General features: G+C 34.6%; 8 protein-coding genes and 1 long non-coding RNA gene across 19 annotated transcripts in view; 6 read left to right on the forward strand and 3 right to left on the reverse strand.

Moving 5' to 3' along the window:
• The window catches only part of Dsp1 (Dorsal switch protein 1), a 20,611-nt gene extending 13,854 nt beyond the window's left edge, over positions 1 to 6,757 (forward strand). Inside the window, exons 3-5 of the mRNA XM_064067488.1 lie at positions 2,280 to 2,440; positions 2,720 to 2,894; positions 5,587 to 6,757. Of these exons, the coding sequence (XP_063923558.1) occupies positions 2,280 to 2,440; positions 2,720 to 2,894; positions 5,587 to 5,703 (453 nt within the window). The 3' untranslated portion in view covers positions 5,704 to 6,757. The remainder of the gene's footprint in view (positions 1 to 2,279; positions 2,441 to 2,719; positions 2,895 to 5,586) is intronic.
• Positions 6,758 to 25,929: 19,172 nt separating this feature from the next.
• On the forward strand, positions 25,930 to 56,450 carry LOC135137762 (B-box type zinc finger protein ncl-1). 5 transcript variants are annotated; one of them, XM_064067492.1, is made up of 9 exons: positions 26,198 to 26,299; positions 26,466 to 26,691; positions 26,743 to 26,887; positions 31,280 to 32,558; positions 46,988 to 47,334; positions 47,762 to 48,119; positions 50,207 to 50,439; positions 52,171 to 52,314; positions 55,706 to 56,450. In XM_064067492.1, exons 2-8 carry the CDS (start codon positions 26,525 to 26,527, stop codon positions 52,273 to 52,275), a joined length of 2,634 nt encoding a protein of 877 aa, XP_063923562.1. In that variant the 5' UTR covers positions 26,198 to 26,299; positions 26,466 to 26,524; the 3' UTR covers positions 52,276 to 52,314; positions 55,706 to 56,450. The 5 variants fall into 5 exon arrangements, with proteins under 5 accessions (XP_063923560.1, XP_063923562.1, XP_063923561.1 ...); XM_064067491.1 differs by having other exon boundaries at positions 52,171 to 52,284; XM_064067493.1 differs by having other exon boundaries at positions 31,280 to 32,356; positions 32,426 to 32,558; positions 52,171 to 56,450.
• A 4,241-nt stretch (positions 56,451 to 60,691) lies between these two features.
• Positions 60,692 to 71,716, forward strand: LOC135137274 (uncharacterized). 2 transcript variants are annotated; one of them, XM_064066894.1, is made up of 14 exons: positions 60,692 to 61,642; positions 61,694 to 62,002; positions 62,053 to 62,226; positions 66,819 to 66,998; positions 67,049 to 67,188; positions 67,259 to 67,634; positions 67,685 to 67,847; positions 67,905 to 68,082; positions 68,134 to 68,422; positions 68,471 to 68,630; positions 68,676 to 68,884; positions 68,940 to 69,080; positions 69,131 to 69,287; positions 69,390 to 71,716. In XM_064066894.1, the coding sequence occupies exons 1-14, from the start codon at positions 60,788 to 60,790 to the stop codon at positions 69,440 to 69,442; spliced, it is 3,384 nt and encodes a 1,127-aa protein (XP_063922964.1). In that variant the 5' UTR covers positions 60,692 to 60,787; the 3' UTR covers positions 69,443 to 71,716. The 2 variants fall into 2 exon arrangements, with proteins under 2 accessions (XP_063922964.1, XP_063922965.1); XM_064066895.1 differs by having other exon boundaries at positions 68,688 to 68,884.
• A 1,898-nt stretch (positions 71,717 to 73,614) lies between these two features.
• On the reverse strand, positions 73,615 to 75,164 carry LOC135137207 (DNA methyltransferase 1-associated protein 1). The gene has a single exon (XM_064066800.1). The coding sequence runs from the start codon at positions 75,031 to 75,033 to the stop codon at positions 73,735 to 73,737; it is 1,299 nt and encodes a 432-aa protein (XP_063922870.1). The 5' UTR covers positions 75,034 to 75,164; the 3' UTR covers positions 73,615 to 73,734.
• Positions 75,165 to 75,594: 430 nt separating this feature from the next.
• On the forward strand, positions 75,595 to 94,329 carry LOC135137550 (exportin-5). Its single transcript, XM_064067242.1, has 11 exons — positions 75,595 to 75,700; positions 75,840 to 76,133; positions 76,181 to 76,402; positions 80,359 to 80,673; positions 80,733 to 80,882; positions 84,348 to 85,418; positions 92,212 to 92,832; positions 92,885 to 93,008; positions 93,215 to 93,493; positions 93,544 to 93,971; positions 94,020 to 94,329. Exons 2-11 carry the CDS (start codon positions 75,858 to 75,860, stop codon positions 94,146 to 94,148), a joined length of 3,615 nt encoding a protein of 1,204 aa, XP_063923312.1. The 5' UTR covers positions 75,595 to 75,700; positions 75,840 to 75,857; the 3' UTR covers positions 94,149 to 94,329.
• LOC135137554 (guanosine-3',5'-bis(diphosphate) 3'-pyrophosphohydrolase MESH1) lies at positions 92,027 to 95,169 on the reverse strand. Its single transcript, XM_064067247.1, has one exon. It carries the CDS (start codon positions 95,167 to 95,169, stop codon positions 94,615 to 94,617), a length of 555 nt encoding a protein of 184 aa, XP_063923317.1. The 3' UTR covers positions 92,027 to 94,614.
• A 14-nt stretch (positions 95,170 to 95,183) lies between these two features.
• Positions 95,184 to 109,646, forward strand: LOC135137552 (zinc finger protein OZF-like). Its single transcript, XM_064067245.1, has 3 exons — positions 95,184 to 95,430; positions 108,218 to 108,405; positions 108,462 to 109,646. The coding sequence occupies exons 1-3, from the start codon at positions 95,212 to 95,214 to the stop codon at positions 109,399 to 109,401; spliced, it is 1,347 nt and encodes a 448-aa protein (XP_063923315.1). The 5' UTR covers positions 95,184 to 95,211; the 3' UTR covers positions 109,402 to 109,646.
• Positions 109,647 to 113,322: 3,676 nt separating this feature from the next.
• Positions 113,323 to 119,123, reverse strand: LOC135137555 (uncharacterized). Of its 6 annotated transcripts, none has more exons than XR_010281854.1 (4): positions 118,353 to 119,123; positions 117,501 to 117,712; positions 116,992 to 117,441; positions 113,323 to 116,929 (listed from the first exon to the last, which is right to left on the reverse strand). It is a non-coding gene; the product is annotated as an uncharacterized LOC135137555 (long non-coding RNA). The 6 variants fall into 6 exon arrangements; XR_010281852.1 differs by having other exon boundaries at positions 113,323 to 114,791; positions 114,838 to 116,929; positions 116,992 to 117,712; XR_010281850.1 differs by having other exon boundaries at positions 113,323 to 115,252; positions 115,301 to 116,929; positions 116,992 to 117,712; positions 118,353 to 118,921.
• Positions 119,124 to 119,473: 350 nt separating this feature from the next.
• On the forward strand, positions 119,474 to 121,037 carry LOC135137553 (replication factor C subunit 4). Its single transcript, XM_064067246.1, has 6 exons — positions 119,474 to 119,682; positions 119,733 to 120,008; positions 120,064 to 120,457; positions 120,526 to 120,639; positions 120,744 to 120,827; positions 120,880 to 121,037. The coding sequence occupies exons 1-6, from the start codon at positions 119,576 to 119,578 to the stop codon at positions 120,967 to 120,969; spliced, it is 1,065 nt and encodes a 354-aa protein (XP_063923316.1). The 5' UTR covers positions 119,474 to 119,575; the 3' UTR covers positions 120,970 to 121,037.
• The last annotated feature ends 859 nt before the right edge of the window (positions 121,038 to 121,896 follow it).

The raw sequence follows: 121,896 nt of genomic DNA on the forward strand, positions 1-121,896 counted from the left end.
ATTGTCTCTTGGAGATAGCGTCCCGGATATTTAGACGAAATTATAAAGGCGTACATATGAATTTTACGCAAGCGCCGCTTTATATTGCAAGGACTGAAAATCAATGGTGATGTGGAATGAGAAAGGGTGAATTCGAGGAGGGTACGTGAACCCTTTGCCTTCACGTACTTTCATTAGTTTTAAGCGTCCTATTTGGAATGCAAAATGGCGATAAGTTTTTTGCACTTACGACTTATCGTTGTTTTATCACAATAATTTTAATTATAGTGGACTAGATATAATGGTCATTATTTCTGAAATTGATAACGGAAAGAACACTCAATTGCAATTATTATTAGAAGGTTTGTTAACTCTGGGCGTTTGTATATTTTCATTTTATGAAGTAATTGCAAGTTTTTGACTGCGAGATATATGTTACGGAAAAACAATTTGTATTTGAGTAGTACAAACGTCATTATTTTAATATACAGTGAAACATGTGAAAGTTGTCGCTTTCCTGGTACAAATTTTTCTGTTACTTAGCAGAGTTGGTGGTGTGGTAAGACATGTCAAACTATAATTGAAAACAATTTTATACAATTGTAAAGTAACTTAATTTTAATTCACAACGGCTTGTCACGTGCTTATAATAAACTGTATTTAGAAGTTACTTCTTATTTAGTGAACTTTATTAGTGAAAATAGAGATGCAAAATCTTAAAAACTCCAAAAATGACAAAACAATGTAGTTATAAGGTTGGCATGGAATTTTATATAAAAAATTAAAGGAAATGTATGATGATCCTCAGGTGTAAGCGAGACATAAATACGTATGTGCCAGCAGGTTTTACTTGATTTATTTTCAGGTTATTTTCGTCTTTCCCAACTTCTACGTTTTTTCTTTGTTAAACTAAATACCAGAAGAACTTGTAATATAAGAATGATCAATTGCAGTTTATTACCATTAAATCTAATATTTTAATTATTCATTTGGAGTTTTAGATTTTATTCCCACAAAAATGTTGCCCACCCAGTTTTTATTCTGATGTATATCTGATATTAGATCCAAAATTTGACAAAATCTGTAAACCGGGTCTAAAAGTTGTACAGTCTATATAGAGTACCCCAAACATACAATTTCTTCCATTTCGACTTTTTTTTTATTGGTTTCATAAATTTGGTGCGATTTTATAGGAAGCAACGTCTTCACACCTTCCAAATTCATTTTTACAAGTACATATGTAATGACATTTCAAGTTAATGACAGTTAAATTTTTTTTTCCATTGCCGTCACCCTTACATTCTGTAAATCTTGCCAACTGCCGCAAAAATCCCTATATCTCGAAATTTCATTGTTTTAAACATTGCGTAAAGGATGATAGCTCGTTTATAAAACATTTTGTTCTTTTCGGGCACCCCGCGTTGCGCTCGTTATGCCCTTAAACCATACGTGCGACAGAATTTTTATAAAACCCGTATTATAATAGGAGTAATTACTATGAAAAAGTTGAAATTTGTCGCTTTCGAAAGTTCTTTCGCCAACATTCGAAGTATCAAAATAAAAATTGAACTGAAACATGTAGAAATATATAATGCATTAAATCTCTTGCTAGAAAATATGTAAAAAATATTCTTATTTCCTTAAAAGTTACGTAGCATCACCAAGTATCATCCTTTACTTGGCTCAGGACTATAGCAAGCTGCCTTTTTATTGCCTGCTATTTACAGCCAAGGAGAGAACAAAATAAGATTTTCTCCATCCTGTATTTTATGGTACAGAATAATCATAATCGTCAGTGTTTGTTCCTGAAATTATGGCTAGTTATGATTTAGTATAGGGTTTCGAATAAAATATTTAATTCATTACGTCGCACCCAATAACACTGATTAAAATATATTTTATTTAAAAACACGCAAATATTACAAAATATAAAAGAATACAAGTAAATATTATCAAAAAATAAAAATTAAATGAAACTATGAGAGTGATCTACAGATTGTTCGCATGCGATGTAATATTGTTTGTCTGTTACATCGCGTTGTATTTGTATTATTCCCCATTCAGACTAGTATAATCAACTCAAAAAAAATCTGTAACATCATAAATTTCGAAGTATAACTATCAATTATGACCACGAATCCTACAGGCGTACACGTCAATACTCTAAATATTTAATAAGATTTAAAGATTAAGTAGCGTTCAATTCGGTTAACCCAAGTCCCCTTTTAAAATTGTTGTATCGATTAAAATTTAACGATGATTGAACGATTCGGTTAATTCAATGTGTATTTTCGTTGCAGACCATGCTGGACAAGGAAAAGAAACGCTTCCACGAGATGGCAGAGAACGATAAAAAGCGTTACGACGACGAAATGAAAAACTACACTCCTCCCAAAGGAGAGAAGCAACGGGGCAAGAAACGAAAACAAAACAAGGATCCCAATGCTCCGAAACGCTCGTTGTAAGTGTTTTGTATTTGACTGTTTTAAACATCAACCACTGCACAGTTTGATCAGTCGGCAACTGTAAAGTTGTTCGGTTATAATCCTGTGCTAGATCGTCAGGAAAATAGCGAAGGGTTTGTTTCCTCTACTTTGGGACAAATTGATAAAGGTTTTCCGACATTTGATTCTATTATTATTTGCTATAATTTCTTGATGACACCGTCAGCAATCTGATTTGTGACTATTACAAGATGATGTGCACTAGAGGGTTTATTTTAAAACCGTTTTTATGTTAGGTCGGCATTCTTCTGGTTCAGCAACGACGAACGCGCGAAAGTCAAGACTCAGAATCCCGAATTCGGCGTTGGAGACATCGCCAAAGAATTGGGAAGAAGGTGGGCAGATGCCGAACCTGAAGTCAAGAGCAAGTACGAGGCTTTGGCTGATAAGGACAAAGCTCGTTATGAAAAGGTATTTTGAAGTTTCTTTGGTTATTTTAACGACTTAACCGTCTGTGTTGTGCATTCGCAAAAGCTACTTTTTGTTACAACATAATATGGAATGAATTTAACAATGAAGTAAACGTTGTCTGCTATTATTTACTGCAAAATATTAAATTTGCGTCATTTTCCAGTTGGTGGTTTTTTAAATTAATACCATAAAGCTGTTTTAAAAGGACTGCTATGAATGCAAAATTCACATGTTCTTGTTTCTTTGCGATACAACCTGCCCAAATTAATTTAAAATTAATGATCATTAAGAAAGTTCATCGTATTCTCAGATTTTAAAATTTAAATAATTTATTAAATTATTCGATTTGCGATAGTAGATAATGTTCGTTATAAATAACTGCAAGGTTTGATGTGTGATTGGCTATTAAATCATTTCTACAAATTGCACTAACGGTTTTCTTACTATCTGAAAGATAGTAATACAATTTAACATTTCGGTTTGGCTCAAGAAGACTCAAAAAATGGTAATTGTGAGTATTGTTTATAAAAAATATAACTTACAGAATCCATGTTAACTAATTTTTCAGTACACTTGCAGTTTAATTAAACAACTTTCTCTTTTTAAAAAATATTGCAGGCCTTTTTTCTATTATAGTATTGAGCTTTATTTTCTAATTGATCTAGTATTGCGGAAGTTGCCATTTTGCTTTCAGATCCTTGCATTTACAAATATTTTAATACTTAGATTAAAAATGTATTTATAATTTTATCATTTCAGCGTAAGTTGAATGTTATAACAGACGCTTTCTAACGGTCAGAAGTTCCATGCAACTTTTGATGGATAATTTAACATTTCTTTTCGAGACAGTTGCGCCCACAGGAAGATTCTAAAAACGAGATCAATTATATCAAAATTACTTACATAAATTAAAATTAGTCTAAAATTATGTGGATAGAACTTGCCTTGTTCCAGAAGTTTCATAGAAAAATTATAAACTTTAGTTCTGAGAATTAATATTTTTATGGCACTTTTACGGTTATATAAAATTTTGAAATGGCGTCATCAAATTTTTAGAGGGGATAAACGGATAATATTAATTAGGGATTTACCATCGTTGTACAGACTTTGAAAGCTTGTTAACGCTGCATTTAAATATATTGTAAGAATGGCAGATTCGATTTTTACAAAAAGTAAATTATTCTCCCGAGGGATGGATATTTTTGTATATAAGAAAATATTTTTATGCACGTCAGATCTAAAAATTTATAAACCAAATTGTGGACTTATTTAGTGGAATCCAAAAATATACACTAAATATTGTAAAGACAACTATTGGTTTCTTAAAAATTAAGAATATAATGATCTTTCTTTAGAAAATCAAATATCGAAAAAATAAAAGTTTACTTCAGATGTAACGTTTGACTATTTAAATCTTTATAAGACTTTTAAAAATAATGTTGTCTTCCAGACAACAAAATTCTGCGACGAAGTCTGAATCTTTCCATGTAATTTAGGTCATCGCTACGGATACGAGGGTCGCACAAAGTTCCCATCCTGTTTTGATTGTTTTTCGTGGCACTGTAAATTCCGGACGGTGCTAAATGGTCTAAGCATTTTAAGATTTTTCAAGTGGAGTACTTATCGGCAGCTAAATACCGAACAGTTTAATTCAGAAAATGTGGAAGAAAAAAATTTTTAACAGTAGTACATCCGATATATTAATTTAGTAATATGTACTAAAAGATTTTTTTAAAAATCTGTGAATGTGATTAAAAAGGCAGTAATTAGAACACACTTGTAGTTCACGATATCTAAATTTGCCATCAGTCAGTCATTCAATAGGTTCTACATTTCCAACATTACTTCGCTTGACGTAGGTACTATCTAGTTTTTAAACTCTGTAAAATCACTTTCTGACCTGTATTAACTATCGAAATACATCCTTTGAAATCTGTCTTTTGAGTTCAACGATGTAACGACAGTTCAGTAAACCGACAACTACTGCAAATTATACTAAACGTCGTCGTTCCAACGTTTTAACAAACATAGATTCCATGAGTGCGTTTGGTAAATGTTTACAAAACTTCGTTTGCTTGCTATTCATACTGATCGCATTCGTTAAATCAGTGTTTCCGGTGTTTTCCGTGAAAACACCTCATGCACTGTTTTTGTCCTTATATTAATAATAATAACATTAATCTACTTCAATGTCTTTGTCTTTGATTCAAATATTGATCACGATCTGTTTTTGACGATTCCCTTTGTTTCTAATTGAGCATGGAAAGAATAAAGACCTAGACAAAAATATCAGATCGCAGCGTTCGGAGTTTGTGTGAAAATAGGGCTCCGCCGATCTCAGGAAATAAATCTTTGTTTTTGGACAATGTATTCACTTCAGCAACTTTTTGATGTACTACATTTATAATTAAATTGCTACTGTTTTTTTTAACCTAAGGTACGAAAGCTATGCGGAATTCTAATAGTCACTTGCAGTTGCCAACAGAATTACAGAATTCAATAAGTTTTGGATCTTTTATGAAACAAATAGTCTGTATGTATATATTAATTGCATTATTATGTTAAAACTCGTAGTGGTAAAAGTAAAAGTTGATATGGTTAAAATTTTTGATGCTGATGCGTAACACAACAGACGAAATATGCGTGCACTACCACATTATAGTTTTTTACCAACTCGTTTTGATTGTCACAGGAAATGACTGCATACAAAAAGAGGATCAATCAGCAGCCTGCCCAACAGGCTGCAGTACCTGAGAATGATGAAGCAGACGAAGAAGATGAAGAAGCTGAAGAGGAAGAAGACGAGTAAACACATCGCTGCGGCGATTCATTTTTCATTACCTCGTCATTAAAAAAGTAATCGCCTTCATTCCTTAAATGTACATATTGCATATTAGCAGTGTCCTCGTGTTCTCATTTATGATTAATATAATTATTATTATTTTTTTTATTACCTGCGTCTGAGAGAGTACTTACAAACTGAACTGTGTGAGTGATTCAATACGTGGCTAGCGAAAGTGCTCCATTATCTTTCTCATCATCGCCGTGTAAAGTGTTTTATTGTACTATTTGTTTGATGCGTTGTTTCATTACCTCAAATATAGTAAAAACGACGCAACATGTTTCAAATTCTGTCAAAGCAGCGACGAAATTTTAATTCTAATTATTTTTTGTTTTTTTTGTTTGGAACGAAGTGTGTTCTCGATTTGTATAATTTAATTGCAGTTCTCAAAGTAAGTTTGTTCGTTGCCCTGTTAATTTATTTATGCAGTAGGTTTTAAGTTGTAAGTATCTCTAGTATAATAATGAACCATTACCCCCCTTGTAACTATAAGGCAGAGCAGAATATTTTTATTATCATTTAAATTGTTAATATAGTTATGTGTTAATAACCAAAGTGCAGTGTACATACACTGTTTGACTGCCCCAAGTGTACATTAAATGGACAATACTTCAGAGAAACCTGTCCTTTTCTGTCGCGTCATTTCTGTTAATTTCACGTTCTTTCATGGCAGTTTTTAGTTGATCTGTTGATAACTGTAAAATTCCCGCATAAACTTAGTAACGAAGGGAATGTAAAATGCGACGTGAAATGTTTCTAGGTTTTCTGTGTTAACGATTTCATTCTTCCGTATTACCACGTTTTTTGACGTTGTTATTGTCTCGAAACCACTAAAAAACATTTCACTTCTCATTGTTTTAATTATTATTGACAAATTGCTCTGTGTTATTTTAGGGAGAGAAATAGAAAAGTGTTTGTTTTTTATATCTAATAGGAATAACTAAAAAAAAATTAATAAAATTTTGATTAAAAATGTAATGCCAGTTTATTTTCTGTTCTGAATAGATATGTAGTATTGTGAGTATTAATTATACACATCCTTCCACTTTTTCAAGTCCCAGTGTAACACGATGTAACTGGAAACAAAAATCTAACACTTGGTTACTGAAATGGTTTCCATTTTTTTGCGCCTTGATATTGCGAAAAGAAAAACTAACTTTCAGGAACCAGCAGAACCATTTTGAACTGATTTTATGATCAGTTGATTTAAATAGACGTGGACAGTAACTAAGGTTCCGCGGTTATTTCATGAAATAAAATAAAATTTTACTTTTCCGATAATCAGTGATATTTGGTATGAGCCATTAGCAGAAGATTTACTATTTTTGTGATTTTTTTTTATATATAAAAAACACGTAAACGGTTTAGTTAGCGCTATACATATATTTAAACGTCTTGTGTAGCAGTCATTGACCTCGACGTTTTGTCAGTAGTACATAAAGTAACCTCATTTGACATACACCTGTTAAAACTTTTATGACTTAACCGGCTTAAACCAAACCACCCTTATAAGTCAAACTGACTATTGTATTACTTAACTCAGTTCACAGCTACATTATGCCAACAATGAACAGTAATAATCTTGCGGTTCGAGTCCACAAAGCTTAGAATAGCAAGTTTGACTTATAAGGGTACTTTGGCTGAAGCCGCTAAAGTCATAAAAGTTTTAACAGGTGTATGTCAAATGAGGTTAAAGTACATATATAAAATGTCATAATTTTAGTTGTAGTTAACAACTACATAGCAAAAAGGCAAACACAGAACTGAAACATTTTTGCAGTACTAGTAAATATTATTATTATTATTATTATTATTATTCAGTATGTTCAACAGAGTTACCTCCATTTACAGAACATACAACCGTTATACAAATGGATATAGAAAATTTAAGATAATACATATACAAAACAACTCTCCATAAAACTTCAGGATATGTCAGAAAAACTAAGCCTCTTGAGCTCGTTGATCGTGGTGTCAAATAAGTCAACATGTTGACTTGCATAATTACCTATCCTACACATCATCTGCAGTGGTGAGTATTTTAAAATTTCCGTACGCGGTGTCTGTAGATATAGCAAAGATGTATATCTAGGACCATATGATCTGTATTTGATATGGAATTTTATCTGCGAAAGCAAGCTTGGACAATCAAAATTTGAATTTAATAATTTAAACAGGAATATTACCTTAGCAGTTTTACTTCTTTCAGAAAGACTCAGAACCGAAAACCTTTCTAAAAGTTTGAATTGAGAATATCCAATCGGAGGATATATTCCATCAGCTCTAAATGATAGAAATTTGAGAAATCTACGGAGAACTCTTTCCAGTATGTCAACACGATTTTTGTAATGAGGAAACCAAACAACGGACGCATATTCAAGTTTACTCCTTACAAACGCATTAAAAATATTTAACAAAGTCGATAAATTGGAAAATTCCCTTGCATTGCGAACTATATATCCATAGACTTTCAGTGCTGTGTTCACCGTCATCTCAACATGTTCTGAAAAGGATAATTTCTTATCAAATATAACGCCCAAGTCAGTCACAGTCTGTGGTCTACTCAGTAAATACTCCTTTATTCTATAATTCCACTCTATTTCCGAAGATTTCAGTCCAAATGACATTGCCACACATTTCTTTTTATTGACATAAAAATTGTAAGTCTTGTGGGTATTTAACAATGAGAATAATGGTTTGTATACAGGAGTTAGATTAATCTATGTTTAACAAAAGCAAGTAAGCAAAAACGAATGTTTATGCCTATAAACGTATGTATACTGTTCCAAAAGCTATAAAGTTATATGACCATCATAAAAGTAGTTGACCGCAAATAAATACCCCCTTTGTGTGGTTCGCAGTAAGTCTACCGGTTGGCAATAAGTCGTCTTCTAAACATTTCTTGCTCACATTTAACAGGGCCGGCTTTCAAAGCGAGTGGTTATTTCGGAACCCTCAGCGGCCGCAGGTAGTAAAGAAATAATGGAGTGGTGGATTTACAAATTTAATGAAAGCCGCCCCTGAACGGAACCTCAACAGCCGGTCGAGCTGCATTGGACACATTATTTACGACCCTAAAACCTTTTCTATTGAAACAACTTAACTTCGACACAATGGGATAATTTTATGATGGCCATATAACCTTATAGCTTTTGGTCTACTATAACGAAAAAGATACTTAACGTTAAAGTTTGTCTAGAATTAAAGAATTTTATAGACTCCCAAAGTTAATTCGTTTTACAGCCCTGTTGTCAATTTTATTGTACAGCCGAAGAGCGGGGCGCATTCAGGTACAGAAAACATCGGCTTTCCCCTGACAGGCTCTTTACCTGTACAATAGAATTGACGCCTGGGCTGTAAAACGAATTAACGTTGGGAGTCCATAAAATTCTTATAATTCTGGACAAACTTTACATGTACCTACTTTTATATGTAAAGTTAAAGTACATAACTTCGATCTAGCAGAGTGAACAACTAAGTATCTATTCAAATTTGGATAATCAATATCACACCACGTCTTGAAGATTCAAGTTTGTATTCTTCACACGTGTGTTTTAGGATATGGAGATGGGCCCGCTAAGCCCGCGCTTCTTAATATTTTATAAATTATTATTAGAAATTAAAAAAAAAGTCTGAAGTTGCACAGTTTTTTGAGGATTAAGTATACATATATCTAAATTATTGTCAACTACAGTGTTCTGTTTTTAAGGTGCAATACGCAAATTAGTTTTTTCAAATAGAATACCCTATATATTTTTATATATTCTGACGTACTTCTTCTTCGATTTTATAAACATATTTTAGTTCATTTTCGAAATTCGCATGCGACATTGCTAACTTAAGTATTCCAATTTTCTTGAAATTTTTTAGCAATGGATGGTTTCATAAAGATACGAGCTTTATTGTATCAATAAAGTTGGGCTTTAATTTTCAGGTATCATAATTCAGTTTTTTCAAATATAAGACCATGTGTTTTATTATTGCATCTTATTCTGGTTTTTGTCCCCTTTCTTTTTTATTAAGTAGGTATTTTCTGTATTTAAAGTTGTTCAGTTACTTAGTGAGATTTTTTACCTTTGTAAATGTTGATATTATAGAAAACTACCCTTTTGCTAACTGTATTACCGACATAAGCTTGCGCATGTGCGCACTTGACACTGTAAGTTCAGTTGATGTACCACCAAGTTGCAATACACATTTCAATCGTTTCGTTCAGTTTTATTCACCTATAATTTCCAAACAATCAATTCCACTGGATAAAGCAAAACCTTGCTACAGGTTATGGGCCCAGGGTACTGCTGATTGTTTGGCCGCGTGTAAAAATAAGGTGAATCCGATATATCTTAGTGATAAAAACTTTTGTGTTCCGGCAACAAAATGGCAGCGTCCACGCTACCACCGATCGAAAAACTACTAGGGCGCGAAAACTTCAACTCATGGAAATTCGCAATGCAAACATATTTGGAGCATGAAGAGTTGTGGGAATGTGTTGAGGGTACGAACACTACGGCAAAACAAGTTGCAAAGGCTAAGGCCAAAATAATCCTGTCGATACACCCCATAAACTATGTCCACGTGCAAAATGCGAAGACCGCGAAAGAGGCATGGGAAAATTTAATCAAGGCCTTCGACGATAACGGACTTACGCGAAGAGTTGGCCTGTTACGTACCTTAATCACAACTCAGTTGGATAATTGTGATTCCGTAGAAGAGTACGTTAACAAGATTATTTCAACAGGACATAAATTGACGAATATTGGTTTTGTTGTAAGTGATGAATGGCTCGGGACGTTATTACTTGCTGGATTGCCAGACCATTATCGCCCAATGATAATGGGACTAGAAAGCTCCGGTATCGCCATTACCAGTGACTCCATCAAGGTGAAACTATTACAAGAGGTCAAGGTCGATACAAGCAGTTCAAACAAAAATGGAGTAGCGTTCTTCGGAAACCACGCCGAAAAGAAGAACTATACTAAAAATGGGCCACGGTGTTTTGAATGTAATAAAATTGGTCATCTCGGGAAGAATTGTTTTAAACGAAAGGCTCGCCTGCAGAGAGAAAATGGCAAATCTTCCAACACGAAGGAAGCGAAATCCTTCTTAACAGTCTTGTCAACGGGAAACGATCATGTTGAAAAAAATGAATGGTATATCGACTCCGGCGCATCGGTCCATCTAACAAACGACAAAACATGGCTGACATCCGCAAGCAAACCTCCTTCATCCACGCAGGAAATTATAGTAGCCAATAAAAATCGTCTAAATGTCGATGCAGTGGGGGAGGTAAATTTGGACGTTTGTACAGGTGGTACACCTGACAAAATAAACGTAAAAGAGGTTATGTTTGTGCCAGATTTGACAACAAACTTGCTGTCTGTAAGCAAAATAACCAATAAGGGGCACAAGGTCTACTTTGAGAGCAGTAAATGCAGTATATACGACAAAAGCAACGCCCTCATCGCCAGTGCCACACTGAAGAATGGCATGTACAAACTGGATCGACCGAAAAATAAGGTGCACGGTGCTAACTCAGTATCGGTTGCTGACAATATACATCTATGGCATAGCAGACTAGGCCATCCGTCAACGGACAGCATGAACCGAATAAAAAACGGGGTCGTTACGGGAACGAATTTCAAAAATTCGCTGAGTGAACCTTGCGAGGTATGTGTGCAGGGCAAACAACACCGTCTACCATTTAAGCCACATGTCAAGAACTCAAGCCGACCCTTGGAACTAATCCATTCAGACCTATGTGGTCCTATGGAGGAAAATTCATTGGGAGGATCAAAATACTTTCTCACTTTTGTGGACGACTTCACCCACAAAGTATTTGTTTACTTCCTAAGAAACAAATCAGAAGTACACGATGTTTTCCAAGAATTCAAGAATATGGTAGAGAATCAGACGGGAAATAGAATCAAGACTCTGAGGACTGACAATGGAACTGAATATGTCAACAACAGGTTGCTCAAGCTGCTGAAATTGTCTGGTATTTGTCACCAAACAACGATTCCACATACGCCCGAACAAAATGGAGTTGCAGAGCGGATGAACCGCACCATCATAGAAAAAACGCGTTGCTTATTAATTGGTGCCAATTTGAAGAAAAGGTTTTGGGCAGAAGCCGTAAATACAGCTGTCCACTTGATCAACAGAGCACCGACAAGAACATTGAAAGATGTCACACCAAATGAAGCTTACACAGGTAAGAAACCTGATCTATCCTATTTAAAAGTGTTTGGTTGTAGGGCATTTGTTCACGTGCCTAAACAACAACGCAGAAAATTGGACCCGAAGTCAGAAGAATGCATTCATGTGGGCTATGCAAATGGTTCGAAAGGCTACCGGCTCTATCACATAAGAAAACAGAAAATTGTGGAGGCTAGAGATGTTGTATTTTTTGAAAAAGAACTTCCAAAGGCATCGCAATGTGAAAACAATGATTGGTTGTTTTACCCAATCACCGATGAAACGAACCTCCGTGATCATACTGAAGAAAGTGAAGAGTGTGAGATCGAAGAAACTCAAGCAGACGAAATTGATGAACAAGAAATTGAAGAAATTCAGGTTGAATGTAATGTCCATGAAATTGAAACCAATGATGATGTTGAGCAAGTCGAAAACACCGAAAGAGAAGAACCCGCTATAAGAAAATCAAGTAGGGAAAGAAAAGCAAAGGAATTTTCTGAATATATTTGCTACCATGTTCAGTCGTTGACGAGGGAGCCCAAAAATGTTGAAGAAGCTGTTTCGAGTCCTGAGTGTACAAGATGGCTTGAAGCAATGCAAGCTGAATACGATGCACTCATTGAAAACAAAACGTGGACTCTCACAGATTTGCCAACCAATGCCAAAGTGATTGACAGCAAATGGGTATTTAAAACAAAATTAGATCAAGACGGGAACATAGATCGATTTAAAGCCAGACTTGTAGTGAAAGGCTGTTGTCAACGTAAGGGGATAGATTATCAAGAAACCTATTCACCTGTGGTACGATACAATTCGATTAGATTGATCTTAGGGCTTGCAGTCAAGTATGACCTTGACATTGATCATATGGACGCAGTGACTGCGTTCTTGCAAGGAGATCTTAACGATGACATTTTTATTCAGCAGCCTGAATTATTTGAAGTTAGAGGCCAAGAAAATAAAGTTTGCAAATTAAACAAGGCAATGTATGGTTTGAAGCAAGCTGGAAGACAATGGAATTTGAAGTTACATCAAGCGTTTATAGAAATTGGGCTAAATCAATCAAAACGAGATGAGTGCATATATTATCTTTGCAAGGATTATAAGATTGTAATTGTCGCAGTCTATGTAGATGATTTACTCATTTTGGGCAACGATTCAAAAATGAAAAATAAATTGAAGAAAGAATTGGAAAGCAGATTCAAAATGAAAGATTTGGGAGAATTACAGTATATCCTGGGAATTCGGGTAACAAGAGACAGAAAAGAGGGCAAATTATGGTTGGACCAATCAAAATATTTAGAAGAGGTTTTATCAAAATTCAACATGGCAAACTGCAATCCGACTAAAACTCCGTTAAGTCCATCCGAGAAGCTAACGAAAGAAATGTGCCCCAAATCCACGAACGAGGTTCAAAACATGGAGAATGTACCATATCAAGAGGCAGTTGGGTCATTGATGTATGCATGTCAGGGTACGCGTCCGGACCTGGCATATTCTCTAGCGTTATTGAGCCGATTTAACAATAATCCAGGCTCTGCTCACTGGTCAGCTGTGAAACGAGTCCTTCGATACATCCAGGGCACAAAGGACTTCAGACTCTGTTTTACAAGGACAGAGAATGGAAAACTTGCAGGTTTTTGTGACGCAGACTGGGCAGGTGATGAAGATGAGAGACGGTCAACCACAGGATATGTCTTTACATTCCAAGGGGCCCCTGTATCATGGAATAGCAAGAAACAACCCACCATTGCTTTATCCACAACTGAAGCAGAATACATGGCTCTAAGTGCAGCGGCGCAAGAAGCTATTTGGTTACAGGGCCTTCTAAATGAATTAATGCCTGAAGTCGATGACGAAGGACCTATTCTGAAATGTGACAATAAAAGCGCAGTGGATCTGAGTCGAGTGGGAGGATACAGAGCAAGGACAAAGCACATAGATGTGAGACATCATTTCCTTCGTGAGCAAATTCAAGAAAAGGCCATACAAGTTCAACACATTGCTTCGAAGGAAATGACAGCTGATGTGATGACCAAAGCATTACCTCTGGAACTGCATGAAAAGCACCTGAAGGAAATGGGACTCAAGAAGCGTTAATTTTACTTTATTTAAATTTAAAATTATTTTTGTTGATAGTTGTAGTTTTCTAGTGGGAGTGTTGATATTATAGAAAACTACCCTTTTGCTAACTGTATTACCGACATAAGCTTGCGCATGTGCGCACTTGACACTGTAAGTTCAGTTGATGTACCACCAAGTTGCAATACACATTTCAATCGTTTCGTTCAGTTTTATTCACCTATAATTTCCAAACAATCAATTCCACTGGATAAAGCAAAACCTTGCTACAGTAAAGGACACACCGGCATTTTGAAAGAAAAAGAACAAAAAATTGAGTAGGTAGTAAGATGTAGTAAGAAAATACAAGATGTTCTATTTTAGAAAAACTGAAATATCGATATCTGAAAATTGTAAATACATTTTTACCAACACTATATATTAAAATTCTATTTAATTGATACGCAATGACAAAGCGCGTATCTCTATTTATCTATCCATAAAATATTGCGACACACATCTTAAAAGTAACGTTACTGCGATTTTTTTGTGAATCCTTGCTTTGTTAAAAAACCAAAAAAACTGGAATAACGTGGCAACGTCGCATCCGAATGTTGAAAATAAACTATGGTTATAAAGCTAGGAAAAGGATAAGAACAATGTAAAAATATATGTATAGAGTATTCTATTCTAAAAAACTATGTTACGTGCTTTGCCTTGAAGTGGCAAGTGTGGAGCGGCTTACCGGAAGTCTCGATTGCGGAACCAGAAATCTCTCGATGCGGCGTTCTGGATCCGCGAGAGGCACGCATAGGTCTAAATAGAGGCCACCGTCGGGAACAGCGTGCATTCATGAAGTCATCGCGTCGAGTCCAGCGACTATACACACAAGTTACGCCGAAGTTATTTTGTACACAATCGCTGTAGTAGTTATTCGTGTATTATCGAGTTATTAAGAAATAGATTGTGGAGTTTTACCTACGACGATTTAATTCACCGAACATCGCAACACTGGTTTCAGAAGTGGGAGTAATAACTGTTTTTACGACGACATCCGGGCGGATCGGACAAGAACTCGGAAGGTGCTCGGAAGAATTTATGCCTGTTGAGACTATCAATCCGCGAAAATGGACGAACAGGGAAAGCAGATGATTGCTATGCTCGTACAAATGGACGAGAAAATGGACATAAGAATGGAAAAAATGGATGCAAGATGCGAACAAATGAACGCGAAAATGGAAAAAATGGAAAATGAATGCAAGAAACAGAGCAATTAAAGAAGAAATGGGCGCAAGAATGGAAGAAATGAACCAAAAAATGGATGCAAGGGATGAGAAAATGAATGCAACAATAGAAGAGATGAACGAAAAAATAGACAAGCAAAAAGATGACATAATCACCAGCTTAAGTGAAAAATTGCAAAAGGAAGTGGAAGCAAACAAGAATGAAATAGAAGACATCAGACAAGAAATGAAGGACGTAAAAACAAATCTGGAAAGTATGGAAAATATTGTCCGACGAAATATGATGGCAATGGAGTATCAGTTGAAGAGTGAGTCAGAAAAATCAGTGCATGAATGCATAGAAGATAGAATGAAGAAATTTGAAAAGACAATAAAAAATGCAGTAACCATTATTGGTTCATGTTATGTGACGTCGGTTTCCAGAACGCTTCAACCACTCACTTATGATGGTCAGACACCTTGGTCATTATACAAAAAGCAATTTGAAGCAGCAGTGACAGCGAATCTGTGGGAAGAAGAATAGAAAGCTACAGCCTTGGTAATAGCGTTGCGAGGTGAAGCGCTAGAGATACTCCAAACTGTGTCTGAAGATATTAGAAACAGATACAGTGCTCCAACTGCTGCTCTGGGACTTCCATTTGGGGATGAACATCTGAGACAGGTTTTTGCAGCTCAAGTGAAGACAAGAACCTAGAAAGTTGGAGAGTCCCTTTAAGAATTTGAAGCAGATGTCAAGAGACTAGTACGCCTTGCATACACCGACGCACCATCAATTTTTCAGGTGACGCTTGTGATAGAAACCTTCGTAAATGACATTCGCGGCGGTGAAGTTAAGAAGGTCCTACAACTATCAAGGTATTAGACATCATCTGAGGCCTTGATTCGTGCGCTGGAAGTGGAGGCGGCGTACGGCTCCTCAAGAACATGCTACAAAGTCAACGTAGCACAACGAGAGGAAGAAGAAAACAACAAGATGGAGGAGCTGGTAGAAAAATTGTTGCCGCAAATAGATGACCTTTTTCGAAGACTGAAGAATGATGTATCTCGTAAGCAAAGCATAGAATGCTATAGGGATGTCTCAAACGTGATTGTCGTGCTTGCTTACCAGCTCCAAGAAAAAGCACACAACAGAGATCTCACCGAGATGTAAAAGGAGGCAATACTCTGGGAAATGGATTCACTGGTGAGAATAATGGCGCCAGCGAAGTAAAAATAAGAAGTTTCACTAGAGGTATCAATTGTACGTAAAGGACTCGTGAGAGCTGAAGATGTAGAACCTATACCCGAAACGATGAGATTGGAAACTGTAACTGGAGAGTCGACGCCGATTATTATGGGCGAAGCATCGGTAGAAATCTGTATTGGTCAGCTAAGAATAAGACATCGGGCTCTCGTGGCTAGCATGGAGGATGACTTCATTTTGGGAATGGATTTGATTAGCCGCCATGGATTGACAATTGATCCGGTGAAGAAAGTTCTACGTCTTGGAAATGAAGAGTTCGAGCTGAATCAACGTTGTATTGAAGCGAAGCCTGCAAGATTTGTTGCTTATTAGAACTGCTAACACTGCGATGAGGTTACACCTTCTTTCAATGCATTATGGGTTCAATGGGAAAGTCCGGACGGAAGGCATGTCACTATGCAGTTGGTGGTTCCGACCACCAGAATCAAGGAAGTTCTTCAGGAGATGCACAATGGGAGTTTTGGTGCTCATTTTGGAATCAACAAGACGCTTTCCAAAATTAGGGAGCGATTCTACTGGGCCCGATCAAAGATTAGCACGAGAGGGCCGCTGCCAGCACACAACATCGGTTTGCCTTTTAAAAGAACTGCAAGAGACGTAGCGCGTCCCCTCCCAGTGATCGAAGAAGGGAACAAGGAAACGAAAAAGGAGAAGCTGCCGAGCGTTCACGAAATGCTGCGCCCCAAAAATGAAGTGGCGAGTGGTAGAATGAAGACATGTTACGATCTTAGGGACAACTTAGTAGGGTTCCAGACGGGAGATTTGGTATGGTTTTATATTCCCCGAAGAAGGAATGATTGTTCCCCGAAGTTGTCATCAGACTGGGAAGGTCCCTATACTAAAATGAGGATTGTTCACTTAGGCCGCTTCATGAAGTACAATAGGAGCACCGTTGACTGAGAAGTTACACCGAAATTATTTTGTACATAATCGCTGTACTTAGTAATTATTCGTGTATATTCGAGTTATTAAGAAATAAATTGTTGAGTTTTACCTACGACGATTTAATCCAGGCTCACACCATTTTCCCAGAAAATATTGGGAATACAATACCTACTGTTATTTTTAGTATTACATTGCACCAACCTACGTTGATATCGGTGTCCTTGCAAAAAATATTGATGACGTCATCAGAAAATTGTGTAAGGACAAAACTCAACTCGAAAATGCTGTATATGATTCATTGTACTCTAGGTGCGAGGGAAGTTTTGTCGCAACAACTTTAGACAACGTAGGTACTCTCGTACTTGTGGTTTATGAATCCACCATTTTAGGGGAAGAATTGAGTTCTAGGAAGGACAACAACAAGTTAAGTGGAGATGGAGATGGCACAGGCAAGGGAGTCAGTTCTACAAAGTCAGAATGACTCTATCAACACCGTCAAGAGAGTGCTACAGACAAAAAACGATACACATCAACAGGCACGAAAATCTCAAACACAAAATAACAATGGTCCGTAAGTATACCAAAATTATCTATATTGATGAGACCTATTTCTGATCTTCTAAAAAAAATATACGATTTTGCTGGGCCGGGGAATGTGATTATCAACGCGCGGAATTATATCTCATACGCTAGAACCAGTGCTGTCGCGGCGATAGTTTGATTACAAATATATTTTTCTTTTGGACTATTTCAACATAATATAACATTTCAAGATCACAAATCTGTGGTCCTGTGGTTGAAAAATTAAAAAGGGCATCGAGTATTATTATTTGAAGTAATATACTAATATAGAAGTAGTTTTTTTACTGGCTGTAAACATTCCTAGCGACGCACTGGCTACGACCTTGTGGACCAGATCAAAGCGTCCCCGCTACTCGCCGTAAAACACATCTTACTTCAACTGGGGGATTGCAGTGGTGAGATAAATTCCCGCGTACTGGTGATTATGCTTTCAGAGAAATAAAAGCCGTAATCGTGTCGGACGAAATTTTAACAGATTTCAACCCCACCCTACCAATAGTTCTCACCACCAACGCATCAAAGAACGATCACACCAACCAGAAACAGGTAAAAAAAAATTGGTCTAAAGAGTTTAGACAGTACTTCCCTCGCTGTCGGAAACTTGACGACTGCATGCCTATTGTGTTTTTTTTCTCATTACATTTTTGTAGTGGGAATTTAAAAAAAAATTGCGATGACGTCATCAACATTTTTGCAAGGACACGTATATCAGTTGGGATAGATGTACTTAGTGTAATACTAAGAATAAAATTATTATATTCTCAAATTTTCGGGAAAATGAATTGGGTCGTTTTGAATATTGATTTGTAATAATCAATAAAATAACGAAACAATTTACGCACGTATACGTATCAGAGGCAACTGAAAATCGCGTATGTATAAACATTCTTAATTTAAGATGACAGGCGTAACAGCATACGTGAGAGTCAAACAGAGAAACTGTAAACAAAACGACCATCGGTTTTATTGCTTCGACTTCCGCTTATTATATAAAACATTGGGTTTTATTTTAATTCTTGACGGTGAAATTCACAATTGGTTGATTATAAACATGTCTATTTCACATTCGCGGAACCAAATGAGCACATAAAACAAATGCAGGTCTGTAATGTTAAAGTCGATGTAAATAAGCGTACTACCCTTATGTTTCAACCGAGTTTTTCCTTTAACAAATTTTGTGTCTACCAAATTGGGTTGGTTGGGGTGTAATACTAATAATAAGTGTTGCCTTTAATTTAATCAATAAAATAAATTGACTTCATTAATTTTTTTGAACCACCTCTTAAGAAAATCTAAAAAATATGAATGGAATGATAATAATAATAATAATAATAATAACGTTTATTGTCCAAACAGAACCATGTTCCAATTACAGGACAACGAAGAAAAAGAAATAACAATAAATACATTAAAAACATTAAACAAACCTCACATTTCCTACACTGACTTAACATTGATGTATATTCTACTTCTACTTAACGGAAACATTCTAGAATATTTTTGAGTTTGTCATGGTTTATATCACAGTCGGCGGATATCTTGTTAAACAAATTACACATTGAGTATATCGGCGATTTTATCAACAAATTGGTTCGAGGCGTCTTCAAATGAAATGTGGAAGTGGTTCTACCTTGGTAACTCGGAATCCTATAGCATATGTTTTCAAGAATGTCTGGCGCGTCAATCCTGTTGTGTAAGATATTGTACAGAAATTTTATAGACGTCCTTTCTCTTCTTATTCTTAATGGTAAAATTTGGAACCTTTTCAGCAATTCAGATTGAGGACAACCTCTTTCAGGATAGACTTTGTCACATTTGTATGCGAGAAATTTTAAATAGCGTCTCTGTATTTTTTCCAAATTGTCAATATGTACATCGTATATTGGCGACCAAATGATGGAACCATATTCTAAAATTGATCTCACATATGAGTTGTACAAAACACTAATACAATTACTATTCCAGAAATCATGTGAATTTCGAATAACAAATCCTAGGAACCTGAACGCTTTATTTATCGAGTTGTTAATATGCTCCACAAAGGACAATGGGGTGTCAAAAGTAATTCCGAGATCAGTAATACTCTCACAGCGACAAAGTAATTTGCTGTTGATTTTATAATCATACAACGTGATAAACTTTCTTCTGGTAAACGTCATTATCTTGCATTTGTCTTGGGCTACTTCGAATCGGTTTAATGTGCATAAAATAATAAATCACAAGTACAAACTCATCATATTTTTTGCATTTTAGATAGGATTTATTCAGCAAAATTTAAGGGTGACGTCATCAATTTTTTTAGGAGGGATGAACAAATACATTTTGAACAAAAGTTTACCATGCTTATAATAACTTTAAAATATTCCCAAGATTTCAAAGCATTCGGTTTTGTAATTCCTCATTAAATCGATAAAATAAATTCACGCCTTCATTAATTGGAATGATAAATCACAAGTACAGACTCATCATATTTTGTACATTTTAGATACGATTTATTCGGCAAACTTTTGAGCTGACGTCATCAGTTTTTTGTAGAAGATAACCAAATATATTTTGACTAAAAATTTATTATGCTCTTTATAACCTTAAAACATCTGCAAGATTTCAAAGCATTCGGTTTTGTAGTTCCTGATTAAATCAATAAAATAAATTTACGCATTCATTAATTTTTTTGAGTCATCCTGTATATGCAAATCGAAAAAATATGAATGGAGTGATAAATGACAAGTACAGGCTCATCATATTTTGTACGTTTTAGATATGATTTATTCGGCAAACTTTCGAGCTGACGTCATTAAGTTTTTGGAGGGGATAAGCAAATATATTTTGACTAAACATTTATTATGCTCTTTATGACCTTAAAACATCTGCAAGATTTCAGAGCATTCGGTTTTGTAGTTCCTGATTAAGTCAATAAAATATATTTACGCATTCATTAATTTTTTTGAGTCACCCTGTATATGCAAATCCAAAAAATATGAATGGAGTGATAGATCACAAGTACAGACTCATCATATTTTGTACATTTTAGATATGATTTATTCCACAAACTTTTGAGCTGACGTCATCAAGTTTTTGGAGGGGATAAGCAAATATTTTTTGACTAAAGATTTATGATGCTCTTTATAGCCTTAAAACATCTGCAAGATTTCAGAGCATTCGGTTTTGTAGTTCCTGATTAAATCAATAAAATATATTTACGCATTCATTAATTTTTTTGAGTCACCCTGTATATGCAAATCCAAAAAATATGAATGGAGTGATAGATCACAAGTACAGACTCATCATATTTTGTACATTTTAGATATGATTTATTCCACAAACTTTTGAGCTGACGTCATCAAGTTTTTGGAGGGGATAAGCAAATATATTTTGACTAAAGATTTATGATGCTCTTTATAGCCTTAAAATATCTGCAACATTTCAAAGCATTCTGGCAAGCAGATTAAAAATTAAATTTCAAAATGTTGTTTTATAATTTTGATTTTTTTTCCAAAAATCTGGACGTTTCGGGTGAAAAGTCGATTCAGAGTTGTAAACTACATGTGTAGGATTATGTTATTTTATACAATTGAAAACAAACCCATTTACTATGTACAATTTTGAAGTGACGTCATCGCATTAGTGGTGGGGATGATTAGACAAATTTTGGTTAGCGTTTTACCATCTACATGATATTCTTAATATAAGTACAAAATTTCACAACAATCGGTCGAGTACTTTCGGAGATTATCTGTCTAATAAAAATCCGGGACAACAGACGGACAGACGGACAGACGGACGGACAGACGGACAGACAGACGGAAATGGGAGACCTATTTCTTCGTCTTCTAGGGGTCATGAAAGATCGAGAAAACGTAAAAGTAGAGAGTCGGCCGACGGACTCGATTACAATACTTCCTTTGCTTACGCTCGGGAAGTAAAAAACGATTGTTTTTATAACAACAACCTTGAGCAAAGCAGAAACCAACTACGCCGTAATCGACAGAGAGACTTTGGCTTTTTGAAATTGATTATAACCTATTCGTATCAGTTTTAGCTATGAACAAAAGCATTTCTCAATCCTACTCATATAGAAATCAGAGATAGATACTACACGTATGGTTCGTTTCAGATATGACATTGAATATATCAAGGGACAAAAAAATCACGTGACAGGCATATTATCAGGACATCCCTTGCAGACAGTAGAAAAAGAAAAAGAAATTCATGAAGATTCAACTAACTGAATCTAATTGTGACAAAAGCTGTCCCAATAGATTCAAAAAGGATTTGCATTGAAATCAGAAAGGATCCCCTTCTATTCAAGGTTCTAGATTATACCACAAACGGATGGTCAAATAATGAAAGAAGTGAAAACATGACACATTTCACACGAAGAAACAAATTATCTATGAGCATGCTTATTATGGGGTTATCGGGTGATAATACCAAGTTACTTACGAAAACAACTCCTTGACGAACTTCATGGGGCATATTTAGGCATTGTAAAAATGAATCCACAAGCTAAGGGAAACATGAGGCAGATGGGTATAATAAACCCAAACATCTCGCCAAAATTGAGACACGCGCACAAAAATCGAAAACCCTCGAAAAGTTTGAAAAATGGCCATGAATTGTGATCGTCACCAAAATGGAACCCTACGTTGTGTTTTGAAATGGCGGAATGCGTTCTGCAAAGTGGTGAACCGCAGAGTTGGGAAAGTGACCTCGAATTAACGATACAAACTTATGGAAGGAATAATTTTATTAAGTTCTTTTTTATCAAAGGGCTGTATTTTTCCAGCTACGAAATCTCGTTCTTTTCAAGTACAAAATTACAAATTTCGATCACAGAAATACCACCTGTTGTTAAATGTACACAATTCGCTAGTTTTCAACTTCTTGTCTAAGGTGACTTGGGGCAATGCCCAAATCATCATGGTGTCGTTTTGGCAGATTTTTATATTGGCAGCCGTCAAAAAAAAAACGATTTAAATTTCATTGAACTGTTTTTACTTATCAAGCGTAAACTAAGAAAGTATTGTAATCGAGTCCATCAGGCGACTGGTTGCTTTCATATTTTCTCGATAGGTCATGACCCCTAGAGTACAAAAAATGGATCTCCCGTTTCCGTCTGTCTGTCCGTCTGTTCGTCTATCCGTCTGTCCGTCTGTCCGTCTGTTCGTCTGTTCGTCTGTTCGTCCGTTCATCCGATGTCCGCGACGATTTTTGTTAGACAGGTAATCTCCGAAACTACCGGACCGATTATTCTCAAATTTTATGTGTATTATCACATCATGTAGATGGTAAAACGCTAATCGAACATTGTCTAATCATCCCCACCAATAATGTGATGACGTCACCTCAAAATTGTACATAGTAAATTAAATGGGTTCTAACGCCGTCTCTAAAATTTGCAATTTTTTTAAATTTTATAAAATACGATACTTCTGCACTTGTGGTGTATGAATCCGTGCTGTGTCTTTACCTAAGATTTTTGGAATAAAAAGTTTAAATTTTGTAACAAAATTTTTGTATTTAACTTTGAAAGTCCAAAACGGAATGCTCTGAAATCTTGCAAATGTTTTAACGTTATCGTAATCAAGATTTATTCGTTTATCCCCTCCCAAAAAAATTCATGACGGCATCTCAAAATTTTTGGGAATCAATTCTATTTAAAATGTGCAAAATATAAAAAAGATAAAAAAAAATATAAATATATTTTACCAATGGACGCATAGTTTTTAGAACTACTTATACTGGGTGGCTCAAAAAAATTAATGAGTGAGACATTTAATTGTGTTGATTAAGTTATTTTCCCGAAAATTTGGCGATACAGTCCACTTCTTATCAGTATTACATTGCATCTGTCCAAACTACTACACGGTCCTTGCAAAAATGTTGATGAGGTCATTGCAAAATTTTGCAAAGTGAAAACTTTTTTGGAACATACGCGTAGCTGACTTCTTTACATTTACTTTAACATTTACATTACATAGATATGTTTAGTTCAACCTATAAGGGTTCGCATAAAAAAATATAATTCGCAAAATCAAATTTTATAATTTTTTGAAAATGCTGGATATGTTTCATTGTACTCATGGGCGAGGAAAGTTCTGTCGAAACAACTTTCAACCAAATTTTTTTATTGTCCCGACTGCTACAGAATTTGGAATCAGCGTACCTATGTCCCATTGGCACGTGGTGAATCGTTTTCTCTAACAGGAAATAATCTGTAATTATTCAAAATGTTCTAAAAACTATAAACCAATTGTTATTATATCGAAATTAATTTCGTAAAAAAATTGTATAAAATTATTTGGACAGAGCTTTCTTCCACCCAATAAAAAAACTCCTAGTTCGTTAAATAAATTATAAAATTTAATTCTTGGAATTTAATTTTCACTGGTAGATGCAGTTTAAAGGTAAAATAAAATTTTAAGAAGCCGTCATCAAATTTGTGGAGAGAATAAACGGATAAATTTTTATTAGAAATCGTTGAAGTAACTTTCAATCATCTACAAGATTTCAAAGATGTTGGTTCTGTATTTTTTAAATTGAAATGTAAGATGGATGTTTTCGTTAAAAATATTGAATCGGAGGTAAAAAGGGCGAATTGATAAACCCCAAATGTAGAAGCATATTATTTTTAAAATTTTAAACTATACTCGTAATCGCATTACCCAACAGTTGGGCTAATCACGTGTGCTGCACGTGCCTCCAAAGTGAGTTTAAAGAAATTTCGGTGGGATGGTGGAAAGTATATAGTTTTGCTTGTTTTTAAATACATCTTATATTCTTTGTTTTCGAAATAACATATACAGAATAAATCAAAATGTTTATCATAAGGAGAGAGATTGGAAATCAAGTTTTTATGTCTCTTCTTTCCAACGAATGAATCTCGGATAAGGGTAAAAATCTAAATGACATAAAGCAACCATTATAATTATATCATTGATATTAAATTTTTTTTAATAACAAGTTTTAAACTCCAAGTCCCAGTTGACGTAAATGGAAATGGAAATGATAAGACTTTTATAAGTCCATTTGCTGGGTAAATTGGGTACACACTGATTTTCGACATGGTAAACAAAAAAAAAATCTCGTGGTTGTAAGAATGGCAGATGTGTATTCGTTCTATTTTCGCAAAATGTAAATTATTTTCCTCAAGTAGGTATGTATGTCGCCTTCGGTCCAAAATTGTTAAACCAATTTGTGTCTTCAAGAATTTAAGAATATCAAAATTAATAGGATTTAGTTCTTGCAAAAGAACTTATTCTCACATTTAATTAATGAAGTTATTATCAAATCTTCATGATAAATCCGAAAAAGACAGATTTAATTTAGATATGTAACATCATATTTTCTTCCTTCCCGACAACAAAATTTCTGTTAAGAGTTAATTCTAGAAAGTCTAAGTCTTATTTCTTGTGTTTTTTATCGCTCTGTGTTTGTGTTTTTCGGGTTAGTTTGCTAAATCATTTAGCATTTTGTTGTGCTCAATTTGTTTATGGCATTTGTCCCAAACAAAAGTAAATGTTCCTTAAAACAATTAATCTAAGATTCAGTTTGATTTATCTAAACATAAAAAGCCTGACGGAATAGAATTAAATAGAATTTATATATACATATTTAAATTTAGGATATTTTAACTGGCCAAGATTATTTAGTTTAAAGACATCCGCAAAATAAAAAAGAACTTTTCACAGGTTATTCTACCAAGGTAAATTAATTAAAAAGAGTGTGGATATTTTTCCTAATTTGTTTTACTTATTGATTATTATAGACAGTACACATCGGATATGTGTGTACAAAAGTATGATGCACATGTGAGATTAAATTCACCTGTTTAATTTTCACCATCACGAAGCACGATGCAAACCCCGATAACGCTCCGCAGTTTACATAATGTCCTTAGTCCGGTCCTGTTCTTTAAAATTTATCGCTGCGCCACCATAAAATCCGCGATCTAGTCGCTTATGGATTATCTAACAACAAAACAAATGAACGTGTTTTCTTTTAGGTTTTTTGAGCGCAGCCAAAGCTCTTTTGAGTGTTTTTTCTTGGTTTTCCTTTTCAATTTTTGAATATATTTGGTAAGTAAATTCCGCAATCCGTCAATGAAGCGCTTTGATAACTCTCCGCTGACTTTCGATTTCGAATTTTGTGGTGACATTGTTGCTGGTTGGATTTTTGCCTAACCACACTTTCCGCCTTAAATACACCGTAAGTACGGCCTAAAATCGCACGAAAGGGTTTCCCGGGTCTGCGGATATTTGACGTATCCCCTCCAATGCTCAATAACCCATTGCCCTTGCGCTTAAAGACGCAAGACGCGCCATTTGCTAAACACTTGCTCGTTATGGCATTGGTGAGTTTTTTTAGTAAATTATCAAAAATATCCGCGTTTGTTCGTGCCAAAAGTCCCGAAATTGCAACGTCAAGTCGCAAAAATACGAGCAGAGCTCGTAGGGCTCCCGTAGCCGCCATGTTTATTTTTGCTAGCCCCCCTAAAATTCATGATTTATTGTTTCCAGTTACACTACCTACGAGATTAAGTTTTCGTTAATAAAAGGCCTACAAAGGAACTAAGATCATGATGTGTACAACTGCTTCGGAGGACTTTCCGGAATCCAAGGAGTTGAATGAGAAATCTGATGACTTTGGGGATATTGCGATTTTTGAAGGAAGCGTTAAGATGTGTGGTACGGAGGCTCTAGAGGATGGCCTATTGGTCGATCCTGATAAATGCGGAATGTGTGGGTATGTATTTGTTGATGTGATTGATGTAGATATTGATTAGTGAGCTTGCAGTGGACCGCTGCTGGTATCTCGGATGTTACACTGTTTGCATTCCTTTTGTGAAGAGTGTCTTGATAAGAAGTTAGTTGGAGAAGGAGGTGATGCTGGGACAGTAGATGCAACCATCGATTGCCCCACATGTGGGCATGAAACCAAGGTAAAATATTTTTATTATTATGACATGTCTATTGTTTATAATAAGTTAGTTAATAAGATTGTGCAATTGTTAGAATTTTTGACTAAATATATTAAATTCGTATTTTATTATCAACTGCCTGACAGAAGGGAAAGGGCACCAGTGTGAAAAATATCTAATTGACAGTTATTAAAGTAATTCGACTGAGAATATAGACTCTGAAATACACTACCTAGTTAAACCTTATTATTTGTATCTGAAATTTTTGAAAATTGTTCTGCTAACTCACTCATAAAAAGCAAATTTTGTTAATAAATGTGTTGAACTTCTGCGCTAAAAAAAACATACTGATAAGAAAGTAAGACATCTTAGATCTATAAATATAACAGTTGGACCTACAGATAATTTTTGGTCTTGTGCAATACACATTGTACACGTTCATTACCATCACATATGATAAAAAGTACTGAATTACCTTCAATTATTTTTATCTCTTACATTTACTCATTACATTATTTTATGTTTACGTGTTGCTGATTATATTTTTACCATGATACAAATGTTTATATTGATAAAAATATTAAGTGTTTTTAATAGTATCGAATATATATTTTGAACCAAGTGTAATGTTTAGCATAAAAGTGAAATTGATTAGTTTTTAATTGATTGAGAATATGATGCAAGAATGAATAAAAGTGGACGTATTAACCGCATCTTTTCAATCTATTCAAATGTGGTGACCCCTTTGTTAAAATTTTTGCTGTTTCTAATATTGTTGTCCAACAAATCATTAACGATTATAGGATTGTATTTTTTTTAGTAATCTCCGTTTTCTTGAAACATTAACTGGTGTGGACGATTAAGATTTGTTCTTATGCAGTACTTGTTACTATTCACTGAGTACTCATTCTATTCAACAGAATTGAAACAAGTGCATATTAAACATAATATACGCATTAAAATTTTTACTGAAGCACGTTACCTTTGTGTCAACTACTTTATTTGATTGCTATGAAATTTTAATTGCCTCTCAATGTACCTACTTTAGCTAGAATTTATGTATGTCCTTTCAAAATAAAAAAAATGCGTAAGTAACCTTCAATAGCCTATAAAAAGAAAAACAAAGTTCTAATGATAATGAAATAAAAAAAGTTGGTTTAACTACAACGAATCGTAGCAGATTTGAGATATTATACTGCTTTCCAAAATTTTAAGTAATGAACATTTAAATTTAAAGAGAGGTATTTAAATAATTGTATGTGTTACAAAAATTTGAGACATTATTTTTTGGCAGCGTAGAAAACCCGTAAGCAACGCATTTTATGTGGGAGACTTCGCGGCGGTGGTGTTGTCAGTTGTTATTAAAACTCTACCGATTTCTGTAGAAATTGATGCATTTTACACAATTTATCATAAAATGTTCGTCATTCCATATATATTGTTAAAATTCGATTTTTAAATATTAAAATTTCATAGTAAATCGAATTATTTCTTGAATTTTCATGATTTTAAAATTACGTTTTTTGATTATCACGCCATATTTTAAAAAGTAGTCAAAATTTTGTCTTAGTTTTTTACAATAATGTAACCAAACACTACTGATTCTACTAATGTACATTTATTGTATATTCGTAGAATTTACATTGTCTTTAACTTTATTCAAAAAAAATATTTCTATGTCAGTTGCACAAAAAGAGTATTGAAATTTTTATCATTTGTTTTTTGTTACATTTTTTAAAGTCGAGCGATGACTCGAATGCGATATATCAACTGAAATAATATAACAATAAATACATAATAATAATTGTCATAATTGCAACCCACAGTATGCATAATTAAATACAGAATAAAAAACATGCATTTGTACATTTGTCACAAAAAATAATAATTAAGTCGCTGCAAAGAGCGAGTTCAATGAAAGACTGTTGCTACCCTAATAGATATAGAACTTGAAATTTTAAAATTGTAATATACAAATAATACTCAAAGTTAATCGTTTATTAATGGTAGCTTATTGTTATTTTTGAATGTTGCATTACTACATGATTTCAATTCATCAGTTAACTCATTATATACTTGACACGCTACATAAGTAGGTAAATGTTGGAATTTCGAAATGCGGTGTTCGTGTTGCGCTAATATTATTAATAGTTCTCGTTAGAATATTGTGAATTTCGCTTCTTAATGTCTTTTTAGGAATTCAGGAGTACCAGTAGTCATTATTTGTATGTGTTTCACTTATACAATATTTTATAATTTGAGAAATATTTAACCATCCTAGCTGTTTTCTAAATTTTATATTTTCTGCTATATATCGCATCACAAGTTTTTCTTCCAATTAAGTATGTATGAAAGCAAGTCGTGCCTCAAACAATCCATAAATGCCGCATCTTAGTTAATGTGCCGTAATCGAGACATCGCTCGAGTTTAAAAAATTTTTACCTCGAAGACAAAGATGGTGGTCAAATACCTCTTCATTACAAAAATTATTTCAGACCATAATTCATGACTCTGCAGCTGATTGACTTTAAAATCTTCAATTATAAAAAAAATAGCATGATGAATATTTCACTACACCTTTAGTGCAATTTTCAAAGAAAGATTTTTTTGGTAGAAATTTAAAAACACTACTACAGTAAAATTTACGTTGTTAGAATCAGTGGTGCTTACCACTGTCGTTTCCAAAAAAATCAGGCAAATGACGTTGATGTGAAAGTCATATTCCCATTGCTTTTCATTGATCTATTAGAATCTGATTTGCTCATCTTGCCCGAATTTTTTTGGGAACGACTGTATTACAGTTAAAAAACTAAGACAACATTTTAGAATAGTTTTGAAATATGTGATTTAAAAAAAAAGCAAAAAAAACGCAATCTTAAATTTATGAAAATTCAAGAAATAATTCGATTGTGGTAAATTGTGTAAGATTTATATCAACTTCTTCTGAAATCGGTAGATTTTTGGTAACTGACCACACCGCCGCGAATTTTACCCGTCAAATACACCGCTTATGGGCTTTGTACGCTGCCAACTCAAAATGGAACGAATAATACATAAATCACTATCATACTTCATTATTAGTTACCAGTTTCTTTTTCTTGAGTTGGCGATATTAATTTAATATGCCAGACCATTATGACATTGCAAATCCTTTTCTTCTAAAAAAAATATGGCATCTGCGTTACTGCCATCACAAATGACGTGAAAAATAATTTTTGGAAATTAAATATATCACAGTTTGGCAAAGGGTTAGCACCATTAAAATAGTCTGGAATATTTAAATTAATATTGACAATTGAAAGATGAAACTGGTAGCTATAAGTAAGTATGATAAAGTGATTTAATTTTCTTAAACATATCTTTGGACTAACTTCTCACACCAGTTAGGCCATAAAGACAGGTGGTTTCAAGTGCCATCTCTTAAGACTAAAATTTCTTTGGTCCGATCTAGCTTTGTTTGCTAAAATATGTTAAAAAAATAACACGTTAGTGACGTCAGTCTCTAATTGTATCTAGCAAATAATAATAATAATAATAATTAGTGGTCAAATAACACTCAAAGTATATCAATGTTCCTAATGCGAGATGATACCGCATATTGTAAGTGGAACACGCTGAATATTTGTTGCAATAAAGTTGAATTGAAGTTACTGAAAGTTTTACACTTGTGTGGGGAATAAAGACTTTTTTCAAGAAATTTAGAGACACTAATGCCAAAAAATTGCGTTTCAAGTACCTTTTGAAATTTGATGCGTTTAAGAACAATACGTAATTTTAAACACTTAAACAATGTGAACATTTAAAATAAATTAGAATTATAACGATTTTAATAAATTAAATTTTAGTAGTTTAGGACTTGCGAATATCGCAAACACTTTAATATGTACAGTTCTGCAACGTGACTTTTTGAATAAATCTATACACATTACAATAAAAACGGGCCTCGACTCGCGTTAAAACTGTTTGTTATTAAAATATACATTTTAAATTAATTAAAAAAAAAAGATTGTATTAAAACGCTCTGTATGTTTATTTACTTTTTTCGCAATTTTTTATTACAATAGTACTTCCTATTTAATGCGCCTTTGTAAGCGTTTTTATAAAAGTGTTTAGTAATTATTACCTGTTTGTAACATTATCTTGACTCATCGGAATTAATATGTAAAGTTGCTGATAAAACCTCGTTGTTAATATAACGAAGAACGTAGTAATTTTTTATAGTTTGATAAGCTCGATGATATTTTGTCGTAATTTTCTGGTGGTACTAGGAAGTGTTATTTCCTATTTTTATCTTTGGCACTTCGAACTGCCGTAAGCCCACTAACGTTTCTATTTTAATAATCGATAACAACTCGACCGATTTCTAACATTATAATAAGGTCAATCGAAGACTACACGATTTTTTTCGTCTAGGTCGGCACAAAAAAGTTGGCTGCTCTTCCTCTCGACGTAACCAAGACCAACATCGCGGACGTATCGAATTCGTCAAGTTTGCATTGCACCTCGTGCACAGCTAAAGAAGTGGCCAAGTCGCGCTGCAACACCTGCCACAATCTATTGTGCAACCATTGCGATTCGGCCCATCATTACATGCGCTGCTTCGAATCGCACCAAGTGGTCGCCTTGGAAGACATGCGCAAAGACGGCATCAAGATCACCATCCACAAACCGCTCGAGTGCGATATCCACAAAGGCGAGAACCTCATCTACTATTGTAACACCTGTAGCACCACGGCCTGTAACGAATGCATGAAAAACGAACACAAAGGTGCCGAACACCATGCCGAAGGTATCGCCGACTCGGAAATGAGGGTCAGACAAGAAATCAAAGCGTTATTGTCCGAAAGCCAGAGCAAGGTGGATCAGCTCATGAAGTTGTCTACAGGTTTAAACAACAGTTTGGAGGAGTTGGCGCATCAGCGGTCCACGGCGCGCGATCTGATCAACGAGTCCTACCAGAGCTACAAAGCCGTCTTGGAGAAGTGCAAGGATGAGGCTTTGACAAAGCTGAACGAGTTGTATCACGAGAGGGAGCTGATAATAATGAAAGAGAACGACGAAGTTGGCAAGACAATCGGCAATTTCGAAGACGCCAGATCGTACACGACGCGTCTCTTGGAGATCTCCACGGTTCCTGAAATAATGTACCTGAAAAAGACGGTCGCGGATCGTCTGCTCGAACTCAACAACAACACACCCAAGTTCGACGAGACTTTTCAGATCGAATTTTGCACCGATTTCGGCTCCTTCGAGGCGATGGTGAAGGAGCACTTCGGCACCTTCCGCACGGAAAAGTCGAGGGAATCGAGCCCGGGAGTGCCAGCTCTGGCGCCGTTGACGGTGACCCAACCGCTGACGAACGGGTGCAACACTTCCATCACCAACAGCAGCCCGATCTCGCTGCCGACGTCGATGCAGTCGTCGTTCGACGGCGACCTCAGCGGCAACATGCAGAACTTTGCGTTGGCTCAGAGTCCGCCGCTGCCACAGGTGAATACGGCCGCTGCCGCCTCTGCCATGCCTGGCTTTTCTAGCATTGCTGAATATAATCTTGCTCAGTTGGCGACTCTTGCCGAGAGTACGAACAGTGCGGCCACATCGCCGACTCCGCCGTTCAATCTGGCCGATTTTCTCACCAGCGACACTGCCTACAAGAATCTTGCTTCGCTTGCCAAGTTGGGTCTGAATACTGGTAAGTGATCGATGCGACGTCGATGTTTGTGGCGATAATGAGGCAGAGATTTAGTCACTCTGCTCGCGGTTGTGGGGCGCCATGAGGTGAAAACGTGTGTTCGTGACATAAAAAAAAAAACTCCCACGTGTTGAAATCTAAACTACGTATTAAATTTTGCAAAAAAGATGTTCTGGGGAACTTTTAATGCTCCAAATTCAAGCCGTTGGCAAATTACATTCCCGATGCTTGTAGAGTTTAAATTTTAATTACAATACCGTCTTATAAGCATTTCGGCGCCACTGTTTATTTATTTATTTTTTTTTAAATTTTTTGACAACCTATTCGACTGTGGCTTCATTTTCATGGCGGTTGCTTTATACGTAATGCGTAATTTGTGCTTACTGACCGCGCACGCGTAAAGATATTTCTTTCGGTTTTGTCATTTTAATTAAAAAAAGATCGCAATGTTATTGTTATATTAAAATATAAGTCAAACTAAGCAAAGCTTAATTCGAAGCAAAAAATATGTCACACCAATTTTACCTCAAATTTTGAAAAAAAGCCATGTTCGAAAATTACAAAAAATTGGTCTCATTTAAAACAATGAAATATTAAATAAGATACAATCAGTAATATGTAATTATTCGATTAAGAGCAGATTATTTCTTCATTTGAAAAAAATACCTAATTACTGAAAAATCTTACGAACGGTAGTATATTATTTATACATTTTTAATTCGTCATAATTGAAAAAGTCAGTCGGCAGTTAAAAAATGGGGAGCTGTGTGTTTGGGATACGCGGCCTTTTATTTTTCGACGTAATAATAATAAAAAAAAAATCAGTAGAAAAATTTGAAAGACCAAAAATGTTTCCTAGCTTTTAATAGAGCCTTTCCCAATTAACAGTTATTTACTTTTTTATGCGGTTTATTTTTATTGATTTGTTAGCATTGCCGATGGAGGTGAGTTTTATAAATATTAAAAGAAGATTGTACTTGGAGCAAAGAAGATTAACAAAATTTGAACAAGAAGCGGCACTCGTGTCGGTGCCTTTGATCTTTTGCTGGTCAATTTTGGTGACCTTAAGCCATTTTGTTGCGATGTTTTAACGCGGGAATTTTAAAGTTAGTTTTCATCAATGGATGAATGTTGACCAACAATTTGTTTGTTATTTATGTCGGGAAAATTGATCGCACGTAAATTTGTGGCATTTCCCATTTTCCCATTTCTGATTTCTCATTTCGCAATTCTCGCTTCTCATTTCTGATTTTTCATTTAGCATTTATTTCACATTTTTTATTAATAAGATTAAATAATAAAATACGTATGTACCTAACCTCCAGAACCACCGTCACAACAAAACGTCTTCGTCGTTAATAGAACTAGAATCTGGATTTCTATGGTTGGAACGGTGAAAATGTGTGTATGAAATAAGTGACAGTGTGATAAGCTTTACTAAACACACGGTCTGTACACTTTGGTAAACCTGCGCACTAGAAATCGTTTTCTTTATTTGGTGATAGTTACACTTCTTGTTCAAATTTTGTTAATCTTCGTTGTTTGGAGATTGTGCGATGTGAATTTTTAAACTTGTATAATAAAATTTGGAATAAAACAAATGTAAACTTTATAAAATGTGAAGGAAACTTCGAAAATATATTAACCTTGTAAAGCACAGAAAATTTAGTACTGTACATGTCAAATTTTCAGAAGAATTGCGTGTTATAAAGGTAGCTTCAGGGACTTGAGTGTAGTCACAATTCATCATGGTAACAGTTTCGATGAATAGTCATTTATCTGTCAAATCGAACGACTAAATTCATATTCTGTGAGAACATCTTTGACAGCATGATAGGTTAATAAACAATTACGATACATTGCAGATTTTTTTTATTAAAGTACGGAGGATCTTTAACTGCTGGTATTCCACCTTTTTGTATTAATTGTATCGTCGTGCTTATTATAAATTTACTTTCATTGTACGGCCATTAAACTCCTTGAAACTATTAGAAGAACCACCGGTAGTCAGTATACCCAAAATGTTTGCCTGTTTTTACATTTTGGAATAAAATTTTGTACAGCTTTTGATTTTTTCAATTGTTTTACACTTTTTAACACTACATGGACAGTTTAAATATATGAATGCGAATTTATTAACAACCCAATTTTATTTAAACAAACAAATATAACAGTTATATTTTCTATACATACTCTCCTCTAATCTAATATCTCCGTCAAATCTGTACAAGCTTTGCGGATCCCAGTCTGTAAACATTTTTGGGCCATGTCACGAGCCAGCTTTTACTGCATTCTTATCTTCAAACCTTTGACCGTCCAGAGATTCAATGAAAGGGAAAAAAAAAGAAACTTGCAGGACGATAAGTCTCGTTTATAAGATGGATTTTCAGCCACTCTTGGCCCAATTTGTGTAGTGTATGAACTGTGCAATATGTGGTCTTATATCTAAAATTGTTCTTTTGACGTGTTTAGTACTGTCCAAGGTATCTAATACTCGTTTGCGAGTGTCGATTTTTTTAGACTTTCTTTAAATAATTTTATCATCCCTACACTCGTGAGGCTGAGAGGTATCTGTCATAAAACTGTTAATGCAGTGGCACATTAGTTTGGAAGAGTAAAACATTTTTATCTACTACAAATCTGGTAATATTGCGCTGAATGAATATTTTTCAACGGTACTTCTATAGATATATATGTATAGCTGTAAAAGTGTTTTAAAGTAATCAGTGCAACTGTGACTACGATGATCTATAACTATTAGATCAATGACACGCGAATCATTTATTAATTCTAAGGCCGTATGAAGTTCGCCGGGTCAACTAGTTATATACCGGGTGTCCCACGTAACACTTTCGGGTATTTTTGAACGGATTGTTATGAAATTTGAAATGTCGGTATTTTGATAGGTGAGGATTAATATGAACCGGTGAGAATAATCATTATCTTGAAAAAGTTAATTTTCCATGTCTTAATTTAATTTTGAATTAATTAAGTTTTGCATCACTTGATTAGACATGAAAAATAAATACTGTATGCAAAAATTCATCTCCGAAATACGTCTGGTTAGACAAAAAACGATAAATTATTGCGTAAATAATTCCAAAAAGTATTAAAGGATAGGTAGCTATGAAACAAAAACTGCGTTCCTCGGATTTTGGACACCCTTGCGGGAATTTGATACCTGCTTGCCAAGCGTTGTTTTATGAATTTTAAGAAAATACTAATTTTCAGTTGCTCGGCTACAACCTTTTCGAAGGTGCAAATTTGCTTTAGGCATGGCCGACTAGTATAAAGATTATGGCCTGTCCAGAGGTACCATACGTGCTGCCATCTATTAATAATTCAAAAACGACAAAAGAATTATTAACACTTTTTGAAAGGCACAAAGGCATTCATACCGAAACAAACCACCATTACACGTTTTGAAGTCTCATAAAGTCAAGTCAAATTAAAATTATGCTAAATTATTAAGTGTAATTATTATTAGATGGCAACACCTATGGTACCTCTTGGACAGGCCATAATCTTTATACTAGTCGGCCATGCTTTAGGTTCAGGAATTAATTCTAACTTGAATGGAAATAATTTTGCTAGGTGTATTTAACACCTTGTTTTTTTCACTCGTGTTAGGTCTCGTACACTTCCCGTATCTTCAAATAAGTTTATTATTCTCTGTACTTTGAATTTGGTAAATTCGTCATCGGGATACCGTTCGATAAGAGTCTTGATTGTTTCATCTTGGTCTGTACGGCATTTTCCGTAGATGAAAATGATTTCTGTTTTAGCAATTAAAGAAAAGCGAACCACTTTCAATCGCTTGTCAGATTTTGACAAAAATGTCAGGGGTGTACAAAATTGAATTCGGCGACGCAGACAATTGTTTTGCACCGACAGCACATTTAAATTTAACAAAAACAAATACATTAATTTTTGCGTTTTTATTAACGGAATTCTTTTAAACAAAAACAGTGATTTAATTAATTTTTTCACTAGCAGCCTGGACGCATGCAAATGTCGACTCATTTAGTGGTAGCAAATTCAACTTTTGCTACCACGGGTTCAAAAAGAAAAATTGAGGTTATGTACGCAATGTTTGATGTGATTATTTCTTAAAAAATGAACAAATGTGTGCTACAAACATTACTTGAGTATACGCATGGTAGTTGGTAGACGGTAGAAGATAAAATGATTAACTCAGCGACAAGTATAAACGGTTTTCTTTGTGTTGAAGATTTAGATCAAGTTTGATTAGAAATCAAAACAAAATCACGTTGCGTCAAAAAATTGAACGTTTATTTTTCAGTTTATTGTCTCATGGTTTCTACTAGTGAAAAAAATAGTATATTAACCACGGTTGCAAAGCCGCTTCTAGACCTCGCACTTAGAGCCCTCGACGCTGCGCGTCTCGGGTTCTAATTTGCGCTCGGTCTAGAATGCTTGGCTCTGCAACCTTGGCTAATAATATACTATTTTCGCACACAGGCGTTATTTTAGTTGCTTAAAGTTATAACGCAATTTTGCATAATTTTTAACAACAGGAAGCTCTGTTACAATTCGTTTTTTGTACGATAAAATAGTTTTTTTGTTATCAGCATAATCTTTACCTATTATATTACACCTGTTTTAATTTTCATCAAAATCCCTTCAAAAATACCTGAGTTATTGCAGTCGAAAGTGTTACGTGGGTCACCCGGTATAGAATTCCAAAATTTCTAGAACTTTGAATGTCAGAAAAACGGGAAACAATGTAGAGAAAAAATGTAATTAAAGTTTGGAGAAAGTAGTAGGTCTTTCGAGACATAACAAGAATTGTAGAAAGAATTTTAAAATTTTATATAGATTTTTTTATACATTTATAAATTAAACATATTTACAACATGTACAAAATACAGAATATTTAACTATATATCTATCTATAGAAATAGATATTAAAAATACAGAAATGGTCATTAGGTATAAAAATGTTTTGTACTTAGTAATACACAGATACAAAGAACATAAAGTAGTAAAAAAAATGGTCGAAAGTTGTTTCGACATAACTTCCCTCCCTTTTGAAGTACAATGAAACATCCAGCATTTTCAAGTTGAGTCTTTTCTTTCCACAATTTTGTGATGACGTCTTCAACATTTTTTGCAAGGTCATATATATCAACTTCTATTGGTGCATTGTAATACTAAAAATAACAGTATTGTATTCCCAAAATTTACTGGAAAAATGGAGTGAGCCGTTCCTAATTTAATCAATAAAATAAACTGACTGCTTCATTAATTTTGTGAACCGCCTCTTTACGCAAATGTAAAAAATATGAATGCAATGATAAATCACAAGTAAAAACTCATCATATTTTGAAAATTGTGGGTAGAATTTCTTCGGCAAAATTTTGAGATGACGTCATCAATTTTTGGGGGGGGGAATAAACATATATTTTATTAACACTTTACCATGCTTACAATAACTTTAAAACGTTTGCAAGATTTCGAAGTATTCACTTTCGCAATTCTTGATTTATTCAATGAAATAAGTTGACTGCTTCATTAATTTTTTTGAGTCACCCTGTATATGCAAATCTCAAAAAATATGAATGTAATGATAAATTACAAGTATAGACTGACATAGACTGATCATATTTTACACATTTTAGATAGGATTTATTCGGCAAAATTTTGAGACTACGTCCTCAATTTTTTGAGGTTGATAAACAGATACATTTTACTTAAAAAGTTACCATGCTTACAATAACTTCAAGACGTTTGTAAGACTTCAAAGTACCGTAGAATCCCTCTATAACGAGAACTCAACCTACAATGGTTAAGCGATATTTTGTAATACACGACACAGGAAAAAAACATTCCAAAGCTTTATAATACAACTTTATTATCTAAAAAGTGATCGAAAATGAAGAAAACACATTTATTATCAATAAAAAATAATAATAAAAAATTGCGTTTTAATTTTGAAGTTTAAAAAAAACCTGTCATATGTCGTGTTTGTATCTATGATATTTGCGGTTTATTTTCCACTTTATTTCTCGACGCTGGTTTTTGTTAATTTTGATAACGATTTACCGTACTAGGTTTTTGCTTCAGATGTGTTAGAATGGGGGTAAAGTGTCGGAAATGCAATAAAACAATAACCAGGCAGGAAGAGTACATTATACATGTAGAAAAACCTGTGGCAGTAACTTCCATATTGGTTGTATAGATATTGACAAGGCTCAACAAGTGTTAAGAGTCGACTAAAAGCTTGTCTGGATGGGGATGCTGTCTATGTAAATCGTCTGTAATTACTGAGGAAAAACAAATTTTAGATAAATTAGACGACACTTCTAAAAATCTTTCCGTCTTCATCCGTGATGCCTTCTCTGAATTCATTAATGTTATGCTTGATCATTTCGTTGCCTAAAAGCCAAAATCTCTCAATTATAACAGCAATAGCACCAAAATTTTGCGTTACACGATTAAATTCGCTTGATGACAAAAAATTCGGATACTGAGTTAAGTAATAAAATTGATGAATTGCAACAACAAAATTCTTTAATGCATAAAGAACTTCATGCTTTTACAAATAAATCGCTACCGGAGACAGTGCCTAATTCTTCTTCAACATATGTTAATAAGCTTAAGGAGATCACTACTATTATTTTCAAACCAAAGAATATCATGCAAACCACTGCAAAAACCAAGTCTGATCCAGCAAACTCCGATCTTGAAATTAAATAACAGTAGACGAAGAAATTCCTGGATCATATAATATTCGTAATATCAAGACTCCTTCACCGCACATCCGAATTTCTGGTATCTCAGAAGACATTGGTGAACACAATGTTACGCATTTACTACTAAAGCAGAATAAACATATGTTCTCCAGTTCCTCCAAATGTACACTGCTTAAATATTCTCGAGTGAAAAAGAAAAATCGTTTTCAAATTATTATGCAAGTTCATTTAATGACCTATAGAAACGCTTTGAATGCTGGCCACTGCCTTATTAGATTGGATGGATGTAATATACATGGTGTTATTGAAAGGTACGTACAACAAAATTGACAGTTCTTCGCGAAGACTAAGAAGTCTGAAAAACTTATTTTGTGTTATCAAAATTATAAGGGGAAAATTAACCTTTATCCAACCTTTTTCGACGCTACTGAAGGATAAATAGGTAAAATTAATTTATTTTAGTAAATCCTAGCAACTGTAACAATAATAAAAAATAAGAGACCCTTTTATTGCTATAGAATCGAAAGATGACCTTTTTGTCAGAGGCGAACAACGAATTTGAACATAAATTTTATGTTGCCGTACATAGGGTCGAAATTTGCGAATAAAAACAAAATAAAACCGGTTCAAACGGACCCGACGGTGGCTTGCAAATTCTGGTGTCACTGTGGCACACGTTGCACAGAGACGTATTTAATATTAAATGTCGTCTTTTCCGTTGTGATACAACGTGTTTCAAAATGATTTTCATCTAGTCGCCTATGGCTGCAGATTTTCATCAAGGAAAAGATAGGAGTTGAAGCGATTTCAAAGCTAACTAGATGCAAATTATTTTGAAACACCCTTTATGATCTGTTTAATTTCTGAGCTCAATCTCGTCAATAAAAACGAAGCTCTGTTCACTGTATGTTGTAAGTTGTGGTATGGTATATTCATCGTTGCGGAGGTAGGTGGAGCGAAAAACTTGGTCATATTAGCAGCAAACACGGCTATAAACTAGTCCACGTGGACTGTTTGTTTCCTGTCATATTTTAGTTTGCTTGAACCAATTGTGTTGCACCAAACGGTTATTACACTTGTTGAAATACATTTTCAAACTTCCATCTTTCTCTAGATTGTCGGTTTCGTAGCTGTGTGACAAATCGTTTGTCGTAAATAGAAAATAGTAAGATTACAGTGACCGTAAGATTTTGTGCAAACGGCCTTAAATACACCCCTGTGCGATGCGACGCGTGCCGTAGTGACAGAACTTGCAAGCCATCGTCGGCTCCGTTTGAGCCGGTTTTATTTTATTTTTATTCGCAAATTTCGAATCTATGGATGGCTACAATATCTATGCAAGTTACTATAATAATTTTCATCTCTAAAAGGAGAACACTTTTACCTGAACTTTTCTTTACTTTTAGCACCCATACTCCGAGACCAATTGCCGATTTTATTTTGTACGTACCTTTCAATAACAGGCTGTATATGACGGTCTTGATGTTATGAGATGTTGTATCTGCAACGGGCTAAATCATGAGAACAAAAGCTGTAAAAAGACGTCATCCTGTCCAAGATGTAGTGGAAGGTAAAACTGAAATACTGAAATGTAGCAACTGTTCTGGCATACAGGTTAAGGACAACTTATCCAGTGAAGAAATATTTATAAAAAGTATTTAGATAAACTTAAAGATGATCTCTTTTTTAACACATCCACAGAGTTGCAACTACTGCCTTCACAAGCTTTCATATGCATCAATTAATGTTACCAGTTAACCCTTCGGCCACTTTGTGTAAAGAGTCATCTTCTTCTATTTCCTTTCCACATTATCAATATTTTCTTTATTATCAAAATGTTCGTGGCCTTAACACAAAACTAACGGATCTTCGAGATGCTCTTTCTTATATGTTGTGATTTTGATATCATCGGCTTATCAGAAACATGGTTAAACGACTCTGTTCAGGATACGGAAATTTGTTCCTCTCTCTTTGAAATTATTAGATCTGATCGAAATACGAAAAAGATTAATGTTTCCAGGGGTGGAGGAGTATTGTTAGCCGTTAGGCGGCGATTTGCACTTATTGAAATTGATTGATTTTGTATAGGGTTTGACTCATTGCAGTTCACAGCTATAATCGGTGCTAAACTCGTACTTAACCATTCCATTCTTTTCGTATTCGTAATATATTTTCAACCTAAGGCCAGTGTAAAGGAGTATGAGTTATTATTTAGTTTGTTAAGTAATCTAACTGAAATCTACCAGCGGTTATAATTGGTGATTTCAACATCCCTGAATACGGCCCTAGTGTATCGGGTAAAAAATTGACTACTTTATTTAATTATCGAATTTTTGTGATTACTATCAATTTAATAATTCTAATGCAAATGGCCGGTACTTGGATCTAACTATTTCCAACATTAACTGTTCAGTTAAAAAGTCAGTCGATTGTCTATTAAAAAAAGATTCTCATCGTCCTGCTCTCTTCATGGGTTTGAAACTGCATGAACCAGTCTTTAGAATAATTAATCGAAACAGATCTAGTGACACGCAATGGACCTTCAGAAAGGCAGACTTTCCTAATTTATACAATTACCCATCTCAAATAGACTGATCTATTCTTTTAGATATAAGTGATGTTAACCTAGTGTGTTCACTTATTTATGATAAACTTCAAACAATCTTTAATAAATTTGTACCGAAAACTTACCCTCGCAATTCATCTTTTCCACCCTGGTACACATATTCAATCATTAACAAACTGAAAGATAAAAGGCGTCTACTACGCAAACTGAGATCTAGCAATAATGCAGAAACATACCAAGATTTAAAAAATATTCAATACGAACTTAAGTGGGAAGTTAGAAATGCATACAAGAACTATTTGCTTGACGTACAGACCTCAATAATATCGGAGTCCAAAAAATTCTAGTCTTATGTTAATAACTTAAAAAAACGTAATGGAATTCCTTCTAACAAACCCGATCCAAATTGTCAATGCCTTTGCGGATCACTTTAGCAATAATTACAATGATAGCAAAATGGTTAACATGAATATTTCTTTTGATTACTTGTCCAACTTGACGATCAACTTATTGACTATCTTTGAAAGTGACGTCTTAAGCGCCTTGAACAAAATTAAACCAAATCTAGTGTCTGGATATGAGAACATTCCCGCTTTTCTGGTGTCAGATTGTGCCTCTGTGCTAACCCAACCTCTAACGGTTATATTTAATTTAATCTTAAAAACCACCACATTCCCTGACATCTGGAAACTGTCTTGTTGCAACGCCAATTTTTAAAAATGGGAAATTAAATTGCCTTAAAAAATTTAAATACCAGACGTGTAAATTCTTCATTGATATTTTTTTAAAAATTACTTCATTCTCAAACTGATTGCTCCTTTTTCCTTAACAAACTCTGTTGTGCTGTACCAAGACTGTCTTTTCGTACCCAACTCTGTTTTTATAATCCGACTCACTGCATTGATGTTGAGAAACACGCGCCAATTTATGAAATGTGTTCGAAATATAACCAATGTGATAAGGACTTTGATTTATTTATCTAATTAAATCTTTATTCTTTAAAATTTTCTTCTAACTCCGCCCATTGGGCCAAGTAGTAGTTATAGCTACTGTATCGGGAGTTAGTCCATCTCTCACCTAATTGTGTTGGTCTGTAATTGAGCCTCAGTGTCTGTAGACCAACTTACTTAATAATAATAATAATTAAAATCGCAATAATTCATTAAACAAATGACACAATATAATTTTTGTTTCACATACTTCCATTATATATTTTGAAAATACAATTATTTAAATTAGAAAAGGTCAAACCTCTCGATCTCACTAGAAAAAATAATAATTTGCAGTAACATGATCACTTATGTCAAATGCCTTACCTTTTCATAAAAATACGCCAGCATTACGTTTTCATCAAGTTTCTTGAGTTTTTCCAGTGCCAAAATACACTATACGTCTTCTCGTATTTTTTCTTTCGACTCGACAGGAAGCAGGTTCATACAAGCTTCATGGGCAGTAGTCATGATATCCACACCCACCGGAATATTCGTAGAATCTTGCAATTCCATTTTTGTTTTATTCTAAATTTGTTTGACTGTTGTTGTATATAAAAAAACAAGTCCCGCTTGAAGAGCGTTACTAAGTATTCTGTATTCGCAGTTGACTTTTGTTTAAAATTATTATTAACGAAAATAATATCTGGTTATGAAATGCGACAAAATTGTATACGCGCCTCGATAGAAAAGTCTTTTCACAACTCGTATGGTTTTAAAGTTACTCGTTCGCTTCGCTCACTTGTACTCAAACCATACTCGTACTAGTTATTATTAAAATGATAGATAAAGAGAACAAACTGAAAATACAACCCAAAATTTTAACTATATACTTATTTATTTTTATTATTAGGTATTATATTTGTTGTAATAATAATAATAATTTTTCGTTAAAAAATACATTTTTCCTTTTATTAAAAAAAAATGAATTTTTTAGAAATCGGGCACTTATTTTAGGCCAGGGGGAGTATTTATTAATATTCTAGTCAGGCAAAGTGCATACGTTTTTAAATTATCATTTGTTTTGCTTGCTTTTTGGTGCCCCTGTGTTAAATGATGTACACTTAAGAATTGCCGACTCGCAAATATTTTACGAAAGCAGGGTGTCGCCTCTACTTATCAAAAAACTTCGATAAATGTAAAAAAAAAACATATTTAACCTAAAATTAAATATAGTAGCCCAAAAGCTATAAGGTTATATGACCGTTGTAAAAGTAGTTGACCGCAAATAAATACCCCCTTTGTGTGGTTCGCACTAAGCTTACCGGTCGTCTTCTAAATATTTCTTGCTCACATTTATAGCTGCTTTCAAAATAAAAGAACAGAACCCCCTGCAGCGACCCTACTTGACTTAAGGATATTATAATCTCAAGCGGTTTAGATCCATTATACCTGGTACAAGCTGTCAATCATTCCTATTGGCCCACCTACCGCTTAAGGTTGGAATACCCTCAAAGTCAAGTCAGTTTTCCAGGTAGTTTTACTCTCTTATTTTGAAAGCAGCTATAACAGGGCTGGCTTTCAAAGCGACTGGTTATTTCGGAACACTTTGTGGCTCCATGTAGTAGTAGTAGGTAGTTAGAAATTTAGTGAAAGCCACCCCTGAATGAACCGACAGCAGCCGGTCGAGCTGCAGTGGACACGTTATTTACGACCTTAAAACCTTTTCTATTGTAAACAACTTAACTTCGACACAATGGGAGACTTTTATGATGGCCATATAACCTTATAGTTTTTGGAGTACTTTCTGTACTTGTAAAATTCAATCAAACTGATGTCACATATTGCTACCAAAATTTATTTTGTAATCATTAAACAAATATCTCTAACACTTTTTTTGACACCGAATTGTCCTTAAAAATTACACTAAATACCAATAGACTCTTTTCCTGTAAAATCGTAAACCTTCCATAGTGACTTTCCATGCGCACGCATCTTCAGAACCACGTAGGAAATAGTACCCGGTCTGCTTGTAGCAACAGCAAAGCCAATGCCTGTGATAAACCGCTTTTGCCAGAAACACATGCTTAATTTCTCGCTCATTGGTTATTTTTAACTTGGCGCCGCAGAAAATCTTACTTCGCCTGCGCGATTTTGTCTCACTCTGTATCATTGGAATTTATATAATGTCTACTCATTTTGCTTACAGTATAAGGGTCAATAATACCACTACTCTTAACTTATCGACTCGGGAAACATTACATTTCTAAATGCGCCATGTGTTGTGCGTCCTCGGCGCCACCATGGGTCATCTGTTTCGCGTTTTACGCGTCACAGTACTTTATGTTAGAAATTTTGCAAGAAAAAATTTATATTTGAAGGGAAAGTGCCCAAGAAATTGCGCAGACGTTCAAAAAAGTACCACGAGTTTAGCTTTTGAACGTTTGCGCAAATATTTTTCTTGCAAAATTTTTAACATAAATTTTGGTAGTAATTTGCGGAGTAATTCTGTGGTGTGTAAAACGGCTCTTAATTAATATTACACTGCACTTATTCAAATTGATATACGTATCTTTGTTAACTTGTTGGTGACGTCATCACAAAATTTTGTAATGGAAAAATTCACTTGAAATATACGCATAGCAGGCTTAAAAAAATCAAAAATTAAAATCGTAAAATTCAATTTTATAACTCCCAAGAAGCTGTATTTGCTCGCCTTTACTTCAAAGGCGACGAAGGTTCGGTATAAATAACCGTGGACCAGTTTTTACTTCCCGAGCCAAAGCCAAGGAAGTATTGTAATAAACATATATTAAATTTCATAGAATATTATAGTATGTACTCCCATACTTCAGTTTTGTGAATCCGCCCTGCTTTTTTTATTATTATTATTCGACGTACATCGCGGCGAAATAATACATGTAAACAAACTCACAGACACAACAAGTGTGTGGAGTTTGGACATGCGCAGGGCGGCGTGCAGGGAATCACTCGACTAGATGGAGAGAGAAGATAGCGACATTTGCGAAACCAATACAAAAAAAAATATTTCTCATGTTTTTCAGTTGTGTCATTTTCATTACCAACCGAGGATATTACACACATACATACATACATTTATATGAAATTCTTGAATGTAAGCTAAGGAAGTATAGTAGTCGAGTTCGTCGGGCGACTTGTTACTTTCATATTTTCTCGACGTTTCATGACCCCTAGAGGACAAAAAATGTGATTTCCCGTTTCTGTCTTGTCTGTCTGTCTTCTGTATCAATTTTTATTAGGCAGAATGATCGTCCAATTGTTATCAAATTTTAGACGTATATTAAGAATATCGCATAGATGGTAAACCTAACTAACCAAACCAAAAGTTGGCTAATCATCCCCACCACCAATGGGATGACGGCGTCTCCAAAATTTGTAATTGTATTTTTTTTTACAATTTTTTGAAATACGACACTTGTGCACTTGCGGTGTATGAATCCGTGTTGCGTTTTCATCTTAGATATCGTTTATTGCTCCGAAATTTACGCCACTCACTAATTTTCGTCCCCTTCGGGGGTGGAATTTGCATACACGTTGAAACAGCTAAGTGTTCAATTTCTAACCAGATGCCTATTTACTGTAAAAAGTAGTAACGGAAATTAAAGTAGGACCCTAAGGCTATTTCCACCGCAAAAATCATATCGGGGTTTTCACCCTAACAAAAGTTAACGTGGAGTTTAAAATTTAACATGGGAATCCCAATGACTACACTGTATATTTTTAGCTAAAAAAAATCCTTTTTATTTTTAAATTATGTTTTCTAATGAAGCTTGCTACGTTTATTTTCTTGATCAGCAAAGTTAAAATATGTCGACGTCATTGTATGTTTGTATGCAACGTTGGAGTAATAATTCAGTGGGTATTTCACCATATTTTGATCTGTTACAGTAATAAATTCACTTGTAGGTATATGTATTGTGTTGAAAGTGGACAAAACTGTTCGTGTACAATAATATGGGTGTTTACGATCTATGCGAAAAGTTATTACTTTATTTTTAAACGGCGCCCCATACTGTGAGCACTGTGTTGCAAACTTATCAGCAGAAACATCCACACAGCTGCATCAGGAACAAGCTTTTAGCATTTACCCTTTTTTCCGTACGTTTCGATAAGCGCCTTAAACTTGTCGCTAATGTACTTTGTGTTCAAACTCTAAAGTATCTCTTTTCGATGTAGATAATCCGATTACCAACGGGACGATGATAGTCCGCTCTACATCTCCCTCATCTCTCAACATGACCAACACCTTAATCAACGGGTTCGGTGGCGTATCCTCCTCCACGTCTCCTTTACTCTCTACACCCGACGACATAATGTCTGATCCCATGTCCAATATTCTTCCAGCTCCCACCACAAACCCCAACGGTACCCATACCCGTTCGAACAAGGTTAGCCCAATGCAGATTCGCAGCAAGTTCGGCCAGTTGGGCCCCAACAAAGGACAGTTCAATTCGCCCCACGGATTTTGTCTCGGGTTGGAAGAGGACATCATTGTCGCGGACACCAACAACCACCGCATACAAGTAAGGAAATTCGTCAGATCTTCAGATCGGAACTCGTGAATCGATAGCGTATGCAATGTCAAACAATTTTCTAAATGTTAGTGCTGTGTTTCAATAAAGTTCAATTAATTTGCAATCATAAATTGAAGTTGTCGTAGATAAGGAAGCTAAATCACTGAACACAAACAGAATCGCGTTGTAACAATGCAGTAGTATAATAAATCGTTAAAATACAAACTGTATCGGTGTTTGCTTTTGGATGGTTTGAAATAGTACGATTTGTCTATTCAAATTTTAGATTTTGTTTTGTACAACTTTTGTTGTTATTGTAGCCTTGCAAAACCGAAGCATTTGGAATTTAAAAATCGCATTTTAGGACGAAGTTCCTGGATATATGGCGAATTTAGCATTCAAGTTCACGTGTTAGTACGATTGTCTCACGTTGCAGGTTTTCGATAAGTCTGGAGCCTTCAAGTTCCAGTTTGGCACCTCGGGCAAGGACGAAGGACAGCTGTGGTATCCGAGGAAGGTTGCCGTAATGCGTACTACTGGAAAGTACGTGGTATGCGATCGCGGAAACGAGCGTTCTCGTATGCAGATTTTCACGAAAAACGGCCATTTTCTCAAGAAAATTGCCATAAGATACATCGATATTGTGGCGGGACTTGCAGTCACAGGGCACGGGGAGATAGTTGCTGTCGACAGCGTCAGTCCAACAGTATTCATCATCAGCGAAAGCGGGGAGTTGATTCGTTGGTTCGATTGCAGTGATTTCATGAGGGAGCCTTCCGATATTGCTATTCACGGTATGTGGCTTTTATTAAAGTGTTGTTGAGCTTATTACAATTCAGTCCGATTAAGGATAACTTGACCCAACGCATCGCCACAAAAATGTTTCAAGCTGTTGACTTTTTCAGTTTTTGTAGTCTGTAATTGTAGCAAAACGCCGGGCTGAAATATTTAACACAGATTTAGAAATTATTATTTGTTTTATTTTAATAACAGACAAAATTTTTCCTCGGCTGCAAACAGAACCAGCGATCATCTAATCAAAAATAAAACGCAGTGGTGTAGCAAAGCAGTCCCGTTTAGTGGCTTCGGTTTTTTTTTCTCATTGATTCATTCTCTCACCAAACAAGGGGGGGGGGGTACTGAGGAATCAGGGAAACATTCTTTTAATAACAATTTAATTACGAATTTCAAAAAAGTTCTTTCTATTACTGGACCGAGAAAACTTATACAAACTTAAATTGTCACTAATTCGGACAGATTTAAATTCCTCCCTACTCAATTTTATGTTGAAATCAAAGTTAAATAAGAGCCGTTTGATACGATAACAAATGTTTATGATAATTTAATATGAAAATTTTTATACAAAATTTGACATCGTCTATACACAGAATTTGCATAAAAAGTACGAAAAGTGCGCAAACCAGTTCTGCGCAACCCATACCATCCTGCATACTCTTTAATCGATTTGTCAGTTGCACGCTTATATGATGGAAACTTTGTCCAATAATATGACATCATCCCTAATGTTTCGCTACTCCCTTTGAAGAATTTGGGAAACTGTTGATAATAAAGATTTAAAGAATATGCCTATCTACGTATATTAAAAACCATTTCATATACCTTTTAGAATTTAAACGCTTTGTTTGTATAATATTTTAACCGAGATTAAGTTAATTATGAGGTGTTTAGCGACGTCTCATTGGCGTAGAGTCGGTCACATGGTACTTAATGGTTTTAACGCTGTGTTAAAAAATTAAAAGCAATAAAATATTTGATTCAGCTTCTGTAACCGGATTTTAGTTTTATCTTTTTCTTCAGTACAGGCTGATTCAGCGTAAATGACGAATTTGACTTGTCCCGATAGGTAGCCGAAACATGATTCTTCTATTCCTTGATTCATAGTAGAATTTAAAAAATATCATGAATCTGAGTTTGCATTTTTGCCACCGTCAATTTTGAGCAGTTGAAAATTATTATATTATTAACTTTTGAAAGATCTTGTTGACCTAAGTCACGAATGTGGAAATTTGTATTTTCATTGACAATGCAGTAAAATTTAATTTTTTGTTTTCTGCTTTCATGACCTAACAAATTTATTACTTCATTTTGAGTAAAATCAACTCAAACTCAAATGTGTAATTGAATGAACTGGAACGTAATTTCACAATAATTTGATAACTTATGCAGGTGATAAAAAAAAAAAGGGATACGCTTGATGGTAGGTTGTTAAGAAGGCTCTGAAGAACTCAAAAAAAAAACTGTTAAAAAATCCCTGAAACAATTTTTTTTTAGTATTAAATTTCATAGTTGAAGAATTAATTTCGTAATTCTGATCTGTGTCAATGTAAACTTATTTAACAGTCCAAAATTTTCCTAACAATTGTTAACAAAAAAACATTGCCCACAGTAAAAAGTGACGTGGATCGTATTCTAGCTAATTATTATTAAATTATTAATAACTAATTATTATTTATTTACAATTTATTAACAAACCTTAATGTTCTCGCAGTGGAATATTAGAAAAGGCCAAATAAGTGTGAAGCTATTAGTTTAATGTAACGAGTGCCATGGTATTCAAACCGAATTATATTGTCACTGTGGATAATTTTATCACTAATAACAAGTTTAAAATTTTTAAATTAGAAAAAAAAAGCAAATCAAATTGACACTTAAAATGACAAATAGTACGCCATCCACATGAAACTAAAAAATAACACCGCGGCATTGTAAGGATCATCTAACAACTTAATAAATCTAAATCTGGTAATTTAGACAACTATTAGATGGAAACTTTGTGAGCTTTGCGAGTTAGAATCGGTTTGAATAATCTGTAGAAATTGCAGTATTTATTACCTATTTAACTTGTTTACGTCTTTTTTAGGCAAAGAGTTCTACGTTTGTGACTTCAAAGGCCACAACGTGGTGGTTTTCAGCGATGAAGGTCACTTTTTAAGACGTATAGGTTGCGAAAGTATAACGAACTTTCCGAATGGTATTGATATTTCTGATGCTGGAGACATTCTCATTGGGGATTCCCATGGAAATCGTTTTCACGTCGCCGTATTTTCACGTGATGGATGTCTTATTTCTGAATTTGAATGTCCGTATGTTAAGGTAAGCATGGGAAAAATCTGACTCTTCAATAATAATAATTAGTTTAAGAATAAATAGTTTAAAAAAACAAAAAGACACGCTTTTAACGGGAAACGTCACACGACTTTTGTCACTATTGTCAAGAGCACAATTTCAGTCAAATTCTCTGACATGACAAAATTTAGAGAGTGGACCCCCACTGCTCGATAGTACCAAATTATTGTATTGTCATCCAAATTATGCACCCTTTCAAAGTCTCAAATAATAGATACTTAGAAGTAGGTTAAAATCGACTTCCTCGATTTGTTTACATGGTCTGTTAGAAGTGAAGCTAATATAAGCGTGTTAAAATATAGCAAAAACAGGAACTAATGGAATGAACATTGAGAAAATATTTAATGGATGATTGTCTTCATTACTTAAGAATTAATATGTTTCACAGATATCGTACGATCGAAAATAAAATGAATTAAAGTTAGCGTTTCTTGTCAAGTTTTGGGACTGCTTTCTTTTTGACGTAAATCAACGTCGACATAAGCTCAAATTAAAGTCGCAGACAAAACTTAACGATGAAGATAGTCATTTGCGTCAAAATTTTTGAGAGTTTAGCCACAATTGTGGTGAAAATTTAGGCTAACACCAAAATGTCACTTATACGTCATATCCACATTACATTTGTCACTTGTGTCAGTCTGTTTTGACCACGATGGTAGGTTTTGACACTTACAATGACTAAAGCTTCAAAATTTTCCCAAATCAAGTGTAGACTGTTGGTGTAAATCCACTGTTGTTAAGTTTGGTCTGTTCTCACTGACAGTTTACATTTTCCTCGCACAGCTGTTACTGGAGTGGCGAAAAAATGGCCTTATCAATTTTGCTGCATGTGTCTAATGTTTTACCCTGACAGCTGGCAGACCTTTCAGTAGACAGAAGGATACAAGTGTCAGTTATGCAAGCTATACAATTATAATTAGTCTCAAAGCTAATTTTCGTTTGTTTTATTTTTCATCGCATGGTATGTTACACTCTTGATATGTTATGTCAGAAAAAAAACTAGAGATTTTAATGGTGATGGAAGCGTGTTTTGTTAGTACTCATGTTTTCTCTTAGGTTACCAACAGTATACTTTTTGGACATGATGAAACGCAGTATTAACAAAACTTTTAGAAAGTTTAATATGCTACTTAAAAAGTGAATATACTGAGACAATACAGCTATTTAGTACAAAAAAAAAATCAAAGAAAAATCGCGTTCACTTACACAATGAGTGTCAGTCATTTCTGATATGATTGTATAATAAAAAGTTCGCTCTATAGATTTAAATGTTAATAAACTTTAATATTGAATTAAAACAACATTTTTACTACCAGTCATAGAAAAATTGCGTCTGTGCCACCAATACGTTTGCATATTAGTATAACATAGTATGATGTTTCTAATAATGGGCATTATTGAATTTAATACGAAAGAAAATGGTTTACCAAAGCAACAATGTATGCAAGTATAATGAAGCTTCTAATATATCGCCTGGTGTTTTTTGTGCTTTTAATATTTTTTTATGCACGTGTGGTACCATGCTTTATATTTTTTAAGAGAAGAATGGTGGGATATCGAGGATGATTCAGTTCCTCCGTTGTTGCGTTGTATAACGTAGTGTTGTCCGTAAAACAGAAATGGATTTCATACTGTAGTTTTCAACTAATTTTTGAAACGATTGCTGACAGCGCATTGAGTAAGTGATTTTGTTTCCAGGTTTCACGTTGCTGTGGGCTGAAAATCACCTCAGAGGGTTACGTCGTGACGCTGGCAAAGAACAACCATCATGTTCTCGTGTTGAATACGCTGTACATCCTGTAGAGTCCCAAAGCAAGTAGTTTTGATCTCGCACTGTACACAGTACTGAACTGATTTTTAATTTTTTACATTTTAGTCTTATATTTTTCGTTTTTTAAACTATATATGATTTTAGAGAGAGGAAAAAAATGAATTTATTTTGGAATAATTAATTACAAAATGAAAGCATTTCTTAGAATTAGCTGAATTTATCCAAAGCATTATTTAAAATACGTATATATTTATGCATACTTAGAAAAGTGGTGAATTATTTTTTAATATTATTAATTTTATTTTTATCGTTTTTCGAAATTTTTAGCAGCAGGCATAATATGGTTCCTACTATTTAAAAACAAAAAACGTTTATTTTACGGTGTCAATTAGTATAAATTGATCGCTTAAAACTTAGTTTATTTTGAATGTCTGGAAGCTGAACGTGCCAACTTTTATCGTCTTATTTTCTTTTTGATCGTAGCACAATTTTTTCAAAGAAAAACTGCTTCGTTGTTTCGTTGTTTTATTAATATTATTTTAGTTTTATATTTTTTATTTTTTCTCGTATGGATGAAAATTTTGTGAATGCGTCGTCTTTTTTCTCTATGTCTCTCAATACTTACATACTCAGGTTGGTTAGCGTTTTCAGTGCCATGTAGGTTAAGTCCTAATTTAAAAAGAAAATTGCAAAAAAAGCCTAACAGCAGTGAGCTTCGTGATTTTGTTGGTCGTAGTGACTTTGCGACCTTTAGAGGGCGCCCTATACTTGCCGATTCCATTTTGAGAGTACAGAGCGTGCGTGAGTTTCTAATCATCATTATTATTTTTTTTTTTTATTATTTACTATTTTTATTTTTCCTGAAACTCCGTCGTCTTTTAACCGACGGTTAAACCATGCCTGTGATAATAGTATCTTCAGGATAAGTTGTGACCTTAGTCTCTCGTTGTTATTTTGTGTGCTGCGCCGCCGCTCGCTTGTTTTTCAGCGCGCGGTTTCGCGTCTGCCCACAAGTCGTTTTTAAAATTATATGTATACATAATAAATAAGAAGAAAAAAAAAAACAAAAAAAATATAAAAACAAAAAATCCACGAAAACATAATAAAACAACTCGAATTTTAAGGCAGATTGTTTATGTATTAAATAATTGTATCTTATATACACTGTTTAACATCCGTCTTGGAGAAACTGTCTACGAGATGGTCTCGTGACGTCACATGTGGTATGCACGCTATGCCTGAACTTTTCGTACGTATGAAGGTGTAAATTTTTTATTTTTTTCGTTATGAGTTTGCGGTAGAAAGTACGAAAAAACTCATTTTTTTAAGTTTATGGTTTTGTTTATATTATTATACTTCCACGAATGTGCAAACCATGGTGTGACTTCACTTTTTTATGTTGTTATATACACTTGTTTTAGTTGTCACATATCGCAAGTGCAAAGTTGTTAAGTTTTTTTTTCTTGTTGGAGTCATGTTTTTAGGGTGTACATATTAAATTGTTTTTTTTTACGAAAAGACTTTATTTATTTTAATTTGTGATGCGTTCGGTACAAATGGCAGACAGTTTCTCCACGGGGATTTTGTTCTTCAAAATTCAATGTGATGTCAATAATCTCACAATTCAAGAAAATAATAGTTCTAATAATGGTTATTATTGAGTGCGACTTTATTTTTACCGTAGTAGTTTTGTGTTTTGTTTTATTTTTTACCAAATATTTACACTGTCATATGCAAGTAATCACGTGTTGTTTTATTTTTACATTTGACTAGTATGGCTGTAGTGATACTTTGTATGGCATTTGCTCACGTCATCGGATTCGATCCGTTTCGCTTTCGACATAACCCACAAACAAATGAATCGAGAGAGAGACGGATGTAAGATAACTATATATATACATATATATCAAAAGTATGAAAATTTCGGTTTTAAATTGAACATTTAATATATTATCAATGTGATAGATTTTTTGATGATTTTACAATCACAGTCTTAGTGTATGTACCAAGTGTTTTTTAGATACTCGTATACCAGTAATTTTGCCATATAATATATTATACATGACTTAAAAGGAAATTGAAGAAACAAGCTGATTGTATTTTGTTTCTCGGTTGAGTATCGTATACATATATTATATATTTACATGAAAATGAATATTTATATTATGAAACATATGTACGAGGGTTGCGTGCCGTTACGTTGCGTCACGTTTCCGCTAAATATTATCTCAAAACAATATTCACTAGCAATAAGTATTTTTCAGTCAGTATTGGAGTGAGGAATTAAATCATTCCATCTGCAGACATGAATTAGGTGCTGCGAAACAGTTTTTGTTTATTGTATTATTTTCAGTCTTTTTTTGTCGTAGTAGTAGGTTTAGATATTAAGTTTATTAGAAAATATAACGAAAAGAAGGAAACGGTCCTTAACACATGTCTCGCGTTAGTAGCTGTTTTTAAACTTCGCTTGTCCGTTATATTATGCCGATCGTTACTTAAACAATATATCGATGTAGGCGTTTTTAAAATAGGTCCTGTCAGCTCTTGAACAATCACACTCTTTCAGACCATAATTATTACATGTAACGTGGTTGTGAGCTTTTTCTATTCTACTTTATCAATGTTTTTTCGAATATACAATATTTTTTGGCAGTGTGGGAGATTTTTTCCATTATAGTCCAGAGCAGCTGATCACAAAACGACCCGACGGAGCATTGATAACAACTAGTTGCTTTGGACTGCCGCCCTTAGTGCTATGAAACTGACACTTGGTTTCGACACATTTTATATTAATAGTCATTTTAAAGTACAAATGTTTAGTATGGATGGATGACATATCACGTTTTTAATGATCACACATGATTTACACATCTCTAGTTGTCGCCGCCGACTTGCGTATGTGTACGTGGCACAGGACGCGATAGATGTTGACACCAATATTCTTGCGTTGGCCGGTAGGTGGGGGGTCAGATTACGCGCGACGACGGTCGTCGCGACCACCGAACGGGGCCTCCCAAGGTTCAACCCTGGGACCCCTTCTTTTCGCCTGCATTGCTGGAATGTTTTTTCTTTGCGCGCTCGCGACGCCCGCCGCCGCCGCCTCTTTATTTAATAATTAAACGAATAAATTCACTGTGTCTTAGTCCTGTCATATTAAACGAATTAAGATTGAAAAAGAAAAAAATGTATACATTTTTGAAAGTAATATTAATTGTTATCTCTTTCCAAAGATTTTTTTTAGTGAAGTAAGGTAATAACAATGAATTTAATCGCTAAGCTCTGCATTCTGCTAGACTATAATAGAGATATCAGATGTTTACAGTGTTTGTTCCCTATATTATAGGTGAGAGGTGGTCGTTTATTTAGATATTCGGCGTCGTTTTAAATTTTTAAAGACAGGAGGGAGAGCCTATGCTTGATATTTACTCTAAATATTAAATAATAATTCGATTTTCATTGTAGATGTCGACAAGATCTTCGTGCTGTTTGATTGGTTTGGTAAATTGATAAAAAAATTTGAACAAAATTTCTAAAGCAGCAGTTCTCTGTTACCTGCCTCTTTTAATAATTAAACAAATCAGTTGAGCTGTGGCATTTAAGAAGTTTTTGATAGAACTATTTTTGATGTGAACGAATCGTAGAACGTGGTTGAACAGTGCACAAATATTTGCAATCGCCATGTTCATGCGAGTCGTATATTCTGTAACAATCAACTGTCAAAAAAAATACAAAAAAAAATTATGGCCGGTTAAAATCGGTCTATGTGTACCTATATTGTAATTAATAGCACTCTTGTTTCTCTGCTTAACCTTCCACTGACGATAATAAAAACAACTTTTGAAGAAATTCAGAGTAGCACGAGGTAATAAAATGAAGTAACGTTGCTTTGTCCCGTTTACAATCGATACTTATACCGCATATACACTTTTATCTTATTATTGTAATATTATACGATATGTATTATATTCCAAGTCATTTTGTAGTCGTTTATGGACATTTGATATAGAATATTTTCCATTATTCTAAAATTCATGCCTCTGAACAGTATGAAATTTATATTATTATATTTGTTGCACTCTATGGTTATTCAGGGTTACAAGAGCTATGTGAGCTCGTATTTTTGGAACTGTTTTTTATTTAAATTGTACTGAGGTTGTTTTTAATTTGTAAGTTATATTATTGGTTTTTGAATAAATATAATCCAAAATGTGGTGTTTCATTTTTATTTATTCAATGTATTGCCTACTTGTACCTTAGCCAAAATATGCATCTATAAATCAACAAAAGTGAGACAATTTGTCACTTTACTGGAGCTGACTTCACATCAGTATGCAGACTTTGAAACCATTTAGAAAAGTAAACAGTTCGTGTTTACTTACTGCATATTGTTATTTATAGTATTATATGTACTATGATACTAGCATGGTAAAAGGGTTTTTACTGGCGCACAGAGTGACACACTTTCTGGAGCCATTACCATGCGTGTATTATCGAATATTTGTTATAGCTCGTTATGGGACATTTTCAAGTTGAATAAATTAACTTAATAAATTGATGACAAATAAAATGTTTTTCTTATCTTGCTGTTGATTACTAATTGCCTAAGAGTTGAAAATTAATTTTAAGTTTGGAAACATGTTGAAAGTAAGTAATTTAAATTTACAGAACTTATTTAAAATGCCCTCCATCATGTTTTAAACAAAGTTGACTCTCCTTTTCATGTTTTTAAGAAAATTTAACTCAACATTGAGGTCGTACTTTTCAGTAACCTCTGAAGCTCTTGACTGTAACAGTTCGACTTCTGCTGGCTTTTTTGCAGTAGATAGATCCTGTTTCTCCAAATTAGATGTAATAACTTGGAACACATGGATACACTTTTAATATTCAATAGGGATACTTAATTCTAAATTCTTTGACACACGACTGCTGAATATTTTCAGTAACCATTTTTTTTGCTTTACTTCGTTTTGAAAATAAGATTCTATTTAGATATATGTATAAGGGTGTGGGGGACAAAAAATCCGCACAAACTTTAAATTGCTATATATCAATTTAGCTTTGAGAAAAATGACTTACGTTGTTATTGCTTTGATATTTATCAAACATTTTTTCGCTGGTTACTCTTGGAAGTTTAACAAATATTTCGTGTGGAAAATGATCGCCGATATGTTTGCCAAAGAGTACACCTTATAGTGTTTGTAGGAGTCTAGAGAATGGAAATTCGATAGAAAGACAGACGGGAAGTGGAATGCCAGCAAGAAAAATGACCAATAAGAAGAGAGAAGCCGTAAGGGTCAGATCGAGTCAGTGTGGGATTGTGCCGCTGGGACACCGAGAAATTTCCCGGTGGGCTTCGAAACAGTCCACTTCTTTTTTTTGATACAATTATCTACATTTTTCACATATGTAGGATGTTACAATTACAAATACAATAAATATTCCTAAAAATATGACAGACAAAAAACCGATATATGTAAATATTAAATAACAGCATCTTTTGACTTTCAGAGCATAAACGAAACAATAGGTCGTCCTTTTCCGTCTGTCTTGTCTATCTACCGTCTCTCAGAATTTTTATTAAACAGATAATTTCCGAAACTAGTGAATTAGTTGTTAAATTTTATACGTGTATTACAAATATCGTGTAGATACTCAAAATTTGGCTAATCATCCCTACCAACACTTTGTTGACGTCATCTCCAAAATTTACAGTAGTTAATATTATTTAAATTTTATAAAATAAGGGTATCCTGCACATGTGGTTTATGAACCCCTTTTGAATTTTTTCCCTAGACATCCAGATTTTTGGAGAAAAAATCAAAATTACAACATATGTATTGCAATTTAATTTTGGGAATTACTCTGTAATTTTGGAAACGTTTTACGTTATCGTAAGCATGGTAAATCGTTAATCAAATTTTTTTCGTTTATGCCCCTCTAAAACAATAGTGATATGATTTTACAATTTTGCCGATTTAATTCATATTTACCAAATATAATTTTTGGTGATTCCAAAAGCATTGTTTATCATTTCAAATCTAATTCTCATTTGAATAGCTCGGGTTTAAGTACTGGATTATCGGACATTTTAGATGAAATTTCTCAACTGAAATCAGTATAAAATAAAATGGTACGCTTCACCCTACATCTTTTTCATCTATTTTTAGGTACTTGATCATGTTTTTAAGCAAACAGGCCAATTTTGGCGGTGAAGTTTTTTTTATTGCTTTTTATAAAATAGAGTCCATTTTTGTCGTGAAATTTTTTAATGCATTTTTTTAACATTTCACCCCATTTTTAAGGTTATTTTTTAAAAAGTTGTGGATTTGTAAGGATTTTGAGCATGATTCCAGCGGATCCATATTATAGAAATTGCTGACTTTGAGATTTTTATAAAAAATAAAAAAAACACTTCAATTTTTTCATTTCTAGATTTCGCACTTTTGAATTTTTCGATTTTTCGATTTTTCAATATTTCGTTGTTTCACCTTTTAGTTTGATTATTTCTATTATTATTTTTGGATTTCTCAATTTTTGTGATATTTTATTTTTTCGTCTTTTCGCTTGTTAGATTGTCAATTTTTTGATTTTTTGTTGTGGATATTTCCATTTTCGAAGAAACATCGAAAATATAAGAGCAACATGAAAAAAATTCCTGCGTTACAATTTTTTAAAATTTCAGTTTGAGTAAACTTGTTTTTTTTTGCCCAAAATTTAAAAATTCAAAAACGAAAACTTGATTATTTAAATGCTAAAATTTGATAAGACTAAAAATTGAAAACCAGAAAAACTGAAAATTTGAGTTATCGTTTAATTCAATTATTATTAATCATTAATTCTCATTAATTGAAAGAAAGAAAAATTAAAGTATCTACAAATTGAAAAATTGAAGAAGTGCTAAACTGAAATATCGAAAAATTGCGAAGTAGAAATCTGATAGACTAAAAAATTACAATACATATCATAAAATAAAAAATTCCAAAAATTGTAAAATTGAAAAATTAAAGATTCAAAACTAAAAAACCCAAAGTCGGAAAGCTGTTAAACCGAAAAATTGAAGGAACAAAAATTCACAAATGGAAAATATGAAAATCGAAATATTAAAAATTGAGAAACTGGAAAATCAAAAAACTGAATAAACGATCTAGAAATTGACAAATCCAGCTAACTGTAAATTTAAAAAAATCGAATGATGATAAATCAAAATTTTGAAAACTCTAAAACCTTCAAATTAAAACATTGTGTAATTAAAAAATTGCAAAATAAAACCAAAGAACAATGTAATTTTTAAAAATTCGAAAAAGCAACCACATTCGAATGACATCGGTGTGCTTTGTTGTCATTGCCGAAATTAATAAATGCATACCTTCTATTAAAAATCATAAAGTAAAAAAAAATACATCTAAAAATTGAAAAACTAAAAACAACAAAATCGTAAAACTAAAAAATTCAAAAGTTCAAAAATCAAAAATTGAAAAAGCCAGAAGTTGAAAATACGAAAAATTGAAAAACGACAAATTGAAAAATCAAAAGTCAAAAAAATAATCAAGTAAAAATTGATTGTCTGGCATAGAAAAATGATATATTACACGTTTTTTGGCTTGCTTAATGTTTCTAAAATTCCATTTTTTGCCAAAAAATTTCTACGTGCTGTCCTAAAATAAAAACGACAATGTACTTTGCCTTATCAACTTCTCAACTCATGGGCTGCCCGTGCTAATTTGTCCCTTTTTTTTTTCGTGTTGTACATTTAATTTTATAGGATTGCATACACCTGCTTGTGTGATTCATGAATCCGAGTCGAGTTTTCACCCGAAACATCCAAATTTTTGGTGAAAAAATCAAAACTGTGTAACATTTTACAACTTAACTTTGAAATTGTAAAACCGAATGCTTTAAAAACTTACAAATTTAAGATTGTCGTAAGCATGGTAAATCGTTAATCAAAATGTTTTCGTTTATGGCCTCCTAAACAATTATGACGTCATTTTATAATTTTGCAGAACAAATGTTTCTTAAATTTTACAGAACTACATACCCTCATTTAACCAATGTTAAAGAAACTAATACTACATATCTCCATGTGATTAATTTAAGCACAAAATTTGGCAACAATTGGTGCAGTAGTTTCAGAGATTATTTGTTTAATACAAATCCCGACAGTCGGCAGACAAACAGACAGACAGATAGTCGGAAACGGGGACCCATTTTTTCGTCCTTTTGGGTTCATGACACTTCGAGAAAATATGGAAGCAACCAGTCTCTCGATGAACTCTACGCTCGGGAAGTAAAAATAAAATCTATAAAACAACGTATGAGAAACGTATTGCGCTTTTTAGAATTAACATAATAAATAAGCTAGAAAAAAACAAGTGTATCTGTCTATGGAATGTGATGGAATCAATGTTTCTGTCAGGAGGATATTCTATGGTTTCTGTGTTGTGGTTCGAGTACTCATTTTACAGTTGTCTACGTTATCGATATTTGACAGTGTTTTTGTAGGTTACGGTTTTTAGTTTGTGTTTACAAATAATTGGTGGTAAAATGGATTTCACAAGTTACATCCGTGATCAAAACGAAAAACTTCATTGTCGTGATTATGTATTTCACTTATGGGAAGAACTTGAAGGAATTAACTCTGATGGGGATATAAGTGCAAATGCCATTAACGACTTTAACAACCACTTGCCTGTACTCCTCGAACAGTTTTGGGAAATTGCGTTAGAGAAGTTGAATATGGCAGAAGAACTCGATGAAATTGACGAAGAATTGAAAGTGTATCTCTTGATTTTAATATACCAGTGTATAACGCAATCACATGAGCTGATCTCGTACAAATGTGTCTTGTACGCTGCAGAGGTGTATTTACATTTACTGACAACTCCACAACGTGATGAATTTTATAAGAGTAAACTCTATCGTATTACTATTTCTACTGTAGAGTCATCACTTGAAGCTGTGGCAACAGAACATATTGCCAATCGTTTAATGTTTAAATTACGAAAATTTCTTGTGAGAGCTAAACTCACTCTTTCTGATTTAGAGGTGACATTAGCTACATTGATACATATTATGTTTATCAAATCAAAGGAAGTTTTTCATGATTTTGAAATGTTGAATCATCCACAACCTATAGCGCTTGAAAGCCTGTTAAGTTTAAAAGTCCTCTATGAGCAGGAACTCATTCAGTCAAGAAAATTCATAATAATGACGTATTTATTTAATGGTTTAAGAAAACATAACGCAATACATACAACGCCGCGTCATTTTAACATAATTCAACTTAACTTCCGGAATTTGTTCAAAAGTCTCCATCAAAAATTTAAGGAAGAGCGGTACAAAACATTCCTGAACGCATTTATCCATATTTGGAAACATCCAGACTTTACTTTTTTTGGTGTAATTATTCCCACCAACTTTATTGGTTAATGTTAATTTAAAAAATTGTAGGAGGCGGTATTTATAATGAATGGTTTAAAAGAGAAATATTATCGCACATTGCTTGACATTTTAAACAAGATGATGATGACCAAAAACCCACATAAAAACTTATTTAAACTAGCATTATCCATCATCTGCTACCCTCCCAAGTATGTTCCCACAGAGAAAGTTAAAGTGACAAATGAAATTTTACTTAAACAGATTTTACTCAATTGTCTTTCAAGCAAAAGTGAAGTTTCAAATAATGCAGTTGAGTCGCTAGCGGAGATTTTGATGTCGCCAGATTTAGAAAAAGAGTATATAAAAACACCTATGAAGGTTTTTATTTTATATATGGAAATGTGGAAAAATGGATTGCTATTTTTTAGGCAATTTTAAACTGCAGCAATAACCAGAACATGAATGTGCCTATGATGTTGAGAGGTCTTCAGACTCTAATGAGCAAGAAGTGGGGTACCCGTTCGAAAAATAAAAATTTGTTGGTAATTGTAGTTTCTGTAATGTTGTTTTGTGAAGAGGATCATCCAGAAATGTACAGGGAGGTAAGAAGTTTTATTTTTATATTGTCAAAATTTTGTAACTGCTTCAGTACCTATTATTTTTACATATATAAATTACAGTTTTGATACAGGAAGTGAAACGCGACTTTTTAAAATTAAAATGTTTATGTGTTCATTATACAGGCGTTTTACATTTATTTACAAACAAGTTACTCATTTTAAAACATCCAGCAACTAACTCTATGTCAAAAGAAAGTTTGTTTGTAGATATTTTTCATAAGAATATAATTCAAAAAAGATTTTTTTATGCAGTCGTACGTGCGAAAACGACATACTTTTTTAGTTCTTATAAATGTTTTGACCATATTTGCTGTAAATGCAGCGACTAAAAGTGTATTTTTCATTCATACTTACAAAATGGATGTTTACACATGTTTTTATAGCGTATTCTGGACATTCACATTTAAACCTTTCTAAAACTTTCTAAACAATTTCGTTCACATAATTCATTATAAACTACTTTGTATACATTATCACCTTTTGACTTAACCTGAAGTTGTCCAAAGGATACTTCAATCAAATTCTTGTCCATTTTTTCTTCAGCACGATGGGCCTTTATTGTGTACGTTTACAGCGCTAAGCTTATGGTGGACTAACCCATACTCTCACCTAAATCCGACCTACGTAGTACTCTTTTAGTCTGCGTTTACATCGGCAATAATGCAAGCTGCTCAACCACATTTTTACCACGTATTATTAAAAATTATATTGATGTTATAGTAACGTCAGTCATCGTGTTTATTTACCAGCAATTAAAACAACAGTAGTAATTATGAATAAATAAAGGTATTTCACAACAAAGGATTCGACATTAGCAAACACCGAATACGACATAAATAGCAGCCGTCTCGGTAAAATAGGTACCATTCGCTTGGGTCAGTCCCTTTCCGTTTACACCGTCATTTCTTCAGCTTAGTCCGTACCGGTTTTAGGTCAGTCTATGCGGCAGTGCTTGACGGACCTATCCATTAGTCCACTACTTGGTCTGCGTTTACAGCATGAGGACTAAACTCACTTCGGTCGAATTTGGTGTTTAGGTCGCGGACTAAGCGCCCGCTGTAAACGTACTCATTGTCATTTGATCTTGATCATTTGCATTGGGTCTTTCAATGTCCAATATTCTTTTCCAAATCTTCGCATCCATTAGATCTTATAATTTATTTAAGAGTTTTTCCACAGGAGCATTTGCACGTCGTTTTATTTGATTTGTTTTTAAAAAATTATTCAAACTTTCCAAAGCCATATTTGTATTAATGCCTGCGTTGATCCGTAACAGTGAGCCCACATACTAATTTGATTTTCACTCTAAAGTAATATCTAAAATGGTTGAATTAAAAAAATTATAATTTATTTCTGTAAATAATTTAAAAAGTTAATTTCGTCTACATTTTTCAACTTTTCAAAATATTTTTCAGATAGCTTTCCAAAGTTATCTCTTGTGATTTGATTAAAAAAAATCATATCAGGTTTAATAGTTTTTTTTAATTTTAATTAATTTTGTCATATGGCATACTTTTTGCCATTGGAATTCCATTCCTGAACTTTCATAGTATGCCATCATATCATTAGTATATTTGTTCTTATTAACCCATTAGCGCCCACTGTCCCATATTATAAGACGGCAAAAACACTTTTTTAGCATATACTTTAGGATTTTTTACAAGCATTTTTTTTCATAATCTTTGTTCTTTAAGCTTTTAGTAGATATTTTTAGTTTACTTTATTTTATTCATAATGTTTTAGAACCGATTTCTAAAGTTTCGTTGCATTTGTTGTTGTCTGGTGTTAATTTTTTTTGTGACGAATGTGTTGTTCCTAATAAGAATCTATTGTTGCTAATACTGCATCCAAGGTTGACATTCAACTATTCTGATTTTTTAAAAATTTATTTCAGTTTATACATAAAAAAATCACGTTTTTTCTAGTGTCGTAGGTATAAAGAGGCTCAGAGGTATAAAATTTTTATTGTCTTACATCATGCTCATTTGTGCGGACATGGAGTTCTCGTCAAGTTTTTTTTCTACGTGTTCTTTCTAATCAACGACAACACAATTCAGACATCGTGAAAATGGGATAAACAAATGTACTTTAGAAGACACACAACACTTGTCTAAAAATTAGGTGCATATATATATTTCTATGGTTTTGAAACAATGAAATGAATGGTACAATGAAACATATCCAGCATTTCCGAAAAATTATAAAATTTGATTTTGCTAATTTTATTTTGTTAGGAGAGCTCCTGTAAGTTGAAATAAACATATGTAAATATGTATTGGTAAAATAAATGTACAGAAGCGTGCTACGCTATGTTTCAAATGAGTTTTTACTTTACAAAATTATGTAATGACGTCATCAACACTTTTGGAAGGATACGTATAACAACTTGGATTGGTGCAGTGTAATACTAATAATAACAGGATTATATTCCCAAATTTTCGGGAAAATGAAGTGAGCCGTTTTGATTTGATCAATAAAATAAATTGATTCATTCATTAATTTTTTGAGCCACCTGCATAAGCAAATCTAAAAAATATGAATGAAATGATAAATCACAAGTATGGGGTGACAATATTTTTGATATTTTAAAGAGGATTTATTGGACAAAATTTTGACATGACGTCATATATGGGGAATAAAGAGATATTCTTATATATTGCCTTTTTATTTTAATATGTGTAGACTTCTTTTCATATCGGTGCAGTGTAAAATTTTAATAATAATTTTTTGAGTCACTCTATATAAGCGATTCTAAAAAAATAAGTCTGAAAAGAAAAAAAAATCCGCAGGAATGTGTTTCATCTAGGTCAACTTTTTAATAAAGACAAAGAAAATTCAGAGAACAATCATCACTATATAAACATACGTGAAAAATTAGAAGCTCCATTTTTCATTAATTAGTTATTTATTTACATATTATAGTTGTTTTAACCTGATTCTGTTTCCAGTTTTTTTAAATCATGAGTGTTTACAATGAACCTCATAAATTCTAAATAATTTGAATTAAAAATTAAAAATCTTCAATTCGAAAACCAGTTCAGACCATGGCCGACTAGTATAAAGATTATGGCCTGTCCAAAGGAATGCCAAAGGTACCATACGTGCTGCCATCAATTAATAATTCAAAATCGACAAAAGAATTATTAACACCTTTTGAAAGGCACAAAGGCATTCATACCCAAACAGACCACCATTACACGTTTTGAAGTCCCATAATGTCAAGTCAAATTAAAATTTTGCTAAATTATTAGGTGTAATTATTAAGTAATTATTAATAGATGGCAACACGTATCGTACCTCTTGGACAGGCCATAATCTTTATACTAGTCGGCCATGTTCAGACAAGGAATGGTCTCTACAGGATGTTTCAACGGTTTGATGTTCAAAAATTACTAACTGCCTGTGTGTTGTCGAAATAAGTCTACACATATTAAGAAAAAAACGGCAAAATACTTGTCAAGATAAGACTGATTTTGCCAAGTGATATACCCTTTGCACTTGATTTTCTTAGAGGGTATGTTATTTGGCAAAATTAATCTTATCTTAGTAAGTACTAGCCCGGCCCACCCACCCTCTCTTATTTTAGAAGGTATGTCATTTACCAAAAATGGTCTTATTTTAGCAGCTACTAGCCTCACCCACCCACTCTCCTTTTTTTAGTGGATATATCATTAGTGAAAATCAGTTTTATCTTAGCAAGTACTAGCCCCACCCACCCGTCCTCTATTTTTTTTAGAGGAATTTTATTTGCCAAAATCAGTTTTATCTTAGCAGGTACTAGCCCCGCCCACCCACCCTCTCTTTTTTAGACGGTATCTCATTTACCAAAATCAGTCTTATCTGAGTAGGTACAAACCATTTAAGAAAATAAAGGGCGGTTGGGCGGATGTAGTACTTGCCTAAATAACTCTGATTTTGGCAACTGAGACACCCTCTAAGAAAAGAGAGGACTCCTGAAACCCCGTACATAACGTACTGAAGAGTTAATCCCATTAATAGCTCATCTGTTGTATTTGTGACAAATTATTATTTATTTATTTCCTCACTGTCATTGTCATTTACTTCATAATAAAAGTTATGACAAACAAATAAATCGTCATAAGTTCTTTTCGTGGTGTTTTAGGATGAAATTGTTGGGTGTCTTGAAGAAAACCCTAGGTATATTTCATCATCTAACAAATGTAACTTAAAATAATTTACGAAAGTTTGCACTTACTTTTAACCAAACATCATCGGGTCTACTGTTTTTAAGTCGTTGGCTTTTCGTGGAAATCCTTTGTCAGCAGTATCCTTCACCCATCTAAATATGTATATAGACATAAACAATTAAAAATATTTATTAAATTTGAATAAATTTTACCGCTGTAGAAGATTTTCTTCTTCAAACGTTAATACTGGGAAGGACCAAAAGTATCTTTATGTCCAGGGTGTTTACGTTTAAATTCTGTAGTCATTAAAAACATTAAATTTCAAAATTGATGAGTAGTAAAATAGAATAAAAGTATATTGAGATAGTTTTATAATGGAACGTATTAAAAAGTATTTGGAATAAATTAATTGGGGAAAGTTTTTAGGTTCTGGATTTTTTAACTGAACAGTGCACACCATACGATGTTAAACCATTCCTTCCTCTTCTGTCTCAAACTTACTTAACACTAACACACAAAAATCAGAAATTCAGTGCTCTACAGCTCTTAAAAATAATTTTCAAAATGGCCTTACATCCCATGGCATCATCAACGGAATTCGTCAAGGTAAAAACTTAGAGAAGATGAACCTAACGTTTAATATAATTATATTACAGTATTTATACACAGCTATGATTTATCCAAACGTCTGCAAAGGAATGCCAGTAAAAAGCGAAATCTTTATCGATCCAATCATATCCGACGATTTTCATTTTTCGGAATTTTTTGAAAAATGTCATACATTGGGATTGATCAGGTACGTGCAATAAACTCCAATTTGTTATTCATTCTGAGCCGTTTTTATTTATTTATTTATTTTTTTAAAGAAACGATCACATCACGAAACTAATTGGCAACCTCTCAAATATAAACGAATCAAATATGAAATTACTGTGTGCTCTTGTTCATTTGACCGAATATAAAGAGCTTTCAGTAATAGCCGACCACATCAATGATAATTTTACGACGATATGCAATCGTGCCGATTTGACGCACTTGTTTTACATTTATAATAAAATATATAAAAACGCCCCATCGCGATCAAATCAAAGTGTACGATGTAATGAAATTATGGTGTGTTTTATCAAACATCACCTTCTACGGCAGAGTTTTCGGTGGAATTGTGTAGCTAATGCTTTTTCTTTACTGAAAACGCTCGAAGACTTTACGAATTTGGAAGAAGATTTTGCCCTCTTTAAGGAGGTAGATATTAAAAAAAAGGAAATTTTCGAAAAATATAATTAAAGTTTTAGCAATATGACCGAATGCTTGCCGCAGCTGTCCAAACTAGAGGTAGTTTTCTTCCATTGGTGTATTACTGTCAGTTGATAATTTTTGGAAGAGTTATACCGAATGAGGAAAATTTAAAGGCTGTAACCGATTTTTTGTCCTTATGTACGGATGAATTTCACAGTAGTAAGAATTCTTTTTGGCTCTTAAAATATTTGTAATAAATACATTGTAAATTTTAAGGAAGTGCTGATTTCAATCCGAAATTGTGGATCGGTTGTCTGCTTCTTTACACCAACATTTGTGTGGTGAAAACAAACCTAGTAGAAACGGCGTTGGATTATCTGCAGTGTGGTTTAAATTCTTCAGTGACGGTAGTGAAGTTGGCGGCTATTAATATGACGTTCGATTTGTGTAATATGTAGGTAGCTTTTTCAGTTTAAATAAATTATGCACATATTTTATTTTACAGGGTAACTCACAATTTTGAAGATGTTATAAGATACATGTTTAAACAATTAGTATTTGGTGACAACGTTTTTAAAAAGACTTGTCTGATGAAAATTGATCGTTTAATACGAGACGACTATTTGAAGTTGGAATTAGAACAATTTATTATTTTTGTGTCAGTACTGGCCGACCGCCATGTTAATTTAAGTGATTACGCAAAGCAGTTACTATCCGAAAACTTTTTTATGTCTAATCCGACTCTTATTGCAAGGTATTTTGTACCTTTAATTGTACACATCAATGGATACAGGGTGGTTATTTACCATTGAATTATTTTTATTATATATTTTGAATTTTAGAAGCATCCAAATTATCGAATAAGCAACAACGGATACGAATTGGCGCAGCTTATTTCGAGAAGTATCTTAGACAGGCGAAAAATGTACGACCTGTTGTTCAATAGTTTACCCATTAAACATCGTTTCACTATAATTTATCTTCTAAGTACGCATATTTTAGGTAATTTGACGATGTTTACTGGAAATATAAGGATAAATCGTGTAGTTATTGTTTCAGAAAATATGATGAAAAGCAGAATCAAAGTCGACGATGGTTTTTGGAAAATGATCAAGGATTCGATTTATATTTTCAAGCTGTTGACGTCAAACTCGAATGAAGATGAACCTGGAGAAAATTTTTATAAGAAAGTTGCAGGACACATATCTAAATTCCTTCTTCAGAAATCAGAATATCCAGATAAGAGTCTATATCCGGTTAGCATAATCGAATCGGTAATATTAAAAATGTAGTTATTTTGGTTTTCTGTAGGAATACCATAAGGAAATCATGCAAGGAACTGAAACGCTCATAAGGTTGCTTTCTTTCAACGATAACAACAATATTCAAAAACATATAAGTATTTCTGTTTTTGATGCCATTATTCATTGGACCAACTTTTTAATGGCCGATGTAAGAAAATAAAAAAAAGTGAAGTTCGCATGCAAATTGCTTGATTTTAGTTGGTGCATATCATTCATGTTGAACGAAGCAAAGAAATACAAAGTTGTTTTTCCAAATTTGATAAATTTTATAAGAAGAATGGACAGAATTTGAGGTATGCTGAAGATTCGTTTGAAAGCGGAGGTGGAATGAGTACTGATACCCCTTGTTGCAGCAGTAAGTGTTGATTTATTTTTATGTGTTTTATTCATACAGATATTATGTAGCAAACAAACAAAAGTGTTTGTTATCCTTCATTTATAATCTTTTTTATTTCAGGATCGTTGTTTAATGTACCTGAGGAATACATTCCAGATTTTGATACGAGTTAACCACCTCTTTTCAGGTGCATCAGTCGATGTGAAAAATGTACAGTTTTATTGTAAATACAACGATAATTTGTAAGGTTTAGTTGCAAAAGTGATAACTTATTTTGTGTTCCAACAATTAGGTTAGAAATACTTGTTAATTGTATAAAGTAACATTTTTTATTTATATTTTAATATAGGTTAGTGCACTAGTGACTTGTTCCCAGCACCAGGCGACACGATCGGCAAATAGCGTTGCATATGAGGGATACACGGATGTATCTATTTTACGATCGTCATTTTAACAGAAACTGTAAAAAGAATATGGTGGCGATTAAAAAAGTTAGTTTTTATTATACTGAATTCTAGCTTTGTTAGAAAAGATTTTTTTTAATTAGTTTAAAATATTAATTTGTAGGACACTGCTACACGCGTGTTTCGTTACGCAGTACCGTCTTCAGGAAGAAGAATAACTGGTTTTACAACAGAAAAGTTTTCATTTGTATACCTGACACAAAAAATTTTACAATTTCATATTTAGCAGTGGAGATTTGTTTAACTCCGTTTGGTCATTCATACCTATTAATTTCCAAACATTCTAGAGATTTAAGTTTTAAACCTTTATTTTCTATGTGTAAAATTCTAAAGTTGTCATTAAAATTATGGTTTTCTTCAATCAAGAGATTGCCGTATGTAGAGTTCGCTATATTATTAGACTAAAATGTTTTGTGTTTTTTTATCCTTTCTCCAAATCAGGTATCTAAATGAAAACTTTCTGTCTAGTAAAAGTTTTTCTTTTCTAACAAAGTTAAGATGGAGTTTAAACAAGTAAACGCCTCATCAACACAAGCATTGAATTCTAATTGGTCAAAAGTATGTTAGTCCATGCCACGGTTGTAGAATTTTGGTTGATACACTAGCGACTTGAAATGATAACGCTTCTTCCCATGGAAAGCCTCTACCATGTAGTACGAAAATCATTTTAGTTATTTTAAGGGTTTACAAGTGCTTTCTAAATACAATTAGCAACACAAAATTCTTAGGTGACATTTGATCAGAGTCGATAACTATGTATTATTATCTTTTATTAATTATATCAGTTACGAACAGATGTCGATAGAATTACCTATTGAAACCCTAAAGAAGAGAGGCTGGACAAAGCCGCCATTTTATATCACAACCACATATTTTTTTTAATTTGCTGTTCCTAATGTGTAAATGTAACGGAATAAAATCACAAAATCATTCCAATGAGACGTTAGAGTAGACATACTTACTTGAGGAAAATACGAGAATAAAACCAGTGAACACAAAATGATTCTATTTTATAGAATAATACATTGTCATAATTTTACTGTGACGGTCTGATTTAGGCATTTGGTCTTTTTCTACAAGAAATTTTCAAAATAAATAGTCAAGTATTTTCTGTAGTCATTTTCATAATAGTTCCCTCCGTTTTTAAATTATCCAATCATAGCGTTTCCATATAACAGGACCACAGTGAAAACTAGGCGACGGTTTGGACAGATTCTCTTCTTTAGGGTCTGTAGGTTCCTAAAACCAGGCGACGCGACGGTAATTAGCGTCGTTGACCACATGGACATATACTAGTGTCTCGAAGTATCTATTCCACGGTCGTGGTCGAGGCTTTTAGATTACTTGTTCCATAAACGTACCATGTAGAGGGTCTCTGTATACGAAAAAAATAATCTAGATTTGAACCTAATTTTGGCAAAGCATAATGAAAAATACACGTAATGTTAAAATAAAAATCGCTCACAAGTTAATAATAAAGCGGAACATCAAAATTAAAAAAAATATATTTTCTGTAATCTATGTACCTGCTTGTTGTTTTCTGTTAAAAAAATCGAAATTTGGTGAGAGAACTTTACTGTGAAATTGAAAATGTGTAGCTACTTAAGTACGCTTACGTTTTTGTTATTTTATAACTAATGGTTTACTAAATATTAGCAAGAATTTTGAAAATATGGAAAATACGTCATTTTTAATGTGTTTTCTTTTTATTTCTAAAATAAAATGTTTTGTAAGTTATACTACTATGTTTGTTATTTTGTATTTAATGAATTCATTTTTATTTCTCTTGGGTAGGCTAGAGATGTATTGGAGTATTGATTTACACGAATCTTTAATTTCAAGGTTTTTTGACGATTCGCAGCTTGTGAAATACGAAAGTGTTGGTCCCCATTTCGCATCTTCAAAGTAAATGAACTGATTACTGTGAATTTTTTAAAGCACTGTAAGGTGATCCTATAGGCCATTAAACGTTAACAAAATGTATCTGTTCATCCGCACGATTTTTATATTATGACGGCATCTCAAAATTTTCATAGGTAACTTTCCTTTGAAATTTATTATATTTTGAAATGTTTCTAATCTGCAGTTTAATAATATATCCATATTTTTATAAAATTTACTACTTATTTTAGAACCTATAAGTAGGATTTTTTTTTTGAAAATTTGGTAAGATACGTTTATTGATTTAATAATTACAGAATTTCGATTAGAACTAATTTATTTAACTTCATCAGAAAGTTGAGGATGATACCTCAAAAATGTACATGTAAATGCTTGTTAAAAATATGCCCCAAAAGTAATGTTATTTATTGTGTTTTCATAATATTCTTTTATTTTTTAAAATTTGAAACAGGTATCTCAAAAGAATAAATTAGGTTATTTTTCTTTAAATAACATGCTCGTTCACACTGGACATAGTAAAATAGTAATTTTCAACATTTAAAAAAATATCCGGAAATTTGTGTCATAATTATCAAAATTAATTTTTTATCTAGCTCCACTCGTATAAAATGTATCAAAACGTACATCTACAGATGTGTTTTGGATATATGATGTTATTGCCAATGAAGTGCTGACGGAGCCCAAATCACGACTCATTTAGACGTTTTGTTTACACCGCTGCCATGGAAACCATGCGCCTAGTCGCGGTATTGGGCTGGAATCGGGTCCTGTTCCGACAGTGACCACGAGCAATACCTCAATTGTGGGTTTTAATTTTCATTCTGCGCGAGTGCAGTTGTTTAATTTTAAATAAAAATAATTAATTCGGTTGAATATTTAATAAAAAATCGCCCTCTGTGTCAGGACGGTAAAATTTTATTGAAAAATTTAGAGAGAGCCATTCCCGATTTATTAATAAAAAAAAGTGTTCATGGCAAAACGGGAGACTTTTATAGATATTTTAATAGACGTAACACGTATGATAAATATTCGTGGATGTGCGGTTGTAAAAAAAATAATAAATTGTTTTGTTTTGTGTGTCTCTTCAGTAATGAGTTAAAACCGTCCCCTGGATTAATACTGGCGTGGATGATCTACGACACGAAGGTATGTGGACAAATACTTTTTTACTTTTATTGAATGTAGGTATTTTTGTATTTATTTCCGTGATTGGTAATAAGAACCTATTTTATATCTCCATATTTAACTCATCAACCAAATTGTGTCCCCCCATTTCAAAGGTCACCAGTCGCCATTGTCTCTAGCCGATTTGTAACATTATTGTGTTTAAATTTAAATGTTATGACTTCTGACTAAACTGAAGTCTTTGCACGGTTAAAGCTTGATGAAAAAGTAAGAATTAAGTAGAATTACGCCAAACTTCTGGAAAATGTGGTCAGGCGGTTTTAATTGAATCACTAAAGTAACTTACTTTTATTTTTCGAGAGGATAAAGAGAAATTTTGATTAGTGAATTAATATACTTATAACGTTAAAACGTTTGCAAAATTTCAAAACATTCGGTTTTGCAATTTTTAAATTAAATTATAAATTTTATACAATTCTGAGTAATTACCTTCCAAAGATCTGTATTTCCAAGATAAAAAATAAGTACGGATTCATAAACCATGGTAGAGAAGCATGTTATGTATGTATGTATGATATTGATAACTTCAAAGTGTTGGTGGGAATCATCACATAAATTTAGGTTGGTAAAAATACAGATTTGTGGACATGCTAGTAGTCAATTAAAACTTTAGTTTACATGGGTGTGTAATCCCCGTGTTCAATTTCGGATGCGAGAATTAACCACTGTGGAGCAACACTAATTAATGGTGTTCGCATTTCAACTCATTCTCGGCTGCAACCGTGTTTTCGGTATATAACACTGTCCATGTATAACAAAGTTGAGTTTAAAGGTTAGCATAGTAAGACGCTTGCTTCACTGAACATGAAAAAAGATATATATTTTTCAAATTGAATATAATTACAGTCAGTTATAAAAGCGAATTATATACAAAAATTTACCGATAAACTGCGCAAAAATATGCAAACTGAAAACTATGATGTTGGAGTACTAGGCGACCCAACAACATCAATAATCTCTCCACCACCGACCTTATTATCTAGTTCTAAATTTGATAGTAGTTGTGGTGGTATTGTTAACGTTCTGCCAGGATTAACTGCTTCATACTGGTGTCTCAATGACTGAAGTTCATATTCACAAGTACTAAGCGCAGATTTGATTTCCATCAACAAAACCATGTCACTACGAAGTTCGTTAAAATGCTGACAGATCTCTTCGGTTGGTATTGGATTTAATTCTAATCCCATCTCTTGCAATAACTGTTCAATTCCTTTCGACTTTTTCTGTCCTACATTAGCTGGAAGCTTCATTCTCTGTGACCTCAAAGAAACGCCGCTATTCTTATAATCTGGAAATTTAATTCCTGCAGTTTCAACCACCTGAAAAATGTGAGTTGTATCTACACGGGATGGCCTAGATGGGTTCGCCAGTTTTTTCTTCGGAATCTTCTTATCAGCTTTTTTAGGAGTTTCTGTCTGATTATCTGCTTGACTAATCAGCTTTTGCAAATCCTGCGTTTTTCGCTCTCTTTCCTTCTTTCTAGCTTCTATTTTCTTGAGTTCTAACATCAAAAACTGTTCTTCTTCAATTTGTTCTTGTGTTCTGTCATACAATTTTTTCAGTTGTTCTTTTCTTCTTTTCTCATGGTCTACATCATAAGTATAAATTTTCTTCTCACCTTTTAATTTACTCATTACTCCACAAATCTTATAATATCGATCTTTAATATCTTCAACTGAACGTTTGGGAAACTTCTCTGTGTCGTACCTATCAGCCATCAAAATAAATCGCAGATCGAACCTCTGCGCTAACTCTATCATGTGATCGGTCTCCTCCTTACTCCACCCATCCACGCGCAAATGCTGTTGATATTCTGCATCTGTATATGTAACAACGTCAACTTTTTTATTAAATTTAGCAAACGGATATTCTTTTGGTTCATCCGAAGGTCTTCTCCAATGATAGAATATTGTTCCGTCCGTTCTTGCAGGATTCGTAAACTGCATCCATTTCCATTTCCTAGGTTTTCTCATTCCTAATTTGATTTTGGTTTGCTTATATCCGTGACCCGTATCAGATGGAAAGAGTGGAGACACATCTTTGCTATCGTTGTATAGGAGTGCGAAGACCTCGCGATGCATGCCTTCGGGTCTCTTTTGGGTTTTGGTAGGTGGCGGAGGACGCTTTTTCTGTTTATCAGAACCTATGATGGATTCACGGGTTACTTCCTGGGATGGGTGCTCCAGTTCCATAATATCGCGAACATCAGCCATTTTGAGGTGGTTATGTTAAGTAAATGTTAAAATAGTGGTAATAAATAAATTATGGTCGTTTCAATGATTTTTCAGATATAACCACAAATAATCAACTAAACATAACCTAAAAATCGTTGAATTTGTATTTTCGGCGTTGCGGGAAAAGTAGGAACCTGTAGTATCGAATCACAAATGCCAGTGACTTATCCAGGGGCGGCGTTAAAAATTAAAAAAAAATCGTTTAACACAGCTACACTACAAAGAAGTTCAAAGTGATGTAAATATGTAATATTACTTCTATGATTGAAAAATTGTTTGTGATTTTTTTTTAAATAATAGTAATAATAAATATAAAGCACGCAAGCTATTTCAGAAATTTTGTCATGTAAGAAATAATTTAAATTTGGCATTTGCGTAGTCGAAATTTTGATAGTTGAACTGTAACTTTAAAAATGCTTTAGGTAAAGTAAAGGAATGAACCCCTTATTAGCTTCTAATCTCTCTACGCCTATGAGATGATTATTAAGACAAAAAGAAAACTGCAAGAAGGCAACATTTTCAGCAAGCGTCCACCAGAGGGTGTAGAGCCGGCAATGGCCGGCAACCGTCAACTGCAAAATTTGTAGCGAAAATTAATTGTTGATATCTTCGTGACATGGACTAGAAGAATCAGCAAACAAATAATGTAAGTACTATCAACATCCTACATCCTGTCTCCGCCACTCTACCCCAGTCTTAGTCGCCTCTCTAATACGCCAAAATCCCCGGAGCACAAAAACCATGCTGCTTTTTACCATGTGATGATGTATTCCTTCAAATTTCAGCAACACATCTTCGAAATAATGGCTGGACCAGATGTGGCGGCTCTCGCTGCTGATTTAGCGAGGGCTGTTGAGTTGACTATGAGCACTGGAGCCTCCCAAACTGACCGGCTTAAAGCCTACAACGCCTGTGAAAGCTTCAAAGAAACATCTCCTTTGTGTGCTCAAGCAGGGTTGTATTTGGCCGCTGGGACGCAACATTCGCTCATTTCGAGACATTTTGGGCTCCAGTTGATGGAGCACACTGTTAAGTATAGGTGGACGCAGATCTCTCAGCAGGAGAAAATTTTCATTAAGGTAAGATTGCAACAGATTTCATCAGATGAGCTCACGGCTGGTTGTAGGAAAATGCAATGAAGTTGTTGGCTGCGGGCGGAATCAGTGATGAGCCCCACATGAAGGATGCTCTGAGCAGGGTAGTAGTTGAGATGGTGAAGCGCGAGTGGCCTCAGCAGTGGCCAGGGCTGTTGTCGGAGCTGTCAGAGGCTTGTTCTTGTGGGGAAATTCAAACAGAACTTGTTCTGTTGGTGTTTTTGCGGTTAGTGGAGGATGTTGCGTTATTACAGGTACAGCTCATTAAAAAAGGAGCTTCCCAAATTTTCGGAAAATGATTTTTTTTTTCAATTTTTGGAAGTAATAAAATATTATTTAAAGATATAGGGTTCCAAGGAAGATTTTTGGTGGGAATACTTATGTGATATTGTCAACTTAAAAGAAGGCATTTCTAATGTTGGGTGGGGGACCTATAATCACTAACTCTTTTTTACTTCTCAAGCGTAAGCTAAGGAAGTATTGTAATCGAGTCCATCGGCCGAATTGCCACTTTCATATTTTCTCCACGTGTCATGACCTCTAGAGTACGAAAAAAGTGGTCTCCCGATTCCGTCCGTCTGTCTGTCTGTATCCATTCTCCTTAGACACGTAATCTCCAAGACCGATTGTTGTCAAATTTTGCACATATGATAGAAATATCATGTAGATGGTTAAATACTAACCAAAATTTGGCTAATTATCCCCACCAACAATTTGATGACGTCATCTCCAAAATTTATAATTAAAAGTTTTTTTAATTTTATAAAATAAGATACCCTTGTACTTCTGGTGTGAATCCGTGTCGAATTTTCATTCTCCTCGACATCCAGAATTTTTAGAAAAAATTTAAAACTAAATAGAATAATTGCATTATAACTTTCTTTACCCCCTCTCTATTTTCTCAGAGGGCATGGCATTTACCGAAATCAGAAATCAGTCTTATTTTAGTAAGTATTAGCCCCCCCCCCCCCCCCCCCTCTTTTCTCAGAGGGTATGGCATTACCAAAATCAGTCTTATCTGAGCAAGTACTAGTAACGCCCACCCGCCCCTATCTTCTCAGATGATGTCATTTGCCAAAACAAGAACAAGACTTATCTTCGCAAGTACTAGTAAGTACTACCCTCTGAAGAAATATAAAGGGCGAGTGGGAGGGGGCGTAGTACTTGCTAACATAAGTCTTGTTCTGGCAAATGACATATCCCCTGAGAAAATAGGGGGCGGGTGGGTGGGGCTAGTACTTGGTAAGATAAGACTGATTTTGGCAAATGACATATCATCTAAGAAAAGAGAGGGAGGGTGGGTGGGGCTAGTACCTGGTAAGATAAGACTGATTTTGGCAGATGACTTATTCTTCTAAGAAAATAAAGGTTGGATGGGTGGGCAGGGCTAGTACCTGCTAAGATAAGATTTATTTCGGCAAATGACTTCCTCTGAGAAAACAGGGGGCAGGTGGGCGGTCCTAGTACTTGTTAAGATAAAACGGATTTTGCCCCCCTTAATTTTGTAAAAACTTGTGAAATTTAAAGGTGTTAAATTGCAAATTTCCATAGTAAGTTTTTACTTGTGATTTATCATTGCATTCTAGTATATTAAAGAGCGAGTTTCATAAGGCAAATATTAAGACACGAATCCAAGTTTATAGAACGAGCGGCGAAGCCGCGAGTTATGGGTATAACGGATGAGTGCCACAATGGCCTTATGAACGAGTTATTTATACAATTTTTTCTACCGCGCACATTGAAATTTGCGTTTTTTTTTTTAATCTGGAGAATTTTGTCGTGGTTGGTGATGAGTTGGTCTGACACGAACCACGAAATATTTGAAGTTCGAATTTTCACAACAACTGTAATTCGAATCAATTCGAGTTTTTGTAAGTTAAAATTGGTTAAAATGTCTTGTGAAGAAGTTAATGAAGTCCTTACGCCTCCTGAAATACGGGAAATTTTAATTTGACATTTGCCATTGACATTCACCTGACATTTCTCGTCATGGCTACCAATCTTACCGATCTAAATTACACCAGATCTATTTCAGAACCCCTTTCCGCTATTAACGAACCGCTATGACGTCATTTGGGTGCTTTAATAGCTCTATTAAAAAACTAAAAAACGTGCGCGGTAGAAAACTATTTTTAGATTTGCTTATACAGGTGGCTCAAAAAAATTAATGAATTTGTCAATTTATTTTATTGATTAAATGAGGAAAGGTTCACTTCATTTTCCCAGAAAATTTTGGGAATACAGTACTGTTATTTTTAGTATTACTGTGCACCAATCCAAGGTGTCCTTGCAAAAAAGTTGATAACGTCATCACAAAATTCTGTAAAGTAAAAACTCAACTCAAAAATGCTGGATATGTTTCACTGTACCTTAGGTGCGAGGGAAGTTCTGCCGAAACAGCTTTCAATCAATTTTTTTTAATAAAGCTGCTTATTAGATCGTCTCATTTAACAAGTTTTGTAAGTAATTTAGGTTTAATACTGCAATTGCAGTGCCAGAAATCAGTGTTAAAATAAATATCGGTGTTTTCAAAATGATACAGAAAATAATTTAGAAAAAAATGGTATTTATTGAAAGTAAATTTAAAGTTAACACTGTGAGTCACATAAAACACAACTAAAAATTACGTTTGGTTAAGCAGTGTATCCACTACCTGTCATGTGCATTTTCTGCTTGATTATTAGTGTATACTACTCACTGTGTTGACTTCTACTTTTATTAATATTGAAACATTTGTCTTTAATTTCTTCGTTAATAGTGTTTCAAAATGCAATTTTCTTTTTGATATTTGAATTTAAAAAAATGGAAGTAGTGTGGTTATTTTTTCATTTACAGATGTTTTTCATTGTATCACCACAGTATAGAGATCATTCAGTAGGGACAACTCGCTATTTTTACTGACCCGTTTTCATGGGTGGTCGTCTGTCCTGTGACCGTATGAGGGCGCGTAACGCAAGGTACTTCTCTTTCTTACACATTGGAACATTGAACTGCGGTACTTTGGTTATCTAGTGACTTTAATGTGAAATAATTGAAATTTGGCAGTTTAGTTAGTTGCATTGGTTTTGATAGTTTAAGGCTGATCTTCCGGTGTAATTATTGCACTTGAATTTTACAACCATCATGGAAAAGAAATTAATGAAACGTAAAATTGTAATCAGAAGCGGGGTCAAATCTGAATTTCAACACGGCATTTCTGTTATAGGGCGCTTAATTCATTATTTATTAGAATAGACTGTGTGGTTTCTAAGATCAACTATTTAGAAAAAGTGTAGTAAGTTGTGTACACGAATCAATTTTAATTTAAATGAAGCATTTGTGATACGATTTGTCTCTACTGAATGATCTCTATACTGTGGTATCACTCCGTAGAGTATACTTAAAGGATTTGAATCCTAGCATTTTTAAAGAAAAAGTTGGTAGTCATTTTCAAATATTTAATTTGAGTGCGAGTACCAAATTAAATCACTCAGTATACCATGCTTGTTTCTGAAATAATGAATAGTGTCATCAATTGATACATATATTTTTTAAATATTAGGTGTTTATTGTAATTAATTAAAAAAAAAACGGGTGTGCTTACCTTTACCTTGAAACTCCTACTTAAAATAATAGGTAATTGATCAAGTCCCGATTAAACAAGAGTAGACCGTGCTGTTGAATAAATGAGCAAACTTTCGTGGATTAATTCTATGATTTTATTTACACTTTAATTAGGTGAAATGTAAATGGCAATCATTATGTTTATTTCGCCATTTTCCGGTACACAAATAATTTGTAAAGGCCATATGTAATGTATTAAATATCACAGTACACACACTCATAAGATTAAATTACATTGGAAAATGTATTAAGCGACACAGATCTGGCTGTTTCTCCCTCGCTGTCTGGAATCCTTAACACGAATTTATCAGAATGAGTGTTTCACCTCGAAGCCTGATGGATCAGAGTTATTCACTTAAAAATTTGAAGAATGGACAGATAACAGACGGAGCTTACACACGAGAAAGAAAAATTTAAGATTGAAAAAAAACAGATTTATTTAAAATATATTCGAGATGACGTCAATTTTTGGTGCATTATTGTAACATTGGTCATAGCGTCAGTTTATCAGAATTCAACTTCCCGAACCTACTCTTTTCCGAAAATTTGGAAGAACTTGTTGCCAAGGTTATCTAAATTTGAGAAATAATTTTGTAAAATATTGCAGACATTGGAATCAAATCAGCGAAGAAAAGACATTTATCATGCCCTTACGGCCAATATGGCCGTAATTTTTGACTTTTTTCTACGATTAATTGAGCTCCATGTGAACCAATTCAGGACATGTGGTGAAACAAACAACACGATCAAAGCAACTGCACACGGTCGGGTGGTTCAAGTCGTTCTCTTAACTTTAACGGGGTTTGTAGAGTGGGTGTCTATGTCTCATATTATGGCTCAAAATGGCCGATTACTACATATTCTGTGTTTATTATTGAACGATTTAGCTTTCCAATATCCAGCTGCTGAATGTTTATCTCAGGTATGCTCTGATAATATTAAAGAAGACCTACGGTTTTGATGTAAATTGTCTGCTTTTAGATTGTGAACAGAAAAGGAAAACTTGATGAAAGAAGACCCTTGTTGTTGCTTTTTAATGATGAACCAATTCAGTGTTTGGTTTCTGCTGCAAAAAATCCCGGTGCCATTTTGGATGAACAACATTATTTGTTTAAGAAGAAACTTGTTCAGGTAAGTGCTGTTCATATTTATTTATTTTTACTGGCCAGTCGTAAGTTGGGAATATTTTTTTTTTATTTTGCACTAACCTTAAGAAAGTTTTTTTTTTATTTGAAAGCATACTTGCTAAAAAATGGTTTTAGATAATCATTTTCCAAACTTTTGTCCCAAAATATAAACACAAAAGCAAATTTTATTATTTATCGAAAAAACTGGATTTGTTTGATTATACTGTCCGAATAATCTTAAAACTATTTTTATTTCGGTGCAACATCACGTGAACAATATTTCTGAGCTGTTTTAGAAGAATTTATTTTTATTTCGTGAATGTAAGCCAAGGAAGTATAGTAATCGAGTCCATCGATTTATCCATTTTCATGTTTTCACGACGTTTCATGACCCTTAGAGTGCGGAAAACTGGTCTCCCGTTTCCTTCTCTTTGTCTGTCTGTGTTGATTTTTTTAAAACTGATCTCCGAAAGTATTGCACCGATTGTTATCAAATTTTGTATGTATATTAGCTAACTAGAAGTTGGCTAATCATTCCCATCACGAATGGTATGACGTAGTTTCCAAAATTTAAAATGGTCAATTTTATTTAAAATTTTTAAAATGAGAGACTCCTGGTGTATGAACCAGTGTTGAGTTTTTCACCCTAGACATCCAGATTTTTGGAAACAAAAAATCAAAATTGTATAAAATTTTGCAATTTAATTTTGAAACTGCAAAACCGAGTGCTCTGAAATCTGTAAATGCAAACGTTTTAAGGTTATCACAATCATAGTAAATCGTTAATCAAAATTTATTCGTATGAGGCAATTTATTTTATTATCAAGAACGACTCACTCCATTTTCTCGAAATTTTGGGAATAAAGTACTGTTATTATTAGTATTACACTGCATCTATTTATAGTTATTTACGTGGCAAGCTTAGTAAATTAGCCTTTACGGGCGAGCCGGAATGTTTGCAGGGCGAGCGACGTAGGACGCTACGAGTAAAGGCTAGTTGCAAGCGAGCCGCGTACAACGTTTTACTTCCTCTTGCTGAAAATCCTGAAAATGAACAACTTTGGCATCTCTAGAAATTTGACTTGAAATTACAGTCATAGAAATTGTAGTTATTTTTCATAGTTTGCTCCGGTAACTATGGAAAATTGAATTGTTTGAAAATGACGGGACTGTCAATTTGTAAATTCGATTAATAATTTAAATAGTTTAATTTTGTTTCTGAGCTCTGTTAATTGTGGAATTCGATGAAGATGAAGAGTTTGAAGGTGATTTTAACGTTAGTATTAGCACAGTATTAGTGAGATTAAGAAAAAGGCCGACGCAGCGAATGTGTGTTTGATTCCGGTGCTGTCATGATAACGTTTTACAGGCAAGGTGCCTGTAAAGCTGCCACGGTAACGCTTTACAGGCAGGGTGCGTGTAAAGGCTAATTTACCGAGTTAGTTCAGACGACAGTAAACGAGCTTTAACAAGACAAGAGGAAGTAAAATTGATATACGTGTCCTTGCGAAAATGTTGATGACATCATTACAAAATTTTGTAATGGAAAAAATCACTTGAAACAAACGCGTAGCAAGCTTCTTTAACATTATATAAAATATTTTAACTTATGAAGGTTGTCATAAAAAACAAAATCCGCAAAGTCAAAAATTTCAACCAATTTTTTCTTACGGCCTGTGCCATTGCAAAATTGACATTTCTTTTGTAAGATTTCGAGAGTATTTTGAAAACCATACTTTAGAAAATAGAATTTGATTAAAATTGCAATTTTGGGCAAGGTTGAAAATTGAAAAAATCGGATACATTTCTATGTATTTATAGAAACTACTTCTTGACTTGAGGTGAACTGATGTGCATAATTTAATTGTAATGTTAAAATTCCCAATTTTCTTTGATGGAGTTAACAGTTAACACATGGACCATGTTGGACTCACTTTATGGCATTAATTGTGTAACGTATTTTTATCCAAAACTTTTGAAGTGATTTTGTAAAGTGTACGGTCGCATCGACTTCTGTCAAATTAACCTCATACACAGTAATAATCTTTTTGTGAAGGAAAGTTTTTCAAATTCGGAGAGTTTTTAATAATAAAAGAACGTATTTTAGTCTTAGACAACTTAAAAAAGTACATAAATAAATCAAAATAAAATATAATTTTCTTTTAGTCCTTATTGCATATTTTTCTTTTTTTCTAGTTGCTTTTTCTTGTGTATGCTGAAACGCGTCGTTGCTTGCAATAAGCAGCTCATCATTTGCGTCGGCAGTTCAGTATTTTCATTCAAACCAGTATTATCTTTCGTCGTTTCGTAAGATTAGACACACAAGCGCAGGAGTATTTTATTTTATAAAGCTTAAATAATATTTACTATGTAAATTTTGAAGATGACGTCATCCCATTGCTGATGGGATGATTAGCCAAATTCTGATCATCTACACGATATTCGTAACATTCATATATAATTTGAAAACAATCAATCCAATAGTTTCGGAGATTATCTGCCTAATAAAAATTGACATAGACGACAGGCAGACGAAAACGGGTGACCTACTTTTTCGAACTCTATGGTTCATAAAACGTTGAGAAAACCTGAAAGCAACAGTTCGTCGGAAGGACCCTATCTCAGGAAGAAATCTCAAATGTTTCGAATCTTTTTTACCTTCTTCAATTTTTTGGATTTGTTGAATTTTATACTCCCCTTAGGACCCTAACATCTTTTGTATCTTTTCTATTTGTAGATTGTTTAGGTTTCTTAGGTTCCTTGGGCTTCTTGGCTGCCTTGAAATTCTAGTTTTTAGGTCGTTTGTATTTCTTAACTTTCTTGAATTTCTTGGTTTTCTCGGATTTTCTCTTTTCGTAGAGAGTATGTCATTTGCCAAAATCAGTTTTATCTTAGCAGGTACTAGCCCCGCCCACCCGCCCTCACTTTTTCTAGAGGGTATCTCATTTGCCAAAATCAGATATTATCTTGGTAGCTACTAGCCCATAATGATTTCAAAAGCAGGCGTCCCGAATTAAAAAAAAAACACTGCGGCAGTCAAGACTTTCAAATTCATAAAAAATAAAACAATAAAAGCTCAAAAGATTTTTTCAAGCTCATCCAGCAACAAAACACCAGATTCCTTTAAATTTGTCTTATTTTAGCAGGTTCTACCCCCGCCCACCCACCCTCTCTTTTCTTAGAGGGTATATCATTTGCCAAAATCAGTCTTATCTTGGCAGCTGCTGTTCAAAAATTAAAAAACCACTGAACATATTTGGCTATTTGGTTTGACGATGCATTAACATTAATATTCTTTCATATTATCCTGTTTCGTTTTTATTCGCATGTAATCGTACACTGTAACTCATTTACAGGCGTCACTCAGACATTTGTCCTTGCGATACCTTGACGTCTTTTATGCTTACATTTTTATTTTTCGGTGCTTGTAACATCGATAACGGTTTTTAATCTAAATATTTAATTTCAGGTTTTAGGTGGTCTCACAACCCAACTGTGTATGCTTTGGGGCAAAGACGGTATGACCCGCCCCAGTAACTTCTCCGCCTTCCTAGAAGCCATACTTGCTTTCAGCAGTCATCAAAGTCTAACTTTAGCCCACATGGCGAACCCTATTTGGAACAGCATGCTTAAACACGAGCACGTGTCTCGCGACCCAGTTTTTCTCTCATACATCCCTCAGTGGGTACAGTGCACCGCCCCAAAAATCGTCAAATTCAACTACCCCTCCTCGAAATCGCAAAGCACAGACGCAGGAGGCGCCGCAGCTGCTTACGCTAAAGTAGACTTCGACAGCGAGGAAGAGTTTTCAACGTACTTTTACAGATGTCGCAGCGATTTCTTGGACTCGTTCAGACAAGCAACGGTCGTCGCACCTTTAGTCACCTTCAACTACGTCGAACAATGGTTGATGAAGTGTTTACAAGTTCCTAACGTCACTTCCGGGTTGGTCATGTCGGATCCTTTATTCCAAGAATGGGAAGCTCTGTCGACGTTCTTAGAAAGCATTCTAAGCAGAGTTCTCCAAGCGCAAGAGCGACCATCGATAGCTTCCGGTTTGAGATTATTGCAATTGTGTTTGGCCTACCAGCCCGTCGATCCGCTCATTCTGTCCACTCTACTCACCTGCATTTCTGCCCTTTTCGTGTTCCTGAGCATGTCGACGGGACAGATGGCGCCTACTGCTAATTCGGTGGCGGCTTCGGGGGCGGCGCTCTTGCCACAAGTTCTAGATAAAATATTTTCAACCTTGGTTTACGCGCCGGAAGAACAGAGCAAAGAGAACAGGTCCAGAGCCGTGAAGAACGTGAGAAGGCATGCGGCGTCGCTTATGGTGAAGATCGGGAACAAGTACCCGTTGCTGTTGTTGCCGGTGTTCGATCAGATAAGGGCCACCGTGGACAATTTGTCGAGGGTCGATAGTCCGGCTGGGTTGAGTACATTGGAGAGGGTGACGCTGCAGGAGGCGTTGCTGTTGATTTCGAATCACTTCTGTGACTACGATCGGCAGAGCAACTTTGTGCGGGAGGTTTTAGGAGAGGTGAGTAAGGTTGTTTCGTGTTGTGTGTGTTAGAAGTACTGCATGATTGATATGATTTTTTGTTTTAAATAATGCGGCGAAAAAAGAAACTTTATGTCATAGTAAATTAAATAACGCCCCTGTAAAATGTTCCAAAGAAATAATGAGCTTATCTTCTTGATTGACTAGAAGAAAAGCTATTAATAGTATATTCTCAATCATATATATATAATGACCAGTGCGCGGAAACTTATCTTACGGCTGCAACTCCCCAGTTGAAGTAAGGTGGGTTTTACGGCGAGTAGCGGAGACGCTTTGATCTGGTCCACAAGATCGTAGCCAGTGCGTCTCTAGGAGTGTTTACAGCTAGTAAAAAAAGACTACTTCTGTATTACTATATTACTTCAAATAATAATACTCGGTGCCCTTAATAATTTTTCAACCACAGGATATATTTGTAATCAAAGTATCGACGCGGCAGCACTGGATCGAGCGTCTGAGATATTATTCCGCCCGTTGATAATGACATTATTACGTCAATTTTAGTAACTAGGAAAACTATTCATGATACATCTAGTTGTGTAATGAACAAGGCGCGGAATAAAATCTCACGCGCTCAATCCAATGCTGCCGCGTCGATTCTTGATTACAAAAATGTATTTTTCTTTTGTACTATATCAACACAATATAGCATTTTAAGATCACAAATCTGTGGTCCTGTGGTTGAAAAATTAAAAAGGGCACCAAATATTACTATTTGAAGCAACACAGTAATAAAAAAGTAGGTTTTTTAGCAACCGTACACACTCCTAGAGAAACGCACTGGGGATGTCCTTGTAGACTAGATCAAAGTCTACTCGCCGTAAAACGCCTTATTTCAACTGGGGGATTGTAGCACTGAGATTTAACTCCGCGCACTAGTAATGAATGAATGAATACTGTTTTGAGTGCAGTTGGTCACCGACTTTGACCGTTCAACAATTGAACATGCTTTAACTTTACCGCCTTAGATTAATATTTTCTTGACATCTTTGATTTGACATGCAGGAGAAAAAGAACCTCACTTAATTTTTGAATTTTATTAATAAATAGAGATGTACCGACTGTAGGTCTGGCCGACTAACCGACTAGCCGATTGTTCGGCCAGTAAAAACCGACTAGTCGGCCGACTGTTCGGCTTTGCTAAAACCGGTTTATAAATTAGACAGACAGTGTGTTTTTTTTTATTTCTCTGACTACCTTAAAAATTTGTTTTATTTTAATAAAAGGAATAACTAAAGTTTCTTTGTTTTTCAAAAAATGTGTTAAATTTGTTTGGATAATTTTAACATTTAATTTTTTTTAGTAATTAAATCGCAATTAAATATTTAATTGAGGTTCTGTAAACGAGGTTTAATTGTTTTATATACTATTTTAATTTTAATAAAAAAAGCCGACCGATCGGCTGTTTAGCCGACCAGTCGCCGACTGCAGCCGACGATGAAAAACGGCCGAATAGTCGGCTTATCCGACCGGTCGGCCACTAGTCGGTACATCCCTATTAATAAACTATTAATAACAATAAATTGTATGATTATTATGTTCGCATTGTCACTTGCATTTACTATGATAAATATGAACTAAGAACCTACATTTTGTAGGCGTTTTCGTACCTCTTGTTGCTCTTTTCCAGGAGCAGATGTTGCATAACTTCGTTTGCTGCATATTTTAATTCAGAAGATGTTAAAAATTCTGAATCGGACATTTTCTAATAGAATGATATTTCTTGATCAGATTTTTTCACCTTCAAGACGTCAGTCTAATTTTATTCCGAGGCGTTCAGAGTAACTTGATTGTACTTATGAAAATAAACATTGTGATGTACAATTTTTTTAAAAGATTTTCGCAAAATGTATTCAGATGATTGAGAATAAAATAGTATACATACCTCGGCGGAAAGTTTCTTACAGCCTCGAACTATAATTCACCGCAATATGTAATATACTATTTCTGCAATTTTCTGTAGAAGTTTAAAAATTATGAACAATTTCTGTAGGTCTCCAGAGCTATTGTTGGGAAAGTATTACATGCTTTAAAAATCGAGAAAGATTTGTTACTTACAGTGGTCGCAAAAATCCCAGTTTTATAATGATCGTTTCATTCAACAAAAACTGTGTTGAAACATTTATTACTTTCTGACCGTACGCTAAGGAACTATAGTAATCGAGTCCATCGGGCGACTTGTCACTTTCATGTTTTCTTGACGTTTAATGACCTCTGGAGTACGAAAAAATGGTCTCCCGTTGCCATCTGACCGTTGCTTGTCCGTCCGTCAGTCTGTGTCGATTTTTATTAAACAGATAATCTCTGAAACTGCAGGACAGATTGTTGTCAAATTTTGTACGTATATTAGAACTGTCATGTAGATTGTAAAACGCTAACCAAAATTTGGCTAATCAACTTCACGAACAATGGATTGACATCTTCTGCAAAATTTACAATAGTAAATAAGATACTCCTCCACTTGTTTTTATAAAAGCAGGAGGGAATATTTGACAGTGGATAAATTATTCAGGTTTGCCAAAAGAACATATTTTCTTACAGGCGGCAAAATTGTTTGATTAAAAAAAAATAATAAAATTTCTCAAGGAGTGCTGAATATATGAACCATTTATAGACACTATATAATGTCATTAATCAAAGCCTCGGTTTATAGATGCACTTAATCTCGCAATTAAAAGATTGTCTGATCAAATTCAATCAAATTCTCATAATCCGGTTGATGGGTTAATCTCATTGGATTTTCATTTTAATTATAAATTTTAATTCACGTACTGTGAATTCGACTGCGAATGTAATTAAAATTTTAATAAGGGTGTTTTTTGTAAGAGGTACACGACAATAAACCTGCATACTGAGTAGAAACGAAATTTGATTCTGCCTTGCAAGTTGACGGAATCTAGTGGTGACTTATTTTTAGTGGCGTTACCAAGTTTTTCACTAAGCTCCTTAATTGAATATTCAAGGTACGCCACTGAATATACAGGGTGATTCGCCAGGAATAATGAGCCTGAAAAAATTTTTGAAGCAACCAACAACATTTTGCAGAGCCTATGTAGATGCAAAATTCCATTTTTAATAAATATATATGTAAGCATAGTAAAGCATATCTAAAAGTTTGTCAGTACGGTCTGTGAGTTTTGACATTAACTGCCATCCTGTTGAAGCCACATGTTTTGTCTTGTAAATTTACCTCATCTAACAATATTGGCAGAATGTTTCTCAGAAAATTTAAATACACTAAATTCTGGTAACATTTCTATTGTGGTCGTAGCCGAGTGCGCGGTAGCTCCGTCTTGTTGAAAATAATAATCTACTTCTATTTTATCGTTGTGAAGTTGTGGTATAAATTCTGTCAACATTTCTTACTCAGGGTTGGGCACTATTTGAACTACTTGTAATTGAAATACAGTATTTGAAATACAATTGTATTTTGTAATTTGTATTTCAAATACATGACACAAATGTATTTTGTATTTTGTATTTCAAATACATTTTAACTTGTATTTTTGTATTTTCAATTACTTGAAATACATTTTATCAAACTACGGCGCGCTCATTACAGTTTTGCGATCGTGTTAATTCGTGTATGTTCGTGTACTTCGAGAAGTAACAGGATATTCTATGGTTGTAACAGAGAACATAGAGAAGCGCCATAGTTTAAATTAAATGACGGTTGAGGACTTCGCAATTTATGTTGGCAGCAGTGTTTGGTTCTAACTAGGAATAAAATTAACTAGAAGAAATGTCACAATATTTTTAACGACGCGTTTTACTTTCGACAAATTGACACTAGATGGACATGGAATGTAACATACAGAGCCAACTTATAAAGATAGTGAAAGAATTCTGACAGTTAACTTTAAAATTTTTAGGAACGAGCTTCTATCAAAATTTTATTTTTGCCACTGTCCTGAACATATTTTGTATTTTTAAAAGTATTTGAAATACTATTTTGTATTTTGTATTTCAACTACAAGACATAAATGTATTTTGTAATTTGTATTTCAAATACATTAAATTGAAGTATTTTGTATTTCAATTACAGTGGAAAGTGTATTTTGCCCAACCCTGTTCTTACTTTACCTCGAAGAGGATTACATTAAATAAACCAATTAATCAGATGATTATTATTGCTATGATTACCTTCAAAGAATAAAGGCCCTACTATCCGTCGTTGAGTAATTGCAACCTAAACACCAATATTTTTAAGATAAACAAATGTATCTACTATTCTTCTTATCGTGCCATCTCCTACTGAAGGTTAACAATCATGACTGCTATTCCCACTTTAGATATCGCAGCTTTGAACAAGTCTGCTGATGTGCATTGAAACCATTCACGTAGATTTTTTAACCATGGAAGTTCTTCTTCGTCCTACATCTCTCTTTCCTTGGATTTGGCCTTACATTATCAATCGAAGGATTTCATATCGTGGTCCTCGCATAATATGGCCCAGATATTCTAGCTTTCTTTTTTGTGTGTGATATACAACTTCTTCTTCTTTCCCCAATCTCTGCAAGACTGTCTCGTTGGTAACTTCATCTGTCCAGGGTATTTTGAGCATACGTCTATACATCCAAAGCTCGAAAGCATTATTTTTTTTGATGTTCACTTGTTTGAGTGTCCGGGCTTCCGCACCATACAGCAGTATTGAGAATATGTAGCATCGGATTATTCGCACTCTTAGATCTTTATTTAGGCTTTTGTTTACTAGGAGATGTTTCATTTTGATAAATGCTGATCGAGCTATGTCTATTCTTACCTGGTCATTTTCTTCATTCAGTGTCGTTCCTAAATACTGATATTTTTTGACTATTTCAATTGTTGTGTCACCGATCTTCAATTGTGTTTGTCTAGCTTTTGGATTCTTACGGCTCCCCTTATATTTGGTCTTTTTGAGGTTTACTTTAAGGCCTCTTTCTGTACTGTATTTGTGTTGATTTTATCCAGCATCATTTGTATCGTCGGCGTATCTACAGTTATTAATACATTTTCTGTGTATTATTACTCCAGCCTTTATGTTGTCTAAGGTTTAACGAAATATCTCCGCTGAGTATATGTTAAACAACATGGGAGATAGAATGCATCCTTTTCGAACCCCTCTGCAAATCTCGATTTCATTAGATTCTTCATTTTCTATTTTGACAGTCGCTTTTTGATTCCAATATAGATTTTCAATTATTTTTACAATCCGATATTCGATTCCCTGTTTTCTAAGTATTAATATAAGCTGATTTTGGCGCACTTTATCAATATCGTAGTCAATGAAACAGAGGTGAACGTCTACGTTCATATCTCGACACCTTTGAACCAACACATTTAAGGCGAATAATCCCTCTCAGGTGCCCATACCATTTCGGAACCCAAATTCCATGGTGAATTATTTTCAAGAACAGTTTTAGGGTATGGCTCATTAAACTTATGGTTCGATATTCAGAGCATTCTATAGTATTAACACCCTTTGGTAGTATTAACTATAAAGGTTGATCTGAGCCACTCTTCTGGTATGGTCCCTGTTCTATATATGGTATTAAATAAGTAAACTAGTACTTGAATTTGGTCTCCCTCTATTAGCTTAATCAGCTCTATAGGAATTTGATCTGAACCTACTGCCTTGTTCTCTTTAGAGTTTTAATAGTGCGAATTCTAGTTCTTGGGGGGTAATTAGGAGTTCCTCTGTCATCTTATTGGTGTTGCTGTCGTCTGTGTCAGATCTTGTATCATAAAATAATTCCTTTATGTATTCTTCCCATCGCATCGTTTCAGTTTAGCTGATTTTCTTGTCATAATGAGATTTTCAATTTCTTTGCACTTCTGCTCCTTTTATGTGTTCTTCGCTTCTATTATCTTTCTTTTTATAACTATGAATTTCACGATAGTTTTGAATACCGTGTCCCTTTTCTTGCCTTCTTTTTTCTATGTGATGAAGGATCTTTTTTGTCATCCATTCTTTTTTAGGAGTTTGTAGTTTGTCAGTTTATCTATGCCTGAAGCTAAAATAGAATCTTTAATGTTCCTCTACTTTTTATTTATATCTGTCTCCTGTTTATTGAGTTTTATAATTTTCTCCACATTTTCTCTTATGTTTGTTGTTGTTTCATTTCGTGTTTAATAACTTTCTCTTTTAGTTTTCTTCCTATAATTCATCGGGAGTCGCTTAAATCGAATACCCAAATAAAGTTCTGAAAAGAACTGTTTTTAGTGAAAAAGATTGTTTCTCCTAGGAAACAACAAGTGAGAAAACAAAAAAAGTAAGGTTAGAAGGAACGTTTCATGCATGGCCGACTAGTATAAAGATTATGGCCTGTCCAAAGGAATGCCAAAGGTACCATACGTGCTGCCATCTATTAATAATTCAAAATTGACAAAAGAATTATTAACACCTTTTGAAAGGCACAAAGGCATTCATACCCAAACAAACCACCATTACACGTTTTGAAGTCCCATAATGTCAAGTCAAATTAAAATTTTGCTAAATTATTAAGTGTAATTATTAATAGATGGCAACACGTATCGTACCTCTTGGACAGGCCATAATCTTTATACTAGTCGGCCATGGTTTCATGTAGCAGTTATTAAAGTTACAGTGAGATTGTAATGATTTTATTAGGTTTATAAATTATTATAAAATTAATTTTGTTAAAAATAGCATTAATTATATTATTTCAGAGAAGATACGACGGATTCTGTTCCAAAGATGACTCGATTATAAATTATTTTGATCGCCTGATCGAGCGTAATGAAGCATCTGAAACACTTCTTTCCTTTCCAGGCCAATGCTCAGTGGCGCGCCATCGTCTCGTCCGGGGCTTTCAAGAGCGCTGGTGACTTAATCTCCTTCGTCGGTCTCGACAAGCCGCCTGTCGCTCCGCACACCGAGAACCCACACGGCCATAACCGTAGCAGCATCGTCTTCTGCGTGAACTTGTTGCTGGGCGCTATCAAGCGCTGCTCCTGGCCGGAAGACCCCGAGCGCGCCACGCGCGGCGGCTTTGTGGTCGCCCTCACAGAGTCCGGCAACCCGGTCTGCCGCAACCCGGCGGCACCTCACGTCGTGCCGCTGCTGCCAGACCTCCTTTCGCTGATCCGCATCTTCAACGAACTGTTCACGTGCGAAGCTCAGAACCTCATCCACGAGAATTACAAGGGCTGCCTGGGCATGCTCGAGACGGAGAAGTCGAACTTGCTGGGGCTGATCGGGCACGCGGCGGCTGATCTGGGGGAGGCACAGGTGGTACAGAGTCCATTGGAGAGGATGCAGAGGTTCCTGTTCGGGTTGCACGAGAGCTGCTATCACATGATCGGATCCATGGGGCCTTCGTTGGGCAGGGATTTGTACACCTTGCCGGATATAGGATTAGCAATAATCAATAGTGTGTTGGCTTGTTTGCAGGTGAGGTGGGTTGTGGTGGGGGGATATAGGGTTTTGATGTGGTTTGTTTTAGTATATACCGGATTACAGGATGAGACCTATTATAAGAGTGTTTTTGAAGCCGTTTATATATTCGTGCCCTACACCATTTTACGAGGCGGTACTTCTGCCGATCATTGCTCATATCGCTCCTTTGAGTAAGTATCTTTTTTTAATGAATTATTTTCATGTCTGCGTGTCATTAGTCTATGACGACGCCTTTTTTATTGGGTCCCAGTCCAGTTTCATATAATTTTGGAAAATGTTTCACGTCATAGCTAATAGTACAATGATCGTACTGCATTGAAGAGGAACGGCTTAGTTGTTTTTGCTTTTTGATTAATTCAACATTACATGTTTTTAGTGCTGTCCCGACTTCACACCAAGTGGCTACAAGTCAACGAATTTCGCAACAGGGAAGCGCAAGAAGACAATGCCGACACTCAAGAAGTATTAGAAGACATACTCACAAGAGCGCTAACTCGTGAATATCTAGACGTATTAAAGGTGGCGCTAGTTGGAGGGGGTCTTACTCCTGAATCAAGCTCGGAAAATATGGAAACTGAAGATCTGAGTATGGACTCGCCCACACCACCGCCACCAACTCGTTCGAATATGACGACTGAAGTTATTTCAGATTTAGGTTATTTATACACTGTGTATTAGTTTTTTCTACAAGTTTTTGCTCCGCAGGTTTGGTACTACTTCGAAGCGAAAAAACTTGTCAGTCCATAGTATTGGCAGTCTTGGGGGCGCTCTCGTGGATCGATAGCAACGCTTCATTAAAAGCTACCTACTTAACAGGACCTATAGTGAGACAGCTAGTTTCTGATAACTCGTTAAATGGAGAGATGGCAGCACATATAATGGCGTCTGTTTTGAACGCTTTAACTTTACATGGTCAACACGAAGCCAACCAAGGATCGTTGTTGACTCTCGGGGCACAAATGTACGAAATGTTGCGGCCTACTTTTCTCGAAGTTCTTGGAGTGATGCAACAAATTCCCGGCGTAAATCCTGTCGATTTGCAAAAGTTGGACGAGAGGATTTCGGGGAGTACCAGCAAGGGAAATAAAGTCGAAAAGGTTAAGAAAGATTTGTTTAAGAAAATTACAGGGAATGTGAGTTTAATTTCGCATTGTGGTTTGGTTTGATTTTTCTTTTTGTAGTTGATTGGAAGAAGTATGGGACAGCTCTTCAAGAAGGAGGTTAAAATTCATGATCTACCCAGTTTAGCATTTTCAAAAAAGCCTGAACCAAAAGAAGTTATACCAGATCTACAAAACGTGTTTAGTTAATATTGTCTTAAATATTGTCAAATACTTGTTATTTATTTAATTTATTGTGCAACATTCCTTGTTGTTCAATTTCTAAAACTGACTGCATCTAATCATGATGGATTTTTTTGTATATATTGTTGTGATTTAATTTTATTTACGATATTATTTTGGTCTTTAAATAAATAGTAATTTTTCATGAGGAAGTCATTTATTTGTCAGGTTTGTTGGAGATACTTTTACCTCAGTAACGGGACGCTAGTTTAAATATGGTCAACATTAATTGATTAAGGATGACCTACCTGTATTATTGAAAAGCGGATACCTACATGTTTTTTAATTCATATACAATAGGGAAAAATAACAAAAAAGCATACACAGTATCAAAATAATTAAATCATTTTACAAAGTAAATATATATTTTCAATTTTCACTTCCAAGTGAGATTATGTTAAGTACCAAAGCTTAACTCTTATTTCCAAAAGAATTAATTATTTACCGTTAGAATGTTTCTCCGCAAGAATATTTGATCCAAACTTCGTTCCAAAGCAGAATTTGTACCCCTTAACCCCTCAACGACTTTTTTGCTCCACTCAAAGTACTCATTTACCCTCTGCTCACTCCAACCCACTGGAGCACTTATCTCCAAATCTCTCAAATTATACAACTTATCTGCTAATTTTACGAGCTTAGCTTCATAAGACGATCCCGGAGCATGTTCTATCTGCAACCTTTTTCTTACTTCCTTTGCCAACGTTTTATCATCCGTGACTTCCTCCACAATTTTTCTAACCTCACTTCCAAAAGCGACCTCGATTTCATCAAACGATGTTTCTGTGTCTTCTACTGTATCGTGCAGAAGAGCTGCTTGTAAAATGTTCAGATCTGTTACGTTCGCTTCGTTGGTAAGAATATAGGCCACTCCGATGGGGTGGTTGATGTATGGAGTCTTTTCGGGGTTTTTCCGGCGCTGGTCCTTGTGTTTCTCAGCAGCGAAATTAACGCATTTAATTAGGGCTTGGGTGACTTCCGAAACGGACATTGTTGCAGTTGCACATTCCTAAAAAATTAAAAGTAAATTGGAATGACAAGGGACGTTTGGGTTATTATGTGCACGATTGTGTTGACATTTGGAACAATGGCTGGTGGTGGTTTAAGGGATGGGCTGTTTGTGGGGTTTCAAGCGAGGTGTAGGACTTGCCTTGCCGTTTGTGCTGAAGTCGATGTACTCTCGAAATGTGGAGAAGTTGGCGACGGAACGCTATCAATTGCTGAAGTGATTTTGAGTTGCGCTTCTGTACAGGTAAGAAGGGGCTTGTTTAGTCGAGTGAAAGGCTCGTAAATACACGTAATAACTGCAGCGACCGGTGAAGTTTTTGTGGCAATTTCTTGTATCTATGTAGTTATATACAGTAGATAAAACATAAAATTGATTAAAAAATCACATCGTTTGTCACGTGATTGTGGTTGATTCAAACTACATAGAGATTGCGTATACTGCTGCTCGTGTTATGAAATACATATTTCCATTAATTTAAAATATGCATTAGTTTACACAAATGTCTAAACAGAAATAAAAGAAGTTTTTCAGTTCTGCTGTTTTGGCGTTTTATGACAATTTTTTTTATTTCTACATTTTTCCGGCGAATGGCTACTTTAATATTTTTTCGACGTTTCATGACCCCAAAAGTATGAAAAAATTGTTCCTCCGTCGTCTGTTTGTGTCGATTTTTGTTAGACAGATGATCTCCGAGATTGCCGGACCAATTTTTGTTAAATTTTATGTGTGTTCATTATACGTAGGAAATATATATGTTAGAAGTATCATATAAAAAAAATAAATGGCAAAACGTTAAGCAAAATTTGTCTGGTCGTTCCTATTAAGAATGTGATGGCGTCATTTCAGAATTTTACGTATGTAGAGTTTGGTGCAAAACGAAAGGGACTATTATCACTATCACGTGATCTGCGCAGTGTTGTGGTGACCGAATTTGAATCAAAAGTTCGCGCTGAAAAAAATTTAACAGCGGCGCGAAACAGTCGGCTTTTTTTTTGATACAATTATTTACATTTTTCACATATGCAGGATGTTAGAATTACAAATGCAATAAATATTCCTACAAATACAACAGACATTGTGGTAATCCCAAATATCCCGCCTTAAATTGACATGTGAAAGAAAAATTGAAAACCCGCGAAAAATTAAAAAATTCAAAATTTGGCCTTGGCTGTGATCGTCTAACAAAATGAAACCCCACGTTGTGTTTTTTTGTGGCGGAATGCGTTCAGATGCAAGTGGTAGACCCCAAGGTTGGAAAAGTACCGCACAATAAAACACAAAATATATGGAGGGCATAAAATTACCTATTTATCCCTCCACTGACAAAAAAAAGCTGCGACTAAGTTGTGCCCGTTGAAGACACCGCTTAACGCTCAGCTACAAAAAAAAAACAAACTTTGAATAAAAACAAAGAAAAAAAACTGAATTAAAGTAACTGGATGCAAATACACAACTTATTTCGGACGTGTGGCGGTAAATTTAAAATTATGGCGGTCAACAAGAGAACAAAATTTTAATAAAAACTGTGCAGCGGCTATCTCAATTTAATTGTAGAGCACAACAAAATTACCCATAGGGTGTTCTACCCACGACGGTGAGGTATCTATCGCAAGCACTGCCGCACAGCACCTCTGCATGATGAACATGCTGTACGGGCAGGCCGTTGCAGCTGCAAACTCGTGGTTGGGTGTCGACTATTGGGTCAAGTCGACAGCGTCACGTCTTCTCGACCGTCCCTGACTTCTATTCAAAACCTGCATGCTTAATAATAGGTCTGGGTGATGTGATGGTGATATGATAATAACGATCATAACTGCGTAAAGCTGAAAAATTTATAATCCCCTTGTACCTCAGTCCACGATAATATGAATTCCACTGCACTTTTACAGTCCCTTTCCCAGAGCACTACACTTTCACGGTCCCCTTCCCAGCATGGTATAACGTTAGGTTGATTTAACTGCCGTGAATGAACTATTAGCGATCTTGTGTGAGGAATTAAGAAGTGTTATAATGTAGCACTTAAGTATAAGCATCCAGAAACTTATTAATAACTTTGTAAACAAATGTTGAGTCCTGACCAACTGAATCTCATAAAATCTCCTAGCAAGTACTTTATCTAAACAAATCTCAGGACCGTTAAATTGTGTTAAACTTAGTTACCGATTAAAATCCTAACATAAACTGTGAATTTACAAACAATAAAACAAATTTACAACACGTGTTAGCGTCGGTCGAAAATTCGCATTTTTCCGCTTCGAAAGGCGCAAGAATTAGCTACGCGTGTTGGGGAAAACTGGCGTCGTCGTCGTTACGATTAATTTTCGTTAAACAAATGCTTCCTCCCTTTTATTAACTACCAAGCCAACTAAACTTAACCTACTCACCGCGTCTTTTCACCATGGTTTCACACACAGAACCAAACCTACAATGCCGCTTTCACCACTCTACCAAGCCGCCCTCTTCTAACAACCCTCTAACTAAAATTTCTACACACTACCCAAAAGCGCTAACGTGCACATGGTTGCCTATGTTTAACGATGGTTTTGAATTGAATTTTTTTTCAAATTAAAATTATTCAAATGTGATTTCGCGCCGCTGTTTTTCAGCGCGAAATTTTGATTCAAATTCGGTCACCACAAACCTCTACAAGAATCTCTAAAAACTACAAACGATCATATTTTTATTTCCCGAGCCTAAGCTACTTTATTAAAATGTCCCGTCTGGTGAAAAGGAAACATGATCGGCATGGAGTCAGCGAGAGAAATGCTGTTTAAATTCGTTAGACAATTTTTTTTCTTACACTCTCATCATTATCTATATATTTTTTTAAAACTATTGGATTTGTTTGATTGCACTTGAGGAGAGAGGGAAAATGTTTTTAAGAAAATGATACCATTTTTTCTTTCTTACCAATATATGAACGATGTTAACCAAAAACGTACTAAGCGCCAAATCGCAAAAAATGAGTTAAACATCCTAACAGTCATAGTCTAAGAGCCAGTGGCCGGCTACCTGTATGTAATTGACCAGACCTCGAATTTTGTACAGAGAGTCTCCTCAATCCAACATACAAGGACTGAGGACTCACTAAGCCCAGCGCGGCTGGCGTAGCTGGAGCTCAGGTACGCCAGGTATCAAAAAATGACTAATTTTAAATGCATTTGACCATGTCTGCCATCTGGAAATTTTAAAATATATGTTTATTTTTATTAAAAAATAACCATGGCAGACCATTATCACGCGTCTAACATCGTGGCAGACAATTTTGAAAGTGCCAAAAAATATAAGTTTTCAAACTAATTTTGACCAAGTCTGCCATTAATATATTTTGTTGATTGTAGTCTTAAAATAGTATATTTATCACGGCAGACGTTTTTATGGAGTACCTATACACTTCAGCAGATAACAAAATCTTAACTACTACCCGAACAGATATATAAAAATGACGCATTATATCTTACATTTATTTCATCTGCTTGAAATGAAATTTATTGTTGTTTTTAAAAATTGATATTTGATTGTATAATATCATTAACAGTTCGATAAGAATGACAGTTTCGAAAGTTCAAATGTATCAGTTGATTACCGACAAATGATACATACCAGTTCATCACTACATTAATGTTTAATAAAGAAATTAAATGAGAGGTTTTTTAAATTTCGTATTTTTTTTCTCTTTTGTAAAATCTGATGGTCGTACCTGGTCAAGCCCAGAAATTGTGAAGTCAATTAACGATGCTTCATGTCGTAGACTTCTTTCTATGTCTTTTATAGATGGATGCAAAAATTACGTCGATTCTTCGTGCTAGATATTTTGTTATCATCTGCAAAAATTTTTTGGAAATATTTTCTAATGTTTTTGGTACTTCCTTCATAGAATGAAGAATGAAAAACCCATCAATTAAAAATGCATCTGTATTGTGAGGTGGTTCCTGATCAATATTTGGTTCCAGACATTTAGAAAGTACGGATTTGACTGTTTTACAAAAATACTACCATCTAAATGACATAAAGCTAGAGGTACAGGAGTTATCGGATACGATATGTGAATTCCTACAGAAATATCAATTTTTAAAAACAACAATAAATTTAATTACAAAGCAGATGAAATAAATGTAAGATATAATGCGTCATTTTTATATATCTGCTCGGGTAGTAGTTAAGATTTTGTTATCTGCTGAAGTGTATACTCAATAAAAACGTCTGCCGTGATAAATATAATATTCTAAGACTACAATAAACAAAATATGTTAATGGCAGACTTGGTCAAAATTAGTTTGAAAATTTTATATTTTTTGGCACTTTTAGAATTGTCTGCCACGATGTTACGACGCGTGATAATGGTCTGCCATGGTTACTTTTTAATAAAAATAAACATATATTTTAAAATTTCCAAATGGCAGACGTGGTCAAATGCATTTAAAATTAGTCATTTTTTGATACCTGGCATACCTGAGCTCCAGCTGCGCCAGTATGTTGGATGGAGGATACTCTCTGTACAAAATTCGAGGTCTGGTCAATTACATACAGGTAGCCGGCCACTGGCTCTTAGACTATGAGAATTTAATGTCAAAAACTAATCTATATTAATAAAAATGAATCGCCGAAATGTATGTACGCTCATAACTTCAGAACGGCTGCACCGAATTGGACGATTCTTTTTTTTACGTGTTCCTCATTGTCAGGACAAGGTTTACATGTAAGAAAATTTATAAAAAATAAGACGGCTAAAAGATAAAAAAAAATTAAAAATTTGGCATGGGAATCGCCACTTCGAATGAATTTGAATAGTTGGCGTTTCTGACGGACCTGTCGTTTGACTGACGTGTCATACAAAACTATTTCTTCCGTGCGATTGTGAAAAGTATTATTGCATTTGAAGTCCTTGTTTGTTTTTTCGTAACAAAAAACGTCGTTTACTTTAAGAAAAGTGTTCGTTAGAGTGAATTTAGTTACGCATTGCGAAAGTGTCTTATTAATTTTGATCTGCCATTCTATTTACCTATGTTCACTTTGTTGGTTTCGACAAAACTTCAAACTTTACCGTTATTCCAGGATTTAATTTGAAGTTTTCAATATTTTAAAATTCTCAAGACAAAATTTACAGATTTGATTGACTGTGAAAATAATTCTTTGTCGTTTTATGAAGTTCATTACAATGCCGAGAAGACGACAAGCTGACATAAGTCCACGAAGTCAATCAAATGTGCGACGAACTACCTAAGGTGCAAATCGCGATGATTTATTTCAAGGGTAATTCGGTTACGGAAGTTGATCAGCGTTGTGCTCATAATCAACATCATAATCAAACATTGAAGCGAGACATTGGACGGTATGAATAAAACTGAGTAGATACTCATATTCGAAGTACGAAGTACCTACTTCATTATTATTATTACTCTTATATACCTGAGCATCTACCCGATGTACTGTGTATCTGCTTGCAAACATTGTATCTCCCCGGACACAAATTGAACATTTACGCGTTTTGTGAGCATTTAATCTAAAAATGAGCATCGGCGTGGCAAATGACTATTTGTCCTTATAAATGATAAATTAAATGTAATATATTTTTTTTTCCTTAAGAATATAGAGTTAACAAAGTTAGTTGAGTTACAAAAGTGTCTTTTGCTCCACGTTGGCCACCAACGAGCGATTTTCATGATTTTTGTGAAACTTTGCTGGTTTTGAATTTGAATTTTTTGTCCTCGATAGTTGATGCTCAGCAAGAACCACGGGAAGGTCTGGAGCAGATCTCGCTAGGAAAGGAGAGGGCTAGGAATTGTTAATGAGGGATAGAACGTTATACAGTACAATACAACGGAAATACAATACAGGTACCTACAATCTAGCTACAATACAGAATACACTAGAGATACAGATACAATTCAGATACAATACAAATGCAAAGTTAGTACCCAATACACCACCGGAAGAAATTGCACCAAAAATTGAGAATGTTGTAAAATGAAAACCCAAGCAAGCACACCGATGGAACTCGGGACGAAATCTATTGGTCGCAGCGCTCACACGCCCAAGGGAGAACGCAGCCGCATAAATCCAAGGTCGTCTTACCTCATTCTCAAAGAACGACGCAACCCAGCGTCTAAGGGCCAAAAGAACCCCCCCCAGGCTAAAGCGTCTGAGGACATGGAGAATTCAAACCCGGAACCAAAGAATGCACTGTTGCAAAATTAATACCCAAGCAAGCACACCGATGGAACTCGAAACGAAATCTATAGGTCGCAGCGCTCACACGCCCAAGGGAGAATGCAGCCGCATAGATACAGGGCCGACTGACCTCATCCGTTTAGGATGATGAACCTCATCCGTTTAGGATGATGACCCAGCGTCTAAGGGCCAACAGAGCCCCCCCCAGGCCAGAGCGTCTGACGACATGGAGAATTCAGTCTCGGAACCAAAGAATGCACTGTTGCAAAATTAAAACCCAAGCAAATGCACCGTGAAAACAAAGCATTTGCACCACTGGAGCTAAATTGGCAAGACCCAAGTTAAGTTAGTAACACATACAATATACAGTACAAAATGCTTCAATTACAAAAGTTACAATATACAAATTTCTCCACGTTTGCCAACAAAGAGCGATGACTCTGCTCGCTCGTTGCTGTTGCCCAGCAAGAACCAAACAATACGAGGAGGTCTGGAGTGCGTCTTGCCATTAAAAGAGAGGACTAGGGTTTGATAGCATGGGTGAAGGACACCGTATTTTGTAAATTTGGACGCCGTAGTTTAAGAATGATGCATACGGTATTTTGTGAATTATGAACGCTGCACTTTGTATATTCCAAAGCCGTACTTTATCAGTCCTGAATGCATGTTATTAACAACATATTTCAAAAAAAATCGGGCATTTTTTTCCACTTTCCTTCGTGTTCACAGCACGTAACACAAAACATTTTCGCTAATATTTATTCACAATAAATTAGAAATTCGCGAACACGTGCTACTTTTAAGCCAAAACGGAGCTCCAGTGTTGCTGCTACCAGAACGGAATCAAAACTAAACACAGAGGATGGAAAAATTGACCTTTTATCAGGTAGCTCACGTGACAGTGACGTCATCGTACGTCACGATGAGATTGCAAAAATTATTTTTCATATTTTAGATCAGAAATTGTACATTTTCGGGGTTAATTTAACAATGTTTAAACAAACTAATTTGTTTTTGCTAACCTCGTGTTCTTAGGAAGATGGATTTCGGTTTAATTATCATATATTGATAGTTATCATATTTGAACATTATGAATTCTATTAATTATGTTTAAATTTTATTTAATTATATCGCGAAAATGTATAGCTTTGACCCACCAACTTCAATCGTTTCGAAAATTTATCCAAAATGTAAACATTGTCGACCAAACGAATCATGGAATCCGATAAATTAAAACTGAAGTCGTACTTACCCTGTTTTCGGTCTTTTTCGGAAAAATATTCATTTTCGTCCGTGTTCACAGCACTAACACAACAAATTTTCCTTAATATGTATTAATAATAAAATTGAAATTCGCTAAAACGCTCCACTTTTACGCCAAAATGACGCGACGATCTTGCCGCCATCAAACAGAAATTAATACTGAACACAAAGGACCGTAAAACGTGACCTTTATACAGGTAGCTCACGTGACATTGACGTCATCGTACGTCACCATGAGATTGCAAAAATTATTTTTCAGATTTTGGCCGGGAAAATGCACATTTTCGGGGATAATTTAACATTGTTTAAACAAATTGATTTGTTTTTAATATCATCGGGCTTGTAGGACAACGAGTTTCGGCTTAATTATCGTATATTGATGCTTATCATATTTAAACATTATAAATGATATTAGTTATGTTTAAAATTTATTTATTTATATCGTGAAAATGTATAGCTTTGATCAAGCGATTTCAATCGTTTAGAAAATTTTCCCAAAATTTAAACATAGTCGACCGAACGAATCACGGAATCCGATAAATTAAAACTGAACTCGAACTTACCCTGTTTTCGGTCCTTTTCAGAAAAATATCCATTTTCGTTCGTGTTCACAGTACTAATACAACACATTTTCACTATTATTTGTTAATAATAAATAAGAAATTCGTGAAAGGAGCCCTACTTTTAAGCCAAAACGGACTCTGATGTTGCTAGAGTGCTTTTCTCTAAAAGGTACATGGGCGGAGTCAGAGATCTGCGCGTGGAAGTTGGCGGGAATAGATGATACTATAGACAGTGGCGTATCTTTTGGATATTGAATCTGGGGGCAATGTTATGTGGTACTAGAAATCACAGCCAAAAAAATAGAAACACAAATTTATTTTGTGAAAATGTTTTTCCGATGTTATAAAATCATAGGCGTAACAATTTTTTCCCAAAAAATCAAACTATACACTCACAATAAACCAAGAAAATTCTCCAAAGAGTTCTCTAACACCAGACGCCACTGAAGATGAATCACCACGTGCTGGATTCTTTCACCCCGCAATGCCGAACCAAATTTCGTTTCTGCGCACGTTTATTGGTGTGTACCTTTTACAGAAAAACACTTACCACCAAACCAAAATCAAAAGTAAACGCAGAGGACCGTAAAACGTGACCTTTATACAGGTAGCTCACGTGACAGTGACGTCATCGTACGTTACGATGAGATTGCAAAAATTATTTTTCATATTTTAGATCAGAAATTGTACATTTTCGGGGTTAATTTAACAATGTTTAAACAAACTAATTTGTTTTTGCTAACCTCGTGTTCTTAGGAAGATGGATTTCGGTTTAATTATCATATATTGATAGTTATCATATTTGAACATTATGAATTCTATTAATTATGTTTAAATTTTATTTAATTATATCGCGAAAATGTATAGCTTTGACCCACCAATTTCAATCGTTTCGAAAATTTTTCCAAAATTTAAACATTGTCGAATAAACGAATCACGGAATCCGATAAATTAAAACTGAAGTCGTACTTACCTTTATATATCCATTTTCGTTCGCGTTCACAGCACTAACACAACATATTTTCCGTAATATTTATTAATAATAAAGTAGAAATTCGCTAAAACGCTCCACCTTTACGCCAAAATGAAGCGACGATCTTGCCGCCATCAAACAGAAATTAATACTGAACACAAAGGACCGTAAAACGTGACCTTTATACAGGTAGCTCACGTGACATTGACGTCATCGTACGTCACCATGAGACTGCAAAAATTATTTTTCATATTTTGGCCGGGAAAATGCACATTTTCGGGGATAATTTAACATTGTTTAAACAAATTGATTTGTTTTTAATAATCTCGGGTTTGTAGGACAACGAGTTTCGGTTTAATTATCATATATATTTATGCTTATCATATTTAAACATTATAAGTGATATTAATTATGTTTAAAATTGATTAATTTATATCATGCAAATGTATAGCTTTGATCAAGCGACTTCAATCGTTTCGAAAATTTTCCCAAAATTTAAACATTGTCGAGTGAAGGAATCACGGAATCCGATAAATTAAAACTGAAGTCGTAAGATAATTAGCTTTTATTTATGCATAAATTGTGCAGTGCGTTCTTTCTAACACTGACCATAGAGATTCCCAACTCAAGGTGTCTACCCCATACTAACTGATATTTTGGTGACTCGATTTTTGCTTTGATGGTTGAACACTGTCACTGTTTTCCTTTTTTGTTATATCGAGATGCTACTTGAGCATCATTTGTTACGTACTGAAATATTAGCATTATATAGAAAAACTAGAAATATTTTGATTTGATATTCGAGTAGATACTTCGTATTTCGAGTATGAGCATCTACTGAGTTTTATTTATGTCAACCATTGTCAAAAATTTGATCGAACGTTGTTTCGACAGAACTTCCTTCGCACCAAAAGTATAATGAAACATATTCAGCATTTTCGAGTTGAGTCTTTTCTTCACACAATTTTGTGATGACCTAATCAACATTTACGATCAACACGTATACCACCTTGGATTGGTGCAGTGTAATACTAAAAATAACTGTATTGTATTCCCAAAATTATCTGCGAAAATCGAGTGGGCCGTTCCATCAATTTTTTGGGGGAAATAAGTAAATATTCTTAACAATTCACCATGCTTACAATAACTTTAAAACGTCTGCAAGATCTCAAAGAAGTCATTTCTTCAACTTTTGAGTTATTCTCTAAAATAAATTGACTGATCCATACATTTTTTGGAGTCACTGTAAAAACAAATTTAAAAAATATGAATGCAATTATAAATTACGAAAATATACTGATGATGTTTTGCACATTTTAGATAGGATTTGTTCGGCAAAATCTTGAGATGACGTCATCAAGTTTTTGGGCTTGATAAACAGTAGGGATGTACCGACTAGTGGCCGACCGGTCGGAGAAGCCGACTATTCGGCCGTTTTTCATCGTCGGCTGCAGTCGGCGACTGGTCGGCTAAACAGCCGATCGGTCGGCTTTTTTTATTAACATTAAAATAGTATATAAAACAATTAAACCCGGTTTACAGAACCTCATTTAAATATTTAATTGCGATTTAATTACTAAAAAAAATTAAATGTTAAAATTATCCAAACAAATTTAACACATTTTTTGGAAAACAAAGCGTAGGAACAACCGTTCCCACAAAATCAGGTGTTCTATCTGAGCGCATTCATAATAATAGTAAAAATGTAAATACTTCCTATCCTTCGTCTACCTGGCCTACGCTCCTACATACTTTCTCTTTTCGCTCCTAGAATTTTCTAAACCCTTCTTTACCTACTTCCACCTCTTCGAAACCGAGCTTACCTGTGTACCATTTTAAACACCCTTCCTTCTTCTCCCTGGCACTCTCGAACAGTAAGGAACAAAATAAAATCTGAAAACCGTACCGTCGCTTTTAAATCACCAACAATACCCACAAAAGAAACTTTAGTTATTCCTTTTATTAAAATAAAACACATTTTTAAGGTAGTCAGAGATATAGAAAAAAAAACACACTGTCTGTCGCATTTATAAACCGGTTTTAGCAAAGCCGAACAGTCGGCCGACTAGTCGGTTTTTACTGGCCGAACAATCGGCTAGTCGGTTAGTCGGCCAGACCTACAGTCGGTACATTTCTAATAAACAGATATCTTTTGATTAAAAACCTACCATGTCAAACAGTAACTTCAAAACGTCTGCAATATTTCAAAATTCAGTTTTGCAATTCTTGATTCAATCAATAAAATAAATTGACTCAGTGATTAATTTTTTTGAGGCACCCACTATAAGCAAAACCAAAAATTATGAATGGAATGATAAATCACAAGTATAGTCTCATCCTATCTTGGACATTTTAGAGAGGATTCATTTGGCAAAATTTTGGGGTGACGTCATCAATTTTTTGGAGGGGATAAGTAAATATATTTTGAATACAAATTTATTATGCTTATCATATGTTTAAAACATCTGCAAGATTTCAAAGCATTCGGTTTTGCAGATTCAAAATTAAATTGTAGGTGAAACGAAGTTCACGGGGTCAGCTAGTTTGTAAAAATCCTTTATTTGTCTTAATTATTTTTATACCAAAATTTGAGATAGAACTATGCTCCTTTAATAAATCTGGGATTATGTTTTAATCAAAAAGGTTTTGTTTCCTTGTAACTAGTTGTAACTATCCTACAAACTTAGAGTTTTATAAGCGTCAATTTTGGCTTTATAACGAGGGTATTTACTCCGGTAAAACAAGGAAAGGACACTATTTTATTTGGAAAAAGAGAAAATAGGTCGTGGCGCACAAAAGGTGAGATCTTGTCTTAAGAGCTTAATACCTACTGAAAATTTTACCAAAAAGGATATAACAGAACTGCATCTGTGATCTGACTCTTGTGGGTGTCAAAATAGTAATCTAAAAGCTGTATTCATGCTAAAATCAATTTTATAGCAACATTCTACTTAACAAACGATTTATTTGAATTTTTTTGGTTCGGAACATGGTTTTTTACCAAATGACAAAGATTTTGGAGTCATTAGGTATATACAGAGACTTTAAATATGTATAAAAGATTACGACAATATTATGTTAAATTGTAGAAAGAAAAATCCACTTATTATTTAGTTTATGCAGAAAGAACATTTTTGTAGTGAAGCCGATTTAGAGTCTAGTGTCACAAATAGAAGGCATACATGAACAAAAAATTAGATGCTTGAAAACAAGAGTGATTAAACTTACTAAAGATAAACCGCTTTCTATTTTTATGAAAAGTAATCAGGAAAATGAGATCTACAATGAAGTTTTGATGCATAAAAGGAAAAGACTTCTAAAAATTTTGGAAAATTGTCTACATTATGGCCCAATGGAAAAGCAATATCGCCTAAAAAGTTGGCAGATCTAAAAACATCATGTCTTTTTATTCCCGATGATGCAAAACTCTTTTACAAAAACTTACGGGGAATAAACTGTGAATTTTATGTGGAGGGTTTTTCAAATGATATCGATTTCGAATTAGGGGAAAAAAATTTAACTTATCATTTTTGTTTTTGTTTCATGGCATATGTTCCTTTTTACAATAGGTCGTTAAATTAATTTAAATATATATAATATTTTTCAAAAAATTACTTAGTGCCTTTTTACGGAATAATAAATTTAATATCATGGTTGTTTTCTCAAAGAAGTACCAAGGGCCAAAATGCTTCTTTAAAACTGTAAAGGACTGTGTGTTTTAGATGCCATTAACAAAATAGACTACATTCATAAAGTCATGTATTCTTAAGACAAAAATTTTATTCAGACATTAATACAAATTTTTAGTTTTCAATGAAAGTTTACTCTAGTATTACTCAAATTGCAATTTTGTCGCTTAGTACGTTTTTGGTTAACGTGGTCCATATTTCTGACACTTTTTGGGGGATATACTTTGCTATACTGACATTTGTAAATTTTAAATTTATAACACAAGAATTTTATTTCAGTTAAGAATGCTATAGCCTCAAATTTACACGTGTAGGCACATTTTTGTAACAAATTCATTATTTTTATTAATTATTATGTTTAACATTTGTAGATATCAGAACACGACGCACTTCCTAAGCGAATATGTGAAACTTGCAGAGATACTGCAGTCAAATCGCATATGTTCAAGATTCAGTGTGAATCGTCAGATAGATACTTAAAATCAGTTTTTCACAGAGACAAGACTTTAAATGTGTCAGAAGTTCCAACAGATCAAAATAAGGACCTCGCCAACTTTCGGTAGGTGATAAACAGTAAAAAAAATTGTCTTCACAGTAACATTCTTTTAAATCTAGATTTGAAGAAACAATAGAGCTTGTCATTGAACCCCACAGTAACCCTTCGTCACCTGACGCCTCTTATGAACCCATTCATCAGGACTCAGAAGAAGAAACCTTAAGCCAAACCAATCCAACCCAACTTCCAAGCAGAATCAACCCTCTCTCTCCATCTCATTCTCCCTCAACCGACATAAAGAAACGAACTTGTCCTTTTTGCAACAAAGTCTTCCAATACCGCACCAGTATGCTAAAACACCAACGCAAACACAACGCCCCCCCTAAAACCTGCTCCTACTGTTCTTTTCAGCCACCCACCCCTAGCGCCCTCTCCAAACACATGGAACTAACCCACGCCCACCTCAAAACGTTCACTTGTACCCTCTGCGCCAAAGCCTTCTTCAAAAAGTCCAACTTACGTCTGCATGTGCAGATGCACTCCGGCGTCAAGAAACACACGTGCGAGATATGCGGCTTGTCTTTTGTTTTGCGAGGAAACTTGTCGGTGCACCGGAGACTCCACACCGGCGAAAAACCATACACCTGCAGCGTTTGCGGGCGGGGCTTTGTCCAGCAATCAGCGCTGCGGTCGCACGAGGCGGGGCATTCAGATAGGCGTGATCACGTGTGTCAGGAGTGCGGGGCGGCGTTCAGCAGGGCGGGGGCGTTAAGGAACCATCAGAAGAGGCACTTGGAGGAGAGGCCGTTCGAGTGCGGGGTGTGTGGGAGGAGGTTTACGTTTAGTTCTGAGAGGAAGAGGCACATGATGATTCATTCGGGCGACAAGAAGTTTGAGTGTGAGGTTTGTGGGAGGAGGTTTAGTAGGAATACAAACTTGAAGGTACACAGGAGGATACACACGGGTGAGACCCCTCACGTTTGTGGGGTGTGTGGGAAGGGATTCATCCAAGCACATTGCTTGCGGACGCATATGAATACGCATAAAGAGATGGAGTGAATTTAGAAAATACATTTTCTTCATGTAATTGTGTTATTTTACCTCATTGCGCTTTATACAGCATGGAAATTACATATGGAAATTTGGTAGTTTCAAAACTAATGATATTTGTCGAAAACACTAAAATAGAACAATTTGTATTGTATTTAATCGATTTTTGGTAGCAGTGAAGTATTTCTTTAGAGAAATGCTTAATGAGAGAAAACAAACATAAGTTTCTGGTTGTTAGCAGACACATAAATTGCAAGTGACAGTAATAAAATATCTTTAAAATATTTATAGATTAAGAACCAATTCATAGAGTTTTCTATAAAATCACACTATGGATACAGTGACACATCTACAGGATTATGTACTTCGGTGAAGGTCAGTTTTCTATGGAAAAAATCACATGTTTTGTGTTTCCGCTATAGGAGATATTATATTGAACAACCAGATCGTGAAAGTTTTGGACTCTGCAAAAATCAACCTAGTTCGAGACTTTTTTTCTTAATATATTAAAACAATAACAATTGTGAAACCCAAACATTCTGGCATGATTTGAAATGTGAATACAATTTTAAACTCTTCGAAAAATTTCGTTCCAAATCAATGCGCATTGATTGTATTTAAATACCACAGTTTTAAAAACACCAATAAGAAAACTAGAAAATTGAATTAAAGTAAGTGGATGCAAATACATAGGTTATTAAGCCGGAATTCCACTGAGGCAACACTGAACGACATGTTGCTTGATACTTGTTGCCTAGTGTTGCCTGTTGTAGGCGTGCGACAATGACTGGTCAACATCACAGGAGTGTGGCGATCGAACTATTTCAATTTCATTTTAGAACATAGCAGAATTACCCATAGGGGGCGTTGTAGCACGAGCGGAGATTGGGGCTCCTGGTTGTGGCTGTTCTCCTAGCCACGACGGTGATTCTATCCATCGCACACACTGCGGAAACTCGCGGTTGGGTCCTGGCTATGGACAGAAGTCGACAACGTCACGTCATCTCGACCAGCCCTGACTTCTATTAGGTAAAACCTGCGTCCTTTGTGCAGACGGCACGATAAATTCCGCCAGCTCGACTAGAAACCGCGCCCTCCGGTTCTGCCAAGTGTTTCTGTATTATTTACCTCAATTACATTTTAAATGTTCACTTTCTCTGATATTAAACTACACCTTAACAAGTGTTCAAGTTTCAAAAAGAACAGTAAACAACATTTAAATTCGCCATACACTCTCGTGAAATTTTTAAATAGCAAATAATTCTTATTTGTGATTAAGATTGGAGATCAGATAATTTATATGACGGAAACATTAGTCGACAAAATATTTACATGAAACAAAAAAACAAGCAAAGGTTTATAAAACCAAAAAACAATCTGATGTGAAGTAAAATTTATGCAGATAAAAAAATTACGTGAGGTTAGAAACTGCAGAGCATGAAAATTTACGTTCAATTTAAATTATACAACATAGAATATTATTGAGGCTAAAATTGTGAGATAGAAAAAAAAAAATTGTATGAGGTGTAAAATTGCAAAACTAAGAAAATTTCATGAGGTTAATATTTTATATCCATTCGAGCTATTGTTTAATTTTCAAAAGTGAAGTTATTCAGCTGCATTGTGGGCCATCGTTTTACATTCCCCCAAATAAACACAAAAAAATATAACAGGCAATATGGAGGTTTAAAATGGCGTCGGACAAATGCGTTCCAAAACAATGCGTCAAAAATCCCAGAAATGTAATCAATTCTGTGGCGCTGTGCAAATAATGGTCTAAATCAAAGGAATAAAATGCACGTCCGACATGACCCACAATGTTGTTAATTTGTTCAATGAGTTTTTAGAGTTTAAACATGTGCTCGGTTTGAAGATACTCTTTCAACATAGCCGCTGCCAGAACAAAGAATTTACCTGATGTTAAATTATGCCACACTTTATCAACGATTCAAACTTCAAACAAAGAATGTACATTAGGTCATTATCCAAGTGATTTGTTACTTAAAACAATTAGCTTTGAGTGTTTATATCGTCGACTGTCCCCAGCTTATCTGAGACAAAACACATTATAAATAAACACAAAATGCATCAGGCGTTGCGAGAAAAGTTTCTCGGTGATGTAATTTTTCACGTTGCAAGAAAAATATCTCGGTGATGTGATTATAATAACTTCCTAAGGTGAGAAATTTTTTAATCCCCCGTACCTCAGTGCACGATATTATGAGTTCTACCGCACTTTCACGGTCCTTTTCCCAAAGTGGGACGACGTGAGTTTGATTTAACTGACACAAATTAACTATTAGCAATCTTGTGTGAGGAATTAAAAAGTATTATAATGTATCAGTATAAGCACCCAGAAACCTTATTCATAATTTGTTAAACAAAGGATGAGCCTCGATTAAGTGAATTTCATGAAATCTCCTAGCAAGTACTTTTATCTGAATAAACTTACGACTGTTAAATTGTGTTAGAACCAGTTAACAATTAAAATCCTAACATGAACTGTGAATTTACAAACAATAAAACAAATTTCCACCACGTGTTAGGGTCGGTTGAAAATTCACTAATTTCCGCTTGGAAAAACCGCAAGAATTAGCTACGCGCGTTGGGGAAACTGTGGCATCGTCGTCGTTACAATTAATTTTCGTTAAACAAAGGCTTTCTCCGTTTTATTAACTACTAAAGCAACTAAACTTAACCTAGCTAACTCACCACGTGGTTGCATTCACAACAAACAAACCAAAAGTGACCCTCTAACTAAAATTCCCTAGCAGAACTACCTACTACCAAAAAAAAAGAACTAAACGTGCACATGGTTGCCTATGTTTTACGATTTTCTTGATTGCATTTTTTTTTAATTCAAATTATTCAAATGCGATTTCGCGCCGCTGTTAATTTTTTCAGAGCGAAATTTTAATTCTGATTTGATCACCACAATAATAATTAATAACAAGAATAATCAGTTCATTTTTTTTAGACAATTTGAATAGGAATTCTTATTTAAATTTGTTTCAAACCAATTTATTATCATTACCTCTCGCTCGAAATTTGGAAATTGCTGCACATTATTATCATAGAAGTACGCCGAATTTTTTTATTGTGTAGTTTATCAAACTCCAATTAACAGCATGAAACATTTAGGAAATAAGAGATGTTTTAATGCAGGTGAAAATGTCATTGGGATGGGGTTGAAGCGTATAAACTGGTCGGCTGTATCAGAGTACAAATATGCAGTACATATTTTAAGTAGTTGTTACATGAATTAAATAAATTTTTCTTTTAAACTTGTATTTTTTTGTCAAAATTATAATAATTTGTGATACATATTACTCTTTTTAACGTTTTTCATAAATAAATAAATACGTTTGTTTTGTTGTAAATATTGGGTGTCTAAATAAAATCTGGTCAAGAGTATTATATCACCAGCTTTTGTTTTTTTCCGTATGTCGTTTCCGAAATGAATTTTGAAAGCTGTCATCCGCTTGTCATATGGACTGGTACGTAGTGAATCAGTAGCCCGTGATATAAATAGACTGGTATACCAACTCACCGCCATTTTGTTTTCCAAAACGAAGGTCTAGTTGACAGTTTGAACAAAAATTGCTAGATGGCAGCACCATGTGTAGGTACGTCAAAATCGACGTCAAACTGCTGTCACGAATGTCACAACAATTTTGGCGGGATCGTAATAGGGATGCAGAAAACGTTAATAAAACGCAGACGCTTCTAATACTACCTAATGTCAGATTGCCAAACCGCGTCAAAATCAGATTGATTACTGATCTAGGCGAATTTAAAGTTTACCAAAAACAACATGAAGAAGTGTGCGTTATGCGGCTTCGTCAAAGTTTCCAATACCGATTTATCCTTGTTCCAAGTTCCAACGGTAAAACATTTTACAGAAATATTCCTAAAAATAAAACAATCCGGTATTTTTTCCTTACACGTTATATTTTTAAACTTGATTTACAGGATACACACAAACTGCAAACATGGAATGAGGCTTTGGGCACAATTTTGTCAAAAAATGACCATGTTTGCATGAGACATTTTGCGAAACATTTCATACGTGAATTTGTGAACAATGGCAAAATTAGACGAACTCTGACGGCAGATGCCATTCCATATCAAAACTTAGGAACCAGTAGTAAATCCCCGTCTCCTCCTGTAGTTCCTGTCCGTCCGTTAAAATGTTATCTTAAATCAAGGTCTGTTTTCTCCTGTTTATAGTGCTTAAAAACAATGCATTCCAGTATAAAATTTAATTCGTACAAGTGTAAAAGTAACCAAAAGACTGTTGAAACTAACTAGGTACAATCTGTTTTAGATCTCAAGGTTCACATACCTACATCCCTGCCTCTGAACCATCTGAAAGTCCTACACAAATAGAAACAAACCTCCCCTCATCCTCCATTTCAACACTATATGAGGTTTTGAGAGAAAATTTGCACCAACTACAGTTAAATCCATAAGCTTGTAACCACTCGTTAAATTGTAAGGTTGGCATTACAGCCAATGGTGTTTTTTACATGAACAGATTGGTAACGGCGCATGTGTCAAAATTTGACAATCACGCGCGAGCGAGTTTTATTTAAATATCTCACAGTTTGTTATTAAACCATATCATTGAAAAATGGTACCAACACGGCATATTGTGATAAATAAGCAGATGAAAATGGCACTTGCCAACTGTCACAATGGATTGAAACTTGCTTATCCCCAAGCATCCTCCCGAGAACTTGAATTCAAGCTTGCAAAAATCTTTTCAGTATGTAGTTATTCTTATACCATCAAGGAAGAGTACTATACTATGAGAGTAACGTATCGACATTCGGACCTTTTTTTATGTTATTACAACATGGTGGTCTGTCGAAGGACTTTCAGTTTTAACTACCTCAAGTTGAAAGTGTATATCTCGCTTTTTAGTATAACATTGTCTTTTCAAGTTTTATACCCACTCTTTATATCCTACACAATACAACTAAATGTCCCTCATTAAATTCAAACACTGCAGAAACTTTCCTTGTAAACTCATTTATTCCTATCCTTTCCATAGTGTTCCCGATGTCAAGCCCACAAAATTATAACTAACCCAACCCCAATCTGGAGAACCTTTACAAGAAGCAAAGTGGAAACCAAAACAAAAATCGCAGTGGTATTCAAATTTGGAATTTAACGAAGATCTAACCTACCGTATATTTGACAAAAACAAAAAAAAAATAGTTTTTTACTATTCGGGATTTATTTATTTTTGCGAAAGAACATCTGGAATATACAGCAAGTTTAAATACTTTACATCGAGTATTAAAATCCATGGGATTCAGATTTAAGAAAGTTAACAGAAAAATTTTTGCTTTTTGGTTATTTGGTCTATGTGTTCCCAATGTTTCTAACCACTCCTGTAACAGTAAGTTTAAATAAACTGTCAAATTATTTTCAACATACCTATTATTTTAGCCTCTGAATTTTGTGAAGTTACATTTTGTTCATTATTATCACTAAAATCCTCAGGACAGAGGAGCATAGTGGCTATGCTCCTCCACCTATCACCTTCAATCAAATTCCTTGTACACTTTGTAAATAATTAGTAGTTCCAAATGAGAGTTATTAAACATAACATTAAAGACTTCTTAGTGTCTCATTTTTTTATGAAAAATTGGTCATCTGTTGCGACTAATTAAGGTGAACAGTTATCTACCTATTATACACAATTTTGGTGTTGCTCGCGAGATTGATCATTTCAGTTGGGAGAGCTGGTCCTTCGAGTCAAATCATATCATGGTTAGCCACACATATATCCCGTACACTCATGTACAATAATTTAAACAAATTCTGAATTAGGTATTCAGTTATTCCCCATCTGTAAAGCGATTTTTATAAAGCAGCAACAATAAATAAATCAATTCACCTTGTTTTTTTACCAGCCCAATATCTGATTTCATTCGTGACTCGTATTTTTGGGTTCGTTTTATCGTAATTCGTAAACGTATCGACTGCAAGTCTAAATTACAGTAGGTGGCATTCTTCTTTCTGCAGATGAAAGATAAAACACGTTTCTATTTATCGTTGCTCTTGTATCATAATTAGTAATTACCATGAAGACTCAGGTTATCGTGTTTTTATTGAAAATTGTTTATCAATTTTTACAATATTGCGACAAGTTACAATGATAATTATGAAATAACTTGTGCAGGAGTGCAAGAATTGCAATGAAATCGAACGTAATCATGTGTCGCGAATACATGAATGAACTGACATTATATTGACAGGTCACCAGATATGTCACCAGGCTACTAAAAGACAGATTTACACTGAATAATTTTTTAAAATTTACACTAGGGAGTGGTTACAACCTTATGGATTTGAGTTTAGTTGGGTTGCTTCCTATAGAGTGGGGAATTCATGCAGGGATTTCTAAAATCACAATATGTCATATTTCTGGCACAATCCCTGCAATAGATAAAACCATCATTATTGACAGTAAAGGAGACATTAAACTGATGATCAAAAATATTTGTCGCGCTCCAGATTTTCTCCCTGGTACTTTGGAAGAATTAGTGACACTAATTAAATCAGTACATTCCATAAAAGTATGCAATGGTTCAGGTGTTGACGGCAAAATTAGTCCTTTTTGCACTGGCGAAAACACCCAAATGAAGTCAGAGAGATGTAGGGCATGTGCTTTAATCCGAAAAAAAAATTGTAAAAACCCGAAAAAAGCGACACAGCCGATTGTAAAACAGGAGCGTAAACGAAAACGATATTCGTACTTGTTGACAAAGCAAGTTAAACAAAGTCAGAAGATTAGGGATCTACAAAAATGTGCCAAATTAAAATCGGCCATGGGAACTGTTCCAAACATCGATGGCATTATTGCGAGGTTACCTGAAAACCAGAAACTGGCAGTAAAAACTTGCTTTGAGACTGCAGGAAAAGCTCCTAGAGGAAAACGATATACCAAGGACTGGATTTATACTTGCCTTCTGATAAAAATTAAAAGCCCTAAACTTTACAGGCATTTAAGAAGCAGGGAATTATTGCCTTTACCGTCGCCCAGTACATTGTCAAACTATATCAGGAATATTGACAGTTCCTATGGGTTTCAAACGCAGTTATTCAAAGCCTTGAAGGAAAAAACAAAAAATATTCCTGAGCGGGAATGTCATGGGACATTAATGGTGGATGAGTGCAAAATTACCCCTTGCAAATATTTTGATAAGAATCGGTTGGAAGTGATGGGATTTGTAGACCTAGGGGACTATACACCTGAACCTCAAAAAGATCAACTTGGTGACCATGCCCTTGTAATCATGTTCCAATCATTTGCAGGAAAGCATGTACAAGCAGTTGGATGTTTTCTGTCCAGAGGCAGTGTGTTAGGGACAATTCAAGCAAAACTTGTTCTGGAAGCGGTGACACTCTGTGAAGCAGCTGGGCTGTACGTTGATGTAGTCACTGCTGATGGTGCTACATGGAATAGGGCCATGTGGAAATCATTTAATGCTGGGAATCCAGAAGCTCCATGGTGCATCCATCCCTGTAACAACAACAGAAAATTGAGAATGTGTTCTGATTTTCCGCATTTGTTAAAATGCATACGTAATCGTCTCGTGGCCCAAAAAGAATTCCATGTTCCTGAAGGGCGTGTTCGATTGGCCGATTTTGAGAATTTGTTGGAATATGATGCCAAGAACCATTTTAAATACGCCTACAAATTGACACGGAAACATGTACATCCAGAACAGCACGAAAAGATGACCACTAAATATGCCTTTCAATTATTTAGCGGTACTGTTGCAGATGCCCTAACGGCGTTAAAAGACAAACAGGTACCACAATTTGTCAACTGCCAGCCAACAATCCAATTTTGTAGACGCCTTAATGAGTTGTCTGATATTTTAAACTCAGGTAATCGTTTTAATGGCCTAAGGCAATCTTCTCAGCAACAGGCGGCCTTAGAAGATTTCTTGATTTATTTACAATTGTGGGAATCTTGCTCTGAACCTCAGTACTTTTTAACGAAATCGACAGCTGAAGGGCTCAAAGCCACTATCAACACAACTTTGAATTTGCTTGACTACTGCACCAACGAATTAAAATTTGAGTACCTAATGACTACCAGAATTAATCAGGATCCTCTCGAACATTTTTTTGGGTTGCTACGTGCTAGCGGGGGAGCCAATAGCAGTCCTGAATCTGGACAAATTGCACAGATTTTTCGGCTGTTGTCACTATATTCTTTAATTAAACCCCCAAAAGGAAGCAACGTGTCAGGTGGTAGTATGTTGGAGGCCCTCATAAGTGAAACATCAGCGCTACACTGCAATAAAGATAAAGCAATGAGAATTAAAGAAAAATTTGACCTAGAACTTGACAAAGCATTGCACAATGATATTAATTTTGGGACTACTGTAAGTTTCAGAGATAATGAAGAAGCATTTGCCTATGTATGTGGTTCAATTGCTAGGAGGCATAAATTAGAAGAATGTGCAAATTGTGTTGAAACTATCGTAGGGGATGGGATTGAAGAATTTAATACCTTCATCATTCTTCGAAGTAGGGGTCATTTAACATTTCCCTCTAATCAATTAATCACTCTTCTACAAGAAGTTGAGTCACTCATTGCAAAAACACTTCATCAAGAAATAAAGCGAAACACCTTACTTGAGGTAATTCAAATAATTGGTGAACATGGACTGACCAGTTTTGTGGGTTGTGATGAACACAAAATTGAAATCACAAAAAAAATAGTTTTCTCATTTATCATGTTGAGATTAACCTTCTCATGTCAAAGAGAAGCACGAAAGAGGGCAGCTGATTCAAGTAAACCCAAGAAACTGGCCAAATTGTCAAGGCTGGTCTAGTTGGTTGCATTATTTAACTTATAAGTTTTCAAAAACTATTACTGTATATTCTAATCAAATATAAAATCCAATTTATCGTTAATATTGGGAACTTACCATATTAAAACTCAAATAACAGTCTCTTCTTTGCACCTTAATCTTGATCCTGCCATGGTGATGGTTGCGAGTTTTCCATCCGGGTCCATTTGAACTTTTAAAACGTCCAAAAAATTTTGCATGGAATGTGTGGAGCTTCTTCGATTCGAGCCGAGCACGCAAACATTCAGATCAATTTGAAATGGTTTCTGGATGGTTTACGGATACATGCCCAAACATGTGCATCACGTACCCTCACCTTATGTACTTTTATTTCACATTCCACTTGGGATCTTTCTAAACACTCCATTTTGGGTCCTGTTGTTTAACTAATTGGATAAGGTGAAGGTTATCTCATTTCAGGACCCCTGACTATTTTATGGATTACGTTCATTGTTAATAGGCACTACGCACTAACTGCCACCTAACTGCACAGCTGCACACACCAATTAGTTTATGGACGACCATTAAATACGACTGCGCACTGCGCAACCTGGCAGAAAAAAAAAACAAAAAATATGTTGACGCAAAATCAGTGTCCCAGAAACGTTATTCCAAAACTGACACACATTTTTAAAATAAATAATGAATAAATAAATACTTATTTATTATACGTATTAAGTTTAATGTGTCAAATGGTGTTAACCTAAAATTGTAACAAATGCCAAAAATTGACGTCCCTTGGTAAGGTAGCGCCACCTATTGAAATTAATAACAATCGCCAGCTAGTCCTTTGATTTGGCCACGATTTAAGGGAAACTTGAATTGATAGTTGGCATACCAGAGTCTACTTATATCATGCAGTAGCCTTTACACTGAATTTGAGATCAAAATGGCAACAACTATCGCGAACACGATGACAACACTACGATATACGGAAAAAAGAGCAATAAAACAGGAGGCAGCCCTCTTGATCGGGTTTTTATTTATGTAGACACCCGCTATAAATTTGGATCGTTCCGAAGTGTATTTTGGGTTGCTTGCCCATTTCTGTCGGGCTTATTATTATTAGTCGTGAGCGTCACTTGTAAATAAATATTTCTTTTTGAAGCATTTTCTATGATTTTTTTTAATCAAACTGTCAGTATAAGACCCCAAAAGCTGTGCGACAAGGGTGTTTCTCTTGATAACATTTGTAGATTGTCGTTCCGTGTAGCACCTGTTACCATCCTGTCAGTGTCAAGTTGTCAACTATAAAAGCGCGCCAAACCAGTTAATTTGTTATATAAAGCAAATTACAAAACATGCAGTCTTTTTTAAAATCAGGAAAATTAGATCCCTCAGAAAAACCCGGGCAATCGTCCACAAAACCCACAAAGAAGTCTAAAGCTGTACCATGGGTAGAAAAATAGTATGCTACATAACCTCAACTCTCCAGTTTTTCTCAAATATTTTTTCCAGTCGTCCCAGAACCGTTTCAGACGTCGTTGAACAAAATGAAGCCGTTGCAGTATTACAACAGTGTATTACAGGTGCCGACTTGCCAAATTTACTCTTCTATGGTCCTCCCGGTACAGGCAAAACAAGTACAATTTTGGCAGCAGCCCGACAACTGTTTGGAGACTACTACAAGGACAGAATACTTGAATTAAATGCTTCAGATGAACGTGGTATTCAAGTGATTCGCGACAAAGTGAAAACTTTTGCACAGTTATCAGCCAGCGGAACGCGTCCAGAGTAAATTTACATAATTCTCAAATATCTTGTATAATATAATTGTGTGTTTTCACAGCGGTAAACCGTGCCCTCCATTTAAAATTGTGATTCTTGATGAAGCTGACTCAATGACACATGCAGCACAAGCCGCTTTGCGACGAACTATGGAAAAAGAGTCAAAATCGACAAGGTTTTGCCTGATTTGTAATTATGTGTCTAGGATTATTGAACCGTTAACATCTCGTTGTACGAAGTTTCGTTTTAAGCCTTTAAATGAGTCAATGATTCTTGAAAGGTTGACTTTTATTTGTAAGGAAGAGAATATTCAATGTGATGATCAAACTATGAACAAATTAGTTGAAACAAGTGGAGGGGATATGAGAAGGGCCATTACCAGCTTACAGAGTTGTGCCAGATTAAAGGGAGAAGGTGCCTCTATAAAAATCGAGGACGTTTTGGAAGTCACTGGGGTAAGTTTTTTTTGAAGCGTTTGCCTTAAGCAAGTTGGTGATTTATGGTGAAGTAAAATTCTTTGCAGGTGGTCCCAGATCATTGGTTGGAGAAATTTTTAGATGTTTGTAAGGCCAGAAATCATAACCAACTTCAGGAATTTTTAGAAGAATTAATGTTTGAGGCGTATGCCGCATCACAGGTAATAATTATTGTTCGATGATGTATTTAAATGTTTCTATTTTATATTGACTCCTTTTCTTAAAAGCTCTATATTTTTATTAGTAACGTGTTTTGTTTTTTCAGCTGCTAGAACAGTTAAATGAATTTATTGTTAACTTTGATGGCTTCACAGATAAACAGAAGGCACTCATTGGAGAAAAGTTGGGGGTGAGTTAAAAATAAAAGTTAATTTTGTGTTATTAGGTTGTGTTCTTTCTAGGTGGTGAGTTTTAGATTGCAAGATGGTGGATCAGAATTTGTTCAGTTGCTTGACCTAGGATGTTCAATAATAAAAGCATATGGCTTGTAAAGTGCTGAATTTGCGAATTTTGATATCTTAGAAATGAAGCGATTTTTAAATACATATAGATAAATGCTGTTTTTTTTTAATTGCAACATTCACAAAATCATCCAAAATTTGTTTTTAAGACCTTAACATTGACTTCAGTAACGTAGTGCTTTATCACTAAAAAAAGGTTCCATATTGTATTCAATTTTTATTACTGTTATATAAACGAATCAAAAGTTAAAATCGGCGTGGGTAAAACTCAACAATTTATTTCTCAGTGATACAAATTTACGCGATTAACTACACTGCGAAAATATTACAGTGAATAATTCCAACTTAACTTCACTGATAATCGTTAATAGACTCGGCTGGATAAGAATAGACTGTTCTACTATCGACGGTGATCCCTATTTAAACCCATACGTTCTGGACAGATCGTGATCGCCGCTCTCGAGGTTGTTCTGGAGTCCACCATCAATACTTTCTCTGGCTGCCAGATGTAGATAATTATATTATGTAAAAAAATTCCTTAAACATTTTTTGTTAAAACCACAATATACATTAACTGACAAAAAAACCGATCACCCTGAAATATTTTACAAAACCACTTTAAAATTATATTTTAACTAGTGATCGTATATATTTGTCTATTTTTTAAGTTAATTTGTACATCCTGTGTCAACAGTGTATATTTATCTAAATTAAATAACATTTACTAGATAAATTAATATTTTTTTATAGAGATTTTCAAAATATTTCAGGGTGGCCAGTTTTTTTTGCCTGTCAGTATATAAAAAAATAATTGAACTTTTCTCTTCACGATGACGGCCGAATGAAAGCAGCTCCAGCCCCAAAAAACTCAGTTTTAGATTTATGGCCAACTTCCTTACGAAATTGGCTTTGAACTGTGATCCTCATCAAAAGTGGAACTCTACGTTGTGTTTTTTT

The sequence above is a fragment of the Zophobas morio genome, unplaced genomic scaffold, assembly GCF_036711695.1.
Source record: "Zophobas morio isolate AGI-343-1 ecotype UQ-CSIRO unplaced genomic scaffold, CSIRO_AGI_Zmor_V1 ptg000029l, whole genome shotgun sequence".
In the NCBI taxonomy this organism is placed as follows: Eukaryota; Metazoa; Arthropoda; class Insecta; order Coleoptera; family Tenebrionidae; genus Zophobas; species Zophobas morio.

Coding starts and splice junctions, on each gene's coding strand:
- LOC135137274 (XM_064066894.1), top strand. CDS start 60,788: ATGGATTTCACAAGTTACATCCGTGATCAAAACGAAAAACTTCATTGT. Junction 62,227..66,818: donor ATCCAGAAATGTACAGGGAG/GTAAGAAGTTTT, acceptor GAAAGTTTTTAG/GTTCTGGATTTTTTAACTGA. Junction 66,999..67,048: donor CATCAACGGAATTCGTCAAG/GTAAAAACTTAG, acceptor ATTATATTACAG/TATTTATACACAGCTATGAT.
- LOC135137207 (XM_064066800.1), bottom strand. CDS start 75,033: ATGGCTGATGTTCGCGATATTATGGAACTGGAGCACCCATCCCAGGAA.
- LOC135137762 (XM_064067490.1), top strand. CDS start 26,525: ATGATGTGTACAACTGCTTCGGAGGACTTTCCGGAATCCAAGGAGTTG. Junction 26,888..31,279: donor CATGTGGGCATGAAACCAAG/GTAAAATATTTT, acceptor TTTTTCGTCTAG/GTCGGCACAAAAAAGTTGGC. Junction 48,120..50,206: donor TTCCGATATTGCTATTCACG/GTATGTGGCTTT, acceptor CGTCTTTTTTAG/GCAAAGAGTTCTACGTTTGT.
- LOC135137550 (XM_064067242.1), top strand. CDS start 75,858: ATGGCTGGACCAGATGTGGCGGCTCTCGCTGCTGATTTAGCGAGGGCT. Junction 76,403..80,358: donor AGGATGTTGCGTTATTACAG/GTACAGCTCATT, acceptor AAAATATTGCAG/ACATTGGAATCAAATCAGCG. Junction 80,883..84,347: donor TTAAGAAGAAACTTGTTCAG/GTAAGTGCTGTT, acceptor ATTTAATTTCAG/GTTTTAGGTGGTCTCACAAC.
- LOC135137554 (XM_064067247.1), bottom strand. CDS start 95,169: ATGTCCGTTTCGGAAGTCACCCAAGCCCTAATTAAATGCGTTAATTTC.
- LOC135137552 (XM_064067245.1), top strand. CDS start 95,212: ATGACAAGGGACGTTTGGGTTATTATGTGCACGATTGTGTTGACATTT. Junction 95,431..108,217: donor TGAGTTGCGCTTCTGTACAG/GTAAGAAGGGGC, acceptor TAACATTTGTAG/ATATCAGAACACGACGCACT. Junction 108,406..108,461: donor AAGGACCTCGCCAACTTTCG/GTAGGTGATAAA, acceptor TTTTAAATCTAG/ATTTGAAGAAACAATAGAGC.
- LOC135137553 (XM_064067246.1), top strand. CDS start 119,576: ATGCAGTCTTTTTTAAAATCAGGAAAATTAGATCCCTCAGAAAAACCC. Junction 120,458..120,525: donor ACGTTTTGGAAGTCACTGGG/GTAAGTTTTTTT, acceptor AATTCTTTGCAG/GTGGTCCCAGATCATTGGTT. Junction 120,828..120,879: donor TCATTGGAGAAAAGTTGGGG/GTGAGTTAAAAA, acceptor TGTTCTTTCTAG/GTGGTGAGTTTTAGATTGCA.